This window comes from Hypomesus transpacificus, chromosome 9 (genome assembly GCF_021917145.1).
Source record: "Hypomesus transpacificus isolate Combined female chromosome 9, fHypTra1, whole genome shotgun sequence".
NCBI classification, from domain to species: Eukaryota; Metazoa; Chordata; class Actinopteri; order Osmeriformes; family Osmeridae; genus Hypomesus; species Hypomesus transpacificus.
In genome coordinates, this window is record NC_061068.1 from 18,858,241 (window position 1) to 18,978,760 (window position 120,520).

General features: G+C 44.4%; 10 protein-coding genes and 2 long non-coding RNA genes across 18 annotated transcripts; 5 read left to right on the forward strand and 7 right to left on the reverse strand.

Annotated features, from left to right (window-relative positions):
* The first annotated feature begins 563 nt into the window (after positions 1–563).
* LOC124471473 lies at positions 564–2,186 on the forward strand. The gene is made up of 4 exons (XR_006956544.1): positions 564–760; positions 1,073–1,226; positions 1,300–1,847; positions 2,001–2,186. It is a non-coding gene; the product is annotated as an uncharacterized LOC124471473 (long non-coding RNA).
* A 12,073-nt stretch (positions 2,187–14,259) lies between these two features.
* LOC124471256 lies at positions 14,260–20,983 on the forward strand. The gene is made up of 3 exons (XR_006956502.1): positions 14,260–14,406; positions 19,658–19,933; positions 20,040–20,983. It is a non-coding gene; the product is annotated as an uncharacterized LOC124471256 (long non-coding RNA).
* A 2,406-nt stretch (positions 20,984–23,389) lies between these two features.
* On the reverse strand, positions 23,390–26,200 carry LOC124471446 (threonine-rich protein-like). The gene is made up of 5 exons (XM_047025932.1): positions 26,119–26,200; positions 25,172–25,273; positions 24,900–25,067; positions 24,662–24,778; positions 23,390–24,265 (listed from the first exon to the last, which is right to left on the reverse strand). The coding sequence occupies exons 1-5, from the start codon at positions 26,168–26,170 to the stop codon at positions 23,898–23,900; spliced, it is 807 nt and encodes a 268-aa protein (XP_046881888.1). The 5' UTR covers positions 26,171–26,200; the 3' UTR covers positions 23,390–23,897.
* A 9,485-nt stretch (positions 26,201–35,685) lies between these two features.
* On the forward strand, positions 35,686–44,275 carry hp1bp3 (heterochromatin protein 1, binding protein 3). Of its 3 annotated transcripts, none has more exons than XM_047024974.1 (12): positions 35,686–35,780; positions 36,317–36,392; positions 36,675–36,906; positions 37,139–37,292; positions 37,464–37,607; positions 37,906–37,971; positions 38,402–38,553; positions 38,816–38,906; positions 39,154–39,313; positions 39,484–39,595; positions 42,166–42,321; positions 42,782–44,275. In XM_047024974.1, exons 2-12 carry the CDS (start codon positions 36,329–36,331, stop codon positions 43,263–43,265), a joined length of 1,815 nt encoding a protein of 604 aa, XP_046880930.1. In that variant the 5' UTR covers positions 35,686–35,780; positions 36,317–36,328; the 3' UTR covers positions 43,266–44,275. The 3 variants fall into 3 exon arrangements, with proteins under 3 accessions (XP_046880930.1, XP_046880933.1, XP_046880932.1); XM_047024977.1 differs by having other exon boundaries at positions 38,405–38,553; XM_047024976.1 differs by lacking the exon at positions 35,686–35,780 and adding an exon at positions 35,822–36,053.
* A 187-nt stretch (positions 44,276–44,462) lies between these two features.
* Positions 44,463–49,683, forward strand: sh2d5 (SH2 domain containing 5). Its single transcript, XM_047024978.1, has 11 exons — positions 44,463–44,824; positions 45,096–45,188; positions 45,329–45,441; positions 45,852–45,932; positions 46,071–46,145; positions 46,385–46,528; positions 46,939–47,139; positions 47,346–47,526; positions 47,940–48,045; positions 48,288–48,447; positions 48,678–49,683. The coding sequence occupies exons 3-11, from the start codon at positions 45,337–45,339 to the stop codon at positions 48,885–48,887; spliced, it is 1,263 nt and encodes a 420-aa protein (XP_046880934.1). The 5' UTR covers positions 44,463–44,824; positions 45,096–45,188; positions 45,329–45,336; the 3' UTR covers positions 48,888–49,683.
* A 1,770-nt stretch (positions 49,684–51,453) lies between these two features.
* On the forward strand, positions 51,454–60,281 carry kif17 (kinesin family member 17). Its single transcript, XM_047024973.1, has 14 exons — positions 51,454–51,546; positions 51,815–51,916; positions 52,409–52,598; positions 53,429–53,750; positions 54,141–54,271; positions 54,585–54,679; positions 54,947–55,112; positions 55,493–55,587; positions 56,098–56,222; positions 56,650–56,878; positions 57,139–57,397; positions 57,705–57,775; positions 58,468–58,588; positions 59,465–60,281. The coding sequence occupies exons 1-14, from the start codon at positions 51,469–51,471 to the stop codon at positions 59,653–59,655; spliced, it is 2,175 nt and encodes a 724-aa protein (XP_046880929.1). The 5' UTR covers positions 51,454–51,468; the 3' UTR covers positions 59,656–60,281.
* A 469-nt stretch (positions 60,282–60,750) lies between these two features.
* Positions 60,751–63,056, reverse strand: cdca9 (cell division cycle associated 9). 2 transcript variants are annotated; one of them, XM_047025713.1, is made up of 10 exons: positions 62,774–63,056; positions 62,547–62,678; positions 62,417–62,457; positions 62,263–62,317; positions 62,066–62,136; positions 61,896–61,951; positions 61,506–61,589; positions 61,313–61,403; positions 61,143–61,229; positions 60,751–61,049 (listed from the first exon to the last, which is right to left on the reverse strand). In XM_047025713.1, exons 1-10 carry the CDS (start codon positions 62,883–62,885, stop codon positions 61,002–61,004), a joined length of 777 nt encoding a protein of 258 aa, XP_046881669.1. In that variant the 5' UTR covers positions 62,886–63,056; the 3' UTR covers positions 60,751–61,001. The 2 variants fall into 2 exon arrangements, with proteins under 2 accessions (XP_046881669.1, XP_046881670.1); XM_047025714.1 differs by having other exon boundaries at positions 60,884–61,049; positions 62,417–62,454.
* A 4,793-nt stretch (positions 63,057–67,849) lies between these two features.
* zgc:158258 (uncharacterized protein LOC791186 homolog) lies at positions 67,850–73,298 on the reverse strand. Its single transcript, XM_047026500.1, has 4 exons — positions 72,912–73,298; positions 70,509–70,689; positions 70,119–70,314; positions 67,850–69,794 (listed from the first exon to the last, which is right to left on the reverse strand). The coding sequence occupies exons 2-4, from the start codon at positions 70,611–70,613 to the stop codon at positions 68,596–68,598; spliced, it is 1,500 nt and encodes a 499-aa protein (XP_046882456.1). The 5' UTR covers positions 70,614–70,689; positions 72,912–73,298; the 3' UTR covers positions 67,850–68,595.
* Positions 73,299–73,559: 261 nt separating this feature from the next.
* On the reverse strand, positions 73,560–78,266 carry yod1 (YOD1 deubiquitinase). Its single transcript, XM_047026302.1, has 3 exons — positions 78,203–78,266; positions 76,923–77,147; positions 73,560–76,399 (listed from the first exon to the last, which is right to left on the reverse strand). Exons 2-3 carry the CDS (start codon positions 77,128–77,130, stop codon positions 75,693–75,695), a joined length of 915 nt encoding a protein of 304 aa, XP_046882258.1. The 5' UTR covers positions 77,131–77,147; positions 78,203–78,266; the 3' UTR covers positions 73,560–75,692.
* A 104-nt stretch (positions 78,267–78,370) lies between these two features.
* Positions 78,371–90,767, reverse strand: pfkfb2b (6-phosphofructo-2-kinase/fructose-2,6-biphosphatase 2b). 2 transcript variants are annotated; one of them, XM_047025514.1, is made up of 16 exons: positions 90,630–90,767; positions 89,976–90,110; positions 89,296–89,421; positions 88,542–88,638; positions 87,669–87,735; positions 86,426–86,500; positions 86,196–86,252; positions 85,913–86,037; positions 85,337–85,544; positions 84,415–84,561; positions 83,956–84,060; positions 83,578–83,707; positions 83,101–83,163; positions 82,740–82,804; positions 81,547–81,729; positions 78,371–80,069 (listed from the first exon to the last, which is right to left on the reverse strand). In XM_047025514.1, exons 2-16 carry the CDS (start codon positions 90,052–90,054, stop codon positions 80,004–80,006), a joined length of 1,593 nt encoding a protein of 530 aa, XP_046881470.1. In that variant the 5' UTR covers positions 90,055–90,110; positions 90,630–90,767; the 3' UTR covers positions 78,371–80,003. The 2 variants fall into 2 exon arrangements, with proteins under 2 accessions (XP_046881470.1, XP_046881471.1); XM_047025515.1 differs by lacking the exons at positions 78,371–80,069; positions 81,547–81,729 and adding an exon at positions 81,736–82,266.
* Positions 90,768–98,343: 7,576 nt separating this feature from the next.
* phtf1 (putative homeodomain transcription factor 1) lies at positions 98,344–109,233 on the reverse strand. Of its 3 annotated transcripts, none has more exons than XM_047025643.1 (17): positions 108,874–109,233; positions 108,200–108,297; positions 108,032–108,088; positions 107,870–107,939; positions 107,276–107,434; positions 105,962–106,172; positions 105,548–105,650; positions 105,190–105,366; positions 104,276–104,533; positions 103,650–103,778; positions 102,787–103,056; positions 102,246–102,377; positions 101,784–101,870; positions 101,325–101,480; positions 100,932–101,027; positions 100,122–100,247; positions 98,344–99,366 (listed from the first exon to the last, which is right to left on the reverse strand). In XM_047025643.1, exons 2-17 carry the CDS (start codon positions 108,227–108,229, stop codon positions 99,346–99,348), a joined length of 2,082 nt encoding a protein of 693 aa, XP_046881599.1. In that variant the 5' UTR covers positions 108,230–108,297; positions 108,874–109,233; the 3' UTR covers positions 98,344–99,345. The 3 variants fall into 3 exon arrangements, with proteins under 3 accessions (XP_046881599.1, XP_046881601.1, XP_046881600.1); XM_047025645.1 differs by having other exon boundaries at positions 105,992–106,172; positions 108,874–109,231; XM_047025644.1 differs by lacking the exon at positions 108,874–109,233 and adding an exon at positions 108,415–108,583.
* Positions 109,234–114,193: 4,960 nt separating this feature from the next.
* Positions 114,194–115,606, reverse strand: LOC124471977 (olfactory receptor class A-like protein 1). The gene is given in 2 exon segments (XM_047026655.1): positions 114,194–114,934; positions 114,937–115,606. Coding segments are annotated over 2 exon segments (948 nt in total). The 5' UTR covers positions 115,562–115,606; the 3' UTR covers positions 114,194–114,611.
* Positions 115,607–120,520: the final 4,914 nt, after the last annotated feature.

Below are 120,520 nucleotides of genomic sequence, written 5' to 3' on the forward strand. Positions count from 1 at the left end.
GAAATGTATGTTTAAGGCAATGTTTCCCTATAGATGGTGAACTCTATTACCAGTGCCACAGGAAGCAAGATGAACAGCAACATCGCCTTGCAAAGGTTGTTCTCACTGCACAGGAGGCCAATGATCTCTTTGTAGAGTTTCATGCCAGTGGGGCTCACTGTGGAGTAGACAAAATCTTGCATGCCATTCATCTATGGTATTACTGGCCTGGGATGAAGGCAGACATCACTAAATGGGTGAGGGGGTCATTCATCCATATTTCTGTGGAGCCCATGAAAATATGTGGCATTTATATTTCATGTGTGTTGTCAAATGTTGTACTTTGTTAGATTGCCCAATGTCATGTGTCAGAAAAAGAGGACCTCTATCAAGGAGAAAACCCAGTACAAACCCATAGAGGTGAATGATCTCATTCATTTTAACATGTTTGAATTCGTTTTTGAATGTGTCTTGGAGCTGTGAAACATTCGAAACATGCAGGCCAGGGAGGCCCAGGATCAGGTTGTAAAACCTGTTTTACACCTTTGCTTGCATTGAAGGTGTCGGAGCCCTTTGAGCTTGTTGGGAAACTTAAGCGCTCCAATACTGGAAACCAATACACGTGTGTGATGGTGGACTACTTCACCAAATGGATCGAAGTATATCCATTAAAAACCAAAAAGGCAGAGAAAGTCATGGATTGTATTATGGATTTCTTATTCTTAAGTATGACGCATCCAAACGAATCCTCACTGACCAGGGCAAAGAATTTGTCAACAAAGTAAGTTGAATTCTGAGATATGACATTCTACTTTTGTACACAGCAACACTAGGGGGGAAACACGATGGTGTCGCAGACTTTGTACTTTTTTTATGTTCATATCCAATGCATATTCTAGATCAACTTGGACTTGTGTGAAAAGCTTGGTATTGTCAGAAGCTTGAGTGCACCATAACACACACAAACAAATGGTTTGATTGAAAAGCTCAAAGGCACCATTCAGGGGTAAATCATGCTTTTTTCCAATATAACCTACATCATCTGATATTTGTATGTATTATTGTAAGGAATAACTATGTTTTCCAATTTCAGGGCTTTGAAAAAAAAGATGCAGGACCACCCAAGCGACTGGGACAAGTACATCAAACCTACAGTGTTTGGACTACGGACAAAGAAGCAAATGACCACCAAGTATTCACCGTATTTTTTTATGTAAGGAAGAGAGGCCCGTTATCCATCGCGGCAGGTATGATGGCAACCATATCTATGTATCTGCTATAATGTGTGCTTGTTTTAATTTTTCTACACCGATGTTACAGATAAGTGATGAGGACTTAAATGTACTAGTGGAGAATGAAGATCTTTGCAGCCGGATATCTAACCTGGAAGATGTCTACCCTAGGGTGGAGGGAACGTTTAAAGAGGGACAAGAGAATGTGCGGAAGAGGAAGCTTTCGAAGGGGGAAGATGACAGCTTTATGGTGGGGGATAAAGTTCTGAGAAAGAACATTCGTCAGGAACAGAGAAAGGGGTGAAAATTTGTCAGACTTACTGGGTCCATTTGAAATATCAAAAATCGACGACAAAAGTGCTGATCTAAAAAACCATAAAGGAAAGATCATGGAAAAGATCAACATTGACCACCTAAAAAAAGTCTGTGGTACCACAGACACGCATCCCAGCCAAATGGATTGCCACTGCTTCCAATCCTCCTCCAGAACCACAGCTTAGCCCTTTCAGCTGTGTTACAGTTCCCCAATCCCCCACTTTCACACCTAGTCCACGAACAGCCCCTTGTCCTCTGATCTCAGCAAGATGGTCGACTCAACTGACAACAGACCCTCAATGTCAGTCACTCCTAAGGAATGTAAGTATAGATGCAATTTATTTCTAGCGGCAACATACTGAATACATGCAGGAGTGTCATGTCCCACAGTAGGACTTGGGATTCTAAGGAAATTGATGCTGCTTTCAATTACCATTGAGGCTTTTGTAAACAACTCTGTCTTGTAATTTTCAGTAAATGCTGAAATCTGGTCAGGTCAACGGCAAGGTGTGCTCTGGAGCAAAGTTGAGCCGTTCAAAATATTTGCCGCTGACCTGCAGAATCTGGCCCCCGGAAAGGAGGTAGAGAGTGAGGTAAATGCAAGCTACTTAAAGCCTTTTCATTTACATGCTTGGAAATATTTGATGGGAAATGTAACAACAATTTCCACTGAAGGTTTGGTATGCATTCATTCATGCCGTAATTGGGAAGCAAGATCCACCTGAAAGCAGGGCTTTTCTTGTTGACTCCTTCCAAATCACAGCAATGTAGCAAGGATGATCCTTAACAGGGGATTAACCAAGATGAGTATTTCTATTATGAGTGTTCATTTTCAGCTTGACCCAATGCCATATGATGTACTGATAGGACCAGTATTTGACAAACATCACTGGACTCTTGTGGTGAGAATTTACATGCACTACCAAGGAGCAACATATAGAACCATGGGTGGTTCATATGGGTGTGCTTGATGTAAAAGTTTATAATCATCCTCTTAACATGATTTCACGTCTTGTAAAGGTCATCTTTTCAAAGCAGCAAAGGGTTAATTACATGGACCCCTTAGGTGAAACCCCTGACCACATCAACAAATGCAGGAATATGACAAGGCATGTCATAAACCAGCGGTAATATCATAAAAAGTAGCAACAATTTTGCTGTTCTATAGAGCTTTCATGAGACACAAATGTCCACATCTCACGATGGGCTTGTGATACAATAAGCCATCCATGTCAGCAAGACTCAACATCCTGTGGAGCATTTGTCTGCCAGGTATGAGAAAATCGGACCCTTTGTTGAATACAGCTATTGAATGTTATTGATTGTACTTGTCTTGTGTAGTTTGCAGAGCTATGTCTCTCGGCTGGCCTGGGAATGCCTCGGGGTCCCCAGGAAGAGCTGGTGGAAGTGGCCGGGGAGAGGGAAGTCTGGGCCTCCCTGCTTAGGTTGCTGCCCCCACGACCCAACCCCCGGATAAGCGGCAGATGACGACAACGAGTTTTCAGAGCTCATTTTGGCGGGGGCCTGGATTTCCTGACTGATGAGGAAGCTATCACTCGGTTGAGGATGGAAATAGCTTGCAGACTGATCACTGAACTAGGTTTGAATTTATTGTCGGAGAAAGGAACATATGCATTTAAGGTATCATTGATAAATTGACAAAGAAGACTTGTGTTATATCTAGAGGATTTGTCAGAGCTTTGCTGAGCATGAGGGACTGCAAGCCAAAGTTCAGAAATAAATAAAGGAGCATGACGACTGGGTAAGTACAAACTTAAGTTCTGTTAGAAATGTATTACCAATATGCTTCATGCTTCTCTTTAGATATAGTGTACAACATGCAGCCTTTGGTTCCATTGGCTCTGTGTTGGGAAGCCACCATTGGGGCAGGACTCTATTGTCCTGCATGCACTCTGGAGGAAGGAAGAGTACATGCAGCAACACCAGCCGAGCTAAAGCACGGAGGAATGCAACCCAAGTCCCCGTTTTCAATCACGAGTTCTGCATCAAGTCTCCCTTTCCTCTGTCCTTGTGCCAGCATGTTCTTGTCACGCTCCCACCCTGCTTCCCCCTGTCATCTATCCAGGCTGCTTGAGCTCTTGCTCGGCCGTGACATTTACATGTATTCATTTAGCAGACGCTTTTATCCAAAGTGACTTCCAAGAGAGTGCTTTACAAAGTGCATAGGTCACTGATAATAACAACAAGATAGCCCCAAAACATTGCGAGTAGCCAAAACATGAAGCACATATTGTGAACAACCAAAATAAGTGCCAAAGGGAAGAACCATAAGAGCATGTAGTTAAACATGTTACAATTAAACAAGTTACAATTGACCCACTAGGACTCTCGGCCACACTCCGAGTTCAATGCCTGGTAAATATGCATGCACCCTTCACGTCATCATTCATTCCTGTGCATCCCAGTAATCCACACTTGTCCTCTCAGGACCCCAGGCTCAGCTCTGCTACCAGCCTCCTCCAAACTCCATCAGGCTTGTCTCCATTTATTTTGTCGTGAATGGATGCAATTTAGTGCGCACGTAGCCTATACTTTCATATTCGCCACAGCAAATATGAGATCCGACTTGAAAATCCCCAGTAACATGTTTGAGAATTTGTGACGAATCTGCTGAAAGAGGAAGACTGATAGGTGAACGCACAGCTGGGGAACCAGTTAGCGTGGAAACCAGTTGGGCGATAACACTGGTCTCTGACCTTCGTATTCTTGTCCTGGCCGGCCTGGAGCGCCACAGTCTCCCCACCAAGGGTGATGGCTGCCCTCGGGACATCAACACAGGCACCCCAATGGCACAGCAGGTCCAGGCCGATAATGCACGAGTCCTGGATGTTAGCGAGCCAGAACTCGTGTCCCACCTCCTGGTTCCGAGCCTGGATCCGCAGCTGCTTCTTCCTCTTAGTAGGGGCCTTCCCCTGTCACCGTCACCACCCTTGAAAAAAAAATAAGTATATTAAAGTATAAGTATACTAAAATATGGATAGTACACTTAGTTCACTTTTGATATACTTATGTATGCTTTGAAAATAGTTCACTTTTGATATACTTGCTTAGAAACAGAAAATGCTATACATTTCTTCTGGAGTAGGATGTACCTTTTCTATTATTATACAGCAAAAACAGTCAAAACACTTTTAAAGTACATTTCAGGTAAAAAAACGTGTATATTCTAAATAGCCTATTCGTGTCTAGGAAAATCTGTTATGCATTGCACATTGAATCTTTTTTGGCACTGAAACTGTAACCTTAATTACTGCCAAAACATTTTGAAAGCCCTATACTCATATACTAATAATTATTATAATTATATTATAATTATTACATTTATAAAGTTTAGTTCTTGAAGTACTTACATTAATTGAAAGTGCACTTGAAAGTATTGCAAAGTATACTTTGAGGTACTTTAGGAAGTATACTTCATGAACTGAAAGTGCACTACACAGGCTACTTTACAGTATTCAAAAGTAAACCTCAAATACACTACAAGTGTACTTTAAAGTACTAAATTACCTAAAAAGTGGGTCAATTCAGTTTACTTAGTACACAAATAGTATATAAATAAGTGCACTGCTAATATACTTTAAGTACCATGATAATAGTATACTTTAAATACTTAAGAATACTTACTAATTAAACTTATACTTACTAATTATACTTTGTGTCAGACTTTTTTTGCCCATGCTCTGGAGAGCGTCTCCATGGTTCCTGGAAGGACACCAGGACGCACCAGTGAGATCGTAGACCCTGTGTCTACTAGAGCTTGGCAGGGTTGGCCATCAAGCCAACAAGTTCATCACAACGATAGCACCGAAGAGTGGATCGAGGTCGACAGTTCCCAGCTGAGGCTGGCCGCCGCTAAAACTGCACCTGACAAACCAGCTTGTCCTCCTCACCCTCTTCATCACAGTCGACGGCCCTGACGTGTGGAAGGGACACAGGGTCTCAGCCGTGGGACAGCCTAAGTGCAGAGCACCGCCTCTGCCCGTACAGCTTCTTGAAGAGCCCCCTCAAGGGTTCTGGGCATGGTGAGGCGCACATGCTGGCGTAGCTGCTCTGGCATAAGCCCCTTCTGGAATGCATGGAGAGCCAGCTCCCCTCATGCGGCGGCGTCAAATGTTGGATAGTCATGGCGGGCGTACAGCTGGATGTCCGCGGCGAAAGTGCCCAGACTCCCTCCCTCCCGGCGGCGACAGCTGACTGGCCTGTCCCTACTCTGGTCAGGGAAGGATTGCCGCCCGAACCGTCTCTCCAGGGCCCCGGTCAAGATTTCGAGGTTCCGTTGTTCCACAGGGGTCAGGTCCAGGAGCACCTGTAGCGCATTCCACTCTTGCGCCAGGGCCAGATGAGTGGCAGTTTCCTCGCTACCCCAACCACCGTGCCAAACTGCCAGCTGGAACTGGGCGACATATGGCTCCAGGAGTGTCTCTCACTGTCTTGTACTTGGGCACCTTCGCTGGTGTTCTGGGCATGGCAGTGGAACAGGGCAGGTTGGCCCCATCCTTCACCTGTGGAGACGCCCCAGGCAGATCAGGTTGGATGTTCACAGCCACGGCTGTGTGGTCTGTGGTTCCACTCCCGACCTCTTGGGGGCGACAAGGCTGTGGCACGCGGGGCGGGGACCCCCAGAACACTCCATCTTCGCCTTCTCTCCAGGTGAAGCCGCATCAGCTCAATTATCTATTCGAGATCTGTGATTTCTTTATCGATCCCATGTGGTTGTGCCACCCTCTTCTGGCATCACTATCTTTCTATTTAGGAGTCGATGATTTGAGATGTAACACAGAGAGGATGACTTATTGACCTGCGTCCCATACACCGCTCGACTACAGGCTTTAGAATGTTATTATCAATTACATATGAATGCCAACAACAAGTGGTTCAATTACATACAGTTCACAGTTAGGGTAACAACAACACAACTTGTATTCACTAACATCATCCACTGACGAACCTAATGAACAGAACCACAACACTCAACTCAAACATGCACAATACATTAGTTAAACATGAAATAAGTATGAAAATACATCACCCACAATCCTTTGCGCCAACAGCGCAAGTCAACAAACGACCCACCCTTGGGTCGCTACAATATATATGGGGGCTCGTTAGTTTCAGTGGTTCTCAACCCTGTCCTGAGGGACCCCCTGTCCTGCATGTTTTAGATGTTTCCCTGCTCCAACACACCTGATTCAAATAAAAGGGTCGTTATCTAACTCTGTAGAAGCCTGGTAACATGCGTTTGAATCAGGTGTGTTGGAGCAGGGAAATATCTAAAACAAGCAGGGAACGGGGTCCCTCAGGACAGGGTTGAGAACCACTGAAACTAACGAGCCCCCATATACAGTGCCCTCCAAAAGTATTGGAACAGTGAGGCCAATTCCTTTATTTTTGCTGTAGACTGAAAACATTTGGGCTTGACATCAAACGATGAATGTGAAACCAGAGATCAACGTTTCAGCTTTTATTTCCAGGTATTTACATCAGGATCTGATGCACAAATTAGAAAATATCACCTTTTTGTTCAAACCCACCCATTTGTCACGTGAGCAAAAGTATTGGAACATATGACTGACAGGTGTGTTTTGTTGCCCAGGTGTGTCCTATTACATACATTATTCAATCAATAAATACCACTGAATGTCTACACTCAGGTTCAGATTGGGTAAGATAGGTTTTGTCTATGCAGACTGTATTCAGAGGTGAAAACAACATGAAAACCGGAGCGCTGTCTTTGGGTGAAAAACAAGCAATTGTGAGTCTTAGAGAAGATGGAAAATCAATCAGAGCCATTGCAGAAACATTGGCCATAGCCAGTACAACCATTTGGAATGTCCTGAAGAAGAAGAAAACTACTGGTGTACTAAGTAACAGACGTCGAACAGGTAGACCAAGGAAAACATCAGCAGTTGATGACAGAAACATTGTGAGAGCTGTAAAGAAAGACCCTAAAACAACTGTTAGTGAGATCAGCAACAACCTCCAGATGGCAGGAGTGAAGGTATCACTATCTACTGTTCGCAGAAGACTTCATGAACAAAAGTACAAGGGCTACACCAGAAGATGCAAACCACTCATTAGCAAGAAGAATAGGAAGGCCAGGCTGGAATTTGCCAAAAAGTACAGAGATGAACCTCAAAAATTCTGGGACAAAGTTTTATGGACTGATGAGACAAAGATTAACTTTTACCAAAGTGATGGAAAGGCTAAAGTTTGGAGAAAGAAAGGAACTGCTCATGATCTTAAACACACAAGCTCATCTGTGAAACACGGTGGAGGTAATGTCATGGCTTGGGCTTGCATGGCTTCTTCTAGGACGGGCTCATTAATCTTCATTGAGGATGTAACACATGATGGCAGCAGCAAAATGAACTCGGAAGTCTACAGAAACATTTTGTCTGCCAATTTAAGGAAAGATGCAACCAAACTGATTGGCAGAGCCTTCATCATGCAGCAAGATAACGACCCAAAACACACTGCCAAAACAACAAAGGAGTTCATCAGGGGCAAGAAATGGAAGGTATTAGACTGGCCAAGTCAATCTCCAGACTTAAACCCTATAGAGCATGCATTTTACCTGCTTAAGAGGAGACTGAAGGGAGGAACCCCACAAAACAAACAACAACTGAAAGAGGCTACAGTGAAAGCCTGGGAAAGCATCAAAAAGGAAGAATGCAAAAGTTTGGTGACGTCAATGGGTCACAGACTTGCTGCAGTTATTGAAAGCAAAGGATTTGCAACTAAATATTAAGTCTTATTCACTTAAATATGTTTTAAGTATATCTGTTCCAATACTTTTGCTCACATGACAAATGGGTGGATTCAAACAAAATGTGATATTTTCTTAGTTGTGCATCAGATCCTGATGTAAATACCTGGAAATAAAAGCTGAAACGTTGATCTCTGGTCTCACGTTCATTATTTGATGTCAAGCCCAAATGTTTTCAGTCTACAGCAAAAATAAAGGAATTCGCCTCACTGTTCCAATACTTTTGGAGGGCACTGTATATTGTAGCGACCCAAGGGTGGGTCGTTTGGAGTTCAACGTTGTGTTTTGGTAGGAGTTGAGCAGTGAGCGTAGGGCCTTGCGGTAAGTTCCCTGCAAAAGGAACCAGCCACAACTGCTACTGTCTCATCTAAGAACATCACAGCCTTTTGTACAAAAGTACATTTGTTTCACAAACTGCACTCCGTTGATGGATGGATTCATGAGCGGTTGCACACTTGCCCCTGTGAGATGCAGTATTAAGATAAGATAACCTCACTATCTACCGCATCTCACACGATTAGTTGAATCTCCCTCGTTAGTGGCAGTGATCTTTAACCACCCCAATGTAGACAACACATCCTTGTCCTCCCCAGACAGATGATCCTTGAAAAAACTCTGTCATTGTACAGACCTGAATACCAGTATCCAATAAGTATGACACTGTCACCCCTCTGATTTTGAAATCAACCGCTGGACATTTGCCAACTGCCCGTTCCAAGAGTCGACCTGTACTACGTGAGCCAACTGCTTGCCCTCGCATTCCCTGGCTCGTAGAAAACCGAGGGTTCTTGTTGTCCGGAACTGACTGTGACACGGGTGTTTCCCCCCCTTCTTATATGAGTACACTTCCTGGCAATGTGGCTGTCTCCCTGGAACTTAAAACACATAGGCTGCCCATCCTCTGTGTACCGGGGCTGAGTTCTGGGTCTACAGTATGTTCGGTTTATCTCTTATCCTGCCTGGCAACCACTCTAAGGATTTCATCTAGAGTAGCAGGCTGGTTCGTTGTATAGCAGCTACAGCAGAACACGGTGGCTCACTTCTCACCTCAGACTGCACTCTTCTACTCTTCACTACATAATAGAACACCTGAGGATTTATCATCCTCCATTGACCGTAGAATAGTTTCAGTACGAACATCCAGCATGCTAGAATCAGGCCTATCTCTGGTGAAGCTCTCATCTAAGAGCAGCAATCCGTAAGGATTGCTCTTTAATTAGGGAGGACTGTTTCACAACAGAACTTAAATTGCACCAATATAACAAGCATATTGTGTCCAGCTAAGAGCACAAAGAGTATGCTGAATGGGTGTTACAATATATGGGGGAGGGTCCTTAGAAAATGTTCACCCCTGTAGGGTGTCCCCGGCCCCAAAAATGTTGAGAACCCCTGGGTTATAGAGTCTCTGCCCTGAGATCGCACAGAGAATAAACAAAGCAGCTGTGTTGCTATCTTCTGGTCGGCAAATACTTTACAGCGGCTCAAACCAACCGTACAACAGTAAACTTACGAATATTCTGTTAAGAGCTTTTTACAACATTTTGTCAGGCAACGCCTTGCCTTATTAAGTTTCAACTGACCTTTTGTTGCAGCTGACAGTAATAGATTATGTTCAGACATTGAGCAGACTAGTTCCAAATTACTTATTTATTTATTGGGTAAATTTTTGCCCCACCAGACTCAGAGACCTGTGGTGCCACCTTTAATCACCCTGAGAGGAGCAGTGCGGGAGAGGAGGCGTGAAAATCTGTTGAACGCTTTCTGGCCTTTACCAACACATACTTCTCACAGGCTGCTTCAGCAGCAGCAAGATCTGGTCCTGAGGAAAACAACATTGGGAACATTGATTATTAGTACATACACACACACAGAGGAGGAGGGTAGGTGAGGTACTAACTTAGTACAAAGATGCCAAATTATACCATTATCCATCTCACTGGGCAGACTTGGTCTTCTTCTTGAAGACGTTGCACAGGCCTTTCCTGAGGGAGGACAAGGCCTTGGCAAAAACGGAGCGCTTGGCCGGTTTGTCCTGGAGCTTGGAGCCAGAGACACGCCCTGTCCGGGTCTGCGACACAGGCTGGGAGCCAGAGACAGGCCCTGTCTGGGTCTGGGAGACACCTGGAGACACACCTGGAGACACGGTGTTGGGTGCTGGGGACAGGAGGTAGAGTGTCTATGAGTTTCTGGTCTTGTTTGTGTGTGTGTGAATGTCTATGCAAAGCCTGTGTAACAACCCTGGTCCCATCTTAGACCCTGTGTAGTCTGTACTTACAGATAAAGTCATGGTGTGGAGATGTCTGTGCGTCAGTGTGTCTGTGGTTCTTCTTCTTCTTCTTCTTCTTCTTGTCCACCTGAAGGAGAGCACTCTCTCCCTGGTCCTGTCCCACAGTGGAGAACTCAGACTCCTGGACTCCCGGACCTGTGGTGGAGGACTGGGAGCTCCCAGACAGGTTTTCAATCACCTGGTCCACCATGACCGTGGAGAGGAGACTCACGGCTTGCTGGAAGATCTCCGAGGAATCCTGGGAGGAGGAGCAGCTGGAGGTTGTGAGGCTGCAGACGGGCTCCTGCAGGAAGGGGAGAAGCAGGCGTCTCACTGACCGCTCAGCGAAGCCGTACACCAACTCAGAAGGGACGGCCGTCTCTGGCTGAGGGTTGCCGTGGATACCGTGGTGCTTAATCAGCACCGTGTCTGAGAAGCTCCTCCTCTCCCCAGCCTGGGTTTGCAGCTGCAGCAGCTTGTTGTGTGCGGTCAGGAGGGCGTTCAGCTGGTCCAGCAGGTTTCTGGACAAGTCCCCGAGCCTGGCAGGGTCGAGTCTGGGATCTGAGGGCGCTAGCAGACGATGGTCCGACTTCACGCTGCCCAGGAGCGAGTCGACCACCCGACTTATGGTCCTACTGCCTCCATCAACGGACTCCTCCGGAAGGTCGTCGTCGTCCCCCGTGTCGATAGTTGTGCGTCTGACGATCGGACAACTGTCGAAAACGATGTTCTCGTTGATCGGGGTGCCGGGCAGCGTGACCTGTTCAAACTCAATGACCTTTGACCTCTGACCTTGGGTTTGGACAGGGGTCCACCTATGACCCCGAATGCGCTCCAGAATCGGACTTTTCTTGGCCAGAGTCGGGCTGCTGGATCCTCTCCTTGCGGCCACAGAGGCAGGAGAGTCCGTCCGTTCTGGGCTCGCCTCCCCCTCCGACGTGGCCTGGTCTGGAGGCGGCTGAACGTAGAAACGACCGATCTTTCTCTGTAGTTCATCGATCAGCCTACAGGCGAACAGCAGAGCCTGGGGCTCAGCGCTGGGCCCTCCTGCTGTTTCAGAGAGGGCCTGGATGTCATTCAAAAAGGCCTCCACGATCGCTGTAGCCTCCTGTTTCACATCCTGGCGGGTAAAGCCGGCACCGTCCTCGGAGGTCGCGGTGGGTTCGCGGATGACGATCGGACGGGTCAGCTCGGGAGAAGTTGCCAGGGCGGGCTCCGTCTGGTGAAAGTCACACGTGAGCTGGCTTTCAGAAGGAGAGGACTCCCTCAGCCGGTTGAGAATGCCATTCACAAACAGCTCGCCCAGCTCCGGTGAGGATGAGCCCAGCTCCGCTGAGGATGAGCCCAGCTCCGCTGAGGATGAGCCCAGCTTTGCAGAGGATGAGTCCGTCCGAGTGGCAGAGGATAAGAACTGGACCTCGTGAGCCGCTCGCTTCAGTACGTGAAGTGTCGTCTCAGGTGGTCCGTTCTCTCTGGAGCTCTCCAGAGAGTCAGTGGCGACGGAGTCTTCCCCGCTTCCCTCGGAAATCTCTCCGTTAATTTCTCCTTCAGGCTCTTCTTCACTGGAAATGAAAACTACATATTTTCTATGGGCACACTGAAACCCCCGCCCACGTAAGACAGGCATTACACAAGAAACGTGAAGTCGTCTTCTCATTTCAATGTTATTTCTACCACACTCTTCAGAGAACCCTTGTCTATCACTTGTCTTTCTTCCCCTCCTTACTTATAAGCAAACATGATATGAGTTCATTATTCATCCTGACTGTATAACAATCTTCCCCTAGCCTCCATCCCCCTTTCCCTTCTTCCTGCTCACATCTTCACAAGTCTCTCTGACCCTCTCCTCGTCTCCTCATCCATGGCCCTGATGTTCTCTGTGTCCTCCTGGACACGTTCACAGAGGCCCTGATACTCTGAAGAGACCCGTCGCAGGAGCCCACGTAGTCCAAAATGGATGGCCTTCTTACCCAGTGATTTGTGACAGTCAGGCAGAGCAGAGCACTTCTACAAGACCGGGAACACATTGTAGATCTGAGATATCTAGACTGTGCAGATGTGTCGTCAAACAAGAGGTGGGGGTGGCTACCTCTATGATTTATGACAGAAATCAATGTTTTACGTGGTGAGTAAGGGGGGTTTGGAAATGCCTTTGAGGAAACAAAACCCAAATGAGCTCTCAGGACTCGAACAAACCACAACTTTGGAGAAAGGCACTCACTATTACTGTGCACGAGCACTCAGACCGTTCGACAATGCTTCCTACTGAGAGACACTGTTCCAATCTCCCCCGGCTGAAAGCCCTCTGGTGGTCCTGCTTGTTCAACATCCTGAGAGACAGAGAGAGAAAGACGGACAGAGAGAGAGGGAGAGAGAGTTAATGTCACTGGATGTAAACATTGTGCAAACACAGTCTGCTTTACTAGCATACTCACAGAAGAACAGGCTTCCCAGTCAGATGAGGGTGTGTGAGTGTCTGACTGAAGACAGTTTCGTTCTCCTTAAACCGACTCTTATTGGCAGAGTCCACCACAAACACCAGGCCATGGCACCGGTGGTAGTAGTCTGCCCACAGGGTCCTGAGACCAGGATCCCCGGGCAGGTCCAGCAGGGTCAGCTGGTAGCCTGCCAGAGTCAGCTCTGCCTCAGACACACCTGCGAGAGTCAGCTCTGCCTCAGAAACACCAGGAGAGGATCTCTGCTCTGCTGCAGGAGTAACATTTACATTTAGCAGACGCTCTTATCCAGAGCGACTTATAGCTAATTACAGGGACATTCTCCCCGAGGCAAATAGGATGTGTGCCTTGCCCAAGGACACAACGTCATCTTAGCACAGCCGGGAATTGAACCAGCAACCTTCCGATTAATAGCCCGATTCCCTAACCGCTCAGCCATCTGACCCCCATAAAACCAAAAAGTCAGTCGGCACTGGTGCTGTTACACATGCTGAAAAGGACTGTCAATCAGTTTACTAACCTGTAATAATTTGAACTAATGACGTCTTTCCCGCGTCGTCAAGTCCAACCAATGACAATGTTACTTTCCTCTTTGGAAACAAACTAGAAAACAAAAACAAAAAAACTGTTATAACAGGGGTGTAACAATATACCGTGGAACAATATATTGCAATACAACATTTTTACACAATATGTATCGTAGAGTTATGGCAATATTTTTACAATATGACGTCGGTTTGATCCTATTGGTTGAGCTACCAGCACGCAACCTTCTCTGCACCTGCGTCATGCGTGCATTCATTGCATTCACAGAAATCGCTTGAACAGTTTTTCACAGTTGCTCAAACACTAAACCCCATTCTCTGAATCAAATGTTTAGTAAAGTAAACCAATTGGTCAAATCAGACACTCTTTTGGCAAAACTCGGAACACATTCTCATTCACTAAAAACATTTTGCACTGTGATGCACTTGTGCTGCAAAATGGTAAACACAGGCGGCAAACAGTAAACACAACTACAACACAGTAAAACTGTAAAACACAATGACTCAAAATTGTTCACACATTTTCTAATGGTGGTTTGGGATGTCAGCTTTCACCGTGGTGTCCGTATACAAGAATAGTTCAACATCAACCAGCATTGTTTACTGTAAATATTTGACTTCCACCATACAGCCCTTTTCTCAACCCAATTGAAGAGTTTTTCTCTGTGGTGGTGGAAGGTCTATGACCGAAACCCATATACCAGGGTAAATCTCCTCAAGGCAATGGAATGGGCCTGTGGTGACATAGGTGTGGAGTGTTTTCAAGGCTGGATCCAGCACACCAGAGGGTTTTTACCCCGTTTTTCTTAGTTCTTGGTTGACAGTGGTAAGTTGTGATGGTTACTGTAATATTTTCAAATCAAACTTAAATGTACAGTATTTGTATAGCCCTTTTTACAAGCAATGTCGTACAGTATTTGTATAGCCCTTTTTACAAGCAATGTCGTACAGTATTTGTATAGCCCTTTTTACAAGCAATGTCACAGAGGGCTTCACATACGCCGATAGAAAATGCCCCATAGCCAACCTCAACCGTCAAGGAACACAGGGAAAGACTCACTAGAGGAGAAATAATGGAAGAAACCTTGGGAGGAGCAATTTAGTGAAGGATCCCCTCCTCCAGAGACTGGAGGTGAGAGAGAGGAGCAGAACACAGGCTAATGATAGTCATACATCAGGAAAGTGACAATGGGTGTTGAAACACCAAAATCCAGTGTTTCAAAATCAAAAATAAATGTTCTTTATTGCTACGTAAATGCATTTACTGTGTATACGTAAACACAATTGTCTTTAGGGTCTGGATGCTGTTTTCTCTGTTTATTTTTTTGTGTTGTGTCTAATGATTGCTCCATAGTGTTTATATATTGATTTGCTGTATTTATGATCTGACAGCATAGTTTGATTTTGAGCACAAGTTAAATGGGTTTCAGGGCGACTGTTTGATTTTGCCAGAAATCAGAGGTTTTGGAAATTGAGTTAAAACATTTGGTTTTGTGTTTACAGTTTTGAGAAAATGGGTGACTATTTCAATAAATTTGTTTTACAAATTGTGGAAACACGGTATCATAGGAAGAGGCAGAATTGTCCGAATGAGAGGAGGTGGGGATAAGGGAGAGGAAGAGGCAGAGGAAGAGTAAGAAGAACAACAATCTCAAATGAGATCCATGCCACACTATGACAGAAATCCCTATGACAGAACAACCTTTCTCCAAGCCATGGAATGAACAGTACTGTAGCGTACTCAAGACCTGTTACCCAGGTGAAAATGCTTATTTCCTTGTTTTCTTAATCTTTGTTCCCCTACTTACAATTTACAGTAATGAATTCGTTTTTTTGACTTACAGTACTAACAAATATTATGGTTTTGACTGCTGTGTTTGATTTTGGGTCAAAAGTCAAGGGTTTGCCCAAACAGTGTAAGTATGAAGATGTGTGTTTAGAGTTTGGAAAAAACACAGTACAAATTCAAGAAATGTGTCTTAGCAATTGAGAAAAACTGTAATTGAATTTCAGTTCCATTTAATATGTTCTAAATATCGTGATACGTATTGTATTGTACAACCAGTGTTGTGATACTATCGAATCGTGAACCCCATCGATCAAGACCGTTTCTTCTGTTAATTTGATAAAGAAGATTTTGCTGCAGCAACAAATGGAACTCATCCGATATTACACCTCATATTGCATGCACCAAACTGCAGCCTCTAACTTTTACATTTAAATTCATAACACGCTCTTAAACCATAAGTGTAGTCGAATAGTCTTTTCCACTTTCTACATTTTCAAGACGGACTGTTTTGATCTAGGTGTTGTCTACATATTAAGGTACACATTCTGTGACAACGTTTTATACTTGTATATCTAGCCTACATTTTCTTCAAATTCTTAACGAGTGTGTCGAGAGCTAGCCAGTCGATAACGCTGAACTTGAATGTAGATTTTCATCCAGCAATGAAAGCTATGGACACTGAACACACATGACATCATCGGTCTTACCTGTGAGGTTCACAGCTGGAGCCGGCTCCCATCGTGCTACTGTAGATCAGGCAGCTGCGGGGAGAAGGTTGTAGATATGATGTAGGATCTCAGTGATGTCAACAACCACCCCTGGTCAAGTGATGTCTTGAGGTCAAGTCCTGGTCTGAGCAGTAGGTCTTTTGTAATCCATGTTCCATGAATCGTCGACCAGAAAAAGTTCTGTCGAGTTCCAAAACACTAGTGAGCTCTGCCGCTGAATTTGCCGGAATTTATAGAGATGAGAGACATTATGACGTCATAGAACCCGTCGATTCAGACTGGTGAATCCGGGACAGGCTTGTTGCTAAACAACCTTTATGACATCATAGTAAATTAGCTTGTTTTGACTGAACAGGACGAACGTGGTGTACCCAAAGACCCGCTGGGGATATAGCTATATGACATATATTATCAAAAAAATAAATAATCCGACTTAAAAAGCTGTTTCTGATTGGACGAGAGACGTTCCATGAGTTGAATTATCCAACAACAATATGGCGTGAAATTAGTGCCCCACGCCATAAAACAACCCACTGACTTTCCACTCCAATAATAAATCACTCCGCGATGAAACATTCAGGCCTCCGGCCTCGTGGCTGCGGCCGAACACCACCAGTGGTATATTCCTCAACAGCCCCACTCGCACTCGTACTATATTGCTTTATATATACCTAGAAATAAACTGATGGATGGATGGACAATTTTAAACACTAATATCTCTCTTTAATGTTGTATTTATTTTGACTTCTTGTACATCATTTAGGTTACAGTTTTCCCACAATTGCTCAAACACTAAACCCCATTCCCCGAATCAAATGTTCAGTGAACTAAACCAATTTGTCAAATCAGACACCGTTTTGGCAAAACTCGAAACACATTCTCATTCACTAAAAACATTTGGCACTGTGATGCACTTGTGCTGCAAAATGGTAAACACAGGCAGCAAACAGTAAACACAACTACAACACAGTTGTCATCTGTAAAACACAATGACTCAAAATTGTTCACACTTATTTCTAATGGTGGTTTAGGACAATGTCAGCTTTCACTGTGGTGTACAAGAGTAGTTCAACATCAACCAGCATTTTTTACTGTAAATGTTTGCCTTCCACCATACAGTCCTTTTCTCAACCCAATTGAAGAGTTTTTCTTTGTGTGGCGGTGAAAGGTCTATGACCGAAACCCATATACCGGGGTACATCACCTACAGGCAATGGAAATGGCATTTGGTGACATAGGTGTGGAGTTTCTTTTTAAGGCTAGATCCAGCACACCAGGTTTATTTTGTTTTTTCTTTGTTTTTTGTTGACAGTACTAAGTTGTGATGGTTACTGTAACTCCAATCAAATGTACAGTATTTGTATAGCCCTTTTTACAGTTTTTTACAATCGCTATGACAGTTCTCAATACCTTAAACAAGTTTTCTAAACTATTAACGCACCAACACACCTACCACACACAATTGGCAAAACTGTTAATTTCATGCTCAAAATCACACATTGTAAACTAAACTCAAACACTGTCTCAAACACAAAAATACACCAAACATGATACCATGTGTACCAACCACTAACACACGTTCTCTTTTCACATGAACATTGTCAATCATAGCACAATGTCATAAAAAATACTAACATCAGATGGAATTACAGAAACTGCATTCATTTATGCAGGTATGTGTCAGGTCTCACAGTATATGGATTATAGATTGTGTTTGCAATGCAGTTTCTTTTGAAGCCTCTCGAAATTTTTGTTTTGTTGAGTTTTGTAAATGCGTGCATTTTGTTTCTTTTGCTGCATAAATTCAGAACAAAAAATGAATGACCCATCTCAGTAGCTTTATAGAATGTACGGTTACTGTATTGAAAAAAAGACAGAAACATAATTGCTGCAGTCGAGGTTTCATTTGCAACAGGACATTACTGCAAGAAATGTGCAATATAGCTTCCATTTACAGTATTACCCTAGCTCTGGCCCTTTTCTGAGCGCCACCACACATTCTAACTCCTCTCCCTCTCCCTTGTCCCATTCCTCTCCCTTGTCCTGGTACTTGTCTTCCTCTCCCTTGTAAAGGCCTTACTGCATTCTTACTTTCTTCGTGTTGCTCTATATCAGGGGTGTCGAACTCCGGTCCTCGAGGGCCGCTGTCCTGCATGTTTTAGATGTTTCCATGCTCCAACACACCTGATTCAATTAAAAGGGTTGTTATAACGACCATTCATTCGAATCAGGTGAGCTGGATCAGGGAAACATCTAAAACATGCAGGACAGCGGCCCTCGAGGACCGGAGCTCGACACCCCTGCTCTATATTGTTCTTTTTCCACACCAGATCAGCCCAAAAAGGGTCCTCTTTGCTGTCTTTACCATATGGTCGTGCAATTGCCTTGCCCAAGGACACAACGTAATTTGGCACGGCGGGGAATCGATCCGGCAACCTTCAGATTACTAGCCCGATTCCCTAACTGCTCAGCCACCTGACTCCCTACTTGGGAATCAGCTGTGATTTACAGTACTTGATTAACTTCAGCTGTTTCTCAGTAGCAAGGGAATAAAATACAGGGGATATATTTGTGTTTTAATTCACAATATAAACAGCCGTTCACTTTGACTTTAGCCAATAATTTAGGTTTTGAACATCATGTTATCTGTTTTGCTGACAGTGTGAAAGCATCGGTAAATTGGGCAGTAAAAATCGATTGTTTTGGTCTTGGTTGAGCTTTTGTGTAAAATAAGTTCAAGCATTTAAGATTTGTGTTTACTCTATGCATTTTGTGTCAAAGCAACAAGAAATGTGTTAATTGTACAGCCAACACAGATGAATGTTGTGCTAACTGTGTTAAGAGTTTAGGAAACCTGTTAAAGGTATTGAAAAAACTGACATAACTGTCCAACTGATCTTAATGGTTAATCACTGAACCGTTTGGTAAACCTATATATTTTCATTTTAGCAATAAACAGTATATCGATTTTGAGAACTAAAGAAATAAAATGTGTTTTTGTACAAACATATAAATTAACCACACATGATGAATATTCGTTATTGCTAATTGATTTCAGATTGGGGTAACCACAATTGGTCATTAGATATAAAAGTGGGGGTGTAAACACTGGCGATTTCTTTCAACATAGAGCAGGATAGACAGCAAGCAAAAGGAAGAGCTTGTGGACAAGGGATCCGTCAGAGAGGCGGGCATGGGCACCAATAGAGGTAAAAGAAGTGGACATTGGCACCAACAGAGAGGTCAGAGAGGTGGTCATGGGGCCCATCAAAGGGTTGGGTCAAAAGGGGGAGGCAAAACTGTTGTCTCTATTGAAGTCCAGGCCATCATCATTGATCATGTGGTGAACCGAGGCCTTACTATGGCAGAAGCTGCCAGATTAGTTGATCCAAATCTAAAAAGATCAACTGTCAATTCTATCATCCGTACCTTTCACCAAGAAAACCTGTAAGTGTGGAGGATGTATACTATATTACATTCACAGTAAATTGTAATGCATGTAAATTCATCAGACATGTTACAGTATGATCTACTGACTGTATACTCTGTTCTATGCTTAGAATTGACAGAAAACCCCATAGTGGTGGCCGTATGCTGACCGACAGCAAGAGTTGGCAGTGGTGGAAATGGTGAGGGCCAAGAATGATATACGGCTGTTCGAAATAAAGCAGGCAATTGAGGAGAACAATGACACCTTTTTCAATGTGGCATCTATCAGCCTACCAACAGTAGCCCGCCTTTTAAAGAGGCACCAGGTACCAATGAAACACATGTACCTGGTGCCTTTTGAGAGAAACAATGACCTGGTGAAACATCTAAGGGCTTAGTATGTTCAGGTACAGCACTATATATTGTATTACTGTTACTATTTGATGCATCACTTACGTCATATGTATATTGGAACAACACTGTAAAATGAACTAACCAAAATATATTTTTTAGAGGGTTATGGTGCTTGACGCTGATGTGAACCATCACAAGTACATTTTTGTTGATGAAGCGGACTTTAACCTTGCCAAAACTCGTTGCCGTGGACGGAACATCATCGGCCAACGGGCCACTGTCCAAGTGCCTGGACAACGTGGAGGAAGCACTTCCATGTGCGCAGCTATATCTGAAGATGGTGTCATAAGACTTAGACCATTACTTGGCTCCTATAATGCTGCACATCTTATTGAGTTTCTCAATGAAATTGAGCCGGCCTGTCAAGGTGAAGGGGTCACCTATGTAATTGTGTGGGACAATGTCAGCTTTCACCACGCACAGGTAGTTCAAGCATGGTTTCAGGCCCATCCTCGATTCATGACTCTACCTGCCTCCATCCTCTCCTTTCCTCAACCCTTTTTTCCAGCATGGAGGTGGAAGGTCCCTTGAGCGTGCCACCCTCCCTAAGGCCATGGATGATGCATGTGATCACATCAATGTAGACCAATGTCAAGCATGGGTTCGTCACGCCAAAATGTTTATCCAATGTGCTTGAACAATGATAACATTCATTGTGATGTGGATGAGAATCTATGGCCAAATGCTCAAGACAGGCTTGATCCAAATGTAATGTGTGCACTAAATGTTATGTTTTGTTCTCATTTAATTACATAATAGAAAGTATACCTGTTAGAATTATATCTGAAAAATATAAACTAATTTGCCCAAATGATTGTTCATTGATCCTCCACTTGATTACACAGATATTTTTGGAAATTATGTAATGCAAGTGTGTTGCCAAATGTGAAACTGTCATCTGTATTTTACAGTCCTGTAACATTAATTTCAGCACTTCTAAGGCCGATTTGAAACATGTATCTTTCATCCTTTGCTGTTGGATGAACTGATAAGGGCTAAACTGAAATAAAATCATACTGTTGTGTTAGGTGATTAAAACAAATGTTCCCATTACATATTACAATCATTTTGTGTTTGAAACAATGATTGTGGCCTGAAAACATGCAACTGACTGAAAGCATTACATCAGGTTTTGAAAGAATGACTAACTGCGTTACAAGTGTGATCAGTTTAGTACCAAAGCGAAAAAAATAAATAAATTGATGTAGAATCTTATGAAATTTTGTAGTACAATATTTAACGATTGCACAAACAACTACATGGTGAAACTATTCGTATCTTGTGTATGGATGAGCCAAGTGAATGTTCCTATGGCATTTCATGATAAATTCGTTATCTGAACTATTGATTCCTAAGGCCCCGGAAATTGATGCAGGGACGTAAGGAGCCATCTTTCTTAGCCACAAAGAAGAACCCCGCCCCTGCCAGGGATGTCTAGGGGCGAATGAGGCCGGCTGCCAGGGAGTCCTTTACATACTTCTCCATGGCCTTACGTTCCGGAACAGAGAGGGAGTATAGGCGACCTCAAGGGGAGGGGGGGATGTGTCTGGCAGCAGATCGATCGCAGTCATACAGGCGGTGAGGTGGTAGAGAGGTGGCTCGGATCTTGCTGAACACCATGGAGAGGTCGTGGTACTCCAAAAGGAACAGCAGACACATCCTGGGGCTCGTCTTGGGTAGAGGTGAACAGAGAAACGGTAGTCAAATGGGATCGGCCGATCTGCATAAGCTCCGAAGGGGTGGAAGGCTCAGCGTGCTGGAGCAGCCATTTTTGACGGGGCTTCTTCCTGTCACCGGGAAGTCCGAACCGGTCGTCCCCGGGCTCACTGAACCAGCCTGTTGTCTACCTGAAGAGCAAGGTCCACTAATGCGTCAAAGCCCTCCGGGAGACACTGCGTGTAGATCTCGTCCTCAATGTATTCCGAAAGTCCATTCAAGAAGATCTCAGTCTGTACCGCAGGATTCCAGCCACAAGCCACGGCCAGAGTACGAAACTCAATGGCATAATCCGAGACAGTGCGTTCTCTCTGCCTGAGTGCCACAAGGTGATGTGCAGCTTCCCTCCCATGAAGAGAGCGATCAAAGACCTTTAGCATCGCCTGTGAAAACTCCTGAAACGTGCGGCAGAAGGGTGCTCCTGCATCCCACACTGCAGTTCCCCAATCCCGGGCCCGTCCAGCAAGAAGGGTGATAACGTAAGCCACCCTGGAGCGTTCAAAGGCAAACTCTTGGCTCTAGTAGGTTGAAAATCATGGAACATTGAAACAGAAAAGCCCTACAGGTCTTAGGATCCCCGGAGTATAGCGGTGGAGGGCTCAGACGGGGTTCTGGGGCTGGAGCCACTGGATGTTCAAGGGTAGGCGGGCCCCCCTAGGCCAGTCAAAGCTGTTGGACCTGTGCGGCAATGGACTCCACTGCCTGTTCGACCACATCAAATGGAGAGTCATGCTTCCCAGGAGCGCTCCCTGTTGCACCATCGCGGCTCTCATCTGGCCATTGTCAGATTCCATCCATGGTCAGATCGTGCGGTCAGGTATTGTCCAAGGAGTCAGACGCCGTTGAATGCAAGCTGAGGTTCATTTAGAAAACGAATCAGGGAAAAAACTAAAATGCCCCTCGGCGACTAAGCCGGGAAAAAATCTAAGCGCCCGTAACAGACGAGAAAAAATAACAAAACACAAAACAGTTGGTCGAAGCACTGGGGTAGCCAAACGTTACAGCAAACACGAGACACAAAACAGGGGGGCAACATGCGACAATCTGACAGGAACCGGCACACAGAAAGAGCATTAAATAGACAGGGTAATTAACGGGTTAACACAAGACAGGTGGTGGTAATGACCAAAGACAACGAGCTGTAACCTACACTATGGCTGTGTCTACTACCGCGCACTTTATGAAGTACACTGCAATACAGTGCCCTGCAAAACAGTGCACTTACATATTCAGTGCACTCCGTCGCTGATAAGTGCTGTCTCAAATGGAACACTTACGTTAAACACTTGGTGGAAGTGTTGGACGCAAATCTGCTCGCCACACCCGCAAAACCTGCCAAAATTAACGAGCTTCTCCACTCAAGTGGAAAAAGCTGCCGAAAGGGCTCCTCCTTTTCCGCTACGTAGCCAAGATGGCGCCTGTTTAGGGCGAGTAGTGTCCATCGTTGTACACTGTTTTTTTTTACCGTTTGCAGTGCGCCATCCGGGTACTTTCAGTGCACTGAATTCTTCTGTGTTAGTGATTGAAGCGCCCTAAGCACTGCACTTGTGCTCGAAGTGCACAAGTGCGCGGTAGTAGACACAGCCATTGAATCTGACAGACAAACACAGACACACCCACAAGGGGAGGGGAACAGAAAGACAGTCATGACAACCACAGAAGCTATACACTGTTCTCATACATCAGAAAAGCTTTATTAAACATATTTGATTATATAACAGACTGTAGTCACATTACATTAAACCACTGCAATAACTATGCATTTTATGTATCAATTAATTTGCAAAAGTGCAAAAAACAAATCAAAAATTGTAATTGGCCATTATGTTTTCATTTTGTGTTTTGAGAATCAACTTAAGTACTCTTTCACAGTCACAGTCACAAGAACTTGCACCTGCAATTTTATTCTGACTTGAAAATTGACACTGAGCTGAATAGCTTGGATGAATGGCATTTGATCTCATTAAATATTGAAATCATGTTATTGTTATTTAATATCCTTTTCTCTTTTTAAATACCTTTTTGGTAGTGATATACTGTAGCTGAAACACTAAAACTCAAATAAAAAAAATAAAAAAAAATCTCCAGCATTGTTTCAGCTGTTTTCTTAAAGGTTATCGTTTTATTAACCATTTTATTACACTCATTTTCATTTAATTTTCAGTTTTAATTTTCGATAATTAATTATGTTTCAGAGTCCTTCTGGTGGCAGCATAGGTGCTTTGTCAAAACCCCCTTGTTCTAACAGACAGAAAAGATTATGACTCCGAGCAGCAGATGGATCATACTCAGTCTGAAACAGAAGGCATCACTGGTAGTAGTTGTGGTTGTTGTTGTAGGTGCGGCTGTTGTTGTAGGTGCGGTTGTTGTTGTAGGTGCGGTTGTTGTTGTTGGTGCGGCTGTTGTTGTAGGTGCGGTTGTTGTTGTAGGTGCGGTTGTTGTTTTAGGTGTTATGGCAGTATTACACAAACTGGTCCCACAACAGGATGGTCCACTGCTTATGCTTCCAACGCTTTGTAAGAAAGGAAGGCTATCCAGGCTTGCAGCAGCTTCACACAGATTTGTAGATACACAGCCAAAAGCCGGAGAGGTGCTGGACCCACTTGTCACTGTAAAAGAAAAATCATTGTTTAACTACAGAGTCGCTGTTGTTTAAAGTTTGCTAATTAATTAAAATAAGTAATACCACAATGTAGAATATACTTAAAATATCAGAAATAAAATAATTTTCACTTTGTACGCGTTCATTACTGTACTTAACAAAACTTAACTAGTCACTATAGCTGTCATTGGAATGCAGTGCAGTAAAAAGTACAATAACTACCATTGATATTTAGTGGACTATAAGTATTAAGTAGCACATCATAGAAATACTACAAATACTATACAACAGCACTTCTTAACTGTCTTCCACTGGATGATTTTCCAGATCTCACATGTAGTTGGTTTGAGATACTTTAAGGTTGTAAAATACTTCTTGGAAACCACATATGATTAAGACTCACCACTCGCTGTAAAGCAGAGGTCCTCTTCCCCCCTACATTGTACTTGAGAAGTACATTGAGAGGTCGTCGGGTCACAAGTGAAACACTTTAGGGTGTTATCTGTCTGTGCAGCAGGGACTGAAACAGAAAAGAATATAAGGTGTTTGACAAAGAGAGAACATTTAAGTTTCAAAAAATGTAAGCATGTCTATTTTGTATTTTTTCATCTTATATTAGGTATTTATTTGTCTGTACTTACATGGTAGAGTGTTTATGTTGCAATTATTTGTGTTGCAGCACTCAGCAGATGTAACTGCACTCGAAACACCCAAGTTGGCTGAAAATGTCTGAGTGACTGGGACTGGACACAGGGAGGATGATGCACACGCCTTGAATATTTGCTGTGCTGTAGTTCCAAGTGAAGTGGCTACAAAATAAAAAGTTGAGTTTGTGAATATTAACGGAGAGAACACAACTCTGCATTACATTTATTTCACTCAAAAGTAGAACATGGTGTAAAGAAATACCCACCTTGAATGGAAGCTGTTACACACATCGTCTCTGAGGTACATTCGACTGGCGCTGTGGTTGAACACTGCTCATCTGTACAAGTCTGACACTGAAGTGCCAGAGCTAAAATGCGGAGAAAAATGTGTCAATGAATAATGAAAACATCTCAAATATCAAATCAAATATCTAAAGTGTAACTGTAAGTCCACTTCTTCTACGTCTTCCCCTTTTTCTTATAATGGATTGTAAATAAAATGAGGTTGTAATTTAAAAAAATTGTTTAAGTGTCTAACTACTTGACTCTTTACTCCAGCACACCTTTTTATATACTAATACAGCCAAGTCTTGTCATGTATATGACAAGGGGAGTCAGGTGGCTGAAAGGTTAGGGAATCTGGCTGGTAATCAGAAGGTTGTTGGATCGATATCCCGCCATGCCAAAAAGAATTACGTGGCACTTCACCCTACTTGCCTAGGGGGGAATGTCCCTGTACTTACTGTAAGTCGCTCTGGATAAGAGCATCTGCTAAATGATTAAATGTAAATATATATTGCCTAACAAGTGTAATGTATCAAATATATATTGAATTGGTATCAAATTTTGTCATTCACTTATTTTTATTTTTCATTTTGCTGTATTCGTTATTCTAAATGCTCTTTATCTCTTTCCTGACCCTTTAGACTGCTTCTTCTGCTACTGTATTTTGACATGTGAATTTACCCTTTAGGATCAATCAAGTCAAATATTATCTTTTCCATCTTAACCATAATTTTCAAGGGATGGACATTTGTCTTGGTTAATTTCTAATATATTTGCGATAGCGATATCAAGAGTCAGATTTAAAATTATTTCTAAAAATAAATAAAGTTCTGGTAAAAAAAATAATTATGAAATGTTGTTCATATGCTCTAATGTTTTCAGAAAATATATTGGAAGAATAAGTACAACTGTACAAAATAACATTTACCTGTGCTGGAGAGTGCCCAGATGAGAGTCAGAGAAAGGATCAGCTTCTTCATGATGAACAAGTAAGTAGAGGGTGACTTTCCTTAGAAGGTGATACTACTGCTTATTATGGACGCTAGACTTTATATACAGCACAGGTGTGATACAAATATACCACACCTGTAATGGCATTTTTACAACGTCACGATTCAGACTCTCAACCTTGTCACATGGAATAGCAATGCACGGCACTTTTTTCACAAACATCCGGTTTGTTGTTTGGTATTGTGCGTCAGTGAGCCTCAGCCAAAAGAGAAACAAGAATTTTATTGATACAAAAATAATTATGGTGTTGCTGTGATAGGCATTGTTCTGACAGGGTGGAAACAGTCTGACATAATGGAATGTCCTAACGAACACTTTATTATTACACCGCTAACTTTACACAAAGTTATTGTATTCCATCATTTTAAATGTTGTAAAACTAGCAACCTGACATTCTGTTCAATTAAATGGACTGTATTGTATTCCTTTGTCATTTAAATTTAGAACTATTTATTTATATCTTGCATTGCACTGTAGGTGCATTGTAGTTTGAATTCTAACCTAGTTTGTCTAGTTGTATCTTATTTCTGAAAAAAATTGTAAATCATATTTGTTTCTTATTTACTATATATATACTGTATATATATTTGTTTTAAATTAATCTAGATTAATCTCACTGTAAACTGATTAAAATGGCTCATTTCACTTCCGCCGAAGGCCTTCAAAATATGTGTACAATCCAAATAATGACATCTTCCACATAATTTAAGGGATGCCTTGCGAGGCAAGTAGGGTGAAGTGCCTTGCCCAAGGACACAACGTCATTTGGCACGGCGGGGAATCGATCCAGCAACCTTCTGATTACTAGCCTGACTCCCTCACCGCTCAGCCATCTGACTCCCACTTTCTTGTTTCTGTTGGCAGTGCTGTGTTGTTGATGTTCTATTACGATATTGCCACACCTGGGGCCTCATGTTTTAACGTTGCGTACGCACAAAACGCTTGTGTACGCTGGTTTTCACGCACACTTTGTGATGTATAAAGATTTGCTTGACGTGAGAATGTGCGGGCCGTCACAGAAACTTTTGAGCAGACGTGAGAATGTGCGAAACCCCCCCCCCCAAAAAAGCTCAGGATTTCATTTCACTTTAAACCCTGATAGCATCTGGGTGGAGTGCTCAGACAGGTATCTCCTGATCTTCCGGATGTTGTAGAGGGTGAATCTTAATGACCGGGAAAACAAGAAAGTGCATTCAGTAGAGTGCAGATCTCCACCCAGTGCTTCAACGATCACTGCTGTAATGTTTGATTGAATGAATACAAACCCAAATTGCCTACAGTGCAATGCAAGATATACATAAATAGTTAGAAAATAAATTTAATTAGAAAGGAATACAATGCAGTCCATTTAATTGAACAGAATGTCAGGTTGCCAGTTTTACAACATTTAAAATGATTGAATACAATAACTTTGTGCAAAGCTAGCTGTGTAATAATAAAGTGTTTGTTAGGACATTCCATTACACATGATGTCAAACTTTTTCCACCCTGCCAGAACAATGCCTATCACAGCAACACCATAATTGTTTTTGTATCAATAAAATTATAGTTTTTCTTTTGTCTGAGGCTCACTGACGCATGATACCAAACAACAAACCAGATGTTTATGAAAAAAGTGCTGTGCATTCCTGCACTTTTTTTCTTAAAGCAAGGTTGGAAGGTGAGTCGACAGGATGCTATTCCATGTGATGGTTAAGAGTCTGAATTGTGACGTTGTAAAAATGCCATTACAGGTGTGGTATATTTATATCACACCTGTGCAGTATATAAAGTCTAGCGTCCATAATAGGACAAGGGAGTCAGATGGCTGAGCGGTGAGGGAGTCGGGCTAGTAATCAGAAGGTTGCTGGATCGATTTCCCGCCGTGCCAAATGACGTTGTGTCCTTGGGCAAGGCACTTCACCCTACTTGTCTCGGGGGGAATGTTCCTGTACTTACTGTAAGTCGCTCTGGATAAGAGCGTCTGCTAAATGACTAAAATGTAATGTAATGTAATAATAAGCAGTGGTATCACCTTCTAAGGAAAGTCACCCTCAGTACTTACTTGTTCATCATGAAGAAGCTGATCCTTTCTCTGACTCTCATCTGGGCACTCTCCAGCACAGGTAAATGTTCTTTTGTACAGTTGTACTTATTCTTCCAATATATTTTCTGAAAACAATAGAGCATATGAACAACATTTCATGAATTTGTTATTTACCAGAACACATTTTTTAGAAAGGATTTTAAATCTGACTCTTGATATTGCTATCAAAGATATATTAGAATTAACCAAGACAAATGTCCAACCCTTGAAAATGATGGTTAAGATGGAAAATATCATATTTGACTTGATTGATCCTAAAGGGTAAATTCACATGTCAAAATACAGTAGCAGAAGAAGCAGTCTAAAGGGTCAGGAAAGGGACAAAGAGCACTTAGAATAACGAATACAGCAAAATGAAAAATAAAAATTAGTAAATGACAAAATGTTATACTAAATCAATACAAATTTGATACGTTACAATTCTTAGGCAATAGACATGACAAGACTTGGCTATAGAAGTATATAAATATGTGTGCTGTAGTAAAGCGTCAATTAGTTAGACACTTAAACAATTTTTTTTAATTACAACCTCATTTTATTTACAATCCATTATTAGAAAAAGGGGAAGACGTAGAAGAAGTGGACTTACAGTTACACTTTAGATATTTGATTTGACATTTGAGATGTGTTCATTATTCATTGACACATTTTTCTCCACATTTTAGCTCTGGCTTCACTTCAGTGTCAGATTTGTACAGATGAGCAGTGTTTAACCACAGCGCCAGTCGAATGTACCTCAGAGACGATGTGTGTAACAGCTTCCATTCAAGGTGGGCATTTCTTTACACCATGTTCTACTTTTGAGTGAAATAAATGTAATGCAGTGTTGTGTTCTTTCCGTTAATATTCACAAACTCAACTTTTTAATTTGTAGCCACTTCACTTGGAACTATAGCACAGCAAATATTCAAGGCGTGTGCATCATCCTCCCTGTGTCCAGCCCCAGTCACAGACATTTTCAGCCAACTTGGGTGTTTCGAGTGCAATTGCATCTGCTGAGTGCTGCAACACAGATAATTGTAACATAAACACTCTCATGTAAGTACAGATAAATAAATACCTAATATAAGATGAAAAACCTTTTTTGAAGCTTAAATATTCTCTCTTTGTCAAACACTGTATATTCTTTTCTGTTTCAGTCCCTGCTGCTCAGACCGATAACACCCTAAAGTGTTTCACTTGTGACCCCACGACCTCTCAATGTACTTCTGAAGTACAATGTAGGGGGAAAGAGGACCTCTGCTTTACAGCGAATGGTGAGTCTTAATCATATGTGGTTTCCAAGAAGTATTTTACAACCTTAAAGTATCTCAAACCAACTACATGTGAGATCTGGAAAATCATCCAGTGGAAGACAGTTAAGAAGTGCTGTTATATAGTATTTGTAGTATTTCTATGATGTGCTACTTAATACTTATAGTCCACTAAATATCAATGGTAGTTATTGTACTTTTTACTGCACTGCATTCCTATGACAGCTATAGTGACTAGTTAAGTTTTGATGTTCTAATATTCCCAAAATGTGACATGTCATATTTCAATAGTATTCAAAGTACAGTAATGAACACGTACAAAGTGAAAATACTTTTATTTCTGATATTTTAAGTATATTCTACATTGTTGTATTACTTATTTTAATTGATAAGCAAACTTTAAACAATGGAGGCTGTGTAGTTAAACAATGATTTTTCCTCTACAGTGACAAGTGGGTCCAGCCCCTCTCCAGCTTTAGGCTGTGTATCGACAAATCTGTGTGAAGCTGCTGCAAGCCTGGGTAGCCTTCCTTTCATGCAAGGCCTTGGAAGCATAAGCAGTGGACCATCCTGTTGTGGGACCAGTTTGTGTAATACTGCCATAACACCTACAACAACAACTGAACCTACAACAACAGCCGCACCTACAAAAACAGCCGCACTTACAACAACAACCGCACCTACAACAACAGCCGCACTTACAACAACAGCTACACCTACAACAACTGCAGCACCTACAACAACAGCCGCATCTACAACAACAGCCGGACCTACAACGACTGCAGCACATACAACAACAGCCGCATCTACAACAACAGCCTTACCTACAACGACTGCAGCACATACAACAACAGCTTTACCTACAACAGCTGTACCTACAACGACAGCAGCACCTACAACAACCGCTGCACCTACAACAACAGCCGGACCTACAACGACTGCAGCACTTATAACAACAGCCGCACTTACAACAGCTGTACCTACAACAACAGCCGCACCTACAACAACAGCCGCACCGACTACAACAGCCGCACCTACAACAACTGCAGCACCTACAACAACAGCCGCACCTACAACAACAGCCGTACCTACAACGACTGCAGCACATACAACAACAGCTTTACCTACAACAGCTGTACCTACAACGACAGCAGCACCTACAACAACCGCTGCACCTACAACAACAGCCAGACCTACAACGACTGCAGCACTTATAACAACAGCCGCACTTACAACAGCTGTACCTACAACAACAGCCGCACCTACAACAACAGCCGCACCGACTAAAACAGCCACACCTACAACAACTGCAGCACCTACAACAACAGCCGCATCTACAACAGCCGTACCTACAATGACTGCAGCACCTACAACAACTACAACTGCTGTCCTGCCATCAACAAATGCCATCCCAACAAACGCAGCCAAAACATCAACAACTGCCAGCCCAACAAAAACTGAAGCCCAAACATCAACAATTGCCCCCAAAACAACAACCACAACTACTACCAGTGACGCCTTCTGTTTCAGACTGAGTATGATCCATCTGCTGCTCGGACTCATAATCTTTGCTGTCTGTTAGAACAAGGGGGTTTTGACAAAGCACCTATGCAGCCACCAAAAGGACTCTGAAACAGAATTAATTATCGAAAACTAAAACTGAAAAGTAAATGTAAATAAGCGTAATAAAATGTTAAATAAAAACGATAACCCATAACAAAACAAAAACTCAGCTGAAACATTGCCATAGAATTTATTTTATTTTATTAATTTGAGTTTCAGTGTTCCAGCTACAGTATATCACTACCAAAAAAGGTATCTAAAAAGAGAAAAGGATATTAAATAACTATAAAATGATTTCAATATTTAATGAGATCAAATGCCATTCATCCAAGCTATTCAGCTCAGTGTTAGTTTTCGAGTCAGGATAAAATTGCAAGTGCAAGTTTTTTGTGAGTGTGATTGTGAAAGAGTACTTAAGCTGATTCTCAAAGCACAAGATGAAAACGTAATGGATATTTACTATTTTTGTTTTTTGCACTTTATTTATTTATTTATATATAATATGCATAGTTATTGCAGTGGTTTAATGTAATGTGACTACAGTCTGTTATATAATAAAAGCTGTTTAATAAAGTTTTTCTGTTTATGAGAACAGTGTTTAGCTTCTGTGGTTGTCATGACTGTCTTTCTGTTCCCCTCCCCTTGTGGCTGTGTTTGTCTGTCAGATTCAATAGGTGTGTTTGACTTCATGCAGCACCGGCGGCGCCGACAGCCTCTTTGATTTTTTCCCGACTTAGTCGCGAGGTGTTTTTGGTTTTTCCCTGATCGGCAGAGTTGGGTAACGTTACTTTTTAAAGTAACTAATTACAGTTACTAGTTAAATTTATTGTAAAGTAACTAGTTACGTTCTTAGTTACTTGCTGTAGAGAGTAAGGTGTTAAGTTACTTTTGCGTTACATTAAGAAAAGTATTTTATTTCTAAGACAATTCACCTTGGTCACTCTTATGCCCAGAAGGCACATTTACAGTAATGGGTTGACCTCCGCAATAACACATCTTTTACTGAAAAGTCAGTATCACTCGCATATAACATGATCAATCCTCATTATACAGCAATACGGATCAAGGTAATAATCCACCATAATGAAAAGCAATATTTGCATGAAGTTCTTGAAACAAGAAACTCTTTAATCAATAAATAATTTTGTAAAATGCCAGGCAGAAGTCTAGTAGTTAGCTAGTACTACAATTTACCGGGGCTAGGTATGAATCTAGGAGCAAACCGAAGCTAAGCTAAGTATATGGTAGCAAAATGGTGTTTCACTTCACTTATATACTGAACCAGACTTTACTTACTGTAATATAATCCTAAAACCTCTGCAATGATTCAGCGACGCATCACACAAGCTTGAGTTCAAATACATTATTTAATGTGACATTACTACTGTACATGCAAGTCTTTAATAACTATTAAGCTGGTCGGCTGGATTCATTCAATTAAATAAGTAAGGCGTTAAGTTACTCGTTACCTAACAAAAGTAGTCTGACTACTGTAACGCGTTACGCATTACAATGTAACGTGTTACACCGTTACATTGTAACGCATTACACCCAACACTGCTGATCGGTTTTCTAAATATACCTCAGCTTGCATTCAACGGCCTCTGACTCTTTGGACGCTACCTGACAGTGGTATTTTTATCCAAAAGGCCAAGAATAATGAACTAAAGACAAATGTGAAGCCACTTTAACAAAAAAGCTTGATTGAAAATATTTGTTAGATATAATTGGTTACACTCAGTGGCATACCACAAATGTCTGGGCTCCAAACATATTTAGCCTCAGTTAGTTCCATTATTAACCTCACTACTAGGTCTGTGGTTACACAAATGTTTCCATCCTGAGTTCTTGTTTCAAACTCTTTACAAACTTTATCAATAAGCCTCTCAACAGGAAACTTGGTCAAAATGTATGAGAGACCATCTCCCAGGGTGGAGTCCCCAAAATCAATTGAAAATAACTGCTGGAGGCAGGGCGTTCTCATATAGAGCACCTTTTCTCTGGAACAAATTACCTGTCTTAATTAAGGAGGCTGTTACCGTTTTGACATAAAAAATTTGGTAAAAAACTTTTGTTTGGTTAGTTCTACAACTGTTAAAGTATGTGGTAGATCCTTTCAATGTAAACCTGATGTGTGTGTTTGTCTGTATCGTATTTAACTTTTAAATTACAAATAAAGCTTCTATATATGCTTGTGGCCCCATCTAGATTTGACAAATAAAGTAAACCTGCTACTGTATATTGTTATAGTTACTGTTTCTGTTACTAGTTGGAGACGACGGGATGGGGCATTCTTATACCTATAAGAATAACGTATATTAGAGTTTCTCTTCCCTGGAACAGATCTCGTGTTCCAACCGAGGGGGGCTGGTGCTATCTGAGTGTCTAGGGCTGCATCAAATACCCTTTTTTCTTTGCTAAATTGCTGCACTAGTACACATGACCGTTGGGGGATCTCATTCTAATATTACTGTAACTGTTGGCTGCTCCTTGTATTCTTTAATTCCTGCTCTCCTCTTTTTCTGTCTCTCCTCCACACATCCCCTGTGGTGTGGTGTGGGGGGTTTGAGCTGCCAGCGTCTGCCTGGTCGTGGCTGGGTCAAATTATTATTTGTATTTGGTTACCGACACTAAATGAGAAAGGAAAAAGTTAAAACAGACTAAGCTCACACTAGTATGTGGTACCTGTAGGAACATGCCCCAACATATTATAAAATACATAGAAATCGCTCTGAGGAATGCAGTTACGAGATGTTGAAAGTATGTGTGCACTTGCACGCATCTTTGTCCCTTTTGTAGCCATACCCATGACCCTGGACCTGATGTGGCCCAAGGGTAACACCTGCATTCCTTTTATATCTGAGGAAGGAGGACATGTGTACGCAGTTACACATCACCTCTTATGTACTTCACAACAGCAGAGGCTTCTATGTGGGTCCAACACAGTCATACACAACCACACACAGTTAGACTAAGGGGACAAGCACATGGATCGGTATCCCCTTTCATCAGGCAAGAGAAATAGGGGCATCCGTTTGTCTGAATGGTGGACTATCTTAGACACCCAACCCTTACACAGGCCTGGCCATCTGGATCTGAGGGTTTGGAAAGGTTTCTGGTTTCTTCTGTCCCCCTAACTGTTTGTTTTCCTCTGTTCTTTTTTCCCCATGTCCCTCTTACTGTCCTGGCTTTCACTCTTTCTTACTCATGTAACAGTTATTTTTGCTTGCCCACTTTGCTGATTTAAATCTGGTCCCATTCCATAGTCACTGGATTCTAGCCATGATGGAGAGCATAGATGGTGATAATGTAGCATATGATGCTAGAAGGATATAAATCTTATTAACATGGACTTTGAATCATCAGATTAAGGTTAGAATGTCAAATGGCCACATGAGGAAATGTGTGGCCATGACGTAGAAGTGGACGCAAAGAAGCAAGACACATCCAAATATATTCAGGTGAACTCAGTGGAACTACCCAGTTCTCTGAGATTTGGAAGAAGGCTTTCCTAATGTAGAGGTCATTCTGGTGGAAAAAGCTGAGGAGAGTCAGGCTAGAGGGACTTTGACACCTGAGGCTGAGGGCTTGACAAAGCTAAATGGTCACTGTAGAAACATCAGAGTATGGGCGTGTGTCTTGGAGCTAATATGCATGTGTGCATCTCAGTCCATCGTTGATTGTTGGTAATTTGTGGATTATCTGAAAGTAGTTTGAGGCGAGTTGGTCACATGACCGAGGAGCTATTGAAATACAAACCATTAGAAACGAATTAAATGTATCTTCTGCACTTTGAACACGGTCACTGGCTCTGCCAGCTAGAAATCCGTAATGCGGCTGACATTTCTAGATCTTTATTATGGTTTGAAAGCGAACCAATGTCTGAATTGTGAAGATAAAACGTGTGATTGTTGTGCATAATTTGTTTTCCAACAATGTGACGCTAATTCTGAGACTTTTACTTTTATTGAAGTTTGAAACCGCAAATAGGCTATCTATTGAATCGAACCTGAAATCAACTTTCCATGGGCTATCCGTACGGGACGCAGCCCATGTCCCCACTTAACCCCAGCGTCTTTGTGCTTTCTCTGGGTATAGATGCTAAATGCCGTTTCTAGTACGCTTTTAGCTCAAATGGACTGCAGTTGACCTACAGGCTTGACGGAAAGATTGACAACTTGAACCTGTTTTTGGTCAAAGTATATTCTGGAGGTTTCATGCATGACCCATCAGCATTGAGAATGAAACTACAAATACTCATGGGTTTTCTACAATCAATGGGAACAACCTGATAATGAAAACATGCTATGCCAGTTACAATGAATCGTAAACTTATTGGAAAACCATGCTAACAGTTATTCCCGATGAGTTTGTAAAACACCAAATGCTTTAAACGAATTGGGCTTTTCGGTCATATTAGGGTTTTCTCATTTGAAATTAATATTTAAAAACGATTACATTGTGTGGCACCCTAACGTAAGAAAGGAATATAATTAGTTTTTGCCAATTTAATATTTATCTGTATGAAAAAATATTTTAAAAACGAACAAAGAACCCTCCGACGTCACACCGATACGCTGCTACGTGTACGTTTTAGGGGGAGGGGCACGTAAAGAGAATTCTAAATAAAGCGGAGTGCTTTAATATTTCTTCATCGTTTTATTAGGCAGTGTAAAGGTAGGTTTTTTGATAATTGTAAATATTTTCCGTTGCATATGACACCCATAAGCTCTACAAAGTCCATGTTGCATTCGTTATATCGTTCAATGGAACTTTGTGTATTTTATACTCGAGTCTTTTCAGCGCCATTACTGTGTGAGGACTAAATGGACAAAATGGCCATATTCCGAGTTATTCGTCAGAGACGTGTGTCTTTCATACACAAAAAGATGCTTTTTAATGGCATCACAACGTCTGCATGATTCATGCATGAACATCTACCAAATTACGGTACACTTAATCGAATTGTTGCCTATGCATTAAACGTTCATCCATACATTTAATGGAGGTGCTGCCATCGTGCTGTTAACGTTAAATGCACAGCCCAACGGTATGATTGACGTTTGGGTTACTGACTAAACAGAGGCAGTTGAAAGCTAGCGATCAATTAAGGACTACTTTTTCCACTGTGCATCTTGTACTATGAAATGTTTACACCAGCTTACTACAGCCGGCCTTGTTTGGTAAATCCATGTTTTTATTGTCACTCCTAGGTCATTTGAGTTATGCCGATACGTCGTGCTGCTGGGTCTAACCAGGAGACTGCTCCTTCCGCGGCACCAGAAGCAGGTGAGTTCAAGACTAGAAACGTCAACGTAAGGACCGAAAATCAACTAATGCGATGTTTACGTTTATGTCCCCCCCATTGTAATGGGTACTTTCCACCGACTAAATGGGAGTATTGCCAAATGTGATGCCCATTCTCAATGAGTCTCACTCTCCCTCTCTTTACCACTCTTTTCGTCTACTTGACTCTGCCCTCTATACCTCTCTTTCTCCCTTTTTCTACCTGTCTCTCTTTACCTGTATCCTACATACCCATCCACCTACCTGTCTTCTACATATCTCCAGAGCCTGATGCCAGCTCTGAGGAGTCTGCATCCGTAGGGGAGGGCCTCGCAGCAGCCCCAGCCCCCGGGGCCAAGCAGGGCGAGGAGGCGACCGAGGGCGAAGAGGCGGAAGGAGGAGGAGCGCCGAAAGAGAACGGCGAGAAGGCGGAGGAGGGCGAGAAAAACGCAGAGGAGTCCGCCGGAGAGAAGGCCGAGGAGAAGAAAGCAGAGGGGGAGGAGGCGGAAAAGAAAGAGTGAGTTGGATGTTGTGCGACTGACTGACACTTCCTTTCCCGCGCGAGTAGCCATCTAGGCGCGCCAAATTATTTTGGACAATTCGGCATGTTGCCATGCCTAAAAAAGGAGCGATTTAGAAGTTGGCTTTCTCAGTTTTGGGTTTGGGTTGCAAAGTTGCAATTGATGTGCCCCTTTATATATTTTTTGCAATTTAAAAGGAATGTATTGTGTCTTCTCCCTTGGCTGCAGAGAGAAAGATGGCGTGAAAGAGAAACCCAAGAAGCCAATGAAAAGGACCGTTCCTGCATGGGCTACCCTTTCCGCCAGCAAAAAGGTGGTGGTCACCACCAAGTTTGCGGGCAACCAACCCAAGGTGGACGACATCCTCTTTGAGGCTGTTGAGGTGTGTGTGTGACCCCCTAATTTACTTCTCTCGTGTTGCCACCCCATGAACGCTGTCCAACCTTAACCACTTGGTTCGTAGAGCCACACGCAAACACACGCGCATCTGCTCATGCACACACTTGCTTGAGCGACACACTCATCTCAGTGCGCGTCTGCTTACTCTCTGCAGTCATGCAAGGACAAGACTGGCGCCTCGGTCTACTCGGTGATGAAGTACATCGTAAATAAATACCCTAACCTGGAGCTGGACAAGAGGAAATACCTCCTGAAGAAAGCTCTGCAGAGGCAGGTGGAGAAAGGGACCATCAGACAGGTAAGATACAGAGGTCTTCCCCCGGCCCCCCAAACCACCCACCCACCTGTTATCCCTGGCTTTCAGTTATAATAATGCATTCGTTTAGCGGCCGCTGTTGTCCAAAGCGACAGAGGCGGGGATTTGAACCTGGGACCTCTTAACGTGCTATACCACTGAGCCATGTTGACTGGGGAATTTATAGATTTGTTCTAGAAACTATCGATGTCAAATATGTTTGTTGTTGGACAATGTATTGTACTGTTCCTTTTGATTTCTTTATATGAACTTATTTCCCCCCTGTGTGTCTCCTCCACAGCTGAAGGGGAAGGGATTCTCTGGAAGCTTCACCATCGGGAAGCAGCCGCCCAAACCAGCCGCTAAGGTCAGCCAGGTTACACTTCGGTGACGTAACTGCTCTGTTCTAGATGTGGTCCTCCTGGTGTTCAGTGATCAATCTGTGATTCTGACAGAGGTGCTGAGCTAGCCAACATTGTTTGGCTCCTCTCTGTGAAGGTATACGGAATGTTCCAACCACAGCATACTACTAAGGTGGGCGTGCTCCAAACGTTTCAGTGACATTCCAATAGGCTACGGTGCAGGAAAATCTTCTCCGATTGGTCTTAATCATCCGTATGGACCTAGAAGCTGAGCTTTTCTCAACGCTTGAGCCTTTATTACCACCGGAAATGTACGCCGGTGGCCATTTTGAAAATGTACACGGTCTAAAATGCACTCGTACATAGGATAAACGGCCTGTTACAGTGCATTTCAGGGAACACGTGGCGCTAACGTCGGATGCTGTGTCTTGTCAGAAGCTGACCGTGACTCCCGGCATGAAGGCAGAGTCCCTGGGCGACGCCCTGCCCCTCATCATCACACGCCTCTGTGAGCCCAAAGAGGCCTCCTACATCCTCATCAAGAAGTATGTGGAGCAACACTTCCCCCACTTCAACGTGGAGAACAGGTAGGACCCCGACACGCTGTTAGAGGGGGGGGTTGTATTGCGGTCAAAGGTGACCACGCATACTACGTCCAAAAGTGTGTGAGCCAAACCTCTGTAGATTTGTCTGATAATCTCCACCAAACACCCCGCATCACTCCTTCCCCAACTAGTCGCCCACCATCACACGGTGACGGCACAATTCTATTAACTGACTTTAAGGCAACACAGCCACTGTCAGAGAGACGCTTGCGTGAGGTTGATGGTGATGTGGTTCATCTCTCAGGCCGGACATCCTGAAGTCGGCTCTGGTGAGAGCCGTGGAGAAGGGACACCTGGAGCAGATCACTGGTAAAGGAGCATCCGGAACCTTCCAGGTAAGTCTTCCACCACGAATGAAGGGATCTATTTTAGCATGGCTGGAGTGGGGGGCCCATTGGTTTGACATTTGATTGGTTGGCCCCACAAGTCCAAAGTCACTGTTTCCTTACTACATCTTTATCTTAGATGTAACATGGAGAGGGTGAGCAACAGTATGTTTGTGTCTACCCTACTGTAACCTATCTCAGTCATGTTTTGAGAGAATGGAAAGCTTCATCTCAGACCTTGCCCCCCCCCCCCCAGCTGAAGCGTGCTGGGGACAAGATCCTGATGAAAGGGGGGCCCCTGGAGGACGCCATTTTCACCGCCATCACGGCCATGAACGAGCCCAAGACCTGCAGCATCCCCACACTCCGCAAGCACCTGGTCGAGACAAACAAGGACGACGTGGAATACCGCCTGGGTGAGTCCACTTCTCTACCTCACCCCAAATTCACCCCCACCCTTTGAGATGACTACGCCTGCTGTACCCCCAAGACCAGTGTGTCTGTGTGTACCTAGATAGAGCCTCTAATAGAATCCCTCTCCTGCCAGCCTGCTTAGCTCTGATGTTGTCTTGTCTCCCTGCCCTAGTGAACACCCTGAAGAAGACCCTGCAGAAGTGTAAAATGATGGGCTGGATGGAGCAGATCACTGGGAACGGCCTCACTGGAACCTACCAGCTCTCCTACCCTTACTACCCCAGGTAAGCAGGATCCCCCCAGTACACCACTGTTTAAAAGTACCCTCCTAGCTTTCCTACCCTTTCTACCCCAGGTCATTTACTACCCCAGGTATCCCATCTGCTGTCTAACCCGTAGCACTACAGGTTAGGAATAGCTTGCTACCTCGGGTAAGAAGGAACTGGCAGTACACCACCGTTAATGTACGCAACAAGTGAAGTCCTACCCCAGTTCCAGAAGTATGTACTGTAGTGTAGCGTAGTTGATGCAGCACTCACTGAATGTGTACTAATGAACTAAGTGCAACACATCAGAGTTGAGTCCTGCTTTTTAATTTGTCATTGCTTTTTAGTGATGTGGTCCAGTCAGAGCAGACTTTTGGACTTTGTCCATGCCTTTGTGTTACTGATGACTCTACCCCTCCTTTACCCTGCATCACTGCAGTGATTAGAGAAGTGGTGGGTCCTAGATAGACTAAACACAAGCACACCTCATTGTTAGGGGTGTAACGATATACATTTGGGTTGAACCATTTGATATCAGTCTTTTGTTTTCGTACCATTTACAAACCGAACAATTTGTGGGACTAATCCTATTATACAGTGCCCTCCAAAAGTATTGGAACAGTGAGGCGAATTCCTTTATTTTTGCTGTAGACTGAAAACATTTGGGCTTGACATCAAATAATGAACGTGAGACCAGAGATCAACGTTTCAGCTTTTATTTCCAGGTATTTACATCAGGATCTGATGCACAACTAAGAAAATATCACATTTTGTTTGAATCCACCCATTTGTCATGTGAGCAAAAGTATTGGAACAGATATACTTAAAACATATTTAAGTGAATAAGACTTAATATTTAGTTGCAAATCCTTTGCTTTCAATAACTGCAGCAAGTCTGTGACCCATTGACGTCACCAAACTTTTGCATTCTTCCTTTTTGATGCTTTCCCAGGCTTTCACTGCAGCCTCTTTCAGTTGTTGTTTGTTTTGTGGGGTTCCTCCCTTCAGTCTCCTCTTAAGCAGGTAAAATGCATGCTCTATAGGGTTTAAGTCTGGAGATTGACTTGGCCAGTCTAATACCTTCCATTTCTTGCCCCTGATGAACTCCTTTGTTGTTTTGGCAGTGTGTTTTGGGTCGTTATCTTGCTGCATGATGAAGGCTCTGCCAATCAGTTTGGTTGCATCTTTCCTTAAATTGGCAGACAAAATGTTTCTGTAGACTTCCGAGGTCATTTTGCTGCTGCCATCATGTGTTACATCCTCAATGAAGATTAATGAGCCCGTCCCAGAAGAAGCCATGCAAGCCCAAGCCATGACATTACCTCCACCGTGTTTCACAGATGAGCTTGTGTGTTTGGGATCATGAGCAGTTCCTTTCTTTCTCCAAACTTTAGCCTTTCCATCACTTTGGTAAAAGTTAATCTTTGTCTCATCAGTCCATAAAACTTTGTCCCAGAATTTTTGAGGTTCATCTCTGTACTTTTTGGCAATTTCCAGCCTGGCCTTCCTATTCTTCTTGCTAATGAGTGGTTTGCATCTTCTGGTGTAGCCCTTGTACTTTTGTTCATGAAGTCTTCTGCGAACAGTAGATAGTGATACCTTCACTCCTGCCATCTGGAGGTTGTTGCTGATCTCACTAACAGTTGTTTTAGGGTCTTTCTTTACAGCTCTCACAATGTTTCTGTCATCAACTGCTGATGTTTTCCTTGGTCTACCTGTTCGACGTCTGTTACTTAGTACACCAGTAGTTTTCTTCTTCTTCAGGACATTCCAAATGGTTGTACTGGCTATGGCCAATGTTTCTGCAATGGCTCTGATTGATTTTCCATCTTCTCTAAGACTCACAATTGCTTGTTTTTCACCCAAAGACAGCGCTCTGGTTTTCATGTTGTTTTCACCTCTGAATACAGTCTGCATAGACAAAACCTATCTTACCCAATCTGAACCTGAGTGTAGACATTCAGTGGTATTTATTGATTGAATAATGTATGTAATAGGACACACCTGGGCAACAAAACACACCTGTCAGTCACATGTTCCAATACTTTTGCTCACGTGACAAATGGGTGGGTTCGAACAAAAAGGTGATATTTTCTAATTTGTGCATCAGATCCTGATGTAAATACCTGGAAATAAAAGCTGAAACGTTGATCTCTGGTTTCACATTCATCGTTTGATGTCAAGCCCAAATGTTTTCAGTCTACAGCAAAAATAAAGGAATTGGCCTCACTGTTCCAATACTTTTGGAGGGCACTGTATCTGGACATTTTTTAACTAGATTAAATTGTGTGAAATGTTCTCAGTGCCACAGCGCTCCACAAGACAGCCCAAACGATGCATCAAGGACATTTCTCTGGCATTTCCTTATAAAAAATAATATATTTATCGATAGGCCAGTTGGAGAGAGAGACAGGAAAGCAGGGAGAGAGGGGAAGAGGTGCAGGAAATGGCCTGAGCCGGATTCGTATCCAGGACCCCACATTTGAACTTCCGAACCGTGACCCTACTGTGTCATATTGCAACGAATTGTGACTTATGAGAACCGTTAAACCCGAGAATGTTACTCACCGTCTCTTTGTGTTCCACAGCCCAGCCATCTTGTTCCCAGATAAACATAAGCCTGTGGAGAAGCCCAAGCGCCGGAGGACTGTGGACTCGTCCTCTGAGGAATCCTCCTCTGAGGAGGAAGAGGAGTCAGAGGAAGAGTCGTCGGAGGATGATGAACCTCCTCCCCCTCCTAAGAGGTGTGTGTTGGGTGTAAGATGTAGGGGTGTAACAATATGTCATGGCACAATATATTGCAATGCAAAAATGTTATAATATGCACCGTAGAGTTATGGCTATATATTATAATATGACGTCTGTTTTATCCTATTGGTTGAGCTACAAGCACGTTACCTACTATGCATCTGCATTACGTGTGTATTCACAGAAATCACTTGAACTGAGTCATATGTACAACAAATGTATTTACTTTTTTAATGCTTTGGAAATAAATCATCAAATCGTGATGCATATTGTATCGTGAACCCAGTATCATGATATGTATTGAATCGTGAGCTGAGTGTATCGTGAACCCAGTATCATGATATGTATTGAATCGTGAGCTGAGTGTATCATTACACCCCTAGTAAGATCTCAACATCTGACTGTGTGTGTGAGAGACCCTCTCAGTAAGTGTGTTTGTTCAAATCTGACCCTTAGGAAAGCCCAGAAGAGGCCAGCCCCTAAAGCGCGCCGCCCTCCACCCAGCAAGAAGCCCAGACCAGCCAGCCAATCAAAGGCTAAGGGCAAGAGACCTGCCCCTGGGAAAAAGGCTGCCCCTCCTGCCAAGAAATTAGCACCGCCATCAAGAAAGTCTGCCCCTCCGCCAGCCAGGAAACCAGTCCCCCCAGCAAAGAAACCTGCAGCAGCCAGCAAAGCTGCCCCCCCCAAGAAGGCTCCACCACCACCAGCTAAATCCACACCAGTCAAGAAGGCAGCCCCAGCCAGGAAGCCTAAGACACCGGTCGCCAAAAAGCTCACCAGTAGGGCGACCAAGCGGCCCGCGGCCAAAAAGTTGCCCCCAGCCAAGCCAGCAGCCAAGCCAGCAGCCAAGCCAGCAGCCAAGTCAGCAGCCAAGTCAGCAGCCAAGTCAGCGGTGAAGACCAAGCCAGCAGCACGCAAGTCTGCGCGGGGCAGGAAGTGAGGTCACAGGAAGTGAGGTCATGACAGCCTGTCTCCAGCAGGCTAACCGTGTAGCTCTGAAGATGGCAGTTCTCAGCCTCTCATCCCGCTCCTTTTTTTTTTGCGTCTTCTGGAGACTAGTATTCTTTGTAGGATAAGGATGTGACTGTTATCTGTAAAGTCAGTTTACTGTATTATGGCAAGTTGTCAGGTTGAATTATTATAATTTTTTAACCCATGTTTTAAATGCCATTGCGTAGAAAGGCAATTTTAAGGTGTGAAAAAGATACGTCAGTCCTCAATCTGTATTCTTTCTCTCACACGTCCTCTGATTAATTTATAGGCAGAGGCCTGACATACTCTACTAGAATTAAATTGGCTTTTTTATTTTGTTTTGTATTTTATTTTTCATGCTTATTCACTTCCTCCCCAAATGTTATCAGCACACATTCCTTGTATCCAATACTGTCAGCTAAGTATCCGATACCGCTTCTCTTTCTGACTAAGGACTGTTGAAGAACAAAATGGAAACATGAACTGAGTTTATGAAGCGGATGGTGACAGAAAGAACTTGGGCTGTGCTTCAAGTCTCTCGTTTTGAGGAATAAAGCGCAGCGGTGGACCATGACTTCCCATCGTCACAAGTTCAAAGGGGATTAGAAACATACTGGAAAGATATTTCAGTTTTGAGTGGAATTTTTATTACCTGAATGAGGACATTTAATTGATTGAAAACGGATATCAGAATGCATAGTGTTATTTGCAGCTCTACCGTTAAATAGCAGGGATCATGTCATTTTGATGTGAAAAAGGTCTATTCAAAATTTATTGGTTGTAAACTTGTAAGGCTCTGTAACAGATCTCTTATCAGACACAGCCATTTATATTTGATGTGCTATGAATGACTGACATTTGTTTTGAAGGAAGTAAGCTCATACATACCCTGTACCCTATTGCCCAGCATGCACGTTCTCCTTTCTGTTATGCTTTTTTCCTCTCAGTCATTAATAAAATGGCTATATTTGTACTCCACTGCTCGTCCTTCATTCTTTGGTGGTGGTGGAGGAAGGTGGGCACACGCATTGGAATAAAGGCATTAGGGGGAATCTAGCACGAGGTTGCTGATGTGGCAGAGGTAACCTACATTACATACAATAACGTCGGGAGTACTGGAAACAATGCAGAAGCAGGAAACTTTTCTAGGGAGACAAAATGCTGCTGTTGCGCAACATCTGTTGGGGATTTAGGCTACGGGTGAAATATGATCTCGAGCGAATCAACAGGGAACTAATGCATTCTCTGTGTTCCTTTTAGATTGAATTTCATTATTTAAAAAAAAAAGTATAAAACGTAAAATGGACCAGTGTGGGTGTTAGGCTACTGGTGTCGATCCAAGCCCAACACGCCCAGGCAGACATAGAAAATACACAGCATTGGGGAAAGTGTAGAACGCTTTGTGGGCGTGTAGCTGATAAGGTGTGTTTCATCAAACTGAAACTGTCGGGAAAGTGGGAAATCAGTGTTTGGGACTTTGGCCGCGAGGGCATTCGTGTTTGACACAACGCGTTGACTGGAGATTGAGTAAGACATTTTTCATCTTGAACTAAATTATAAGCTTACCTAGTTTTACTTGCGGGGTCCAGGTAGACTAATTGTGACATGTAGGCCTACACATTGCGCTATTGTACATTCCAGAGCTCCGTCCGTGCGTTTTTGTTTGAGGTTCCAATCCGACGCAAACTAAAAATATAGGGACTAATTGTGGACGACGAATGTGGGGCCGTTCTGTCAACGGTTAGATCGCTTGATTTATAGATTGACAATTAGACGTTGTTTTATACCCATGACCAAGATAGAACCCAGGTGGTGTAGATCTCGACAACACAGGTGGGCTGGCTCGGAGAAAACAGATACATTTTCTTGCGCTGATCCTGCTTCGACCCTGGTAGGCTACTTCAATTTACACTTTTAAACAGTAGGCTGCAACTTTGGCTTTCTTGAAAGCACGACTAGCTCAATCTGATTTATAGAAATAGTTGAACAAGCTGAGCTGTTTTTTAGTTGCTACTCCTCCTGTCATCTTAGAACAGCAGATGACTGAAGGGGGCCACAATTCCTGTTCTGAAACCTCACATTCCAGCGAAAGGATGGGCGAGACGGCTGTGAAAGACGATGGGACGGTCACCAGATCAGCGGAGGTAGGTTGAGACCACAACTTACTCCTCCACCGTAAACGACATGAAGTCACTGGGTCAAAACAGGTTTGCTGAGGAGAGAGTTACTGTCATTACACCGTGACACCCACCGTCTCTGGTGGAGGGGATCCCTCAATGAATTGCTCCTCCCAAGGTTTCTCCATTTCTTCTTTCTTGGGAGTTTTTCCTTTTCCTCCTTGAGGTTTTAGGGCAGTTATAGATGCTGCCCTGTGCAAATCTGTGTTAAGCCCACTGTGACATTCCCTGTAAAAGGGCTGTTCACATCTAATTAGATTTCATACACCATCGTGTAGTGGTAGTGATTACACTATTTTAACAAAGTGTGTTGAAACATCAAGTGACATGATCTTGCATCTAGTTTGCTGTTCGTTCACCTCCTTTTCACTTTATAGTATGTGGGATCCTTTCCCATTGATGACTGCTGTTTGGATGACCAGATCCAGCAACTGCATCGACAGCTCAAGTCTCTCAAGGTGATCTTTGGGACAAATATATGCAAAGAAAAATAAATCATTGTTTTATATTATCATATAAATGCCTAAACAATAGTTTTTAATGGAGTATGTGGAGCTGCACTTACAAGCTTGTCTGTGCTCTTTTTTTAAACTCAGACATGCAAGCGAAGGAGAGCCGTGTCCCTCAAGTTCTCCATCCATGGCGTGAAGATGTATGATGAAGACGAGACGGTTAGGCTCCCCGTTAAGAACAGATCCTTCTGTGGTTGCGGGGGACAACCGTTATCAGTGTCCACGGGACCTTAGTAGGAGACAGACAGTTCCCGCCTGCGTGTAAACCAGCAAACGTTTGCTGTCTTTTTCTGGATTGTATTGTTTATATTGCCCTACATGTCCGTGTGTATTGGTGTGGGCTTGTATTCGTTTACATCTGTGGGTTTGTGTATGGGGGTGTGTGTGTGTGTGTATAGACCCTCCTGATGGCCCATGCACTGTGTCGAGTGTCTCTCTCCACCGCCCGCCCCTCCGACGCCCAGTTCGCCTTCATCTCCCACAACCCTGGCCCAGACGGACAGCTCTACTGCCACCTATTCAATGCCAGGCACGCCAGAGCGGTAGGCACAAGCTAACTGGGGCACTTTGATCAATGGCTATTTGTTATGGATATGGATAGTCAATTTTTCATTGGTAAAGTCAAAAGTTAATCTCTTTCCATCCCTTTCTCTGCCACCCCTCTCTGTGTCAGACATCATCAATGTTGTATTGTCCTTGTATCCTTTGTATGGCAATAAAGTTAACTAAAAGAAAGATCCTGTAAATCTAGTTAAGACTCAGTTACCTGTTTAACAGTTATTTACCTTCTTTAAGATGCAACTCAGACTATTCCTTCACTAACAGTTCAGTCAAGTTGTCTCATGTTACGTGTCTGCAAAATGTGTGAACGTTATGCCGAATTGTCGTATCCACTTCTATCTCTCCAATCTTTCCATCCACCTGTGGGCCGCCCCCCCCCTCCCTCTCTCAGGCCCAGTTCCTGAACCTGCTGCTCTGCCGCTGCTTCCAGCTGTCCTACCTGGAGAAGCACCCTGAGGAGTCCCAGGAGGTGCCTGCAGGACCCCTCCCCCGTCGCAAACCCTCCCTCCTCAACCATGGCTTGCCCCTCAGTGTCAGCGCCCTGGTGTCCTTCAGACGAGCCCCGACCAGCGGCCTGCTGACTTGGGAGAAGGTTCGAACACGCACTGCCCTGCCTGGATGTTGGTCGATCAGTGGCTATCCTTGGTTTATAGAAACACAGGAAGAAGCTACCTCCATGGTTAACTTGGGATATGTGAATCAGTATAGTCCTGGTTTTCAACCAGGTCATGAATCCTAATGTGAAACGGATGGTGTTTTTTGTCTGGTTGTGAAGTTTCGTGTCACCCCCTCCTGCAGGTGTTTTCAAAGCCCTCGGAGGAACCTCCGAGCAAACACGAGGACGTGTTCACCTCCTCTCCGTCCTTGGTGCGCTGCAAGGCCATCCGCAACAAGGTCCTCCGCTCGGGGGCCTACCGCTCCTTCACCTTCACGCCCCTCAAACAGCGGCTCGCCCAGGAGCGCCTCAACTCGCCGCAAGGTGGGCAGAGTGTGCGGAGTGCGCTCTCCAGGGTCAAACAGCTCATTAGGTAGGATAATGCGTGCCATGCCCTCCCTCACCGACACACCATGGGCTCTCTGTCACCGTCTGTGGTGTCAGTCGTGTCACCCTGGGAGAAGGTGAGGGGCGTGTTCGTTTCACCTTGCACTCGAGGGGTAGTTAGGCCCTTGCTGGTTGCACCTCATGCTTTGACTTTCTGTTGCCGTCGGTTCTCTCTGCTCGGTGTCTTTGATTCATTGTGTGCCTTCCTTTGACTGTGACTCTGAAAATGCACGTCTTGGATGTCATCCAAAATATACAAGCTTGTTGGAATAACTTCCCTGGGGGATGCCGGGGAATGCAATGGTTTTCAAATCCTGAGGAATGTGTGTGTGTTTGTGTGTGTGTAACAGAAAATGCTCAGGACAAAATGCCAGTCCGGAGGAGTCGTGCCCCCAGCTTAGCTGAGACAGAAGAAGCCCTGGCACAGGCAGTGTGGTGCTGGGCTGGCATCTCCACGTGAGTGGACCTGGCCACCGCTCTCCTCACCATGCTCCAGAACATGCTTCTCCAGAACATGCTTCCATTTGAATTGACGTTGTTTCTTTCGAACAATATGCACTTGAAGACCAACCTCTAAGTCCTCTGTTATGTGTAGATCATAAAAAGATTTGCATGGGATTTGATTGGTTTAGGCCTCCGTGACTGTGGGTTTGGATTCCAGGGTGTTTTGATGCTCGTTTTATTGTGCTGTGTTTCAGTGACAGCAGCTCCACCCTGCTACTGGAGGATGTGCTAGGCTCCTACCTCCTCTGCCCCCACCCCAAGAGGCCTGGCTGTGGCTCCCTCACCTTCCGAGCCCCCCTGGGCCTGGCCATTCACGCCCTGGAGAACACCCCCAGAGGGACATACCTCCTGGAGGTGAGGACAGTTTACGTTACATTTGATATTTTATTTATTTCACATATGCTTTCATGAAAATTGTCAAAAATGACCATACAAACAGTGGATAGAAAACAGAAACAGAAAATTGTGGGTGAAGAGTGTATATTATTTATGTCCTTAGGTCGGTGTGTGTGTGTGTGTGTGTGTTCCCCTGTACTACAATCACATACTCATAATGGTATTTTGGGATGCTTTTCTGTTTCAAGAAATGCCCCACAGAATTCAGCTCCCTGGCGGCCTTGATAGACCACTACACAGAGCTGCAGGGAGAGCTGGAGTGTTCTCTGAGCTGTGCCCGTGTGAACCACTGCTATGAGTGGGACGAAAACACAGGCCACAAGGCCCAGACTGTCAGACAACACACTGGCCCCAAGAGGAACACTACTAAAACTTCCCCGCGGAAACAATGGGTTTAAATATCCACCGTCTTTTAGTTTGCACTGAGATGTGGTGACTCACTTCACTTTACTTTGGAAATCTTCACTTTACTTTATTTAGATGGGGCTAGATGGGGGATAATTTACAGATGCTAGTTAATCAAGTATTAACTGATTTTCTTTTCTTTCTTTTTTTACTGGGTGAGGGGTTGGTCGTGGATGTTTGTTAATAGTTGTTTTTATTTGTTCTATGGATTATCTTTAAGGGGAGCCTCTAAATGTTGTTGACCCTGGTTTGTTTCTTTACTTGGAGCACTTTGGGTAATGTTGAGAGACTTATATGGGAACATTGATGAAAAGAAACAACAAATTATGTATATATAGTTTGAGAAACACTCTTACTTTTTTGTGTTTTCTCTGGTTTTAAATAGTAACTTACTTACTTTAATCATAATTTTTTAATTCATTCAATGTGCAATTAGTGTGTCAGAATTTCCTGATAAAACTGTTTAAGCACTTGGAATTGGTGTTGCCATTTCCCAAGTGTGTATATATTTTTATACTTTTAATATTACTTGTGAATTCAAAGTGTCATTTTTACTCCTAGATAAAGGTCAAAAGCTTTCAATGGACAACGTTGAATGCCGGTAGCACATATTTTCATGACAAAAGTATTAATATTAACGTTTGTCAATGGAACTGCATTTTGTGAAATCATTTCATGACTATTTGTGTATTTCACTGCATAAATTCCAATAGGTCTATAACTAATCCCTGTCTTTTGTGTGTAATCGTTTTGTTATCAATTAATATAGTTTTTTGTGCATGGATCTAATTACTATAGCATATCAAATGTGTAATTATGGTATGCCTACATTTACTGATGAAATTGCAAGGGACCTTAAATATTCAGAGTATAAGCAGCAGATTGTTTCCGACCTCACCAAGATGGCTGTGATTAACGACTTGACATTTCACTCGTGACGTAGTTATATGGTTGAAGTTTGCGGTAGCTTAGCAACATGGAACGCTGTAGGAGGAGATCATCTGCAGGAGACAGGGAATGATAATGGTGTTTACACAACTGGATTCACATTTGTCCGCATGAGTTATGTATAATAACCAGGAAAATGTCATTCGCAAATGCAGGAGGTTCTCATAGCAGGTGAATGTTGGGTTTGAAATCGAGGAGGAATCCAATCGAGATTTGTCAAACTCCTTCCAGGATGTGTTCTATAGGGTTGCTGGGTGCAGTGCTTACCGGCGTTAGCTTTCAACATGCATACTGTAGCCAACTAGCCAAATAAAAAAAAAGGTCAGTGTTTCAGTTTTAACTTTGATCATCGTTTACATAGATGGCTAACCTTGATAAATCATACTACAGATGTGCCATCTCTTATCTAAAGTTTACTTACTACCATAGCATCATCAGATGATATAACTCCTATCTAGAGTTGAGCCTACTTACTAAGTACTTAATCAGAGGATAGCTGTAGTGTAGTCTTAGTACCTGCCTTAGCACCATTCAATGCTGAATGAATGGCCAGTAGCTCAGAAGTACAGTCAAAATGACACCTCAGGTAGGCGATGAATTTAATCTGTCCTGTTCTGTCCTTCTAGTGATCAAATCCTTGAGAACAGAAACCCTTGACTCGGGTTCAATGGAGGCCAAAATGGCGTCCGAGTCAGTGCGAGTGGTGGTGAGATGTAGGCCAATGAACGACAGGGAGAATGCTCTGAGCTGTAAGATGGTGGTCACCATGGACCTGAGCAGGTGTCAGTGCTTCATCGTCAAGCCGGGGGCCGCAGACGAACCACCCAAACAGTTCACCTTCGACGGGACCTACTTTATCGACCAGACCACCGAGCAGATGTACAACGAGATAGCCTACCCGCTGGTCGAGGTTGGCTCCCGTTCATCCCGCCCAGATCCGTGCTGATGTTTGACTGCTGTGTACAGTAGGCTAGACACTTCAGCCAGCCTAGTGGTCATAGGACACCATTGGTTCAGAGTGTGAACCTAGCCAATTAGGACGCCCAGCTATATCCTATTGCTCTTGACCTCAGGACTCATCATGTACTAAACAGGCTGCCGTCAGTCAAACCCAGTATGCACCAATGTCAACAAGGACAATGCTTCAAGAAAACCACACGCAGTCCAAACAAGATTGATATCTTTAGTTATTGTAAAGGTGGTTGGTTTTGTAGAGCAGTGCTTCAAGATCATGTGATATAGAGCAGTGCTTCAAGATCATGTGATATTAGAGCAGTGCTCCAAGATCATGTGATATAGAGCAGTGCTCCAAGATCATGTGATATAGAGCAGTGCTCCAAGATCATGTGATATAGAGCAGTGCTCCAAGATCATGTGATACAGAGCAGTGCTTCAAGATCATGTGATATAGAGCAGTGCTCCAAGATCATGTGATATAGAGCAGTGCTCCAAGATCATGTGATATAGAGCAGTGCTCCAAGATCATGTGATACAGAGCAGTGCTTCAAGATCATGTGATACAGAGCAGTGCTTCAAGATCATGCAATATCTCCACAGAGTGTGACGGAGGGCTACAATGGGACCATCTTCGCCTACGGCCAGACAGGCAGCGGCAAGTCCTTCACCATGCAGGGGGCGACCGAGCCCGCGCCCCAGAGAGGGGTCATACCCCGAGCTTTCGAGCATATCTTCGAGAGTATTCAGGTAGAGCCTGAAGACTAGTGCCTGGACCTTTAAACCAATGTAACTTTACTAGGTGACGAGGAGTTAATATGTAAGGTAATGCAAGTGGCGACCTAGTCCACATTTATTCCGCTGGACCTTAGTATGACTGCCATGAAGATTGCACTTTTAGTGGTTGAATATAAGATATGTTCTTCTTACGCATCAGCTGTCACTTTACATGAACGTACGCGAATTACACTCGTCCACTTAGTTGTGCTCTGACACAGAATCCATGCTGTCGTCCTAGTGTGCCGAAAACACCAAGTTCCTCGTGAGGGCATCCTACCTGGAGATCTACAATGAGGAGATACGAGACCTGTTGGGACACGACACCAAACAAAAAATTGAGGTTCAAGACGTCTAGACCTTCTGCACCTGTTTACTGTATTCGAAACGAGCTGTTGGAAGTCTGGGGTATATCTTGTTTGAAGGGCTACATCTGTGTCATGTATTGTAGAAACCTGTTAGTCCAGCAGCCTTGTTGCTGTCTGCACAGCCTTATAGCTGTTGTTGCCTTGGTAACGAGCAACAACCAGGCAGTTTTTTAAGATGAAGGTGTCCGCCGAGGATGACCGCTTTGTGATGCACGAATGTATACTGGTCTGTTGTAGCACGCACGCACTGGCTGTGTGCGTGTGCGTCCGTGTAGTGTACATGTATGTTTGCTCTGTGTGTGCATTAGTGTGTGACGCGTGTTTATGCACACACGTGTGTGTGTGTGTTTTATTGCAATGTTTTCTATGTGTATGCGTGTGTTTGCTCATGCATGTTTTCTGTGAGGGTGGGCTCGCATGTGTGTTCATATGTGTGTGTGTGTGTTTGTGTGTGCGTGTGAGAACAGCTGAAGGAGCACCCAGAGCGGGGCGTGTACGTGCGGGATCTGTCCATGCACACGGTGCACAGTGTGGGGGAATGTGAGCGTATCATGGAGCAGGGCTGGAGGAACCGCTCGGTGGGCTACACCCTCATGAACAAGGACTCCTCCCGCTCGCACTCCATCTTCACCATCCACCTGGAGATCTGCACCACAGGTCAGCTTCTCTACACCCCTCCCTGTGTCGGTTCCCTGTCGCCATCCACCACAGCTAGCTATACTCCACCCCTACCAGACCTTATCACTATACTCCACATCTAGCTATACTCCACCCCTACCAGTCCCTATCACTATACTCCACAGCTAGCTATACTCCACCCTCCCTGTAACTGGAACTCTCACCATACTCCACATCTGGCTATAGTCCACCCCTACCAGTCCCTATCACTATACTCCACAGCTAGCTATACTCCACCCTCCCTGTAACTGGAACTCTCACCATACTCCACATCTGGCTATAGTCCACCCCTACCAGTCCCTATCACTATACTCCACAGCTAGCTCTGTGGAGTGTGGAGCTCGCTCATCATACAATACAGCCAGCTATACTACACCCTCCCTGTAACTCTCACCAATCACCACAGGTCAGGCTGTCAGCATGACACCCACACACCACACCCTGACTACTGCTTGTTGAGTCACCAAGGACATGATTTATTAAAGGCAAATTCAAGGTCATTCTCTCTCTCTTCCCCCCACCCACCCCATCTTTGTCTTTCTCTGTTTCCATATGATGAAATGTTGTATTTAACTAGTCTGTCTGTGTTTTGTGCCTCTCTGTCTTTCTGTCTACCTGTTCTTCTGTCTGTCTGTCTGTCTGTCTGTCTGTCTGTCTGTCTGTCTGTCTGTCTGTCTGTCTGTCTGTCTGTCTGTCTGTCTGTCTGTCTGTCTGTCTGTCTGTCTGTCTGTCTGCTTATCTGTCTGTCTGCTTGTCTATCTGTCTGCTTATCTCTGTCTTGCGCCCGTCTGTCTGCCTGCCCTCCTCAGATGCAGCAGGTAAGGACCACCTGCGGGCCGGCAAGCTCAACCTGGTGGACCTGGCGGGCAGCGAACGCCAGTCCAAGACGGGCGCCACCGGCGAGCGCCTCCGCGAGGCCACCAAGATCAACCTGTCCCTGTCAGCCCTGGGGAACGTCATCTCGGCGCTGGTGGACGGCCGGTCCAAACACATCCCCTACAGGGACTCCAAGCTGACGCGGCTGCTCCAGGACTCCCTGGGCGGGAACACACGCACCCTCATGGTGGCCTGCCTCTCCCCGGCCGACAACAACTACGAGGAGAGCCTCAGCACGCTGCGCTATGCCAACCGGTGAGCTGGGGGGTGTTGTTGTTTTGTTGTTTGTGTTGTTGACGTAGGGCGTTGTTTAGGTTTCGAACTGAATCCCCCTGACCAGATTAGCCTGGTGTGTGGGATATTTGTGGTGAATGAATGAAGCAGTGTATGAAATAACGACGGAAATGAGGTTACATTGAAATCCGCTCCATGGAACATCAATGGGATTTGAAATGCACTCAATGGAACATCAACGCCCCATTTCACTTGTTATGTCATACACTGTTTCATTCATGGTAGGGGAACAGGCAGGCTTGGCCACTCTCGACCATGTCGATGAGAGCAGCGGTGTTCCGTGTAGAAACCGTATCTCTGATAAGATCTGTGAGCGTGCGACCCAGTGCAAAGCAAAGTGAATGTGGACAGGGCCAAGAGCATCCAGAACCGGCCCCGGATCAACGAGGACCCCAAGGACGCTCTCTTGAGGGAGTACCAGGAGGAGATCAAGCTGCTGCGGGCCCTGATCTCTGGACAGCTGGGGACCACCAACCTCTCATGTGAGTGCCTGCCTTGCCACTGGGGCCCGTGTTGAAGGGCTACGATGGGATTTGGGACTACAAATCGAATTAAAAAAAATGTTGCGTGGGTCTTCACTATTCCCATGTTACACCTCGCTCTCGTCTCAGTTGGCGAGTACAAGGCAGAATTTTTGCGGGATTTTAACCGGTGGAAGTCAGAGGTCATTTAGGCGGACGTCAATCACATCCACATCTTCCAGTGCTAGCCGGTGGATAGGTTGTGCTGATGCGGCTCTCCAATCCCTTACGTGTCCAGCCCAGCCTGAAGGTGCTTGTCCCTCTCTGTGTTCAGCTCTGCTGGAGGGCCAGAGGTCCGAGGCGCCCCCCGGTGTTCCGTCCAGGCCACAGTCCAGCACCACCGAGGCTGAGAAGGAGAAGATCAAAGAGGTGTGTTCTCCTGGAGAGCGAGCCGACACAGCACACACACACACACATCCCGGCTGGTGGACGGGAACGCCAGAGCCTTCATGCCCTATACCGCGTGTGTTCCTGTAATTGGCGGCTCGTGTTTGTGCTTGTATGTGGGGCCTCCTCCTGTAAGTGGACGTGCCTCTGTGTACCACCTGTCTGTGTGTGTGTGTGTGTGTGTGTGTGTGTGTGTGTGTGTGTGTGTGTGTGCGTGTGTGTGTGTGTGTGTGCATATACACACTCCAGGAGTATGAGGACAAGCTGTCCAGGCTGCAGGCAGAGTACAGTGCAGAGCAGGAGTCCAAGGCCAAGCTGCAGGAGGACATCACGGCCCTGCGCTGCTCCTACGAGACCAAGCTGGCTCACCTGGAGGCCTCCAGGGCCACCAGAGGGCGCTCCAGCTCCACCACAGGTGCTGTCACACCGGCAATACGAGAAAATACTGTATGTAGGTATACATACGCGTGTATACAGGTATACATACGCGTGTATACATACAGTATTTTGCATGTCCTCATCAGAACTACAGTATTCAATAATAATGTCTGCACATAAACATAATTGTGTGTGCGCGTGTGTGCGCGTCTGTGTGTGTGTGTGTGTGGGGGGGGGGGTGTAAATTGTAATAGCGCCTTCAAAAAACCTCTAAGCATCTGTTTTTATACTCACACTAGATTCACTGTTTGAGTGTTAGTCGACTGAATACCGGCAACTATATCAGAGTTTTAAACAGTCTTAGCTCATCAAGTTTTGTGGTTGTGTCATGGTCGTGTGTGTGTTTGTGCTTGACAGAGAGCTCCAGCCATGTGACCCAGGTTCAGGAGGAGCCCTGTCCCACCCCTGGTGAGCCCTCCTTGGCCTCAGCCGAGGACCGTCCCCTGGTCAAGGTACCATCCTCCAGACCAACCCCCCAATCAATACTCTACTGTTGCAACTGCTGTAGACTGTAGACCCTGTACCTCTGACCACAGCACAGCCCACAGGTTGGGAATAATATACTGTGTCATTGCTGCTTCAGTAGCAGATGAGGTCTTATGAGGTATGTCATTTGATGTAACTGCTGTATAGGCTTCGTACCTGTGACCACACTGTCTTAAAAATCACGTCAATAATCTGTTGTAATGTTTCCCAATATCATAATGACCTGTGGTCTTTTACTGTCATGCTGCTCTGTCATCGTGATCGGTCTTAATGTCACAACGATCTGTCATGGTGTCATGACGACCTGTCATAACGATCTGTCGTAATCCCATGTCTGTCAAAATGTAATGATGTCTTATCATCTGTCATGTGTCATCATGTCAATGTCCTTTGGATCTGTCTGTGTGTCTGTCTGAACGATTTGTCCAATATAGTGTCATCATGACCTGTCATAATATCATCTCTTCTCTCCTCAGGGGGTCCAGGCCCAGGCTGCTCACCAGGTGATGGGGGTCCAGAGAGGCTCAGAGGGGGACAGCCATGCAGACTCACCCTCCCTCTCCACCCCAGGACCTCTGGACCAGAAACATGTGCTGGAGAGGTGTGTGGCCCACACACACAGACATCAACGACCACATGCATGAACATGCCCGCGACCACATGCATAAACAGGCCCATGACCACATGCATGAACATGCCCATACTTCCAGACATACACGGGGTGTGAATTACGCTGGGGTTTGGGCGGGTCTGACCCCCCTAATTAAGACTTGGACCCCCCCAAAAGAGGTAAAAACAACAGGTCGGGGGGGTCGATACACGCCCTGTAGAAAAAGTTGACCCCCCCGATTGTCATTGTATAATTCGCACTCTGCATACACATACACACAAACGCACGCACACACATACCTACACACAGACACGTACGCAGACACAAATCACCACACATCCAAAACCCTTACACACCCACACATGCCCCCCGGCCCCCTCCACCCCTCACGTCGGTTGGTGTGGTTGTCCCGAGCCAGGCTGCAGCGTCTGGAGCAGGAGATGGTGGGCGGCGAGCAGGCCAGGAACCAGGAGCTGCAGCGCCGCCACCGCCAGAGGAAGACCCTGGCCGACCAGCGGAAGAAGCACCTGATCAAGGCGCTGTCCCAGAGCGGCGAGGACAGCGACTACGTCCTCCTCAACGTCTACGACTCCATCCAGGAGGAGGTGCACGCCAAGAGGCTGCTGCTGGACAAGACCCAGGGCAAGGTGGGGGAGGGCGGTAGCACACACCCAGGAACTCCTGGATACCCTCTGAGACACACTGGATACACTATCGTTGACTGTACTGTATACTTGTTTATTGTAAATGCTGTTATATATTAGAAATCTATGTATGTGTGTTTTTTCGTCACACATCAGATTTCTTATTTAGTTTAACATAAGGACGTTTGAGCTCGTAAAAATAAGTACTGGTGTGGCCTGCCATGGTGATGATAATGATGATGATGACGATGTCGACGTCGCAGCTGAAGGCAGCCAGGCTGGAGATCCGGGACCTGGAGGCCGAGTTTGAGCTGGAGAGGAACGACTACCTGTCCACCATCCGGAGGCTGGAGAGAGAGGCCCAGCTGCTGGCCAGCCTGCTGGAGCGCATGGCCCCCCTGGTGCGCAGAGACTGCAACTACAGCAACCTGGACCGCCTGCGCAAGGAGGCCAGCTGGGACGAGGACGGCGGCACCTGGAGGCTGCCTGAGGTGGTGGTGCAGAAGACCGCCCTGCCGTCAGGTGAGGAAGGAGCGGGGGTTGTTGAGTGTCATAACACACACACAATCTTCCACATCCTCATAGACACACCTCACTGACAGTTAGGTTGGAGCAGGGGACTACCCTTCCGTCAACACACTCGCCACACAAACACACGCAAACAGCTGACGCGCTCCAGCAACTGACACGACACAATGTGCACACTTACACCCAGACTTCCTGGCAGACCCTGTTGCCACAGCTTACCAATAACTCTCATCATATCTCTCACGATCTGTGTCCGTCCCGTCTGTCCGTCCCGTCTGTCCGTCCCGTCTGTCCGTCCCAGCCGTGTGTGCGTCCGCCCCGAGGCTCGCGGCACGGCGAGCATCAGGGACAGACCCAGCCGAGCTCTTCCTGGTAAGGGCGTGTAACGTTTACACATCTACACACCGCACGCTTTTGGGTACTTTTGGATTTTTTTTCTTAAACCTCTTTTTATTGAGAAAGGTAGATTATAAACAGTTACATCTGTACATGGACATGAGTTTTCTTTGTTTTTTTTGTCTTAGCCTTTGGGTACATTTGACATGGTGCTCATTCAGCCCTTATAGCTAAAGCTACAAATACTGACTAGTACTGTAACTCGTATTCTTCAGAACTATGACTTGTATTTTTTGTGACGGCTCTATCTCTCTGTACTCCAGGAAGAGGAGGACGGGTATAAAAAACCTGCGGTCAACCTCAGTCTTAGAATACATGTTATATTTACACTGGATTCATGTAGCAGACGCTTTCATCCAAAGCGACGTACAAATAGTCCCTGTGCTGTATAAGGACAGCTAAAGAACTGTTAGTATTCTTAAGTAGCACTAGTGACTAGCAACTAAGAAGAAACCTGTATTTATCTCACAGGGATGGCACACACACACATGCAGGGAGCAGAGGAACACACATGCATTGCAGAGCGTCCACAAACCACACTACACGAAACTCTCTCTATATATACTATTTTATAACCGTACTCTAGCGAGTATGGTTCATGACTAGAACCTATAGAAGAAGTAGAGTGTGCTATGGTGCCCTCACCCTCCTGTGTGTCTATGGGGCAGGACGAGGGGGACAAGTATAAAGAAATGCTGAACCGCAGCGACAGCGAGAACATCGCCAGCAACTACTTCAGGTCCAAGAGAGCGACCCAGCTGCTGGGCGGAGACTCACTGAAGGGCCTCGGTAAGAGCAGGAACTTACAGACCCTGATCCTGACCTTTGAACCCTGGCTGTCACGAGATCCAGGAAGGATAGCAAACCAGTCATAGAAACAGATACACGCAGTATTTACTCAGTAGACTTTGTCCCGCTATTCCAAACCAGGCTGTCCGGTCACTGATCACTGCATGTTTATCTGGACAGTAGCAGATGGTTTTGACACAAGTGGGCAGTAAATCATTGGGAGTCAGGTTGGAGTAATGTTAAATAAAGATAATAGATAGATACCACTATATAGCAGAGAGATAAAGGGATAAACAGATAAAAGGAAAGAGATGTATCCGAGCTGTTGATCTTTCTGACAGCATGCTTTGTAAACATTTGATATTAACATACTTTTATTCGATTTTATTTAACCTTAAAATAAAAAGGTGGTTGAGTAGAGCATAGGAAGATGGGCATCCTGAAGAAGTGGAAAATATCAATCGACCAAATTTCCTGTAAGACAAGAATGCGCAAAAACAACCCCAAAACAGACAGCCCGGAAAACCCCAGCAGCTCCCCCTGACTCAGCAGAGACTCAAGGGACCTGTAGGATGAGCCAAGCCTGTGAGCGTTGGGCTTGAAACGACAGAAATAGAGGAATCTTTTGTAAAACGCCTTAACGTCTGCTTCTTGTGCTTAAAGTATCAGTCCACACATCCAAATCTGACCGAACACATGACACTGACAAAACGTCTATGAACATCTTGCTGTTGGTTTCAGATTTCAGATTTGAACGTGTCAAAGAGGGTATCTAAAGTGTTAAAGATGATGTCGTGCTTGATGTTATCTTGAGATACAATGTCTACTGAGCTGGTCCTCTTGGCTGTCACTCCTCTGACGTGTTCTCCCCTCCAGCCGTCCACGCAACGCCCGCCAGCAACGGCGCCGCCCACCTGACCTCCAGCGGCTCCAACATCGCGCCCCCCCTCAGCGCCGAGTCGCTCCTCCCCCGGCCCTTCCGTCTGGAGTCCCTGGGCCCCCCCTCCTCCAACGGCAAGGTCAAGAGGAAGAAGAGTAAAAGCCACATCCTGTCTGAGGGCAACTGAGACGACGGAAGAGGTCAAAGGTGAGGAGGCCGGGACCTCTTCGCTGAACTTCGACCTCTGTTCTACCTGCCACTAGGAACCCCTCTGGTGCTACCACACTGACTGGACAACCTGAAGGGTTATTTACTGAAGATTGTATCCTTCCCCTCACTGTAATTGAATATGTATTGATCGTTTTTTTTTTTGGCAATAGAAGGAAACTTGTAACATGGGCCTTTCATCCAGCAGTGTAATCTGTGCGTGTTGGTTTAATCGTCATTTTGAAGATAGTACTACCTATGTTACACTACCTAATGCCACTCCACAATGCCTGCTTAAACTGTGATACGCCCGTGATTCTGAACAAACGAGAATCCTAATCTGCTGTGTGGATGTACTTCTCCACAACACTCATGTGCTGCCTGCCACTTTGCTTCATGTTCACTAGCACTTACAAGAATAAACCTCGTTTTATGGATGAGTGTTGTAAAAGTATTTATATAAAACATGGGGGGGGGAAAGGCTGTGACAAAGTGATGTGAACTGAGGTAACTGTTTTCCTGTTCCATTCCTGTGCTTCTCTCGCTGCCTCCTCCCTCCTCCCTCGCCTCCTTTCCCTCCTTTCCCCCACACACATAGCTGCTGAGACACACATAACCCAGACACAATTTAATACAATTGTAGTCTGAATATTTTTTTTTAAACAATGTATATTTTAAAATATGCATGTGGAAAAAGAAAAGATTGAATACAAAGTTTAATAAAGTCATGTTTTACTAAAAACCTGGAAACGGACTGATGGACTTGCTCAGATGGGTGGCTCCACCTATGTACTGGGTGAATTGATAGAGTTGTCATGGCAGCTGTGTTGACCCAGTAGTGGTTGGATTCATAACCTTTGACCTATCAAATTAATTTTATTATAGGCAGGGTTTGATGTAAAAGGATTTAAGTAACAGAAAAGCAATTTTCAGAACCATCTCCTTACCCAGGTCTCTGGATTGATGAGTTCTCTTCACCACAGCCCCTGTCTACCAAAGCAGGATTTATTTTTTAAGGTTTTATACAAATTAATATGACAATATTGTGCATATTATTCACACATTGCAACAGTTAGTCCATACCAGGTGAAAGACACTGCAGTTAATCTAATATACTGTTGTCATGGTGCTGCATGTGAAGGAAGACCCTGATTAAGCTGGCCAGGGTTAATAAACAAGATCACAGCATTATTCCAGCCCCCCAATAGACCAATGACCACTAAAGCTAAATAGACCAGCACTTGCATAATATTAAGAAGATCTTTATTTAAATCAAGTTACAGTAAAACCGGTACGTAGATGGATTGCAGGGGTGAATCACCCCAGTTAAAGACTGTTCAGTTTAAACTTGTTGGCTAGGTACACCATCAGTTTCTGAAAAACATAAGAAGTCCATTGTTTTTTTTCCTCCCCCCTTCATTGTACAGTAATGTCATTATTTTTTTGCGATAGACTAGACTCATCTACCATCAGCCTTTGCATCTGAAGAACAGCCATTTCATCCATTTGCCTCACGTCAATCTCGTCCTTGGTCTCTTCAGAAAGACAAACTGTCTGGGGAGAAACAACGTTGGTGATTTCCAATGACATGTCCAGTTAGCATCAAGGCAGGAGTGGTATAAAAAAATATATAATACCTCCCCAAGAGAGGTAGATATGGTGACGTATGGTGCAGACCCTGCCGCGAAACAGGACATGCGGTCATTACCGCTCGACAGCAGCACCGCTCTGGAGACGAGGTAAGGGACACATCCACAATGTGCCACAGGAAAAAGGCATGCCTTTTCATTTACATGTTCCTAATTTGTTAAAACAACCGATTGGTCAAACCTTTGTTTACTACTCAGTGCACTCTGGTCACTGGTTTTGGCGATACGAGACACTGCTCTCTTACAAGTTGAGGTAGAGGCACACCTGTGGCAGAAAATGCACAAACAAGCATTTAGCTGGAACTGAACAGTGTGGTGGCTTTGGGTGGATGAAAGACCAGGGTTGGTAATCACTTGAACTAAACCTAGTCTAACTGATCTAAGCTGTATGTCACCCCCACCCCAGGCTAAATCATGGTTTAGGAATGATTACAGGTTTAATTTATTAGGGAGGTTTAAACAATTCTCTAGCGGCCCGTCAATAGGAACAGGCCCAAAGAACTTCAGTGTACCTGTAACAAATGGCAAAAAAATAAACATTGAACTGGGAGTGAAAGAGCAACAAAGTTACCTTAAGCTTCCTGCGCTTGAACTTGTAACAAGAGATCTTGTTTTGTTGGTTGCCTTCTGTAAAAACAAGACCTGTGAGGGTACTTTCCTGGCAAGTGCATTGCCACAAAATTGTTTTTTTTGCCAGGTACTGAACCCTCAAACGACTATGGCAATAATGCTGGACAAAACCTTGGCTGCTTCTAACGTTTTCCTTGTCTGAGATCCTGTGATCCGTTTGGGTGCACCATCGGTGACTTTAACTGCAGATTACAAGACAATTTACAATGCAATTCCTTAGACCAGGAGGAAATGCAAAAGTGTTCTGTTAACTCCAAATGAAGACAGTAATGATTGCCTTTTATGCATAAAGATTAGTCTAGACAAACCTTTTTTGCCGCTGTGCTTCCTTGTGAGTGGCTGATCCATTTCAGGAGACTCGTTCTGTTACAGATGGCATGATGGGTGGTTACTGTATGTGCCCACTAGATCGTAGGCTATTGTTTCACGATTATAATTTGTGGAATTCTTCTGTTGTTGTACCTTAACAGCAATCGTTACGTCTCCAGCTGACAAACCACCTGCTAAGAAAACGAACATGTTCATCCTCAATATGTGAGCTACACAACATATTTAAAAGATGTCGAGATTAAGTGTACATTCTCATTTTTACCATTTATCAAATCTTTGATTAATGTATTCTGGAGGGCAGGTGGCATTTTCATTAGTTCCACTTTGAACACACGATCTACCGTGGCAAGATTTTGCTCCATTTTAGACACCATCTCGTTGATGCGGTCTTGCGCTAAGGGATGAGAAGGGCAATGTTAAGCAAAGTTCAAGAAATTTGCTTGATGTTAGCATAATTTCATGTCAGTAGTAGGCTGTCGGCAGTTTTACCATCTTTCTCGAACTGTTGGATAAAAAGAGCCGCTTTCTTTTGACGCATCTCGCTCATTTGCTCCATGAAATGCCCTTCGGCACTCACTTTTCTCGTTCGCTTTGAAGTCATGGTCTACGTTTCAGAACAACTCCTAATCCAATTCAGTTTCACATGAAAAGTTATTCACTGAACTGCAATTCCGATCAGGTGTTTCGTTAATTGGCCTAATTGCTTACATCTGTGGGTCTTTAAGAGGATAGACGTAAAAAATCACCCCGTATGTGCAACTAATGGTGGGGACATACTACAGGATAATCGGTCCGATTTCGGCCCTCCCGACAAACCTAGGTAATTTAACCCGATTATTTTAATAGTTGCGCAGATTATTTTATCAGATGTTCCATTGGTGTGAGCTGTGAGGTGTGTTAAGAGTGACCACACACTGTAGGAGCAAAACGGCTAAATCTAGGATTTTTTGTCCTCATGGTTGTGGTCTCACAGTTTGAAAATCTTATAAGATAAAAAAAAATAATTAGTGTGTCCCTAAAACAATCGCAGACACGACCCAGGAGTTATGATCTAAACTATTTTCTATGTCCAATTCGACCAGAAATGACATTACTTTTGGAATCGTAAAGTAGGTTTAGAATTTGTGCTGAATACTTTATTTTAGGTGTTTTATTCACATATGTAGGCATAAAGAAGACACATTGTACTGCAAATCACTGAAGAGTATGAAAAGGAAAACAGAAAAAAGTGTTACTGATGCCTTGAACGGACAGAAATATCTAAATAAGTTGAATATTACTGACAGTCAACTATTATTATTAAAATGGGCAAAATATGTCATATTTAAGTAAGACTACAGGTAAAACAATACAAAGTCCAAAGACATAGTTAAACAATAACTCAACAATAGTCAATAGCTCAGTTGAAAAAGGCTAGTTAACTAATATTCATTATACATCCTAAACTCCCACCAATCAGTTTCTTTTTTCAGTTCTTAAGATAGGCTACTAATGTTTAGGAACCAAAATGATTATATTTGGGTTTGCAGTGTCTCATACTAAAAGCTATGTTCAACATATGTTTTGTACTGCAACACAAATTCACTCTCAAAGGACATTAAAGTTAAAATGCCGTCAGATTAAGGTCAGGGTCAGGTGGGTCATGGTCTCTGGAGGGTTAGGGTCAGGGTCAGGTGGGTCATGGTCCCTGGAGGGTTAGGGTCAGGGTCAGGTGGGTCATGGTCCCTGGAGGGTTAGGGTCAGGGTCAGGTGGGTCATGGTCCCTGGAGGGTTAGGGTCAGGGTCAGGTGGGTCATGGTCCCTGGAGGGTTAGGGTCAGGGTTAGGTGGGTCATGGTCCCTGGAGGGTTAGGGTCAGGGTCAGGTGGGTCATGGTCCCTGGAGGGTTAGGGTCAGGGTCAGGTGGGTCATGGTCCCTGGAGGGTTAGGGTCAGGTGGGTCATGGTCCCTGGAGGGTTAGGGTCAGGGTCAGGTGGGTCATGGTCCCTAGAGGGTTAGGGTCAGGTGGGTCATGGTCCCTGGAGGGTCAGGGTCAGGTGGGTCATGGTCCCTGGAGGGTTAGGGTTAGGTGGGTCATGGTCCCTGGAGGGTTAGGGTCAGGTGGGTCATGGTCCCTGGAGGGTTAGGGTCAGGGTCAGGTGGGTCATGGTCCCTAGAGGGTTAGGGTCAGGTGGGTCATGGTCCCTGGAGGGTCAGGGTCAGGTGGGTCATGGTCCCTGGAGGGTTAGGGTTAGGTGGGTCATGGTCCCTGGAGGGTTAGGGTCAGGGTTAGGCAGGTGATGGTCCCTGGAGGGTTAGGGTAGGCTTAGGCAGGTGATTGTCCCAGGAGGCTGTGGCCAGAGCAGGAAGAGACTGTCTTTGACCTCACATTCCACATTCTCGAGCCAAGGCTGCTACCTTTTAGGGTTCAATACTACCTCACAAACCTTGTTTTTCTCTTCAAGGAGATCAGTTGACCGTCTCGAGAAAGTTTTCTACGCATACGACCTGTGGAAGAGGTCGCTCTCCATGGTTCTGAAAAGTACGATTGTTGGGTATGTTTGTCGGTGTTATACTTTTGTCTTGACATACAATTTCAATTTTTTAATGATACAAACATACTTTTTTTATCATACAGTGTACTTACAAGCATTTACCACATGCCCCTTGATCAATCCCCCTTTTGATATCTCATGATCAGTCACACCCATGACCTATTGCACCAGCATTTCCTTAAAGTCATAAATCAAACTATTACATTTTGACATAATTTCCCACTTGTGACTACCATTGACATGTTCTAATGCGTGACCTTGTGACCTCCGCCATGGGAAATAAACTCCCTTAACCAGAGGGGGCCACCTCCAGCCCTGATGAAAGATTTAGATATAGGATACAGCAGGCCCACATAGTGTGTGTGTGACCTCCAGAATGATGAGTGATACATCTATAGGATTCATCAAACTGAAGCAGTGTGTGGTGTGTTAAGGTGTTATTTACTGTCCATATCACTCATACAATAGAAAGTGTAGGCTAATTAAACACATTTAACACTTTACCCAGTCAAGGACCCATGTCTAAATCCTGGCTAAAAGTGTTAATCTTTGCTCAGTCATTCTAGAAGAGAATGTGTAATTAAGTATTTATTTATTTAACATCTAGTCTAGTTTCTATATGGCTCAGGCAGCTGGGAATGGTGTCAATTTCTTGATGTGAAACCGTCATATGCAAAGCACTCTAACATGCTGACATGGATATCGTCAGGCCATAATAATACCTGCCTGGCAGAGAGATAACGCTGCAGTGCTACCATAGCAACAGCCCGATGCAATGACCATTCCACCAGAGAAGGTTTAGTGTCTATTTTGTGTCCAGTTTGTCTCTGTGTTGTGACAGTTTTCCATCAGTTTTGTGCCTGTTTTATGTGGGCTGTATGAGACTGTCTCTTCCAGGCCAGTGAATCAAAGGAACGGAACTCTTTGTGCTGAAAGAATGAGCGAGTCGAGCAACACAGAGAGTAAGGTGCTTATCTCCCTCAGTGAAAAACAGGTTCACCCAGAGTAGGAGCTCAGTTTCATTTGATAGCACAAGAGTGCAGAGTAGGCTTTCTCATCGTCGGAGTGGTGTGGGTGTAAGACGAGTAGCATGACTGATAATCCACCTGGAGGACGGGTGCTCTGGAGAGGCAGGGAGGTGAACGCCATGCTGAACCCGAGTTGAATATAGGCTAGCAAGTTTGAGATAACCAACTAGTATGTAGACAAAAATCCACAGCAGTGCATTCAGTTAGCCAAAGTAATTAGTTGTCTCATCCTTTATATATATATATAAACCATGACAGGTGTCACATATGAAGGGGTGAAAACATAAAGTATACTGTACTACAACAAACAACAACCCTTCTGATGGTGGTGGTTATACAGTGCCCTCCAAAAGTATTGGAACAGTGAGGCGAATTCCTTTATTTTTGCTGTAGACTGAAAACATTTGGGCTTGACATCAAATAATGAACGTGAGACCAGAGATCAACGTTTCAGCTTTTATTTCCAGGTATTTACATCAGAATCTGATGCACAACTAAGAAAATATCACATTTTGTTTGAATCCACCCATTTGTCATGTGATCAAAAGTATTGGAAGAGATATACTTAAAACATATTTAAGTGAATAAGACTTAATATTTAGTTGCAAATCCTTTGCTTTCAATAACTGCAGCAAGTCTGTGACCCATTGACGTCACCAAACTTTTGCATTCTTCCTTTTTGATGCTTTCCCAGGCTTTCACTGCAGCCTCTTTCAGTTGTTGTTTGTTTTGTGGGGTTCCTCCCTTCAGTCTCCTCTTAAGCAGGTAAAATGCATGCTCTATAGGGTTTAAGTCTGGAGATTGACTTGGCCAGTCTAATACCTTCCATTTCTTGCCCCTGATGAACTCCTTTGTTGTTTTGGCAGTGTGTTTTGGGTCGTTATCTTGCTGCATGATGAAGGCTCTGCCAATCAGTTTGGTTGCATCTTTCCTTAAATTGGCAGACAAAATGTTTCTGTAGACTTCCGAGTTCATTTTGCTGCTGCCATCATGTGTTACATCCTCAATGAAGATTAATGAGCCCGTCCCAGAAGAAGCCATGCAAGCCCAAGCCATGACATTACCTCCACCGTGTTTCACAGATGAGCTTGTGTGTTTGGGATCATGAGCAGTTCCTTTCTTTCTCCAAACTTTAGCCTTTCCATCACTTTGGTAAAAGTTAATCTTTGTCTCATCAGTCCATAAAACTTTGTCCCAGAATTTTTGAGGTTCATCTCTGTACTTTTTGGCAAATTCCAGCCTGGCCTTCCTATTCTTCTTGCTAATGAGTGGTTTGCATCTTCTGGTGTAGCCCTTGTACTTTTGTTCATGAAGTCTTCTGCGAACAGTAGATAGTGATACCTTCACTCCTGCCATCTGGAGGTTGTTGCTGATCTCACTAACAGTTGTTTTAGGGTCTTTCTTTACAGCTCTTACAATGTTTCTGTCATCAACTGCTGATGTTTTCCTTGGTCTACCTGTTCGACGTCTGTTACTTAGTACACCAGTAGTTTTCTTCTTCTTCAGGACATTCCAAATGGTTGTACTGGCTATGGCCAATGTTTCTGCAATGGCTCTGATTGATTTTCCATCTTCTCTAAGACTCACAATTGCTTGTTTTTCACCCAAAGACAGCGCTCTGGTTTTCATGTTGTTTTCACCTCTGAATACAGTCTGCATAGACAAAACCTATCTTACCCAATCTGAACCTGAGTGTAGACATTCAGTGGTATTTATTGATTGAATAATGTATGTAATAGGACACACCTGGGCAACAAAACACACCTGTCAGTCACATGTTCCAATACTTTTGCTCACGTGACAAATGGGTGGGTTCGAACAAAAAGGTGATATTTTCTAATTTGTGCATCAGATCCTGATGTAAATACCTGGAAATAAAAGCTGAAACGTTGATCTCTGGTTTCACATTCATCGTTTGATGTCAAGCCCAAATGTTTTCAGTCTACAGCAAAAATAAAGGAATTGGCCTCACTGTTCCAATACTTTTGGAGGGCACTGTATGTAGAATGCTGTAACAAAAAAAACGTACCGCCAAACGAATATCGAAAATTGCAGTTGATGTTCCAAAACTGCAGTTTTTTTGCAAAGGCAAATGTTTTGATGCTACAGAAACCGCTTCTGTCAAGTCTCTGTTTAGACATCTGTTCGTGCCCTCGTTCAAAACCAAAACTATGATTAGCTTGTAAGTGTGGACAAAGACGGCTGTTATTTAATAGCAGTAAGGAAAGTAAGACAAACATAAAACTTTGTTCACAACAATATTTAGACAAAAACTGCAGGAAACTGATGGGGGAAACAACTTTTAAAAAACATCACTCGCACAGTAAAACACTGATATGAAACTATTGTTGAACTGACAACCTTAGATCATAAAAAAAAAATATATAAACATGTTTTGGATTCATTTTAACAGTGTCAGTTTGTATTTTCTTTTCTATTAATTGGTCATATGAAGATATTTTGTAACACAATGATTATTCTACAGCTAAAGCAAATTACATTAGAACAATTGAAATACCATTCTTTCAATAATCTCATTCATGAGATAACCTTTTTCCTGACTTTCAACTGAACAAAGTAGTGTACAAGTAACTGACAGTCAATTGAAAGTGCTGGCTGATTGAAATGAGCTGGGTGTGTGTTCAAAGCTCAAAGTATAATTTCAAGGACTTAAAAGCGAACTGGCCCCAAAAGTCTTCTTCCTGTTCCTGTCTGACACTCACCCAAGTCTGAAGTGTAGGAACCCTTCACTAGTCTTTCAGCAGGCCGAGTTTCCTCAGGGCCTGCTTTCTATCCTCTCCCATGTTGGGCACCCTCACCACACTGAACCCCACCAGCTGTGCAGGTTTTTGGGCCCCGTGCTTGGCAGAAGCAGCAGTGGAAGAGACCGTTTCTGGGGCTTTGCTTGAGCCAACTGGAGGACCACATCCAGCCTTCCTCTGGCTGCTCAGGGCATCAGAGAGGGGCTTGGGGACGCTCTGCTCAGTGGCATGGCTTCCCAGCCCGACCCCGGAGCGCTCCAGGGTGGCAGCCTTGACCCCGCTGGGTCTCAGCGGGTGTGAGAGGGGTGCGGCAGGCTCCTCGCTCCTGGAGCGATGGAGAAGGAGACTGCTGCTGCTCTGCACTGGCCGGGGCTTAGACAGGGCCTCCCTGGAACCCTGGATGTAGGAGAAGGGATGGCCTTGTCCCGGGTTGCTGAGGCCTGGCTCTTTAAGGACGCTGTGAGCAGAGAGGTCCCAGTAAGAGTGGGACTTGAGAGGGCAGAGCGAGGAGTCCACACGCTTGGGCTCTGGCGTGCTGTCTCTCAGGAGCCCCAGCTTCAGCAGGGCCTCCTTCCTCACTCTCTCACTCTGCAGTGAGTCTGAGGTGGGAGAGGCAGCTGCTACTTCCTTGGGACTCCGGGAGGGCATTCTTTGGGGCTTGGGAGCCACGACCGGTGGACTGGGGTTGGACCTGATGGGCTTTTGGGGATGTGGGTCAGAGGGGGTCGTGGGGTGGCTGCTCCCATGGTGACCCTGCAAGGGTGTGGTGGGACCCGACGGCTGTTTGTTCCTGTCTCTGGAGGGGTCAGCTCCGGGGCTGTCGGGAGCTCTCTTCATGGAGGCACTCTTCCTCAGCTGGACCAGAGCTTCATAGGACAGAGGGCCTCGGGGTAACCCCACCTCAGGGCCTCCTGGAGGGCCCCGGACTTTGGTGGGAGGAGGGACCACCACAACGTTCACCTCGGACGGGACCCCACATTGACCCGACCTGGGCTTGGTGACTGAGAATGAGGCCTTGGACCCGGGTTGGAAGTTTTCCTTGTTTGGCTCCAGGCCTGGTCTGGTCTTGGGCTGCAGGCTGGAGGAGATGTTGGCCATGACCAGGGGGGTGGGAACCAGGTAGCTGTACGCTGGCTCAGATGGCTTACCTTCCCTGGCTGGCTGGTCACAGGTATGTCTGGATACATCTACAAGGCGAGAAATCTCTCATGACACACATGCTTCTCCCAGTTTACTCCAAGACCCTTGTTTTAGTCATTGGTCCGATGTGAGATCTGAATCTGAATGTCTGGGATACCACACATCCTGTACATTTGTGTCTTATATCTATACTGATCTTGTTACTTTTATAATTGTTCTAAATGTTATAACAGAGGTCCTACTTAAAAATAAGAAGCACACGTCTGCCATTTTATATGAAATGAAAGTAACAAACAAACTTGGAACTTAAACATCCTAAATCTAGCAAAAGACTTGACCACTAGTCTGTCTATTGGGTCCATGTCACTCACTGTAAAGCTTGCTTTGCCCCATGGAGGCTGAGAGATTGGCCATCTTGTTAGCCAAGTTGCCGGGGGTGGGCAGACGATCTGGCTCGTCATTGGACAATCCGCTGTCTTCCTCGGTGCTGAGGGACTCGATAGTCTCCTCCAGGAACATGAGGCAGGCCTTCTCCTCAGCAGAGAGATGCTCCAGGCTGTCGTCACTCTGGAACCCACACACACATACACGGTACACACAAAGGTGCAGACACACACACAGACACACACAAAGGTCAGTTGTCATGTATGTAATAATTTCATTTATCAATATTCCGGTGACTTAAACTCCTCGTGTGGGCTTGAGTGGACAGCAAAAGAGGACAGCGTGTGTAGTGACAAAGTGAAGGAGTGGCTACTTACGTAACTCGAGTTCATGCTGACCACACTGTCACAACTTCCCGCGCTGTCCATGCCAGCCATGGTCTCCATGGTGATGCCACCAGGCCACGTGTCACTCTTTGGCATGGTAGAGGGGAAGTTGGGTTGTGGACTCTAGACTGCCTGTGTTTGGAAACCCACTGTTTCTTTCAGAGGTGCCCGTCTGGTTCGTGTGACAGAAGAGGAAGTTTCTTTTGAATCAGATGTTTCACTATGATTTTTTTTTAATAAAAACTGTCCAATTCAGAAATGGTTGTTTACGTTTTGTCTCCCAAATTCACATACGGCAGCTGATGATCATTGGATCTTCGGAAGCATACGTTAAACCTGTTCTCTGTATCTTCATCACGCACCCCACCCAGCTTTTTAAGCCTTCCTGTCACTACGGAATTGTCTTAACTGCCGGTGGATGTGTTTAGCAACAGCCTGCCCAATAGTGAATGGCAACAGCTAGCGGAGGGGTAGCTGAGTATCGTGACTAAGTCTGTGTCGGTCAGATACCTTAGATAACAAACTACTCTCTCAGCTTGCATACATGTGACTCAGATTACAGCACATGTTTCACTAAGCCCCTTAGTCAGGATCAATTTCATTCTGAGTGGAACACATCACACATTATCTTCTTCCTAGAGGCCATTTGAGATGCAGCTGACCATGGAGTGCGGCCTTATCTGTCAGGATAAAATGTGAAGGACGTTGAATTGTGGACTTGCAAGCAACAGTCTTTTAGACCGAAGAAAGTACTATTGCAGTGGTTCTCAACTGTTTGTCAACCCCCCCCCCCCCCCTTTAAAATTAGAACATTATTTCACCTCCCTCTCCTGTAATAACTACATACTTTTTTTGAAAAATACAAACATTTCAACATCCTTATTCCCTCCCCCCTCCCACGTCCTAGTTGGAGAACCGCTAACTACTGAATTTACTTTAAAAATCTTGAGACAAAAGTATCTAAAAGTACAGTCTATTGATAGTAGTAGTAGCAGTAGTAGTAGTATGCCTACAGCACTAGAACCATACTAAACCCTGACAAATACAAAGAGTTCTAGAAGAGCCTGGTAGAACTTCAACACCTGAGTAGAGCTGTCTAAGTAGGTCAAGGCAGCTCTAGATACAATAGGTGTCCTGTTTGCTGTTCTACCTTTGCTGTGAAGCAATCCCTTTTTGCGAGTTGAACAACCCATGCCTGCCGTTTATGTGAAGCCAGCAGCCCTAATCACTCACCCACCATCCTTCCTGAGAGCTGAGGATTTGAATGATGACAAAGCAGACGATAACGTTTATTGTCTTTCCACCTCACGCAATCTAAAACTGATCCCATGCAAATATCATTAACAACTTTGCAAGCGGGGTGTAGGGAATGGAGATTACGGACGGTACACAGTGACTGGTTCAAGAAGCAGGGTTTGTTAGAAGTTCAACATGATTACCTTCCCAATCACGTATCTCTCAGTTCTACACAGGCTGTTATCAGACAGACTGGGTCATATGCCTTATGCTGTAATTTCCTTTGAAATACAGCAACCCCAGACCATCTAGTCAATCATTACTGTGTCTAACCATCCCTCCCAGACAATTGGCACACACTCACTGGCTGGGCTATTGTGGATATTTGGTATTCCCACAGTCAAACTATCACAAACTGTCCAGAGCTCAGCTCAAAGGTCCCTTTCCCTTCATAATAAGGAGGGCCTGTCTTTTTTTAGGATTGTCTCCAAAAGCAATTCATGCTAAGAACGTGATCAGACGCTTATTTACCTTAAGTGTAAACTTTCAATAAAGTCATGATTATGCTGTGTTGAAACGGGACTATTTATTGCCATAACACAGGAAGGACACTGTGATCATTGCCATTTCCAATCACTAGTGTGACAACAGGCAGTAATAATTAATAAAGTCTGTTATACAGACAATTAAGTTATTCTGTATGTAATCCAGCGCCCGTGCACAAGCGTGACTCGTTGATAAAATATGAGTTACGTGTGGGTTAAAGTTAAACCAAAATCACATGGCTTTCGCATTCCTGAGAGTCCAGTTAAAGCTGCCACACTCAGTGAAAGGCCTTGGTGTACTGGAATAATAGACCCGCAAGATGAGTAAATACGCAAATACTGAATGCCATATGAACAAATACTTAAAAATACAAAGACAAAATTATGTACTATTTCATAAACATGTTACCACTTAAATTATACATTTTTTGGGCAGATTGCTTATTTTCAAAATTATTTAAATGAAAGAATGCTAATTTTGTACACGTTGTCAAACTAAAACATTTGTTTAAACTCTGAAAAACGTTTCATGAGAATTGCTTAATTTAAAATCATTCGTGGAGCTTATACACTGCAACGTTTGGTAAACACGTATGAGTTGATATTTACATACCTGGAAAGTCAATGAAATTCTAGAAACCGTTATGTTAAAAGTCTTTCCAATGAATAAATCCCTGAAGTGAAGTTGATAACATACGCGCCGTTGATGTTCAGTCTGGTCATGTCGTGTTCAACTGCACCTTGTCCCAGGTAATTCACTACGTAGTCAGTGTTAGCCAATCACAGCGAGGTATGCACATCGTTGAAATCGTAGGTTACTCCTGTTTCTATAAAGTGTTTTAAACCTCTCTCTGTAGTCCTGCTGTTCTACACCGGTTGGTAAATTACAGTAATTTGTTTTTGTTGAAACTCAATTTTGGGGATTCAACTTGCCGGTTCACTGAGTGTTAGGGAGTGTATTTACTATGTTAAAGGGGCGACTGTCAGTCATTCACTCTTAAATCCTATTAATGCAGGTTAAAGGTTCCTTAAAATAACGCGATTTAATCCCAGTGAATTGGCAGGGCTTTAATCTCGTTTGAACGATGGGATTCGTCATTGATAGCCGTTTGGTGCTTAGTTTACACTGTCAATACCTACACAAACAGAGATTAGTTAATGTCGCGGTGCATTTTGAGTAACCTCTCCCATTACGTCAATCTGTGTTGACAAATTTGAAAAGATGCCACACAGTTTTGTTTAGGTACAACAACAAACGAGTGAACGCAAAATGAATTTTGTTGGAATTACAACTCTTTATTGTGACACAACATTGGAAAAATCAAGTAAATCCAGATTAACGGTAGTGCTTAGTGTGCAACATTCATTATAAGTGTCCTTGTAAAAAGCTGTGACTGGGAACTCGTGTGAGCTGTAGTATCATTGATCACTTTTTCATCTGGCACCAGGAGCCAGTCCCACACCACCTATACCAGGGCATACAGGCCTGGTCACACACTCTGGCACAAAAAACTTTATGACCCATAGTTTTTCAGTCTTTCACATTATGCTGGTTAAAATGCTTACCTTTGACCTAAATGTAAAACCCCAATACTGAAACCAACATGTTACTGAATCAGTATGGGAGCATTAAAACTGTTTCCACAAGTGAATATAGGTAGAATAGCCTGTAGACTTGGACAATACAGAACCAGATCACAGCTTTATATACCATTAAGCAGTGACTGCCAACAGAAAATGATGACCAGAATACGTTTCAACCTCTGTGATAAGGAAACTATATCATGACAAAAGAATACGTAATGCCACAGTATATCAACACCTCTTGAGAGTCGGCCTTCTGAATTAAGACATAGATATGCGGAGGAGGTGGAGGGACCTGTAGAAGCATCGCGGATAGCGGCCGCCAGTCTTTCTCACGTCATCATGCAATCACAAGGGACAAGCGTGGACCGACAACATCTCTTGACGTCACACGGTGTGACGTGTCATACAGGCTACACGTGAGCGCACAGCCCACGGGGACAGGGGAGGCCCCGACACACTGTTGTGGACTGAATGTGGACATGAAGAGCACACAGGGTGGACTGGACCTGAATTGCAAACACATCAGCAGTGAGGACTCTTCTCACACAGCACCCCTACACAGTCCATCACCATCCTCGAGTTCTGTTCACCCATTGATTAAAGAAAACTCCAACAGTTCACCTATACACCACTAATTACACTTGGTATGTAGTTAAAAATGTCAGCATATATATGTATATGCGTAAAAAACACTTAAAAAATTGCAAAGGAGTAAGCTGAAAGAAAACAATTGCCTATTTGGATGACTTGTCTTGGGTTATGCAATACACTTAAGTAATATTTGCTTGATGTTGATCAACAAAATGTCATCATACCATAAAATAAATGTTAAAACTTGGCTGCCCACATAGCAAAACAAAAATTATGAGTGAAAAATAAGTTAATACCTTGTGAAATGAACTTGACCACAGCACCATTGTATATATTCTTCTGACCTGCTGACCTGAAACAACCAAACTATGCTGATACTATGAAATTCCAAAGCCATCACTGCCATGAGAGACACTCCCATCTCTGGACATTTATCAATTATCATTAAAAACAACCAGCTAATCAGGCAATCTCACACAACCATCTTCCTGTCCTCAACCATGAGCAAAAACTCTAACTATGGTAATGACCCTCAGGGTCACAAGAGATGATGACACGTGTGCCATCGTCACCAGGGCTACCTTGTGCCAAGAAATGTGCCAACCAAAGGACGACTTGTAATGTTTTGGTTTAAACAGACATTTCTGCATTGGTAAACCGTAAACTGAACACATGCTACACATGAGGAACCTGACATAGCCGAACAGCAGTCACATGACTGCGTGTTGGGTTTAGCATTAGGACTTTGAGTAACTGATCCATATGATAATCCGACAAAATGATTTAATGAGGTCCGAACTGTAGTAGCTTGGGAACTAAAAAGCAGTGCAGTAATACTGGACAGTTAGGGCAGGACAGACAGAGAAGGCGGAGGTAAACAGGTAGGACTGGAGAGAGGAGGTTAGACAGGTAGGGTTAGACAGGTAGAACTGGACCGATTAGGGTTAGACAGAGATAGGACTCCACAGGTAGGGTTAAGAGAGGTAGGATTGGACAGGTAGGGTTAGAGAGGTAGGATTGGACAGGTAGGGTTAGAGAGGTAGGATTGGACACTGTCGGCAGAATCGCCCAAGACGTTCCAGGACGCCACGAGACAGAGACGGACAGACGGGGTGTTCGCGGGTGGAGGGGGGTGACCTTAGAGAAGGAGGGTGGGGTGGGGGACACAAAAGGGGCATCCATCCACTCCACCCCCCCCTCCCTCCCCCCCCCTCCCTCACACCTCTCCGAAGTTGGTGTGGCCCGTCTCCTTGGCATGCTCGCGGGCCTCCTTCTGTCCGACCAGGCCCGTCTGGCACACCATGCAGCGCAGCGCGAAGCGGTTGACGTCCGTGAACTGCCTCTTCCTGCGGGCCTCGTCTGCCAGCTCCAGGGCCTGCGCCAGGATCACATCGTCCGTGGTGGAGAACACAGTCTGGGGCGGCGCGTCCGAGCCGGGCGCCTCCTTCTGGAGGGGGTCGTAGTGGATGCCGTCGTAGATGAGCAGCACGCGCTTGTGGTAGCCAGCGTCCTCGCCGAAGCGGTCCACGCGGACCGTCTGCGTGTCCACCACGCCGATCTCGCACTGGTAGAACTTGGAAAGGATGGACACCTCGATGGCGCCGCCCCAGGTGTCGTCCCGGCGGATCCAGGCGCAGTACTCGTCGTTGGTCTTGCCCAGCACGGCCTCCGAGTACGCCGCGGGGTCGCTGGACACGATCTGGGCGATCAGGCCCCGCATCTCCGGGGCGCAGGCCGGGTCGTAGACGCCGCCCTCCACCACGTAGGAGACGCTGGTGAACAGGCAGGAGTTGTCGGCCGGGACGACGCGGCGGGCCAGCACCGGAGGACAGTCCAGCTTCGGGCCCTTTGGGATGGGGGTGACCACGGCGTTAGCCTGGGGCTTGGGCTTGTTCTTCTCCTCCTCCACGATGAGCGTGTCACCTGGAAGCAGTAATGCATGGGTGAATCTCGACCACAACCGGTAAAAACAGTTGTTGCTTGACACTGACCACCCAAGAGCTGTTCGAAGTAGAACTATGCACTTCTGATCCTTGATTTTCTGCTGTACTTTAAAGATGCGCTATTTGCATTATGGTTTATTTTTATAAAAGCAGCTAAATCAATAAAAAATCTAAAATACAGAAATGAGTGATAAATGTGTAAATATACACAATGTATTCTGGTACACATGGTTTTGTAATATTATTGAGTGATATTTTTTCACAGAATAAATTCCATTTAAGGATAGTATTGTGAGAATAAGCTAATTCACCAAACGGTGTATTTTTTACCCTTGACACTTATTTTTACCAGGGGCACCAATGATTCCGGTGTTGACTGTATACATTAACTAGCCACGAGTAACTTCACTAACCTTCTCCACACCCCTCACTGCTCACCCTAAACCTCAACTGAAGCAACCTCAGTACAAAACTACTGCGTAAGCCGTTGGTCTGAAACCCACCTGATTTGATGGGGTAATCCTTGAGGTGGGCATCTCCGTCCCTCAAGTCCAGACTGGAAGGAGGGTAGCCCACCATGATCTTCTGGATGTCACAGGGGATTCCCGTCAGCTCCTCCACCTTGCTCTTCAGCTCCTGCACACAGGACTGGTGCGTCAGGCCCTGCATGATGTGGCTGCCGTTTTTGGTCTTACAACGTAGCCTCAACATCCTAGCCCCCTTTTACTCTGGAAGAAAAGGTTAAATGTCATCTGATGAGCACTGGCTTCTCGCCACAGGCTCCTGCTCGATGGTTAACATCCAATACATTGTACGCTTTTATCCTCATGCGACGTACAAGTGGGGATTTAACATGGGACATTTTGATCTGCAGTCAAATGCTCCATCACTATTAAACAGGCTGCATGGCAGTTTAGGTAGACAACTCAAACACAGTTTGTAAAACATCAGATATTGTGGTAATAGTTAGTTTAATTTTGTCTTGGGAAAACCAAACAACAACAGATATTAGGTTTGTATCAATGGACACAGCTTTATGATTCTATCCTCCCAACATGCTGGTAAGGTAGCCTACATATGCCATGCTAGGAGCGAATAATTTGACTTAGTTTGACAATGAGGCAGCTAGCTTGTTTAGATTTTTTAAAATCTTTTAGCTAACAAATTATGTTGTTGAAAAGCTCTGGGCTCTTGCTGTTGTGATTTCAGCCGCACTGAACAAGTACATTCTCTAACAAGTAAACTGCTGATGACAGGAACTGAGTGACAGAAGAACTCATTGAACTCAACTCTTTTGTTCTCTATTCAGCTAACTAACATGCTAACAAGCTAGCTAGCTTCTTGGCTGGCTTAAACTACTGCAGCTCGCTTTATAGCTACTTCACTAGCTTTACTTTAGCTAGCTGCCACTCCCAAATAGCAACCTAATGCCTGTGTGCGATTAGTAGTGAAAACCGCTTAATATTTTATTATTATTTGCATTCTACAGTTGCTCCTTTGAGTGGATTGCAAACTACTGGACCACCTGATACTAACACATATTTGGTAGCTAAGCTATCTGGCTAGCTAACTAGCCTACGCTAGTAGTAGTAGTGAGACTACAAAACATCCAGTTTGCCTGCTAGCTAGCGCTCTAGCTAGCTTAATAGTTAGATTTCTATTTAGTGCGTTAATTGTCACGCCATTTATAATTTCACCCACAAACTGCTGTATTTGACCCGTATCAATTTGTAAAAAATGAACATAAATAACGTTTTGAATCGCTCGTCATTTAGCCGCTTACCAGAAGTAAACTGTCAATGCCTCAAACAAATACCACCAAGTATAAATCATGCGTTATACGTCACACGTACACGGCAACATAATCATGCGTACTCAGTGTTTTGACGTATACAGAATGGATTGCCATGGCGAGAATGTTTTTATTTGATATGCTTTTAACGCATTTAAATGGGCACCTAAATACAGATAAATATCAGCAATAGAAAGGAAACAATATCAAAAATCAATTAGGTTCATTGTTAGTTATTCAGAAGACTATTTGACACCAGGAGAGACTATGATACTCTTTAATAGTATAATAGTAGATACACTTTTAAACCACATATGTTGATCTGCTGTTAACAATATTTAAAAAGCACAGTCACCAAACTTATACATTTACACATGGAAATGCAAAGCATGATTGTACCATCTAGGCCATATTACCTTCTCTGGTTGAGAAAACAACTATTGTAAAACACAGCCCATTCACCATATTTCTTTGGAACCTTAAATTCAGAAAAATGACTTTGCATCAGAAAATTCAAAAGCTCAAATATTTGCCAAAAATGTACATCCTCTCACTTTCACAATCATTGATAAAGTGTGCGTCAGTTGACTACATTTAACATAATTCACAATCGTTTGAGTACCAGAATTTGCTTCACAAAACTTTCACAAACTCTGCTCAGTCTTACACATTCTCAGTTTTCAAACGTACAACACCCTGGAATATCAAATATATATTTGACCTGTCTGCTAAAATATTACTGAAAACATCCCATAGAATGTGATACATGACATACCTGTGACAGAACAGGAGAAAAATCCTGTTTGTTTTTGTTTAGGACATCAGTATTACCTACATAAGCCACATTCAATTGCATTCAGAGATAAATATGTTGTCCAGTTGAAGCATGGCCAATGCTTCACTATTACCATGAACTTGGTTCTGTAGGCTGGACTAACTTCTCCCAAAGCAACACTTGTGCATGAGTCTTATTTGGACAATCATTAAGACAGAAACGTGACTTTTCCTTGTTTATAAATGTTCTCTTAACCTCAATATCACTGTTCTCCTAACCTACATATCATTAGCTGCTGCTGACATTAATAATGCAAAGATTAATGTGTATTTTAACAACTATAATATCACTTAGAGATGACTTATAAAGCATTAGGCTGTCTAAAACATACAAAGTACCAATATGAACAAGCTCTATGCTGACCTGCAAAATGACAATATCACAATGCCATATTTGGTTAGTAAGGTGAAGATTCATCGAAGACTGATGGAACTGTTCTACAGTAATAATTGCCACTCACCCATTTGCATTTAATGCGATTAGGATTACACAAAATTAGGATTATTTATCAAGACATTAAGATTTACAACCATATATGATTTCGGTTAGATCGCTAGGAGACAATCAAGAGGAGCTGAACCAAGAATTCCAAATACATGTAATAATGGCAAATAAACATGTAACTTGTAACTCAATATGCCTGCCAAGTCTCTTCTATTCAACAAGTGTAGCTGTGCATTACTGCACAGCTACACATGCAGCATGAAAATACCTCAAAGCATCCACAGAACAGAGAGCGATAAACAGTGCCGCATGTTGATCATGAGCGTCTCTGTATTGGCACACATGTAGGAGGTGTTTTCAGCTAATGTTGCACCACAGAGCATCTAAACAGGCATGCAGGAGATGATGAACAAGGCTGGGAGGAGGAGAGAAGGATGGACAGATGGATGCAGCTCCAGAGCAGACAAACGGAGGGCTGGGCTCGTCTGGTCCAGAGGCTGACATCGCAGTCACTCAGAAGCGGACACAGCCACTCGACTCTGTTGGGCTGTCAAGGTCGATTCCATCACACAGGGACTCCTTGAGTGCAAACAAATATGATGCGTGGTTAGCAGTAATTATAGTTTCAGTGTTATCTCACAATCTCAAAGTGCAGGCAGTATGACAAGCACTAAACAAGGATCTCTATCTCTTAAAGGATAGATTGAAAATGTTACCATATCGTCTCTGAAAATACAATATATTTTCCAGGTATCAATTCAAATTCAATCAAATATTGTTTTTTTTTAACAATGTATGTCCGAGTATGTATATATATATATATATATATATATATATATATATATATATATATATATATTTGTTTGCATAGCCATTATAAGAGATAGTGTGTGAAGTTTGATGCAAGAAGACATTGTCAGGGATCCATCACATAGCCCTACAGTATGTCCATCACCTTGCAGAGTCTAGTGATCAATCAACAGATATCTGCATTAGAAAAACATAGTGGCAATCGAAAAGCCATTGTCACAAGACAACAAAGAGCTTAGGCGCTCTTCATAAAAGTCAAAAGACTGAATGGATGTTATATGTATATGAATTAACCAAGGCATACTCATCAATATAAACTAAATACATGAAACAGATTTTCTTTTTCTTTCTTGTTTTACGATTGTATGATTTGTTATACGGATAGTAAAGAGTCACATGAAAAGTAAAAGGATTTGTCAGCCTGGAATTTCTCCATGATACTCACAAACAACTGTTTCCTATACGAGTCTGTGAAGGAACGGGGAGAGGGAGGGAAAAGGGTGGAAGGAAGGGAGGAAGATAAGAAAGGAGAGGAAGGGGGGGATAAAGAATGAGGGGCAGGTGGGGAGAGAAGGAAGGAGAGGAAGGGAGGGGGAGATGAAAGAAGAGGGAGAAGAGGAGAGGAAGGGAGAGAGAGAAGGAAGGAAGGGAAGGACAGAAAGAGATAGAAATGGGGAGAAGAGCTTGAAGCACTGTACAGACAAAGCCAACATACCCACACCAGCAGAAGTACTTTGAATATGCTTCTCATAGCACTTATGGGTGGACAGGGTTAAAGGATGCCATCCAAAATGTTTTCTATTATTTTTTGCACTGTACGCATATAGCATGTGTGTTTGTGGCTAAGTATGTGTGAAAGAGATGTGTCCTGTATATGTTAAAAAGGTAACCGGTGAAGCCAGACACAGACACAGTGCTGTGCATATTCAAGATGGGGAAACAAGCTGGAGACAACCAGCCTAAGGAGATGCCAAGCCATGCAGGACATACACACACACCCGGGAGAGAAGAACCACCCCACAGGACCATGCCAGAAAGACACTCCACCCTGCTACCACCACAAGCACAGGATTACCAAGAGGATCCAAGGGTGAGGTGAGGGGATGCTAAGGATAGGGAGGGGATTGGCTTTGAAGATGGGAGAGGGAGGGAGGTGGAAGGAGGGGAGGGTGTGTGACAGGGTAGAATTTGGAGTGATTGATTGAGTGACTGATTGATTGAGGTTGCCATTGGTCCCGACACTAACTTGGCTTGGCTGTCCCTCTGGCATCTCGGGGAACTGCAGATCGGACGGGGTGGTTGCCAGGGGCAGCCAGGGGCGGTTGCCAGCACTGTAGAGCCTGGGTCTCTTGACCTGGTCGTGACTGGACAGAGGGGTGTAACTATTCCTCCGGTGCAGAGTGGGAGCGGGTTCCCTCCGCACCTTATCCTGGTTGGAGACGGGGGGAGGGGGGACACCGGAAGAGTTAAAGAGGACACCCCCCCCGACAGATACCACACTGAGGGTACCTCCCTATGGGAACAGCTGAACACAGCCGATAGTAGACAAACAACACCTCTTGGATAATCTACAACAACAGATTCGATTTTAGACAATAAGGGACATGAAACTGGTGATTCTATCCAGCAATAAACAGCCATATCTCTCCACAAAGCACAGACAGACAACACCAACTCTATCAAATATCTATTCCGAGCATAGAGTATGGGGCCTCAGCAACAAATGAATACAGTTGAACCAACAAGGTAGACAATGCACACATATAGAAAATGCTTATCCAAAGGGATGTACAGGGGAGGATTTGAACCTGCAACCTATTGATCTGCAGTCAAACACCATACCGCTGAGCTCCTGCTTCTACACAGCTGACTCATGGAGGGTAACCGGAGGTCAAGGCCATCCGTGTCATCGATGAAGCGAGCAAGAAGTGGGATCAGCCATGATAGCATCCTAGCAGCCAACACACTGACCACTCACTTAATCAGACATAGCATGAGCCAGTTTGATTAAACAGGAAGTTCAAAGAAGTAGATTCTCTGGTTCCTTAGAGTGTGTGTGTGTGTGTGTGTGTGTGTGTGTGTGTGTGTGTGTGTGTGTGTGTGTGTGTGTGTGTGTGTGTGGCACAGCGTGTGTAAACGGAGCGGGGAAGCCAAGATCAGGGTACAAGGTAGCAAAGCTTTGCAGATCGGGAGATCGGATTGCGCAGTCAGTGTGTATCTTGGCAAACAACATCACTCATTTTCACATTAGAGATCACATTAGACTAGATACTAGTATATTAGGCTTTTGGACAAAGTGAGATTTAATTCACAGTAAAGGAAGACAATATATACTGTATCAGACAAATATAGCTCAAAGGTTTTTACTGTAATATGCAAAGTCTTTAGGCTGATATCAATATTAAATATTAATATTAGACGACCATCAGGGGTACTTACAAGAGGGCGGTCCCGATGCGTGTTAACAGCTTCTACATTCAAGTTAAACATCTCCACTTTGCAGCCTGGAGAAAAAACAGTGAGCATATGGATCTAATATGAAAGGGTCACAGGTAGATTCTTCTATGTACAAAGTATCAAGGTCACGTTTAACTTCAAACGCAAAAGAGTTATTTAATCTGAAATGCTTTATTTTCAGGCTTCCAACAGTGCACACGAGTATACTAGAGAATGCAAGACATAAAATAAAATAATCTATGGTATGTAAACGATGTATGGTATTTCTCCAGTATAAAATAGGAAAATATTAAATCACACATATATATATATATATAATATCAACATAAGTGCAGGAGCTTACCATAGGCCACAGGAGTGAGCTTGAGCACAGTGTGCAGAGGACACTTCAGATAAGGGAGGTCATCTACGAGAGAGAACAATGGACTGTGTCTGTGTAAAACACTCTCAGTGTCAACAGTGTGATAATACAGTACCTTCTAGTGGAGGTGAGTTACTACAGTGTTTTCTAGTACAGTACGTTCTAGTAGAGGTGAGTTACTACAGTGTTTTCTAGTACAGTTTGTTCTAGCCGTGGTGTGTTAGTACAGTGTTTTCTAGTACAGTTTGTTATAGCCGTGGTGTGTTAGTATATTATAGAGTCAGATCTAGTTGGCTCAAGGTATTGCATATGATACTATTTAATACTATGTAGTATAGTACATATACAGTATACTATTGCCATTTAAACCATTCTGCATACAATGCACAGAGCCAAATTCAGTATATACTGTGTTTACATTTATTTATACACTGTATAATACTATACAGTTGTGCTCACCTGCATTCTTGTCCAGGAAGTAGGCGAGCAGACAGCGCATGACTGCCTGGTGACAGACGACCAGCACGTTGCCTTGACGCTCCAGCTCCATGATGACTGGCTCCAGACGCTGCACCAGGTCCTGGTAGGACTACAGGAAGAAGGTGGGTGTGTGTTACGTGTGTATCATGTGCCTGTGTGTATAGGCGTGTGTCGGTGTGTATTTATAGGTGGTTATGTGTGTGTGTGTGAGAGAGAGAGAGAGAGAGAGAGAGAGAGAGAGAGAGAGAGAGAGAGAGAGAGAGAGAGAGAGAGAGAGAGAGAGAGAGAGAGAGAGAGAGAGAGAGAGAGAGAGAGAGAGAGAGAGAGAGAGAGAGAGAGAGTTGGTAGCTGGCTCACCTCCCCTCCAGGGTAGCGGTAGTGGTATTTGTCCTGGTCCCTCAGAGCAAACTCCTCTGGGAAGGAGTTCTGGATCATGTCATAGCTCATCTCCTCACACACACCCTGCAGAGGAGCAGAAGACCACTCACTACTACTGTCCCTCTTCATCCGTGGGATAGAACCTGGCCCGTACAAGAGCGCCCCCTACTGCGATTACAGCAACCGCACTTAACTATTTACAGTGCGATTCAGACGACAGCAACATCAACGCCATTTACCATCGCATCTACACGCCCTTACACATCATCATGTGGTGACACTGCAACACCACGCTGCCGTTATACGAGCGCAAGGTCAAAAAGGGGGGCGTGGCTCAGTGGGAGAGCATTTGACTGCAGCTCAAGATGTGGCCTGTTTAAATCCCCCCACTTGTGCGAGGACACTCATTATGAGAGGTGAAAGGTCGTGGTCACAGACTGCGTCAATCTCGTTGAGGATCTTCCACTGCTCGTAGGGCACGGCCAGCTCCTCCGCTGTCTGGATGGTCCTCCTCAGCTGGCTGGTCCACACCTTCAGGTCAGACAGCTGGTGGTCTTCAATGAAGCCACGCAGCAGGTGGGAGAACTGGGAGAGGGGGAGAGACACAGAGAGAGAGAGAGAGAGAGAGAGAGAGAGAGAGAGAGAGAGAGAGAGAGAGAGAGAGAGAGAGAGAGAGAGAGAGAGAGAGAGAGAGAGAGAGAGAGAGAGAGAGAAAGGAATGAGAGAAAGAGAGACAGAGAGAGAGAGCAATGAGAGAGAGAGCAATTAGAGAGAGAGAGCAATGAAAGAGAGAGAGAGAGAGAGAGAGAGAGAGAGAGAGACAAAGAAAGCAATGAGAGAGAGAGAGTGTGTGTGGAGAAAGAGAAAGGGAGAGAGACAGAGAAAGCAATGACAGAGAGACAGAGAAAGCAATGAGAGAGAGAGAGAGAGAGAGAGGAGAGGGAAAGAGAGAGTGTGAGGGAGCGTGCCGTTAGGGAGAGTGATGGAGAGGAAGAAACAAAGAGGGGAAAGAGACAGAGGGAGGGAAAGAGAGAGAAAGAAATAGAAACAGAAAGCGAGAGATAGAGAAATTGAAAAAAGAAAGGGAGAGACAATGAGAGACATAGATAAGGAAAGAAAACAAAGAGGTTCAACAAGAGGAACAACAAGGGAACAAGAGGAAGAGAGAATAAAGGGAGGGGAAGAGAGATGAAGAAAGAAACAAAGATACAGATTGAGAGAAAAAACTATTATCGAACAGTCATCCATAACGTGACTGAAAGGGCCAAGATGAACCTAAAGAGAGAAAGTGTCAGGGGTCATGTGAGGGGACTGACAAACACGGTCTCTCTGAAGGTGTCCGGCGAGAGACCTGTCACACCTGCTTCCCCCGAGGAGAGAGCTCGGAGTCTCCCCCAATCCGCCCCTCGACGTTGTGGCTGCTCTCTCCGTGGCGACACAGGTAGATGGAGTGCGAGTGGACATGGATGTTCATGAGGTAGTAGACAATCTTGCTCTGGATGTAGTCCTGGACCTTGTTCACCAGGAACCTGCGGCCCACGTTCATCACCTTGATGAAGGACAGGTCCCTGAGGAGAGACATTGAGCGTGGAGGGAGGTATAGACCCTGTCTGTCATCCCTCGTCAACTAACTCAGCACTGTATTCCCTATACCCAGGAAGTTGACTTGAGTTGCAGAAGCAGCCCAACTAGCTCCATCTACTGACTAAAATCGTTATTGCAGTACTTCAGAAGGCTTTTTTTCCCTACATGAATGAACTTAGGACATTACTTTGTATTTAATTATTTTTGAAAAGGCTATGATGTTAGCTTTTGGCTCATCCTCAGGCTACAGATTGTTTAGGCCAGTTATTCCCAGCACCCTCAATACAATTATAGTCAATCATGAAGAGGTACAGTTTAAATAAAGGTATAAGCTTGATGTGGGCGTGCTTACTTGTCATATTCGTCAGGGTCGAGGGGCTGGTATGTGACCTTGTAGCACTCTATTCGTTTAAGGAAGTCATCCATCACCCTCTCTCTATGCCTCTCTGGGTAGTCCGGACTCGACACTTTCACCTCCTGTAAACATGGCGATCACGAGACGAATGTTGGCAAACACAAAGAAAGAATCTTACCTAACACACCCAAGGTCACAGTGGAACTATATAAATAGGTAATAGTTTGGCCCCGGGCTCGAGGGTCATAGAAAAGTATTCTGGTCTTGTGGCGGAACATACCAGAATATTAGCAGCGATAACTTCGGGGTCGTCACACACTGACTCCACAAAGAACACCTGTTGGAAAGGGTAAAGGACTGCTCAGACTGCGAGAGCTTCAATGGTGACTCACTTGAGGGCTGGGCACGTGTCTGCTGTCATAGAAGCAGCCGTACAGTGACCTGAGAATACCATCAAATATGATGGATACAACATGCTGATGGAATGGTTTTCTAAGCTCTGTCACATACCTTGAATGCGTTCTCTTTGACAAAGCCATGAATGAGGTCTCTTCTTTCGCGGGTTGTGTTTGTGGCATCAAAGACCTGAATACAGAGATGGAAATGACTAAATAAGATAAACTGTGGATCCTACCTATATGAAGGTTTCTCCGGACATCATTGGATTAATGAAAATTTGAGAGTGAATAATTGGGCTATCGAATGTAAAAAAAAAGATTTTAAAGAGAGATTGAGGGACTAGAGAAAGGCCAGAATCAAAGCCATATTTCCACCACAAATCCCCGAAACTTGTATTTCCCTTTCTTGATTTTTTTTAACCTTGTGTTATCTTCGGGTCATTCTGACCCATCAGTCATTGTGACCCACCGTTGTATTGCGACAACTTTATCGCATACAAAACAAAGTGAAGCTTTGAAAATGCTTTTTATTTGTTTTTGTATTGGGTAAAGTTGTTGCAACACAACGATGGTACAACGATGGTTCGTTGTGACCCAGCACTGCCTTCGGGTCATGTGACCCGAAGGCAGCACAAGGGTTAAGGAACTAGAAGGTTCCTTCACTCCATTGTTAGCACGTTCCCCAGATGATTTGGCTAATTAGTCCACTGACGTGTGTGTCATATATCTATAAATAGAAAATGAAATAGAATCTAAACATATTTTATCACACCTATGACCCTGCCCCAGTATCTGTCCTTTGTGTTCTCCCTGTGTCTGATTGACTGATTGCCTGCACATGTGTTTTGTGTGTGCATTTGGTTTCTTCCCTAGTCAGTCTTTGTCAGTTAAGTTGTCATTTTTGGGTTTCCCTATGTGTGAGTAGTCCTTCGTTTTCCTGATATTTGGTTGAATAAATATGATTTGGTTACTTTGATGTTTCCCACCAGCATCTCCTTGCATCTGGGTCCACCTGCTCTATTACTTTTATTATTTATGGTTAATAAAAATTGGTTGAAATACTCGGCAAGTACTTGACCAATCAAAAAAGGTTCAGTACTTCAAGCCCCACCCAAAAAGTTCATGTATTCAAGAAAATACCACCCCCAGGGAATTAATAGTTCCTCCTTTTACTCCCCGGAACTCAATTTACACCCCAGTCCTGCGGTGGAAACAAGTTCCAGGGGGAAAGTTCTTACTTCCAGGGGGAAAGTTGCTACTGTGGAAATCAGACATAAAATACAGACATCAGAAGTACAGAGAACAACTAGAGAGGAGATACTCAGTAATGAAGGAGGGTGGAAGTGTGGTCTTACAGCGATCTGTCCTCCCTCCTCGTTCAGGTAGGCCTTGACATCCTGCAGGGCCACCAGAGCACACTGTCTGGGGGAGAAGGACACGTCAAGACAGCATTCTGCCTACAGGACATCCTGCCTAGGGATCCAGCCCACACACATCGCTCAACCTGTCACAGCTAGACCTGCGTTTGGCCGCGGATTCCTTCCTTTCCCTTACACGGGTCAGTATGACATCATGCGACACCTACGTGGAGCCTGACTCCGTTCTTGTGACCTCAGCGGCAGAGAGGGGAGGGCCAGTGGTGTGAGAGACGGGTCACGACCCCGCGGTGTTCTGAATGATTGACCTCATACCAGTCTTGACAGAGTGACAGCGGCAGCCTGGATATGTCGGTCAGCCAAACCGTGGTGCGGTCCAGAGTGACAAAGCCAGACAGGCTTACAAGGAAAAGGGTTCCAGCAGAGTGCTTTCCAACAGCCACGGTCGAGTTAATGAGCTCATTCATATTCTGGAGTGTGTTAGGGGGAGAGTGGGTACTTGTGTCTCATCATTTGTGTTTATTTGTGTGCGTGTGTGTGTGTGTATGTGCTCCTACTATCGGTGTGTGTTTCTGTCCGTGGGGAGAGAGAGATTCCCGATTCTGAAACACTGAGTCACTGATGCAGCAGCTTCGTCTGCAGAGTAAACCATGGCCATGTCTGTGTATCTGTCTCTGCAGACAAAACACACTTGAAGTGGATTTGCCTCTATAGTTTGTGGCCGGATCACCATCCAATCAAATGTAGCAACCACATCTCAAGTGTTATCTTCCACTTAAAGGACTTCCTTTCACTGTGTGGCATTTTCACTGTATACCTCGGAACAAACACGCCAAAAAAGGGCCAACTTACTTCCTTATTTTCATAGCCTCCTCGTTATCGTGGCGGAAGAAGTCGTAGGACTTGTAGGCTCGGACGGCCTCTCTCCGGTACACGCCCAGGTTAAACACTGCAACGGCAGCACAGTGAGCATCAGCAGCAGTCCCCAGCACGGAGAAGCAATGTGACCCTGCTCGTATAAGTGTTGACACAGCACAGTGAGGTGAGGGCTACCGACGCACTCCCTCAGATATGCTGGTTCAGGTAGGAGACGTGTCCTTCACTCCAAAGAGGGACTTCTGTAATTAGGATCTTTATAAGTTTGATTTTAGACCTGTTACGTACCTAATTAACGAATGTCCCTTACTTAGTAGGCCACAATATAATGGTGCTTTAACAGCAAATACAGTGGTGGTTTGAAGACTACGTTGTTAGGTTTGAGGCTTGTTTAACAACTTAGTTACGATGGTGTGCCGTGATGTAACATTTCCTAACAGCATGATATCCTGGTATGCAGTGACAGACCAGTAAAGATGTAATAAAGCATAAATAAATCATGTTTTCAAATAGAGTGTAGTGATTACATTGTGATTTTTTTAATAAAATATTCATTCTACAGGCAACGAGCAACAGTAGATAAAATATTGAACATGTGAACATGAATCTGAAAAATAACGATTTTCTATAAACCCACAGACAGATCAAACTTTTAGTGATAAATAATTTCTGTTGGGATATATTGTCATGATGTGCTTTGTCAGAATAACCACTGTGTTTGACCTCTGACCTTTGGTTGGCACTCCTATCCAGTTGAGGTAGCGGGTCAACTTCTTGGACATGTAGGTCTTGCCCCTGGCCGGCAGGCCGATCATTACAATGACCGTGGGGGAGTTGGTCATGTATGAGGCCCACGCTGCACACACACACACACACACCATCACACCCAGACACTTCCATTAGTTTCAAGGGTATTTCTATGGAAATACAAGTTCAATTTTTTATTTGATTACATCATTGACAATTGTCCATACTAAATACATTGTAAATGTAAATACTGTATTAGTGTCTTAGGTTTCAGTGCATGATTCATGATACAAATGATACAGTCCTGAAACTTAATAGGACACTGTATACCACAGTAGCCTGACATTGAGACAAGGAAATGACAGGAGGTGCAATTACTAACAACTCACCATGGGAGCTATGGTTCCAGAAATACACCTAAAAACATGGTATATTCCTCCCACACACATCAAAGAAGAAGCAGATCAAAGTGCATTGGTGAGCATGTTTTGGTCTGCTCCCACTAATGAAGACATAGGAGACTGTGTGTTTGTGTGTGTGTGTGTGGGGGGGGGGGGGGGGGGGGGGGGGGCGGGGAGTAGGAAGACAGTAGACTAGCTTTATCGACCTGAGCTGCGGTCTACAGTACACATAGGAGTCCTGACCAGCCTCACAGGTACTTACAGCATTTCTTCTCGTTCACTCTGGCCTCGGTTTTCTTGGCGTCAGCCGAGCCAGACTCCCTCAGAATGCTTGCTGACATGAGGTTGCACTGTGTCCTGCCAAGTCTCCAAGGAACTCCTGTTCATGGGCACATTGCTGCAGGGGACGTAACAGACCATGGAGGGATTACACCGCATAACGATGGTGTATTCAATTACAATAAACATGTGAAAATCCATCGCACCGCTGACAGTTTCAGAATGGAATCCGACTGACAATGATAAATGTCATAGTGGCACAGTAGTGGCACATATGGAGTTCGTCCAGATAGGAAATCCACATAGCCTAATCGATTTTGTTTAAAAAATATAAATAGTTTTCGAATAAGCCGTAAGCAATCGCGACCTCATCGCCTCGATCTAGCTACCAATGCAGAAAAGAAAGCGTACTTCACGCAGTAGGCTAATTTTAGAAACCAGAGCCGCATTGCTATAATCAAAAACCTAATGAGTAGGCTACAAAAAAATGAATATTCGTATGAATGTAAACAGTACGCTATGCTTATTAATAAGGCAGTCGATGTAGTTGTCTTATACATTAGAAACCTCTGTTCGCCATTACACTGCTTTTATGCAGCCACTAGCCTAGTCTCACATTTCTCTGAAATGTACCTACATTGGATGGAAAGTCTGCAAGACGATGCTCAGTTATCGATCAGTGCATGTGAGTCCGCTTCCACATGCGTCCTCTCTTCCTGCAGCTTCCTAACGCGACCGTCTAGTGTTCAGTCCCTACATGCACTCTATGAACCGATTAGTGATGTGTCGTTCGTGAACGATTCGTTCATTTTGAACGAATCCTTATAAGGACTCGGGGAGTAACGAGTCCTCTCAACGAGTGATTCGTTCATTTCCCGACTCGGTCTTTCTACGAGTCTTTGGATCATTTTTCACGTGACCTGCATAGGCTCTGTAGCTAGAGGAAACGAACGATTCGTTCCTTTCCCGACTCGGTCTTTCTACGAGTCTTTGGATCATTTTTCACGTGACCTGTATAGGCTGTAGCAAGAGGAAACGAACGATTCGTTCCTTTCCCGACTCGGTCCTTTCTACGAGTCTTTGGATCATTTTTCACGTGACCTGTATAGGCTGTAGCAAGAGGAAACGAATGATTAGTTCCTTCCCCGACTCGGTCTTTCTACGAGTCTTTGGATCCTTTTTTCACGTGACCTGCATTGTATTTTTTAGTAGAGGAAACAGTTTCCTTATTCCCTTTCGCGTGGCCGCTGTTTTAGTAAGACGTGAATGAATTATATTCGCTCAAGTCATCATACTGACTGGTTTTGTTATTTTCACTCTACATTTACACTTACAGTTTAGTGCAGTGTTTGACGTGATAATTAAATGCTAGTGTGATAATACATGACCAAATCATACAAACTCATGATACATTATTTTAATGCAGGAATTTATTTTGAAATAGTATTTGCTGGTGCACATGTCATGCACTAACCTACAGTGGACGTATAGGGGCTATACGTCCTTTGCAGTGGACGTATAGCCCCCAACCCCCCCCCCCCCCCCCCCCCCCCCCTCCTGAAATGAACAAATGACTCGAAAAAAGATTCGTTCATTTTACTGAACGAGATTCAAAGAACCGAATCAGTAAAAAGAACCGAACTTCCCATCACTAGAACCGATGTCCCGCTGTCGGTGACGCGAACAGCGGCCGGTGCTTTCCAAATCAAATCAAAAGCGAAGGTGTGGTTCTACGTCACACGTTTCCCCCAGTAGGCTACAAAGTAAAACCATTTAAAATTTGCAACGTAATAATTCGAAATTAAAAACGTGATGATAGATTTACGCTCCTTGCCTCTCTATAGCTGCATAAAATCCCCGATTGTTAACATCTCAATGTAAAACTCAATTTAATGTCATGTTTTAGCAAGATATTGAACTAGCCAATAGAAGAAAAAAACAACCTTAACTCAACAGATAAACAAACAATTGATTCCCGTAGTAGACTACACAGTTAATATGTTACAGGACTGCAGCCTACAGTAGCTTTGTAGTCGACTAAACTCCATCACAAAACACATCGTGAATAAGTTTAATTAGGGTTGTGGTGGTCATTAAAATGTGTTTTCTTCTGAGGTTTTTAACAAGCCAAATCTCACCACATTAAACCTATTTTGTTTATAATGCATGAGTCTCCTACCACACTTTGTAAAACAGCAGAATGAACTTGTAAGAAATTTATTTTTATTCTATGCTTTTGCTGTCTATTCAGGGTGATTTAATGTATTACTGTAATTTATTATGTTCCTTTGATATCACGTTGATATCACATTTTAAACAACTTGCAATTTTTGTTCAACCATCGTAATTCCATCACACATGATGGACATTATGTCACAATGAGCCTTGCAATTATGACGTCATCTATAACTTGAGCTTTAAGTCGAAGTTTCAGGAATTTCAGTTAGATCATGAAAGAGCAGCGTTAGTTTCTCATTACAGATAGCAATAGTTATTTGATTATTTACATTTGAGATCATTGCAATTTATTGGCTTAATGGGTCAGGCCCAAAGTGACCCAGGGGTCTCTACGAAGAGACTTCAAAAAGAGAAAGTGAAAAAAAAAGAGAAGTGGAAAGTCACTTACAAGATTTCTTCACCTATTCTCACTGCTGACTTGTTGTGTTAGACCCATGAAAAGAAAGTCTGCCTCCTCAGCGAAGACAAACGATGATACGGATTCTGGTAAGTGTTTAGGGAGCCCTTGGACAACTAGTTGCCTGATAACAAACAAAATTCACGAAACAGCACTAATTATTATAATCATTTTGTTGTGTTCAAACTATCAGAAAGTGCCCTCTCAGGTGATGGCAGTAGACACCCTCTGATGGAGGTAGAGAAAGTCACGAAGAAGTCAAACAAACGTAAACTGAAGCCTGTGAAACAGATCTTTGGGCAGAGGAGAAAAAGCCCTCTGTCTCCCACAGGAAAAGACAAAGACTGTCCAGTTGAGCAACAAAACCTACTACATCACATCCTTTCTGTGGTTACACCTTATACCTGTTTGATTAAAATAATGCTCCTAAAGGCATAAACATTTTTTCCTTTTCAGTCGAGGCAAAGATCTTCAGACCAGGGCCAAACTCCAGACCACTCACCAAGATCAAGGTTGAATTCTTCAGAGAATGGCCAAGGCAGAAGAACCAGCATTGTAAGCCAACAAAACCTACTAGATTGTATCTCACCATTAATGGATGCTTGTTCATACCAATTCCTTTATCCCCCATCACAATGGAATCGGGGGGGGACAGTATGGATCGGTCTCCATGTGTGCATCAGGTTGTCACACAGTAGTGTGGACTTTAATCCACTAGGGGGCGGTCTGGTCACTGACTGCCTGACCAGTACATCACTGGCGGGGGGACAACATGATTACTGTTTGCTTGTTTCATGTTGGACTGTCATTAAAAACCCCCTCTACTGTCCTCTTGCTCCTCAGGTCATTGAGGAGGAGCTTCTGCTCCCTCTGGTCAGCCCTCTGTCTGGACCACTGGTCCTGTACAGGCCAGTGTGGCTTCCTGTAAGTCTCCTCTGTTTGGGGTTAGTTGTTTGAGAGGGTGCATAGACATATCACTAAGAACATGGGAAAATAGCAATAGCTAGTTATGTCATCGTAACACACTATACTCTAATAATAATATACTCTACACAAATAACGATCTTCCATACAAGTCCTAAGATTCTCGAACTTTCCTCTCTGCCATGAAGGCTCCTTCACCCATGCCGGTTCTCAAACTGACTCATGCTGGGAAGCTGGTACTGAGCATCTTAATATCTCTGGACAATCTGGTAACTATTTCACTCCACATTCCATATTTTTAGTCCATTATTTACTGTCTGAAGATTGAAAAAATAAATAAACTGGCTTAAATCTGTCAGTCACCCTCAACCAAGATGATGTACTTGATTGTCTTAATATCTTCCCTGCCACAGACTTTCTTCATGGCCCCTGTTTGGCCCAAAGAGTTTCCCAAAGTGTACCTCACCCAGGCTGGGAAAATGACTTTGGAGGCCTTGATCCTATCCAGAGGACAGGTAACCTTAGTAACATCGAAATAAACTGAATGAGAAGCCCAAACTATTAGCATCTACACTTATTTGTATGCCACAGCAATAAAATGAAAACCAAAACAGACAGGATTGAAAGGACTGTTTCAAAGGATAGTGTGTTAAATTGCAAGTTAGGGTGACTGTTTGGCTCTTGTTGTGCAGCCTGTCTTGCCTGAGCCGGAGGAGGACACCTCTTCCCTGAATGAGGAGAAATCTAAGAGGTTCCACAAGGAGGAAGTCTTTGAGGACCTACCCCTCATGGATACATGGAACGGCTCGGATTTCAAGAAGACCAGGCGCTATACTGGAAGACTGCAGGTAATTCAGACAACTCTGTCATGTGGACTTTTCTGATTCTGGATTGACCACTACACACACACACACACACACACCTACACACACAATGGTAACGTGGTAGTGTGGAAACGCACTTACTGAGTCAGCCCTGTCTGCGAGTTACAAGCTCTAATCTCAACCTTGGAACAAAGGATGTATTTTCGGTCTGTTGGTATGTTTGGGGTAGGTTCAGCAATTAGGAGACTGAAGTTCAATCCCCAACATGTTGCATTTATATGAAGGGAACCCTCTCTTTACAGACCCTGGAGGAGGTTGAACAGAATATAAGTGTAGTCATGGACAAACTGACCCAACTGTGGTGGAAGAGACAGCTCCACATTGACATTCTGACCCCTGAGGTGAGAGAATACTGAGGACTGAACAGGCCACCAACCAGAGCATCTGGCTGATCCTATGGTTCCTGGAGGAAACTGAATGTATTCCTCTGTGTCTTTTTCAGGGATTGGTGGCCGTGTCGACCATCAAACAGGAAGTCACAGGGGTGCAGGTCAGTCAGCTTCAGCTTCACAGCTTCAGTGTTGACAGCTTGACACAGATTTGGTATCAGTTAGTAATGAACTGATGAGTTCTGTTTTGTCCTCCCTAGTTACTTGATAAACAGATGAGTCACGTGACGTCCCACTGCATCAACATAAGAAAGGAGTTCTTGTATTTTGAGGATGGCCAGGTGCGCGACATTATCCTTGTCGAAATGTCTTGTTCAGTTGAGAGTCATCACCGTTTAATGGTCTACTAAATGTCTAAAGATGTTTTGTGTTTCCTAACCCCAGGAGGTGGACGTAAGGACCACCTTCGAGGGCTTCGCCGAGGCAGCAGGTGAGACGCGGACGACGCGCTGGTCTCGATCCAACACAGAGTCCACCTTCAGTGACCCTCCTCCACCTCGCTCTCCTCACGGCTCTCCTCCTCCCCCGGCTCCTTCTCCCCACTTTGACGACACTCCTCAGGTGGAATGTCTTTACATTTCCATGTGCTTGTACCTCTGCCAGTGATTCCACTGGCCACTGAGTGAAAGGTGCCTTGAGATTGAGACAAATGTTGATTTTTGTGTTGTAGGATATTGAGGAGGACATTGTGGAGGAACCAATTGTGGAGGTTCCCCTAATGCAGTAAGTGCTTTAGGAATACTGGATGAAAATAGTAATGCTACCCTGTGCACAGAATTAAACCTAAAGTGCTTCTTCAGTACATTTCACGATATCAATGAGTATTTCATTTTCTTGATACAGAAGCTATTTTGCCTACAAAGGGACCACAGATTTTGAGGGTAAACTGGCTGCCCTCCGCAATGCCTTTAAGGTAACGAGAAACAGTATTTGTCATGAGTATCTACATTTAACTTCATGTAGATACAGTGTCCTGATGGTTTTCTAATATTTTCCAGGATCTGACCAACACCAACAAGTCCTTTAACTACATTAGCCATGCTGGGCGGATGGTTCTTGGTGTACTGGTTCAGCTTAATGACCAGGTAACTACAGAATTCACAATACCGCGAGAGAAAGAGAGAGGGCAATCAGTCTTAGTGTTTTGTAGTCAATAAGAAGTTTGAAGAGTGAGTTTTATTACGTTTCTGTTTTGAGGATGTGAGGGACTTTCAGCAAGCCTATGACCGCCTGGTCTCCTTCATCAATGAGCCAGGAAACAGACAGGATATGATGGAGGAAATTAGCCGATCAGGAGTAGGTGTAGCCAGACAGCCGATCAGATTCCAGTCATTCCATAGCAATGAATGAGGTTATGATGTAGGTTGATCTTTTTGTCATCTTGTGTCACACTGTTCTGTAAAATGTGTACTTGATTGATTTCAGATCACCCAAATCAATTTCCTTGATTTGTTCTTTGAAATGATCCTGCTCGGCCTTTTGGAGGGCAAGACAGTCCATGCTGCCCCAGTAAGAGACACAAACATAATAGTGTAATCTTATTGGCTGGTCCAACCCACCATTCTGTAGTCTTATTGTTATGTTGACTGTGTCTCATCTCTCATGTCTCTCTACTGCTACTCCAGAGGCCCAATGGATTCCTCCATCTGCTCTTTGGGGTCATTCTGTCCATCAGACCACCAGGGCAGAGCTGGAATCAGAGATCTGAGAACTTTTTCTTAAAAATCAAGGTGCAGTCTCTTTCTCTCTGTCTCACACTCTCTCTTTCTCTCCCCTTCATACACTCTACATGGAGTGTTCACTGTCTTTGTAGATTTACAGTACTAAATGTTATGGATGTCTCAATGTGTTCTCAGAGCCAGATGCAGTCTTGGATGGACGCCATTTTTTATTTTGAGCACCATCTATATGGATGTCCCGAGATTCTGTCTGGAGAAGTCCTTGGGAACCTAGAAATGCAGGTGGAGTTCCTTTTGGCGTCCTTGGAATAGCAAGGTGTCACATTCTACAGCTCCAGAACATAACAACAGACGGGTCTAGAGCTAATACCATCGTGGTCTGCATGAATAAAAAATACACGGAACACATGGTCTGTGCCTTTTTGTGGATAGTAGTTATCAAAGTAAATGAAAATCACATCAGAACTTAGATCAGCCCGAAAATAGTGTATTTTAGGTACCTCAGCGATGTGTATGATTGTTTAATACCTGCAACAACAGTGTGCATGGAGGCCTCAATTGTTCAATGAAAGATGGCAGACAAAACTATATGTGCAAAAGTGTGGACACCAAAACATTAGAGTGCTTTGCTTCATTCTTGGAAAGAGGAAAATGGCCAGATATGAAAAAAAAAAACGGTTCCCACTCTCATTGTTTTCACATTCACATCGACAGACAGTATGTTCTGGAAATCCTCAGTCAAAGTGTCCCCTGAACTAAAAAAAACAAAGAAATAGAAACTTGTTGAATATAGTCTTTGATGAAACCCCCAGAACTGTGTAGGTATCATTATCAGATTCTTCAGAGATGACAACCCATCCTTTTTCAAAGGTTGATGTACATTTCCCAGAAGGGTAAAAACATTTTCAGTTTAAAATGAAACTATTGCATGACAACGGTGGGATGCCCCAGTCTAGGTAATTAATGGGAAACACAGTGAAAACTCACTGCCCCCAACACCATCCAACATCCCTCTTGTGTTTACTCACTGCCCCCAACACCATCCAACATCCCTCTTGTGTTTACTCACTGCCCCCAACACCATCCAACATCCCTCTTGTGTTTACTCACTGCCCCCAACACCATCCATTTACATTTAGTCATTTAGCAGACGCTCTTATCCAGAGCGACTTACAGTAAGTACAGGGACATTCCCCCCGAGGCAAGTAGGGTGAAGTGCCTTGCCCAAGGACACAACATCATGTGGCACGGCGGGGAATCGATCCGGCAACCTTCTGATTACTAGCCCGACTCCCTCACCACTCAGCCATCTGACTCCCATCCAACATCCCTCGTGTTTACTCACTGCCCCCAACACCATCCAACATCCCTCTTGTGTTTACTCACTGCCCCCAACACCATCCAACATCCCTCTTGTGTTTACTCACTGCCCCCAACACCATCCAACATCCCTCTTGTGTTTACTCACTGCCCCCAACACCATCCAACATCCCTCTTGTGTTTACTCACTGCCCCCAACACCATCCAACATCCCTCTTGTGTTTACTCACTGCCCCCAACACCATCCAACATCCCTCTTGTGTTTACTCACTGCCCCCAACACCATCCAACATCCCTCTTGTGTTTACTCACTGCCCCCAACACCATCCAACATCCCTCTTGTGTTTACTCACTGCCCCCAACACCATCCAACATCCCTCTTGTGTTTACTCACTTCTCCATCTCTACTGGAAGTCACTAAATAAACAGCTTCTAATTGTATATTCCACATCTTCCCAGAGCCTCCTGGGATATTATTGCAGAGGCAAATAAAACATGAACTACACACAGACAAGTCAGGTGTTCTTAAAAAAGGACAATTTATTTATCTTCCAAAAGATTGAGGCAAACATTCCTATTATGTTGCACGTACAAAATCATCCTATCTGTGCATAGTATCTTTGATGAATATTGGTCTTCATTATAAAAGCAATCGATTTTGCCCCAAGAATGTAATTCTGTAGATACCACTCAGCAAGTAATTGCAACGCTGAAACTGCAAATAAATAAAGCGCTCTTGTTCCCCTTAAATAAAAAGAAGCATCAACGCAGTAAATAACATCTAGTTAATCCGTGTAGTGTTTCGCTGACATGGTTTTCACATTTTAGCACATGATGCACAGTGACCCAGTCTACATACCGTTGCGTGACCCTCTGTGACGCCTAAAAGGTCACAGAGGGTCACGCCATAACCGTGACGTTTCGCTTTCACTACCGGTAATATGCCACGGCAGAATTCCACCACCACCGCCTATTTCGGATCTAGAACACATTCATTTGTCTTAACCAAACACTCACACGACCCATTTTTTCGGAAAGGCACCCATTGGCAACTAGTTTGACAGACGAGAAGCCAGAAAAGGAAGACTGGTAAGAGTGATGTTCAGGCGTCTTGGCGCTGGTCTGGCCAGCCAGCGGCTGTTGTGAAATGCTAGGGACGGTAGTCATGGCAACCCGAGTAGCATCCATCCCAACAAGAGATGACAGGGACAGCCAGCGGTGTCCAGGACATCTATCAGGGACAGCTAACAGAGTGTGTAGGGAGAGCTAGCAGCATCCAGGGACAGGGAGAAGGGATTTGTCACAGAGGGGCCGAAGCGAGCGGTGATCCAGGGAGATCTTGTGCTCCGAGGGTCCAGGGAAGCTACAGAGAAGCAGGGGTGGAGGGGTCAGTAGGTACGCACTCTCTCAGAACAGACAGGCCAAAGGTCAAAGGTCGGCTGGTCCCGTCTGGAAAAGGCATCAGGGGCTGGTCCAGTTTTCCAGTGTCTAACACTCAGTGGTTTCGTTTGGCACGTTCCCATCAAGGCTTGATCTTCAACAGCTGAGGGAACGGACAAGAAAGAGAAGAAGCAAAATCAGCTCAAAGATTTTCTTCAGAAGACCGCTGCATGGTGAGTGTGGACGCGCTCTACAGGGAGGTGCTTAGGGCCTGTTTCCTGGGGAGCATCACAACCCAGTTCTACACTCACTCCTGCATTGGAGGTTGTACATGCGACATGCTCACTAATTGTAGACTAGTGATACGGCCACGTGTTTATATACGTTTGTCTGTATAGTTGTGTTCCCTTCTTATTGTATATTTTATTTTAATTGTATTCCACTTAGTATTGCTAGTTTATGTATCCTTAGTATAGTTAGACCATATATTTAAATGTAAGTTTTGTTTATGTTTATTGTATGCACCTTCCTGCCAAAGCAAATTCCTTGTCTGTGCAAACTTTCATGGCGAATAATTCCCTTTCTGATTCTCATTCATACATTTCAGGTGTCCGTCTGTGATTGGCTCGTCGACTTCAAACATCAATTAAATGCAGCTGCCCCAGACCAATCAGTTGTTTCCTCCGGTTTCCATGTAAACCCATTCTGTCTCCTGTTCAGCAACTAAGCAAGTCTGTGTTTGTGCTGTTGACCTAGTTCTGTGTGTAGCTTGTTGCTGTCGGCTGTGTGTTAGTTGCGTTTTGGAGCTCTAGATGAAAGCATCAGTATTAGTTGTGAATATCTTCCACTCCTTTAGTTATAAACTCAACAGACACATCTTCCTCTGAAGTCGTGTTTGCTGGAGGGGGAGGAGCTCACCCTGATATTGAAGCCCAGCAGGTCGCTGACCACGGCAGACAGGGCTGACAGGATGACCACCCGGGTGATGTTATACACCAGGGGGTTCACCGTCAGACCCAGCAGCCGGAAGGGAATGTCCAACTCCTGGGAGGAGGAGGAGGAGGTAAGGAGTAAGGTGAGGGGGGGGTTGGGGTAGAGAGGGGTTAGGAGGGTGGGTTGAGGGAGATGTGAATGGAGGGGAGAGGAGAAGTCAGACATGATAAAGCACGGAACGTATTGGAATCAAAGAGATGACATACATTTAAATAAAGAAAATGCAAGCTCTTTGGATCTTTAAAGTTGACTTCTGACTTGTTTTTGACAAAGTGAAAAAAGTGTGTTTAATAATTTTTATAGATTTGCCAAATTAAAAAAAGAGCTTGTTACATGTTGTTCTTATTATGGGGTATTGTGTGTAGAATTATGAGGAAAAAATTAAATTTTATCCCTTTTGGAATACACCTGTAACATGTGGAACAAGTGAAGCGCTGTGAAACCTTTCCGGATGCACTGTAACTATTACACCTACAATGCAATCAGTTAATGATTGCATTACACAATACAATCAGTTAATTTAAGATGTATTCAGTTTGCAGATGGGTTTATGCAATGTACACAGGGGGATTTGAACCTGCGGTCAGTGGTCACTACCACTGAGCTACTGTATCCCCATCCCCTGTATCACTGGTCTTCATCTTTCACCAGGGACCGACTCATTTGTTACAAAGTTAGTACTGTAACTGTGTATTTTTTATATTTTAACAAGCCGATTTTCAAAGGGTTACTTACTTTCATGAGTTTAGTTGCGAGCTTCAGAACATTGTTCACTATGTTCAGTTCTTCTTTCTTGTTGGGCTTCTTTTCCATCTTGAGATACAGGTTTATCTGGGGGAAGGAGCAGGGAACTAGCTGTGAGTGAGTGAGGGAGTGTGTGTTACAGAGTACATGTGTTTACAGAGTGTGCATGTGTGAGAGTGTGTGTCTGCATACAGAAGAATGCATCTGTGTGTGTGTGTGTGCATGCATGAGTGAATGAGTGTTGTGTGGTCACTGTGTGTAAATGTGTGTGCGTGAGTTTGTGTGGGTGTTTGTAAATATGACTGGATATGTGTGTGAGAATGTTTGTAAATAAGTGAGTGTACATACTGTATGAGTGTGTGTGTGTGTGAGAGAGAGCCTCACCTGCTCGGTGAGCAGCACCGAGGCGTTGCTGTATTTGCAGTTGGTCTCGGTGCCTAGCGTGGCCAGACGCAGCAAGAACAGGAAGAGGGAGGAGCACCACAACATCAGCTCCCAGTTGGTCAGAGAGTCCAGGAATGTGTGGTGACTGTGCAGGAGCTGAGGGAGGGCAGACAGACAGAACATGCATAAATAACAGACCCTATTGAGAGAGATTTACAGAAAATTCTTCACACAATCCCTGAATGATATTAAACCAAGTGGACATACAGCCCACAGGACCAGAGCACTACCCCCCGCCACAGCGAGGGTTAATATATGATATATTCAACCTGGCGCCAACCAAAACTGAACCCCATCCACAAGACTGGATGAAGCATATCAAGGTAATGCTCAGTAGCTACATATAGCTTACTTGTCTTAATGAACCCTTTTAATGACTCTTCAGCACAGTAAACCAACCTGAGCACAGATGATGAAGGCGATGGAGAGAGCCAGGAGGAAGATGGAGGACACAATGACATCGACCGAACGCTGGGGCCCTCGCCTCTGGAGAGGACAGGAAGTGAGGACAGAAAGTGAGAACAGGAAGTGAGGATGGGAAGTGAGGACAGGAAGGGGGGACGGATTTTTAGCAGTATCCTTAAGCAGCCGTCTTCAAACCTTGTCCTCGGAGGCCCACTCTCCTGTATGTTCTAGATGTTTCCCTGCCCCAACACAGCTGATCCAAGTGAATGGTTTGTCGTCAAGCTTCTGCAGAGCTTCAACGACCCATTCGTTTGAGTCAGGTGTGTTGGAGCACGGAAACATCTACAACATAGAAACTTCTAGAACAAGCAGGAGAGCGGGCCCTGAGGACCAGGGCTTGAAGACCACTGCTGTAGCAGTCACAGCGGTATAGAGTGCAGAGGGTTGCATGCAGACCTTGAGGAACGAGCGGAGAGACAGCCACATCTTGATGTTCTGCACCTTCTTCAGACGGAAGTGAGGGATTTCCGACTTCTTGGCTTTCCGCGCGGACGTGATGTGGCTGAACAGCTTGGCAAACAGGAGCCGCTGTCAGAAGGGAACCGGGTTAAGTTTCACGAGTCGAAACAGCCAATCATTCAACACTCTCGCGGAGCAGCTCTCCATGAGCATCACAGGGGTGACCATCACCGCAGGTCAGAGGAGACAGCTCTACTTTGCTCCACTTGTGCAGTGTGTCCCTTTTAAGGACTTGCCTTCAAGGGGAAAGAAGGAACTTCTTGTTTTTCCATCTATCTGATCTATATATCTTTCTATCCATCCATCCATGCATACGAAAAAGATCTGTCAGTCTACCTATCCATCCTTCTCTCAATCTATCTATTTATCTATTGGACTATGTGTCTAATTTGCTATCTGAAAACAGGTTATTTACATTTTTACTTTTATGCATTTAGCAGACGGTTTTATCCAAAGATCCAAATAAAGATCCATCCACCTGTATGTAGGTCCTCTCCGCCACACACATCATGAAGAAGAAGAGTCCGGTGAGGCAGAACCTCTCCACCGTGGAGATGAGGAAGAAGGCGTAGACCTGGGTGTTGGGCGGGCCCAGGGCCATCTCGGCCAGCTGGCCCAGGCTCAGGGAGCCCAGCTGGGACAGCTCCAGCTGCTGGGACAGGCGGAAGCCGTACGGCAACAGGGCCAGCGTGGCCGTCACCAGGCCGCCCAGCATCAGGTAGCCCATGCCCTGCTCCACCAGCTTCACCTGGAGGGGGGAGGGTGGGGCGGGCGGGGAGGGGGGTAGGAGAGGAGGAGTAGAAGGAGGGGAGGAAAGGAGGGGGAGGGGGGAGGAGGAAAAGGAGAGGAGGAATAGACGGGGAGGGAGGGGATGAAAGGAGGAGGAGGGGGAAGAGGTGGAGTAGAAACGAGGACAAGAGGGGGAGGAAAGGATTCAAAGAATGTGTGCGGGGAGAAAGGAGGGTGAAGAGAGGTGAGGAAAAGGGTAGGGAGGACAAGAGAAGAAGAGGAGGCAGTGGAGAAAGAAGCGCTTGTTACTCTGCTCCTTCTTTGTCTATGTTGCAACAAGCACCAGCATGTGTGTTCCTGGGTGAGTGTCAGTATATGTCTGCTTGTGTCCCTAAATAGGTGTGTGCTCCAGACAGTGTGTATGTGTGTTCTTCGTGGGTGGGTGATTCTACCTGTTTTCCAGTGTGTGGCCGGCTGCTTCTGTGTGTTCCTGTGTGTGTGTATACCGGTGTGTGTGTGGGTGCCTGTTCTTGTGTGTGTGTGTTCCTCTGTGTGTATACCAGAGTGTGTGGGTGCCTGTTCCTGTGTCTGTGTCATGAAGGGTTAGCGTACCCGTGTCAGAATGATGCCACTGATCTCCAGAACGGACATGTCAGCCTTCTTGCAGTCCCCCTGCTCCCAGATGATGGCACTCACACGGTCCCGAGACGGGTGGCATGCCTGGAGCCACAACAAGTGACCCTGCACGCACACACACACACACAATGGCATCCACACACACTTACTTTAGTCTCTCTTCACATCCTCTGCAACTACAGTGTGCCCTGGGTCCAACTACATTTTCTAACGCAAGATGTTAAAGATTTGGAATGGCCTAAATACATGGCATGTCTAATACAGTACAGCAAATGTATCAGGGTGTCCTGCTACATCTGGTAGCATTTTGCAGTATGCCAGCCAGCATGCTTTTCTCACTATTCTGACCCACAACCCTAAGTGGAGCAGTAGTGGTGCGAACCGCAAATTCAACGGTTCAATAGCGGACCGATCCAAACTCGTCCTCACCAGTCCAAGGCGTGGTTATACGAGTAAGTAGTATCAAAAAATTGGATGCAACAGTACGAACTATGTACGGGAAAACTGTGGAAACTCATAAAAACTCAAAGTAAAAAGGATGTGATTCTGACATAAACCAGTGTCTGCTCTGAAGCTTTGCAGTTACCCTGTGACCCACTGACCTGCTGCAGTTTCTCGTCGTCGCTGCTGGCCGTAGCGGTGGGGGGGGCGTTGACCCCAGCGCGGTACCGCCAGGCCTCCCCCTCGGTGTCACTGCTGCCCGTGGAGGCGGAGTCGGGGCCCTGCAGGAGCTCCTCCCACATGGTGTCGTCGGTGTCGGAGGCGGGCCGTTCGGCGTGGTCGAGTCGGAGGCGCTCAGCGCCACGGGCTTTCTTGCCGTCCATGGAGGAGGCGGGGCTACCTGGCCGGGCACACTCCACCTGGGGGGGGGAGGGGACTGGTCACCACAGGGCTGGTTCTCAAACTGGGAGGGGGAGGGGGGGGGGGGGGGCATGGGACAGAAGACTATTGCTACAGAAAGAGGATTTAATTATAAATCCTGTGTGTGTGTGGGGGGGGGGGGGGGGGGGGGGGGGGGAGGGGGTAGGGGTGAGTAAGTAACCCTGCGTGTCCACTACAGCGGAGCGGGCGGCGCGTCCAATTCATTTTCAATGAAACCGGGCGTCGACGCTCCCACAATGCCCTGCGTGAGCGTCCAGTTTCATTGAAAATGAATTGGAAGCCGACGTGCCGCCCGCTCCACTGTAGTGGACACGCAGCCTGAGCTTTTTCTATTTTCAAAGAGGGTGAGAGGGAGGGCAGAGTGAAACTGGTTCAGAACTGGTCCAGCTGTAACGTACTCTCTAATTGGCCGGTTGGAGTAGCTGTGGACAGAGGCAGGGATTCCCGCAGCACTCTGCAGTTAAGGCGGCCGCCTTAAAAACACATGCCTGCCGCTTTGACTTCTGAAAAATTATAATTAGCGATATTCGCCGTGTTTCCGCCATTTCCCCCCCCCCCCCCCCCGTTCCATTAGCAAATCTCACCCTACCACCTTGACTAACACATTTTCTGCGGGAAACCCTGAGAGGGTTACCTGGGGGCCTGGGGTCTGGGACAGGAGCTGGGGGTGTCTCTTCCTGAGGTAGGCAGCGACAGTGTTCCTTCCTGCGTGTCTCTCCTGAGAGGCTGGGAGGGGCACGCTAGCTCCGTCCTCCTCCTCTTCCTCACTGGACAGTTCGTCAGACGCCCCGAACCCGGATCTCTGATTGGTCTGCAGCATTAGAACCAGGAAGATATGAGAACCGACCGGGGCTTATGTTTGAATGGCTGAAGGCTTTCAGCAGGTGTGCGCCTGGGAGAGCCTAGAGCCTCTTCTCTGTTCTCTCCCCCCCTCTCCTTCCCCTCCCCCAGTCTTATCCTCCTCCACTCTGTTCCTCATCCTCCAGTCTTACCCTCCTCTCCTCACATCTGTAAAGTCTCTGGTTGTCGTGCAGCTCGGTGTCTTCGTTGCTCCCTGGCTCCTCTGTCCGCTTCACCCCCCGCCCCTTTCTGGGTCTGAACCACAGACAGCAATACGCATGAGTGAAACTGTGTTTTATATTCACATTTACATTTAGCAGACACTCTTATCCAGAGCGACTTAGTCAGTACAGGGACATTCCCCCGAGACAAGTAGGGTGAAGTGCCTTGCCAAAGGACACATCATTTTGCAGGCCGGGCAACCTTCTGATTAATAGCCCTAACCGCTCAGCCATCTGACTCCTGACTAATATATTGTGTGTGTTACAGAGTTATGTGTGTGTGTGTGTGACAGTGTGCCCCCACTTCCTCCTGCGTGTGTGTGTGTGTGAGTGCCCCACCTCTACCTAGTGTGTGCGTGTGTGTGTATGTTCCACCTCCTCCTACGCGTGGGGCTGGCAGAGCTGCTGGTCACAGGGCTGATGGAGGGGCTGCGGCTGGTCTCCGTGGAGACGATCTGACAGTGCACGGTGCCCAGCAGCAGCATCAGACACATGGGCCCAAACAGCTCACTGGGACTGGCCGCAGGAACCTCCACATACATGAGGAGCGCTGCCACTGTGGACGACAGTCAGAGTTAAGGTTTCCTTCAAATATAATCGGTTGCACAAAGCACCCTTAAGTATTTTCCTTAAGGTTTCCTTAAATGTTCCCTTAAGTATTTAAGGTTTTCTCCTTATCTTGGTTTTATACTTAAGGATTCCCTTAAAGTTTGTTAAAGCATTGCACGAAAACCCTTAGCAAACAAAGTAAGGAAGAAAACTAAGTAGGGTCATAGAAAACTGACTTATTCTTTACTGCAACATGGCCGAGTTTATGGAGATAAATTAACCTATCCCACACCTATAGCACTGTTAGGTTTTTGAGCTTTTCTAGGCTGTTATACTTTTGCTGTCATAGAGTTGTCAAGAAGTCTCTCCATAATAGGGGATTCTGTAAATCCTTTAGGAAAAACAAGGTGTTTTGTGCAACCGGCTTTTCTAGGCTGTTATACGTTTGCTGTCATGGAGTCGTCAAGAAGTCTCTCCATAATAGGATTCTACAGGGCCTCATTTGCATACAAATATTTTTAAACCTCACTTTAAACCGAATTCATGCAGGGTTCATCCCTCATCGGCATACCTGGGGGCTACTGAGTAGACATACTGTCGTAGCTACTGTATAATCTGGCTTGTTATGCATGCATGATCAAATTAAAATGAAATATATGTATGTGGTTTGTGAATAGCCTCAAAAAAATATATATTCTAATGGCCACCATACATTGGCATACCACCACCATCCTATATGTGTCAAGAGAATTGAATCTGGATAATTGGAATTTGTATCGTTTAACTGGATAATTGCATTGAAAACTGAATCCGATTAGTATCATTTGAAATTTAATTTTCCAGTTTGGAAGTGAATTCCAATAAACTTGAAACTGAATATATTATTATGTAATTGAATGAATTTTCTCTGGAACAGTTTTAGATTCTCACAGAAAAGTCAACGCCCTACTTCCACATTCCGTTCTCACAATTCAAAATCCAGTTCTCGTAACACAAATTCAGTTCCTGCAACTGAGGGGTGAGGGGGACAACATGGGATCGGACTAGTAATAGTGATATTGATAGGAAGTAGTATGGCAGTAGGCTAAGCAGTGGAGAAGTGTCCGGCACCTTGCAGGAGGTAGAGCAGCAGGATGCAGAGGGAGATCCTCTGGGAGGTGACCTGGATCCACCAGTGGAAGAAGAAGGGGAACAGAAGCACCCTGACCAGACCTTTACGGGTCAGTGCTGTCCATGGACTCTCTGGCTTAGTCTTGCTGAATGTTGAGCCTGTAACCAACAAGAGCAACAGTGTTTGTATGTAGCGCACATGCTTGAAGACAAAGGTTACCATATAATCCCCCTGATAAGATTCTAAAGGCCTTAGCTGTAGGATTGGAAATCCTGGAAATTCAATTCAATTGGAAATTGCTAGATTACTGGAAACAGACTTTTGACCATGTTTGCGTATGCCATGAACCTTTTCTTAAATCACAATAAGGACCTTTGATTTTGAGTTTTGATCACAATTCTTTTGGATTTCTTCTTTTTGATGAATTAACATACAATAAAATATTATTTTCACTGGAATTCAAACTCTAGCCATTAAACTTTGCATGCATAAACTTTATTTTGATTCTTTCCACAGTGGCTAAAATGAAAGGGTGATTGTATTGGGACAATATTATAGGACATTTAAAGCCACGACTATAGACGATAACTTACCTCTTACTAGGTCAACATCAATTAGGTCCGGCTTGATATGTCCAGTCTTCATTGGCTTGCTGCCAATTCCCTGAGAGGAAAGTGAATGTGTCAGGATCGCTGACAATTTTCTTTGTGTAGCCTATGTTTTATACTGAAGTGATGTGCAATAGGATGTCTCACATTTAACTCCGTTTGTTCAAGGGATTTCTCCCAAATCTGCTGATCATATGCTCCAATCTGTTGACATATGACCATACCTCAGTTACCTGAAGTTTCCACTCACAGTAGTAGCCTAATCTAGATCAACACGACCATCACAACTCGTACAACGAGTCCAACAGGTCCTACCTTTTCTTGGTACCAGGCTATTCTCGCCATTGCGACCTTTTAGCTGAAATTGACTCTATGTCGGATCATTTCACAGAGGACACGGGGATAGATCAAATCTGGCAAAAACACAGATTTCTTTGTCACTAAACATTCACAGAATGATCCTGTGATACAGAAAACAGAGCTGACTAAACAGTAATGACATCTGCTAGGCTAGTTAGCCATCTACTTACAAGCTATATGCATGAAAAGCTATGGCCATTATCTGCAGTTACGTTGATAAACTCATTTAGCCCAAATGACAGTTAAATCGCTAACACAGTCGTTCAAATGTTCATTTCGGTCTCACACGCTATCACACATATCTCCAAAGTTTACAGTACTTCCTAGTGTTGCTAGCTTACGTCATTGCTAAGGGGGTTGTCTAACTGCATTCGCGTGAAAACCTGAGATTAGTTCACATTCCCCTGACAGTGAATATTAATAAATATTTAGCTCTAGCTGGCGAAGTAAAATCAATCAAGGTTCAGCGGTACAGTAGCCTAAGTAAGTGTAGTAGCCTACTACTAGGCTGGCTAGCCAGTTATCATGCGTAAATGAATGCTACATAGACAATTGCTAGTATAGGCTCTCGGAGTCGGTAAATAAGAGGTTTGGTCAATTCAAATAATGAGAATTAATTTAAAGTTTACCCATTGGCCGTAGGAGATGTACATCTTAATGGTCTCATATTTAAGAAATGAAAGTGGTGCGCATTTGCTTCTCTCGCACTTCCCTTTTCCGGGTTCTGCAGCTTCTGTTTTAGTAACAAATCTTGTAACTCAGATGTTCAATTCAGAAATGGCTAGTTGATGGGTCCGTGTAGCTAGTAGTGGCCATTCGTTTTCTATTTACCCGTGTTGACAAACGCAAAATAGAACCATAATATCGTTTCGTCACAGTAGGAAGTCAAACCCACATTTAAGTATTAGCATACGGCTTGTTTTGGTTGTTTCGTTTATTTTGGAATAATTAAATAACCATATAACATAAATGGTATAACGATCCATTTACTCGTTTGATTGTCCATTTATTGCATGTTGGCACAGGTGAAAAAAGAAGAGAGAGAAGTGGGGAGAGGTGTGCAATGATTGGAGGTGTTAATACTTCCGAACACCAGAGGGCAGCAATGATTATAGCTTATTTTCTTTAGCCAATAGACCAATTATTTGTTTGTTAACATTCGGGATGCGCACGCAATGTGGTTGCAGAAAACCGGGAAAGGATAGCATTTTAAAAGGACCACACGGATCATACAAATAGTTACGCTAGATTTAAAAAGGCCAAAAAGGTCGAGCAGGACAGCCTTTAAGAAAGAAAGCGATCCCCATTGATCAGTCACATCAGAATTTTTTTGGGGTCACGAAAGTCTTAAAATTGGAGTGAGAATGTCGCCCCCCAGATAGCAAACTTCATTGAAACTACGTGGAATCAACATTCCGCTGTCAACACAAATTTCGTTGAATCAACGTCAGACTCTGATGTTGATTCAACATCATTTTGCACCCTTATTTAATATTGAAACAACGTTGAAATCACAACGCAGAATCAACGCGGTATCAATGGTATTTCCACCAGTATTACTATTGAAACAACGTTGTAATCATAACCTAACTATAGATCAACATGACTTCAATGGTATTTCAATCGAAATATCACAGAAAGCGTATAATTGGTGAAACTGTCCTGCTAACAGCCAGGATAAATGTTATAAAGGCTATCCTACACATTAGGTTTATGTGATATATTAATGAAAAAAGACAATTTTTGTTAGTAAAAATATTTATTTGTAAAAGAAAAAAAAAAAACTTTCACTCCTGCTCTGTTTGGCGTCCAGCCCCACTGTTTGGGGCATAGCGCAGTCATTTTGGTGTGGCCTGGGCAAATGCAAATTCTGAGATTCCTGTCCCCATTTGCTGAGTTGGGGCATCTGAAACAAAAACATACAAACAAACACAAAGTTATAACTTTCAGTTGTGATTTTTTATGCTGATGAATGTTCTCTGTGTAATCAAGTCTGCAGTCAAACTTTCCAACGTTCCACCCCATTACAGTTACGACCGTTTCTTACGTTCATTTGTTAAAGATTTGCCACAGCAACTAAGAAAAGTAGCCTCCTACATTGATATATCTAAACCACTATTTCAAACTAACAACGTGTAGTTTTTCATAATTGTATTGTGCAGCGTCAAACTTGACATTTCTCTATTGAAAGTGACTGGGCTGTCGATCACGCCGGTAGACTAGCCTAGCTCTATATGTTAACACAGTCTAGGCTAGCTCTACCAAATTGAGAAAATGACGATTCCCGACATAACCATTGGATTTTTAAGCCGGAATGTTTTGAGCTTGGTATGTATCTACCTATTAAAGTACACGGTTTTTTTATATCCACATTTCTGACGAGGGACTCGAAATAGCTCTAGCCATTAGCACTAGCTAGCTACAGTACCAGTACAGAGTTGGTAAATTGGCTATACACATTCAATAAATACAATATTGATGGAAACTTGACTATGACTGAATTTAATATAGACAATGTAAATTAACGATAAACGTCTGCAAATATTACATTTGGTACAATTTCACATTAAATCAATATTCTGCTTACCTGATGTGGATCCACAAATGAGAAGAATTGACGTTGATTTACCAAACGATGGTCTCCCGGTCAACTATAGCTCAATGACTTTTCGATCATATTTCCCGGTCAACTATAACTCAATGACCTTTCGATCATATTTCCCGGTCAACTATAACTCAATTACTTTTTGATCATATTTCCCGGTCAACTATAACTCAATGACCTTTCGATCATATTTCCCGGTCAACTATAATTCAATGACTTTTCAATCATTGTTCCCGGTCAACTACAAATCGATGTTTAATCAATTAATCAGGACAACTATAAATCAATGTTGTTCCAATGTATCCTGTGTTTCATCGATATTGCAATAGTGATTCAACGTTTATTTAGCATTGAGATTTCAATCTCAACCATTCTGATGATTTAGATGGAAAATCAATATTGATTCAATGTCGTCTTGCTATCTGGGCCGGTATACCGTATAGGTGGGCGGCAACCATGTCTTCACGTCATGTCACAAAGTTCATAATTTTACAGTTTTACAGTCAATTCTACATCTAAAAAGTCGAGCAGGGCAGCTTTCAGGAGATATGGGAATTCTGCTTTTAGCCAGCTGGTCCGATTATTTTTGTGATTTGTTTAAAACTGGCAATCTGAGTGAGACTGCGTCCCTGTTAGGCCTACACTTTTAAGCAGAGGGCATAAAAGCCTGGCTCTGCCCTCCTATGTACTTCCGCTCAATTTTGATATGCTGTAGGCCTACTAGGGCCCCGTTTACACGGAAGAAAAACGCATATATTTTCATGCGGTTTGGCCTTTCATTTACACGAAAACGGAGGTTTTATCACGGAAAACGATCATTTCTAAAAACTCCGGCCAAAGTGGAGATTTCTGAAAACTCTGTTTTTGTTTTTGCGTGTGCACTAGCTTAAACGGAGTTTTAGGTTCTCAAAGCTCACAGTATGGGACTAAAAAAGCATCACGTCATGAGAGCGTCCTGTTTATAGTAACACGTTCGACTTCATGCAGCGCCGGCGTCGCCTGCAGCCCGCTGACTTGAAGCAGCTATCGGCTTTCTCAGCTTCAACGCAGTCGGCTGTCGGCACCGCCGGTGGTGCATGAAGTCGAACACAACAAGCATAATGGGGTCATTTATTTGTGAATTGCGTTATATATCTGAATCACGAAATACATTTGTGCATCGCATTTGTGAATCATTCTAACAAATGAACCTCGCGCCTGAAAGTACAAGGAAGTCGGTCGTGGTATTCGTATTTGTTGATTTTGAAAATTGTGATTGGTTTGCATGGCTTTATCCTTCACATTACACTGCCGTCTACAGGTTAGGCATAGTTATGATGGCGCTCGGGGGCGTATATGCGGGTTCATGTAAACAGAAACATTTTTGAAAACGTACTTGTGTGTACGACGTTATTTTAGAAAACGGAGGGGCAGAAATGTTTGTTTCTGTGAATACCCGGCTATGTGTAAACGTGGCCTAGGGCTGTTTATCAATCCACGTTTTTTTCCGTTCTTGTGTTCTTGCGAACTCGTTTGACGTCATCTTTCATTGCCCAGGTGCGGTTCCAATCCAAAGAACACAAGTCACCAAGAACACCATAAATAACCGGAAATGTTCTTGATCCGCCCCATTTATCGAGGATGCATCAGATGGTGACTTGACCAGCGAGAACTCTTCTGATTCCCCAGAAGTCATTGCAAGATGTCAAGCGAGGCGGACAAACCTCACAACTAAGTTTTTACTTTTCATATTTCAGCTAAACGGTAGGCCTACGTGTAAATCAGCATCTGAATTAAAATGTGACAAAAAATAGGCAGTGTTGTTGCTGAAAATGTTCTTATTTTATTGATGAAACGGCTAATTTGTAAATTTGCGCCGACTTTTCGAGCTAGCAACTCAGTGCAGTGCAGACACTAGTTAACGGTACTGTAAGTTAGCAAGGACTACAGAAAACGTAAAATTACAGGTAGACGGACCATTTTTTTTCTTTGTTATCTAGTTTTTGTAGGTAGTCAGTGTTATCATAATGCTGCGAGCCAGGAAAACCCTAACCATCTCAATTCATTCTCCGTCCTTGCGTCCTTGCAAGACCATTATCGCAAGGACGCTTGCAAGAACGTTCTTCAAAAGAATGTACTTGCGTTCTCAGCGTTCTTCGGATTGATAAACAGCCTAGGTCTGGCCATTCGGTAGGTAAATCAGATTTTGCAGGTTGATTTTCAACCGGGGTTTGGGAAAAGTTAGATTTTCCAGCTACGGCAGCTAGCTCCGAGTGGCTCTGGGCAGATCCAATAGTTTTAAACTTCAACAGAGTACCCGCCTTCAAGAAGTTAACGCTTGTCAATGGAGCGATTCCAGACCCTCTGTACAAATGAAATGTACGAGGGTCTGGTTAAGGCAATGCTAATAAAAGTAGCTATAAGTTGTGTTTCTGTACAGTGCAGGCCCACATTTGATCTCAACTTGCTCACTATGATTGCATGCCCTTCATTGTTGTATGATTTATACAACAGAGCTGAAAGCATTCATTTAGGTGGGCAAGAGAGGGTGGAAGTTTCTAATATATGACAGAAACTTGGGTTCATCGTTCATCGTCAAGATCGTTATTTAATAACTAAGTAGCAACTAGCAAACTCGGTCGACATGTACATCCAGCGTGGGGTGTGTGACTTCTACTAAAGAATCTGCTGTGTAGTCCAGATAATAAAGAAAAAAAGGCTAGTCGTTGCTGCCCTCTGGTGTTCGGAAGTAGTAACACCTCCAATCATTACACATCTCTCCCCCTCTCTCTTTTTCACCTGTTCCAGCGTGCATAATAATGGACAATCAAACAAACCAGTATATGGCTCGTTATACCATTTGTGTTATATGGTTATTCCATTATTCCGAAATAAAACAAAACAATGGAAACCAAGCATTTTGGTCACGAAACTGACAAAACTATATTACGACCCTATTTTTCAGATTTTGCACCAGCGTAAATGATATGGAATAATCAAACGATTAATGTCTCGTTATACTATTTGTGTGATATGGTTATTACAGTAGCCTATAAAAAACACAACGAAAAAACAAAAAACGAGCCATTATACTTTGAATTCCTAAATTACTATATTTTGCGTTTGTCAACAGGTGTTGCAAAATAGAAAAACAAATGGCCACCAAGAACACAGACCAAGTACCTGTATTAAACATAAAAACATACTTTTTATTGACATTTATTTCCACACACCAATGTATCTTTACTCGTTAGTCCTAATTTCCATTCAGAATGTCACAAAACGACTTCTACTCATTCAACTCATATAACAAGAAGCATGGGCGGCGCTAGGGAGGGGCTTGCAGGAGCTTCAGCATCCCCAAGAAAGACCAAAGCACCCCAATAGCACCCCCTAAAATATTGCTCATTTAGTAATAATATTCAGGCGTGGCCATCGGGAGAATCGGGAAAATTCCCGTAAATCTATGCAAAAAATCTCAATTAATGTGAAGTTCTGATTTCAGCTCACATAAAAACCTTGACTAGGTTGTAGGTTCGGGTTAAGCCCCGAATGCTCAACATATGGCTCGTATGTCAGGCATCCTGGTGGGGATGGGCTGGTTTTGGCCATCACACTCCCGGGCTGAAAATGGGTCCCACTCTGGCCCTGATAGTATTGCGAAGCTCCCATTGTCAATGATCGAGCACCCCCTCAGCACCTACATGAAAAATAATCTGGCGCCTCCCTGACAAGAAGACATGAACAGATTAATATCCAAATGACAACGACCTGTTGGACATTTTAAACCTTGTCATTAGATTCTTGAGTGTCCGCTGACTGTTGCTCTTGGTCCGATGCAGCGCACGTGATCCTACTTTTCACCTTCTTATTGGAGGAGATAATGAAGTAAGGACTCAGGAAGGAATAGCTGGAGGAGAAGAAAACTTTCATGTCCGCCACATCCGCAGACACCTTGGCCACGGTCAGCATGTAGACCCAGATCACATTGTCTAAGCCGAAGAACACAGTGTACAGGACCACTAGGGTGATAACCGTCTTCGCCGCCCTGGACTCCATTCCTCCTCCCTGGGCCTTCCGGATGTTTCGCACCTTGCGCCTGTGCCGTGGAGCACCAGGAGGATATAGCTGCTGGACCACAACATCAGCCCCACAAAGGAAAAGTCGCGCACCGTGAGGCCGGCGCCGTTAATCACGTACGACAGGCTGTCCTGGAAGTCCACGTGGCAGTAGCCGAGGTTGAGGGTGAAGGGCGGGGCGGTGCTGTTGCGTGGCGCGATGGTGAACAACGGCGCCGCGATGCATACGATCAAGTTGAGGCACCAAAGGAATACGAAGGTGGGCAGGACGAGGGAGGGCAGCCAGTCCTTCAGCCTGGACCAGCGGGGGCCCGCGTCGGGGGAGAGGGTCACCGCCTGGAACACGCTCAGCATGCAGGTGATGCAGACGGAGACGGAGCGGGATACGCGATAGGCATAGATGAGTACCTTGCAGCTGGGGTCGTCGAGCAAAATCTTCAGGCCGAAGACGGTCATGGTCAGGGGCACGCAGCGGGTGAGGAGCTGTAGGAGGTTGACGAAGGCCAGGTGGCAGAGGATGTTGTCCACCGGCTGGAGACGGCGGTCTGAGAAGAGGATATGGGCGTAAGCGAGAATAACCACCGCATTCCCCAGGATCCCCAAACCGGTTTGCAAGATGAAGGACACTCCTTTGATGGTCACACACAGATCCATGACTCAAAGCCTGTGCTGTTGCAGACGAGAGGCAGAAAATCAAAGATGTTACACAACAAATAAAGCAATAAAGTAAAGAAGCAACTAATGCCAACTAATGTACTTTTATGTGTTATCTTATCTCTCTTTAATTATAGATAATAAATATCATGGCATGTGAATATCCTCACCTGAGATTATAAATAAAGAATTATGAACAGGGCAATGAACATTCTGTGTGGATAATTGCCCGTGTAATTTCAATTTATAGCTTCTAGTGCCCCATTGGGATAAGGAAAAAACATTGCAGTTTTTTCTCCGCCCCCCACCCAACATATAGGACTCCCACTAGACAACCAGAACATGTTTTCAAACTGAACTCCAATAACTTCCATGCTTTGGAAACTCGTAGCTCTCAAGTCTACACACTCAAACAATAGGGAAGGTATTTGAGATGGTACACAGTCTCAAGGACTCAATGTTTTTGGATGTAGTCTTGGACCACAACTGTGATAATGGACACTGCATGTTGGACTATATTCAAACTGATTCATATGTATTTGAACTGGGACAGTTCTCCAGAGTGTTCTCTCCCTGTGGAGGTGTGGAGTTATTGTTGTTGATGTAAACTCAGACTGATGGAGCTATTAAGGTAGTGTCTAGAGACCCTAACACACACAGCTGGTCCCCTGTTCCAATCTTTCCAATCTTTTACTGTTCTGGGAATTTGCCACACAGGAGCTAAGCAATAGGGTGTAAAAACACACGCGATGTTGAGCAGAGATTTCTGGGAAAATACCACTTTATCTGCTGTACTAAACACATTTCAGAATAGACACTTCAGTATTCCTATACAGTAACATTTAGGGAGATTTGCTATATGTTTATCAGTTCATTATTTAGCTCCAAATGAATGAGATTGAGTTTCCATGATAGAAAGATTTAATAGTCTCATTACCTCATCGTATTCCCTATGCATCACAACATGAAATATATGTTTTATTTCCCCATGAATGTATTGATATGTTTACATGAGAAAATGCCTAATTAAAAGGGCAAGTTCATGCTCGTTTCCCCCAAGGGATTCTATCATATATTCTGCGTCAGATAAAAAATGTTTTCCCTCACACGTTTTCTCCCCAAGTACTGACAATTTTTATCATATTGATCCTCCATTTTTGATTAAACATTTCTCTCACATAGATCTTAATTTTATTATTTTTGCCCCTCTAAGGTAGCCTGGCTGCCAACCCAATTTATCCCCGCCCACAAAAAAATTTGGTCGGGAAGTTGGGTCTGGAGGGGCTCGATTGCGGAAAAACTATATCCGAACAGGAGCTGTTCGGACCAATTAAATTGTCAGGGCGGGCTTTATACGATGATGGACAGATGATCAACAGCAACGTAATCAACAACGTCACCAAAGAGCGCTTGGGTTGAATTTGTTTTCAACAAACAACATATTACGTTGCTCTGATTGGTTGTAGGTCTATCCAATTGAGCGAAGAGGCATTTGTTTTACGAGCTCGGTTGACACACGCCCCATAGTCGCAGCCCAACGTAGAGTTTTCAGACTCATATTCTGACTAGAATTATGAGTATGACAACGTCAGGCTACCTCTAAGGATCTGTCATATCGGTCTTTGTCAGGTGACGTCACACACAACCAACCCACATGACTGACAAAGACCAATATTTGGACTACATAGACAACGTCGGTGTCAAAAGTTTTGTCTTGTTAGCGAATGAGTTGCTTGAGTTGCCAAAGCCTAAACTTTGTCAAAAGAAACATTCTCATTTCTGGCGCTTTAGCCATTTCCCCCTAAATCAGGTGCGTTTGACATGGACTGACTTCATGCAGATGCAGCCGGCTGCAGGCGGCTGACTTGAAACAGTGAATTCTGGTTAGACTTTTTGTCAGACTTGATAAGGCGCTGAGGCTAGGTCACTGTGACGTAGCCATCAAAGTACCGTGAGATCGATTTGAGAACTGCTGGCTGTGTAGCCGAGCGCACTTTCTCAGGAGCAAATGCACGGGTTAAAGTGACGACACAGCTATTTCATGATTGGCCAGACTCACACACGACAACTTTGACGCATGCTTTGTAATTATTCTGACACCTTCAGATTTGCCAACTCTGAAATCCGGACCAAACTGTTTTAAAAAGTCATCCCATAGGCGACAGGCAACCTGCTTTGCTGACTGGTTTTTACATGGGAAGGGTTGGGACAGCTTAGAGAAGTGATCCGTCACAACTAAAGCATCCACACACTTCTTGTCAGGCTGCTCAGCAGTCCAAAAATCGATGCAGACCAATTCCATAGGTTCAGAAGTGCAAATGCTATAAAAACCTGAAGTAAGATCCATTGTGGATAAGAACACATTGCCACCAAGTGCAGCAAGGACGTCTGTCTGATGAGGCAGCGGATGTGCATCTTTCACTGTTCTTGCATTCAACCATCTGAAGTCATTGCAGATGCGGAGATCACCGCTTGGCTTGACAATGAGGACGAGTGGGGATGCTCACTCTGAGATTTACGAATTATTCCCAATTCTTCCATCTCATTTAGAGCAGTCCGAAGCTTGTCATAATGACATAGTGGGACTTGCCTATATGGTAGTCTAAAGGGCTTGTCATCCAGCTGGCGTATCCTGTGGACAAAATCCACTGCCTCACCACAGTCCATTTTGTGTCTCGAGAAGACAGATTCATACTGCTCAATGATCCACAACAGTTTATCTTTCCATTCGAGGGAGACTTCACAGGATGTCAGGTCCAAGTCTGTCAGGCCCAAATCCCTGAAGATGAGTGATATCTCCTCTTCCGACCTTGGTGTAGGGGACGGGCTAGGTGTGCACTGTGCGTTTGACTGGATGCGATCCGGCTCAGGTAAGTCCTGCACAGAAAGACAAGGGGATACATCTGCAACATTTGCATTTCTTTTCAAGTTTAGTGACTTTTCTGTGGGATTTACTATTTCAACTGGAACCCATCCATCTACCGACAAGGAAGTGACAACTCTTCCTACCAGAATTTGTGCAGGACTGGCCTTGGACCGGGTGGGCTCAATGACGACTGTACTACCTACCGCGGAGATGTCAGTGGCAGGCAGTTTAGCCCACACTAAGTGTTCAGTCATGGGACGTGGAGTGACCACTCGTTTAAGTTTAGCTGTGCCGATGCAGGTTGGCTTTGCCCTGCCTTCCTGCTCTTCTGAGCCCAACAACTGTGACATTAAATTGAGTAATTCACTGTTGTGGTCACTGTTCATTGGAGATGTGACATTTTGGTCATTTGTGAAATGAGCCACTTTATGGCGTTGCTGCCGAGAATCATCTCATCGGTCTGGCCTGGCACGACTAGGACTGGAACGATTACTCTATAGCCATAGACTGATACAGTGAGGTCATACATGGCAGAAGGTGTGACAAGGTGACCGCCACAACCAACAATTACATGGCCTTCAGCTGAATTCTTTACGATGTTAGGGGTAGACTGGCCATGTTTCATGCCAGCTGTCTCACTCAAAGTGCATGCTATAGATCCACTGTCCACTAATGCTCTGAGAACATCTCCATTACCAATTGTCACGTCTGTGTAGAAAAGGCTGTAAGTCTTTGAGAGTCTATGCAGATCTTGCATATGTTTTTTCAGGCGCTACCACGTTGCTGTAGGTATCATACAATATTTCAAGATCATCTGTTTCTGTCAAATCCAAGGTGGGAGGCTCACTCTTAGGATCTGCGCTGTCCTCTCCAACACGCAGATCATTCAGTTTCCCTGGTGACCAAAGGGAGGGCGTCCCCCTTCTGGACAGGTGCGTCGAGAATGTCTGGGTGAGTAACATAGGAAACACAGCCTGTTCTCCCGGCAGTGTGTGAGGGCAGAGTGGGAGCTGTCATGAAATACAGAGCATGGCTTTCCAGTTCAGCCCTCAATTCTAGGGGAGCCCATCAGTGGTAGGTGGCTTTCTTTTTGCTCGGGCATAACCTGGGCCTTGGAGCAGCACTTTCATAAGCATGCCAATCAACTTCTCTAGATTGGGGTGGTCATGACTCACAGCTGGCTCTCGTGTAGGAAGGTCTGAAGTTGGATTAGCATCAGGGTTTAGCTCAATCTATTGATTATCCCACCCCTTTCAGCATACGACTTAACATCTTTCTCCAAATGGTTTTCGTCCAGCACCTCCTGAACCTCACGAGCCGACCATTTATCAATTGTCTTGGTCATGAAGGTAAGAGATACAGTAAATCTCTACAGGGGCAGTGTCTGATGAACAAATGTGTGATTTCTACACAGGAACTATCAAACATTTTACCCTGCTCTTTAAGACAGCTTGCAGCAACATCAGCCGCTCGGTTGAGTTTCAGCCAGTATTCATATGGATCTTCTTGTTCTTTCGGCAAGGTGGAATACACGTCAGCTAGACGCACACAGAGGACAATTGGCTAGAGCTGAACTGTTTGCGAAGAAGCCCATAGATGGCCTGTGGGTTACGCTGGACATCAACTTCTACGTTTCTAATCCCAAACCTGACAACATCTGGATGAGAATTTCCTTCGCTTGATTCTCCTGCTTAACACCACTCTACCTGATGTACATTTCCATTGATTCCTCCCATTCGTCAACAGACATTGTATCCGAACTCTCCAATTGAAACACAGGTGGGTCTTTGACTCTGCCCTGAGTGACCAGTTGGACTTGGGAGAGATCCAGGGTGTGACTGGGGGCGGGGACTCTTTCCTTGTGAGTTACAACTTGTGTGTTATATAGTGACCGGAATGTGCAATATTTGGGGCTGGGTGTGTTGAGAGAGAGAGGGAGAGGGAGGAGGAGGGGGAGGGAGAGGGGGGGAGGGAGAGTCTGCGGTTTAGGCCATTAGTTCATTTAGGCTATTAAAGAAACTGGGTTCATCAAATATCATTATTTATTAACTAAGTAGCAACTAGCAAACTCGGTCGACATGTAGGCCTACATC

Excerpts from the sequence above, each read along its gene's own strand:
- LOC124471446 (XM_047025932.1), bottom strand. The coding sequence starts at position 26,170 with ATGAAGAAGCTGATCCTTTCTCTGACTCTCATCTGGGCACTCTCCAGC. Across the intron at positions 25,274-26,118 it reads CTGGGCACTCTCCAGCACAG|CTCTGGCACTTCAGTGTCAG; the intron begins GTAAATGTTATT and ends TCCGCATTTTAG. Across the intron at positions 25,068-25,171 it reads TGTAACAGCTTCCATTCAAG|CCACTTCACTTGGAACTACA; the intron begins GTGGGTATTTCT and ends TTTATTTTGTAG.
- hp1bp3 (XM_047024974.1), top strand. The coding sequence starts at position 36,329 with ATGCCGATACGTCGTGCTGCTGGGTCTAACCAGGAGACTGCTCCTTCC. Across the intron at positions 37,608-37,905 it reads AGAAAGGGACCATCAGACAG|CTGAAGGGGAAGGGATTCTC; the intron begins GTAAGATACAGA and ends TCTCCTCCACAG. Across the intron at positions 39,314-39,483 it reads CGACGTGGAATACCGCCTGG|TGAACACCCTGAAGAAGACC; the intron begins GTGAGTCCACTT and ends TCCCTGCCCTAG.
- sh2d5 (XM_047024978.1), top strand. The coding sequence starts at position 45,337 with ATGACTGAAGGGGGCCACAATTCCTGTTCTGAAACCTCACATTCCAGC. Across the intron at positions 46,146-46,384 it reads TGTATGATGAAGACGAGACG|ACCCTCCTGATGGCCCATGC; the intron begins GTTAGGCTCCCC and ends GTGTGTGTATAG. Across the intron at positions 48,046-48,287 it reads TGCTGGGCTGGCATCTCCAC|TGACAGCAGCTCCACCCTGC; the intron begins GTGAGTGGACCT and ends GCTGTGTTTCAG.
- kif17 (XM_047024973.1), top strand. The coding sequence starts at position 51,469 with ATGCAGGGGGCGACCGAGCCCGCGCCCCAGAGAGGGGTCATACCCCGA. Across the intron at positions 55,113-55,492 it reads GCGCTCCAGCTCCACCACAG|AGAGCTCCAGCCATGTGACC; the intron begins GTGCTGTCACAC and ends TGTGCTTGACAG. Across the intron at positions 57,398-57,704 it reads GAAGACCGCCCTGCCGTCAG|CCGTGTGTGCGTCCGCCCCG; the intron begins GTGAGGAAGGAG and ends TGTCCGTCCCAG.
- cdca9 (XM_047025713.1), bottom strand. The coding sequence starts at position 62,885 with ATGACTTCAAAGCGAACGAGAAAAGTGAGTGCCGAAGGGCATTTCATG. Across the intron at positions 61,590-61,895 it reads TCAAGCGCAGGAAGCTTAAG|GTGTGCCTCTACCTCAACTT; the intron begins GTAACTTTGTTG and ends TTTCTGCCACAG. Across the intron at positions 61,050-61,142 it reads TTCAGATGCAAAGGCTGATG|AAACTGATGGTGTACCTAGC; the intron begins GTAGATGAGTCT and ends TATGTTTTTCAG.
- zgc:158258 (XM_047026500.1), bottom strand. The coding sequence starts at position 70,613 with ATGCCAAAGAGTGACACGTGGCCTGGTGGCATCACCATGGAGACCATG. Across the intron at positions 70,315-70,508 it reads TCAGCATGAACTCGAGTTAC|AGTGACGACAGCCTGGAGCA; the intron begins GTAAGTAGCCAC and ends TGTGGGTTCCAG. Across the intron at positions 69,795-70,118 it reads GGGGCAAAGCAAGCTTTACA|ATGTATCCAGACATACCTGT; the intron begins GTGAGTGACATG and ends CTCGCCTTGTAG.
- yod1 (XM_047026302.1), bottom strand. The coding sequence starts at position 77,130 with ATGTTGAGGCTACGTTGTAAGACCAAAAACGGCAGCCACATCATGCAG. Across the intron at positions 76,400-76,922 it reads GGATTACCCCATCAAATCAG|GTGACACGCTCATCGTGGAG; the intron begins GTGGGTTTCAGA and ends TACTGCTTCCAG.
- pfkfb2b (XM_047025514.1), bottom strand. The coding sequence starts at position 90,054 with ATGTCAGCAAGCATTCTGAGGGAGTCTGGCTCGGCTGACGCCAAGAAA. Across the intron at positions 86,253-86,425 it reads TCAAAGAGAACGCATTCAAG|GTGTTCTTTGTGGAGTCAGT; the intron begins GTATGTGACAGA and ends CCTTTCCAACAG. Across the intron at positions 86,038-86,195 it reads TTATCGCTGCTAATATTCTG|GAGGTGAAAGTGTCGAGTCC; the intron begins GTATGTTCCGCC and ends CCATGTTTACAG.
- phtf1 (XM_047025643.1), bottom strand. The coding sequence starts at position 108,229 with ATGGCGAGAATAGCCTGGTACCAAGAAAAG. Across the intron at positions 106,173-107,275 it reads GCTGCTCTACCTCCTGCAAG|TGGCAGCGCTCCTCATGTAT; the intron begins GTGCCGGACACT and ends TGTCGTCCACAG. Across the intron at positions 103,779-104,275 it reads ACGACGAGAAACTGCAGCAG|GGTCACTTGTTGTGGCTCCA; the intron begins GTCAGTGGGTCA and ends GTGTGCGTGCAG.